The sequence below is a fragment of the Candoia aspera genome, chromosome 6 (assembly GCF_035149785.1).
Source record: "Candoia aspera isolate rCanAsp1 chromosome 6, rCanAsp1.hap2, whole genome shotgun sequence".
NCBI lineage: Eukaryota > Metazoa > Chordata > Lepidosauria > Squamata > Boidae > Candoia > Candoia aspera.
The window spans coordinates 79,679,823-79,809,494 of NC_086158.1; the positions used below are offsets into that span (position 1 = coordinate 79,679,823).

Here is a 129,672-nt window from a genome sequence, read left to right on the forward strand (position 1 = left end):
TATTTGTCTTGGAAATGATGGCAAAATCTCTTGGGTTCTGTAAAAGGAGGCTTCATGCCACAAATCATTAAAATTATTTTGCAGATTTCTATATAAAATAATGACATTCATTAGCTGGAAGTTGTGTTGTTAAAGAGCTAGCACCTAAAGAGCAAGATGGAATAAACAGCCTCAGCATAAATGGACTTACATATGGAAATCATTCTTATATCAATTGTTTCCATTTTTGCAGTTCCCACAGGTACCTCTGAAATAGATTGTTGTTTGTGCTTAGAGATGATGTTTCCATTTTATAGAGTTCAAGTTTAAATACCATTTAGGTCAGTAGCCAGCTTTCCACTTTTCTTTCTGTATTAATCTGGTCAATAAACTAAATTTTGTTGGCTAGGAAATAAGAGCTTTTATAAAAAGAACATCTTAATTCCTGATGAGCCTTTACAGAATATTAGGCAAAGTTACTGTTTTTACATTCTCTAGAGAGGACAACCAAACTAAATTGGCACTTTTCTTACCCAGACAAAATTTCCTACTTAAACTATTCATTATATTTCCATTTGTATAATATACAAAACAATATGTGCTTTGGGAGTCAAAATAGATACTGTACATCAGGGAGAGAAATTCTGCACATACACATACACATACACACACACGGAGGTGGAAGCGTCCGTTGACACTCTAGGCCAGTGTTTCTCAACCTTGGCAGCTTTCAGTTGTGTGGAGTCCAACTCCCAGAATTCCCCAGCCAGTAGAGCTGGAGTCCACACATCTGAAAGCTGCCAAGGTTGAGAAACACTGCCCTAGAAGCTTTTAGGTAGTGCTTGTTGAGATTCCTATGAAGATTTGATAGTGCTATACATGTATTTCTAGGTCTCTCAATCTTGGAAGAAAGAAGAATTCAGGATAGTGTCCTATTTTGCTACTTTTGCTATTTGTAGATAGCCTGGTATCTATACTGTTATTTCCATAATCACTGGTCACTGTCTATCTTTGTTATGGTTTACACAAATTGTAGTCCTAGTCATCCTGGAGGAGAGACTAGCCTTAACTTATGATTGCAGTAGGCAACGAGTAGTTTGAGTTTGACTTTCTGATTCCATAACAGATGTTTCAGTGAGTACCTTCACAATATAAGCTAATGAAGCTCTCCATAATTGGGTGCCCTCCAGATATTTTGGACTGCAAATCTTTTTGATTGGATTAGTTTTATTGTTAGATTACATGGGGATCTCCCTTCATTTTATTCCTTACACAAACAACCCTATGAGGTTTTTAAAGGAGAGTATGTGACCCAGAATCACATAGTGAGTTTCCATGGCTGAAAGTGGACTTGAAACAGGATCTCCTTATCCACTATAGCTTCTCTGCATATTCTGGCTGGGACTGACTAGTCATGCAGCCTAAGACTTCTAGAGAGCATCAGGCTATGTTTTGGGTTGCCAGGACTCAGACCATAGTGTCCTAGACTGCAGACTGTGGTGATGCATAGTCTTTCCTTTTAAGCCCTTTAGCCTAGGCCCAACCTGGGATTTTGTGCAACCAGCCATAGGAATCTAGCTTTTTTCCAGCTATCTCCCAATGGCCTTCTGGCATGTCTTCTTGCTCCTTTTCTCTCAGTTTATCATCTTTTGGACTAGTCTCCAGAAGGGTGCTGTTCTAATGCTTTTGTTCTTATTATTTTCTTTGTTTTCTTTCCCAGAATGTTGCGTTTTCGTCTCCTCCCTGCCATGGCGGGCATAGCTGCCTCTTCCAGGTGCCATTTTGGCACAGCTCGTTATCCCCAAAGCCGGCGCAGGCTTCTGATGGTAGCTTTTGCAGGAACAACAGCTATAACAACAAGTACTGGACTTCTTTGGAAAAGGTGAGTGCCTTGAAACTACTGTCATTGCTTTGCTTTGGCTTGTTCAAGCCAAACAGGAGACAGGTTCGGTCAATAAATAAATACTATAGAAATAATTTGCAGTAGGAAAAAAAATGCAACAGTGCAATGTAGTTGGCACTTTTATATTCCGGCTGGAGATTAAAGAGGCCGTTGATTGAATCTTGGCTATGTTCCACATCCCTAGTGATCCTTCACTACCCAAGTTTGCTACTGTTGAGAAGTAAAACATTTTTCAGCATTACAGCTGTTTTATGAAGGGCAATCCAAGAGCTTTGTACTATATATAGTATGGCACTGATAGTTGTGGTGACAAATTTGTCCACAGTGCTGGTGTAATATTGCTTCCTGGCATCTCATTTCTTTTTAAATAGGTTGGCAAACCTCCGAAAAATGCAGTGGATATATGTGTGTCGTTTTGATAGCATCTGTATTGTCATATAGCATTTTAGAATCACTTGGCAGAGGCAGACTTTGTTGAACAGACCTGGGTTTTAAAGTCTCTTATTTGTCATGTGAATAAATTATTTATAGGCTGGGACCGCATAACATGGTTCACTTGGATACTGAAAACCCATTTCTTGGGGTTTGTACAGTATATTGAATCATAAGATAATCCATGGACTAGGAATTCACAACACATTAAGAGACATGAAAAGAACCAAAATTAAAACAAGATCTGCAATTGCTGTGTGTTTATATGGCATGGTTAAATGTAAGTTTAAGATAACCTAGGCAAACTCAGCCATTACATTGTTTTGATCTATGTATAAAGGAATCCTGCCATAACATGGCTGGACAAGAAGACGTTTTTAAATTACTTTTTTGTTACTATTACTGCCTTGTTGTGCTTTGCTTTACCTTTGAACTGTGCCTGCTATTCTGCTCCATGTCTACTCAGAAATAAGTCTCATTGAATTCAGTGGGATTTAATCCTAAGTAAGAATGCTTAGGGCTGCATCTTCAGTGATTCAGGGCTTGGGTTCTAGAGAAAGGGAATTCTGGAGATTGACAGCCGGTCCAAGTACCTTCTTGTCCCACTGTGCATGTTAATGCTAACATTGAGAAGAAATGCTGCGTCAGTCCTGAAAGGCATGATGGAACACGGTGACTGAAGTTCATCTCAAATTTTTGGAATTTTTTAAAAAACAGAATTCATAAGTATTTATTTACATGCTTGAAGGTGAGATCAGAAGAATCTCTAGGTCAGGGTTTCTCGACCAGGGTTCCATGGAACCCTAGGGTTCCATGAGAGGTCATTAGGGATTCCCTGGGAGATCACGATTTATTTAAAAAATTATTTCAAATTTGGGCAACTTCACATTAAGGAGGTAAGTTTCATTCTTTATTTTTAGTTTAAGAACGCTGTTAATGCATATATACAGGCTTACACATGAAACAAATATAATAATTTTGTAACTTCTGCCTGTATTTGAGCCTGAATGTGCAGGGGTTCCCCGAGGCCTGAAAAATATTTTAAGGGTTCCTCCAGGGTCAGAAGGTTGAGAAAGGCTGCTCTAGGTTGTGCAAACTTCCAGGGAGGAACCTTTTAATGGGAGACGCTAATTAATTCAAAGTGCAATTTTGTATAAATAATCTAACAGGGAAATTGACCTGCTAAAAACATGATCTAACACAATGCTTGGTGGTCCCCTCCCCCCAGTTAATTAGGCAAATACACTTTCATGGGTATATGAACGCTTGCTGTGTTGTAGAGCGACAATTTTGTGGGGACAGGAAGATAGTAGATTTTTGTTCTCCTTCTTTGAAACTTCTCTTGCATCATAGTGAGCCTGTGACACTAATAAGGAGTGTGTGTTTCCAGTATTCTGTCTAACTTGTGTAATCTATTTCTCAAGCTGTTCCTCTTAATGAAGAGTTCAGTGAGAAGCACCATTATAGTAAATCCTGATTATTCCTCTGTTTATGCCCAAAGATGTGTGGGCTTTTTTTACTGCAATTCAAGTAACTTCTTAAGGAAAACACGCCTTCTAAGTTCACTGAAAGTTGCTCCCTCGGAGTATTTGTGCCTTGTGTCATGGGCCTGTGCATGGCATGCTGAGAGGTATTCTCCCTAAAATAGTGGATAGGATGATGTCCAATTGTTCTTCAGTTTTATTTCCATTAACATGTAATATATTTAATGTGATTCCCTTCCAGTAATGTATTGAATAATTCCCCCCATCTATTATATTGAAGAGTACAACTTGATAATAGTTTTGCTCTAACCTGGAGGCAAAGGGTAATTATTAAAACTAGCTTTTCTCAGCCTGATGTCCTAATGTGTTAGGTTCTTCTGCTAGCATGACCAGTTTATGGAAGGGCGGTATGAAAAGTCACCTAGTGCAAAATTGCTGCACCTATTTCAGATGCTTCTCCAGTTGGCAGGAAAACCATTCTCCACTATTAACTTGACAGAAAGGTGTTGATTATATCTCTGTGCTTAGCCAATTTAGGCAGAAGATTTCTAATTCATAGTGGCTGAAATAGAAGTTGTCTTTTATTAATGGAAAATGTGTCTTCTGGGAGAGGACCTCACGGGGTGCCCTTGGGCAATAGAAGTAATTGATTTTTAGGAGAATGAAATAAATCCAAGCCTGCTATTATCTCAATAATAAGATATTGAGATGGAAACAATTATGGTTTCAGCTGAGAGCTCCTGAACATGTATGAATGATAAGAGATTAGCCTTGCATCTATCCTTTTTTATTTCTACAATGTATTTATTTTTGTCTCTAGAGTCCAATACTGATACTGTTCACCAGTCTTTCCCCATCTCTTCCATTACTGGGCAGGAACACAAGAAAGAAAAGAATTAATCAGTGCTGCGACATTTTTAGATGAGTAGCTGTTTTTCAAGCAATGGCCAAGTTCTGCTCACTCTCAGTTGCCTGGCCTAGTTCTTCTGCAGCTGTAATACTATGTCTGGATTTCATGTTAAGCTGGAAATCCACAGTGTGAATGAACAAGCTGCTTATTTCTCCTTTTTCAGCAGAGAAATAACCCGGGAGGGATAATTCTGCATTAGGTTTGAACCCTGGATTAGGGGATTAAGTATTTGTAAACAAGTCAGAACTCGTACACCAATTTGAAGTCATCCTCCTACGTCCAGACTTCATGCAGAACTGTCCTTTTCTGGGTCGTTTATTCAGTGTTACTAAAGTGAAAAATTAGCTGGTTGTTCTTATGGTGGTTTATGAAATCAAGATTCCTAGTTTAACGTAATACCTGAATGTTAGTTTTTACTTTTCTAGGCTCCCTGTTAAAGATGATGAGCATATGCTTGGCGGATCAACATTCTTCTTACCTGTTGTATATGTCTTATGTAACAGCATTTGCAGGACGAATATAGTCATCTTACATACTTAAAATGGCATTATTGTGGACATGTATATCCCTTAGAAAGTGAAGAGACTTTCCTCCCTGTTTGTTGCTTAATACTAGAACTTGGGGTCAATCAATGAAATTGAATTGTGTGAAGTTTAAGATAAAGGAATTATGACATACAGGTAGTCCTCGCTTACCAACTGCCTTGTTTAGCAACCATTCAAAGTTAAGATGGTTGGGGAAAAAAAACCCAGCTTTGCGACCAATCCTCGCATTTATGCCTGAGTATCCTTAGCAGCCACTCAGACCATGTTAAGCCAGTTGTGATTTGCTTAACCACATTTGTTGAATATTCACAATTGGCTTGGATCATACATTACTCTAAATCATAAAACGTGGGTTATAAGACACAGTGTCTGGGTTCAAGCAACATACTAAGTTAAAACCAAATGTTATGTTGGTTTAGTGTAATATATTACCCTAACCATTACTTCCAGTCTCTGGATCAGTGCAGCACTTCATCCTGGGGAAACTTGAGTATGGGCATGCTGTTGTGCTTATAGTTGTTTGTGGGATTCTCATGGACAAAGCATCTGTTTGGCAACTGGTAGAATGGAATGCTAGATTGGTATAAATTTGCTGTTAATGTTCTCATACTTACACTTTTAAGTAACTACTCAAAAATGGCGAATTTGTCTAACTTCAAGTATGTATGTTGATCACCTGGGGCATGTAGATGGCTTCAGTGATAGGATGGATTATGGGAGCTAAAGTCTGACACATCTATAAGGCAACACATTGGAGAATGCTCATCCACCATCATTTCTCTTCCCTGTTTCTGAAAGAGCCTTCCCCAGCTTGATGTGTTCCAGAGGTCTGGATTTAAAGCTATTAGAATGCTCAGCCATTATGTTCACTGTGTCCTGGGAATTCTGGGGTTTTCTACGAAACATCTAGAAAGCACTAGTTGGGGAAGGTGGTTCTAAAAGTTCTGGCCTCTCGCTGTGTCCAAGCCAAGGACTGTTTAAAAGCCTAACTTACAGCATTTGAAGGTTGATAGTGAAAGGAAGGAATATAAAGTTGGTTTGTTTGATCAAGGTGAAACAAGATACGTTGTTACTTCTGGCAACCCTTTATGGACTTTCTGCAGGACTGAAAGATGATGTTTTATGGATTTGTTTATAGATAAGAGATGGAATATGGGTTGAAGAGATAAATATTTGTAACCTTAGAGGTGGTGAAGAATCTCTAAATTTGTTTACACTTGTTGTGATGAAGGTTGGAAGTTACTTCATTATAGATTTCTTTTGTCTTTCTTTTTCTTCTCTTTTTTCTTTTTTCTTGTACTTCTTTATTCTTCCTATTCTCTTTTCTTTTTTTAAGTTTAGTTTATATTAGATATTACTATAGAATAAAAAATCATAAAAGTTTTATACACACGCATACACAGAGAGAGTATAAAACATTTTTTGAACCCTCCCTGCATTAGCAGCCTAGAGCTTTGCTCAGATGTTTATGGCCTTGAACTAGGGTGAACTGCTGGTATGGGGTGGGGGTGGGGGGCCTAAATAAAGATAAGCAGGACATTTGTTGAAGGAAAAAACTATTCTTCAAGCTGCTGTGTTAGGTTCTTCCTGCAGAAAAGGTTTCAGTGAGCTTTGAAGTATGTATGTATAAGGTATGTGAATATTACTTTTGTATGACATAATTTTTATGTCTGTTGGGTAACTTGAGAGTAAGGTATTTATATCAATATGGTATCATCAGGAATTAAAACTAATCACACTGGGTGGCAGAAATGTCTTGGAATCAAAGGTGTTGCTAATGGGAAGAATTCTATTGGATATGGTTTAATATTTATGGGTGTGCATGTTTCAGTGCCAGCAATTATGCTGCATGTTTCAGCATAATTGGTGTTGTATTATTAGAATGAGGTATGCTTTCAGGTATGGTAATTGTACCATGCCAGTTGTCGTACCTGGAGTGAAAAACCACTGCAAGTAATTCCGAGATGAAAATGTTCTCATGCATGTATTAGGTACAAATGAATTTTCTTTGAACTTCTTAACTGTCTCTCTTAATGCTGGGGATTGCTATTTCTAGAGCGCCCTCTAGCGGATGACGTTAGTCATAGCTTCTGAAGTACAGTGTTTTCATTGCAGTCTAGTCGGGATCTGAGATTTGGCTAATAACCCTATTTAGACGTGCTTCTCTGGAATGGCAAAACTGCTGAACAAGTCTGTCTGAAATCAACCTTGAAATTCACTTACAGAAGGTATTAGATCTCTATTTTGGTTTCTGTTTCTCGACCCAACCACTTGCTCCTCTTCATTTCAGCCCCATTTTTTTTTATCTAAGAAGGCTACATTTAGTTATCTTTTTAATCGAAGAGATTGTCCTAAATTATCACATATGCTTTATTGTGAATCAGCTGGCATTTGTTCCTTGAATTCTGTTGTGGAATATACTACCTCAGCTAAACTATATGCTGTTAGTTGTCAAGGAAGGTTGGCAATAGAGTGGATCAAACTATAGATTGAACCAAGCACAACAATATGCAGTGGCCACCATGGACAGGTGAATTCTATTGAATTGCATTGATTTTAATAAATCCAAATGCTTAACAGCAGACTTGGAATTGACAGTTAATATTGGAGCAGCCAGTTCTCAACTATTTTGTGGATGACTGGCATTCCTTTCAGCTTTGTCACCTGTCGCATTGGCATAGGGCCTCCCAGAAACAGGCGAATGTATTCTCTTGCTGCTTTTATTAGCTTTCTATTACGTGACTGCAGTTAATGTATGCTGTTTCCAGGTAATACGCCATGCATTGCTTTTATCAATGTGTCTCACAAAATCCTAACTTGCTTTGTGACATAAGCAGAACCATAAAAAAGGGCATCAAATCCAGGAATGGGTTCACAAACCCATAATCAGTTCCATCATTTGTGTCCTCCTCCCTACAGTTAATAGAAGTGCTCTATGGTGTATAAACAGTCATGGGAGGTTAATTGTGTATCCAGAGTAATTCAGGAAATCCTGCCACACTTTATTAATAATGACATTACATTTGTAAGTGCTCTATGTGCCAAATTAGGACAGAGGACTTTTAGTCAACAAGTTGAACTGTCCTTCCATTAATCTGATCTATACTACCTTCTAACTAATTTCTCCTCCTGAACTATTTCACTGCCCTTTTGCCTTTGACATTTTACTGGACTATTTTCCATCCAAGTCTTTGTGTCGGTATCCAAAAAAATGCATGATGGATTTCTAAGAGCTAGGGTTGCTTTTCACCAATGCTGCTTGAATTATTTTCCTTTGCAGAGATGGATAAAAATTCCTGTAAGAATCATATTCTAGCAGTGATTACCATGCGTGCAGCTTATTTACTCCAATCTGTCTCTGCTGTGAAATGCCGTATTTCATTTGTGTGGACCTGGCCCTGAGCAATTTTTTCCCCATCTTTAGCATAATCACAATAAATTACTGGCTGAATCTAATATTGGACAGCTATTTACTTCCTCCTCCTTCAGCTAATTACAATATTCCTTGTTCTGTTTTTGTCAGTTCCTACATTTTGCTGCATAGATACTATACTTCTTCAGAATGCTTGCAAACATGTTCATTAGTTGCAATCTTGATTGGTTTTATCACTTTTTTCCCTCCTGTTGGTAGATTTTAAGAACAGCTATCATCTATCTTTTAACATGTGTGGCTTTAGTTTTCTAGTTATAGCATACTGGGTTTCCCAGATTAGAGTACTTTAGTCTAATATGAGAACTGAAAGGATTGTTCAAATGTAGTTTGAATTAAATATTGAAATATTACCAGTTTGTACTCTCAGTCATTTACCAAGACCTTATACTATCCTGAATTATTTTAACTGAAGATATCATAGATTGAGTCTAGGATATTCTGAGTGTGTAGAGTTATCTCCTGCTGAACTGTAGGCCCTGCAGAGGGAATGGCCTTGAAGAACAGAAGGAAGAGCCACTACCAAGGCAGTGGTCAGATAAAAGGGACCAGACCCTGGGTCAAGAAAATAATGTGAGAAAATGTCCCAGACAAGCCTCTTCCTAGTTCGCAAGAAGATAAAAGGAGGAAGGGAGAAGCAAATCTAGACTTGCAAGGTTCTATAGCTTTATACTGTAGCTTTACAATAAAAGTAGTCCTGGCCTACATGGCATTGGTTTCTTAGTCTGGGCTACCTTGAAGGGCTGACAGCTCCTCTGTATCATCTCAGATAAAACATGCTACTGTTTCTCCCACCAGTCCCGTATATAAACAGATTCATAAACAGACCAAAATAATTGTGGTAGAGGGAAACATTCATTTTATTACCTATTATTTATTTATTTATTGAAATTTATGGGCTGCCCAACTCCCATGGTCTCTGGGCGGTGTACAAAACTAAAATATAAAAACGACGAGAAACATTAAATCAACAGGCAGCCCAGACTAAAATACTCTGCTAACAAAACCCACAAAACAAATCAGGGGCCATTGAACAAATAATAAACATCAACCCCAGGCCTGGGACCAAAGCCAGGTTTTCAAAGCTTTCTGGAACCCCGGGAGAGAAGGCGCTGTCCTCATCTCTGGGGGATGCTGTTCCAGAGGGTGGGTCCGCAACAGAGAAGGCACGATTCCTCAGTCCCACAAGATGGCAGTGTTTAATGGAGGGGACCTGGACTGCACCCACTCTACTGGAATGTACTGGGTGGGCAGAAACCTATAATCTACTGTTCTTTGTATATGTGAATTTTTGTACTCTTACATTAACAGCAGTTGTGCTGAGATGTGACACCATAAGTTCAAACAGTCGCTGAATGAATGGTCATTAAATGAGCACCACCTGTACACACATTGACTCTGTGGGGTCAAAGAAGTTCTTCAGCTACAGTATTCTAAATTTTTTTCACACTAAAGGCAGATATGTATCTCTGCAGCTCTAAAGCTATTTAAAGTGAAATCCTTGGCTCAGTTGCTTTATGGATCCCAGTTAGGCCCTTACCCAAATTATAGGCTGATGGAAATAGTATATAAGTTTATAAAACTAGTGCTTCAAGCTCCTAAATGTGTACCTAATGTAATTCTGAGCCTAGACAGTGGTCATATGAGGATTGAGGTAGGAGCCCTGGTATTAATTTTCAATTATTGGCTTAAATGCCATTATTTCACAGTTGGGTTGACTCCATTTCTTTTATCCAATAAATTCCAGTCCTCTTGGATGCAAGTAATTCTTAGGGGGAAAAAATCTTCATGTGGCCTTTCCTTCATTTCCTACATTTCATCCAATTTACTTGAGCTGAGAGAATTATCAACAAAAGCCTCTTAGATACTGAATACCAGAATGAGCTAGTCCTCATTCCAAAATCTATGTAAGTGCAGTTTCCTAGGTGGAAACCAGCTAATTGCATCCGTTCAATGATCTCCCCATTTCAACAAAAGTTTTTCTTCAGATCTAGATTCAATAGGTTGTCTTCTGTACTTTTACATGGGAGATTTAATAAAGTTTCTATAGCTAGTTGAACTTGCCTTTTTTTGTGATGGTTCAGTTGAATTCATTCTTCACGGTGTCATTACATTGCTGTTTCTATCATGATACCTCAAGAACTCATTTTTCCTTTGTTACTATGTGCTGCAGGCCAGTCGGAGGAATTTTATGTTAATTTCCTCCTATTGGATTAGAAAAGCCTTATTACACACAATGTAGCAAAGTTTAGCACAGCAGCTGTGACTGTGTGCAGACAACTGATTTCTGGTCTACATGAGTAATGTCATATTGCTCCATCAATCCTTGGTCATATATGACTGAACTATTAATTGTAACTTACTAATGTTTTGAATTATTAGACTTTACAGTACAGTTTATTTCTATATTGCTGATTTACTGCACTATAGATTCAGTATCTAGTTGAAAACTTCCTGTACAATTAAATGTATGGGTTTTTTTTCCCTTATCTAATTTTAATTTTTAGTTTTTAGTTTTAGTGTTAAAAGAGTGCAGTGCTGCATTATTTTATTGCTACTTAAGTACGTTAGGTAGGAATTTTGTTGTTGGGGATGACTCTTCAGAATACCATGGATGGCCAAGAAAACAAACAAATGGATCATAGAAGAAATCAATCCAAAATTCGCACTTGAGGCACAAATGACCAGGCTTATATTGTTGTATTTTGGACACAAAGACTCAGCTTTGAGAAGTCTACAATGCTGGGAAAGGTGGAAATAAAGAGAAGAGGATGATCAGCAGGATGGTCTTGATTACAGGGGTGATGGATGCATCGTTGGAAGACCTGAAGGGCCAGGTTGGTGTCAGATCATCCTGGAGAAGGTCTCTGTGTATTCATTAAGAATTGAAGCTGACTTGATGGTACATAATCATTCTTCAATTTATACTTTAAGGAAGATTAAGATAATGTAGGTATTGCTCAACATTCTAAAACACAATATTAAAGATTCTAACACATTATATAAATACTGTTTGTACTCTTTATTATTCTAACTCAGTTTGGTTGACTTTATTTTACAGTGGGAGATATAAGGTGGATTTTGGTACAGAAGCTTTATGCAGGAGAAGTGGAACCATAATTTGATTTTGTTTTTATAGTATCCAGGGTACATATCCATATACCGATTTATTGTTGTCCTTTAAATTCTCACTTCTTTCATAATCAGCATTTAACTTATCACAAGTTTCTTCTTTTTGCTGCATCAATTTAACAAAGCCACTTCTCTGTAATCAAGTATTGGTTCATTGCAGTCCTAGCCATATCTACTCAGAAGTAAAACCTATTTTGCTGGCGAGAGTTACTCCCAAGAAACTCAAGATAAGATTGTAACAAAGATGTTTGTGATGTGTTGTTGTTTTCTCATTATCTGCATAAGTTACTTTGCATTCATAATTTTTTTTTAATCCTTTCAATCGTGTCCCATTCTCAGAGACTGCCTGGACAAGTCCCTGAAGTATTTTTGGCAAGGTTTTTCGGAAGTGGTTTGCCATTGCTTCCTTCCTAGGGCTGAGAGAAAGCGACTGGCCCAAGGTCACCCAGCTGGCTTTGTGCCTAAGGCAAGACTATAACTCACGGTCTCCTGGTTTCTAGGCTGGTGCCTTAACCATTACACTAAACTGGCTCTCATATTCATAATAATGACTTTGTATTTTAAAGACCGTTGGCAGCATTTCTGAATGATTTAGTACTTCACTTGGTTTTCCAACTTTACTTGAATACATTAGTACTTTCAAGTCTATCACATAGAATAGCTGTCAAAGGCTGATCAGGAGTTAGCAAAAACAAAACTGCATCTTATTTCCCTTTCTTCTTCCTTTTAAATATACCCCACTTTTTTGGTTCTTCTGTCTTAAATTAATACAGAATTTAGATTTATGTACCTTTCCAGTGGAAGGCGTGATATTTCTAACAGAACTGAACTTGAGCTTATGTTTCTGGATGACTTTGTTCTTTATGACTTTCTTGTGATTCTTCAAAATATATTCCTCAAAGTGTATTATCCACTTATTACACTGTAATAATAATTCTGTTATGTATATATCATTGTTGCCCATTTTTCCAGTGGAATAGGAGCTTACCCCAGTCTGATTTTATAAATGCCTTAAAAAAATCAAAGTTGACTTCACATCAGAGCTGAAAAGTTCTAAAAACTTAGAGAGCCAGTTTGGTCTAGTGGTTAAGGCAACGGGCTAGAAACCAGGAGACTGAGAGTTCTAGTCCTGCCTTAGGACTAGAAAGCTGGCTGGGTGACCTTGGACCAGTCACACACACTCTCAGCCCAACTCACCTCACAGGGTTGTTGTTGTGGGGAAAATAGGAGGAGGAAGGAGTATTTAGGTATGTTCCCCTCCTTGAGTTATTTATAAAAATAATAAAGTCGGGATAAAAAAAAATCTAAAAAATACCCCTTTCAGTTTTCTTTTTTATCGATTATCTTATTTTAAGATTCTTCTCAAGTCAGATACATTGGATTTGTCAATTCTCTAGTAAATATCTAATTCTGGAAAAAAAAATTCTGGAAAATTGTCATTTGATAGCACTGTAGATTCCAATTAGCTCAGTAAATTTGATTCTCTACCACATCTTGGGTGCTTCCTAAATTTATCCCAAAATTGTTTCCCTTTTGCTTGCTTCTGTGGTCAGCTGTTCTGGAAGATTTTTGTCACTAGGGTGAAAGAATGTCCCCAGTATTTATTTTTGGGACTGATTATTATCACCCACAAGAGTTTTGTGGAGATACCTTTTTTTCCTTAATTAGCTAGTTTGATTCTGCGCTCTTGTTTGGAAATGGTTTCTCTCAGTGTTCCTGTTTTTGTTCTCTCTATTGTTAGTATGTAGAAAATAATATTCCATTGGTTATCTCCTCCATATTTATGTCCTCTAAAATCAAGCACCTCATTTTCTCTACTGGCTTCCAACATCAGCCTATAAACAGGTGTCCATGATAGTCTTTTCAAAATACCATATGCTTTTTCGTCTACTGCATTTTACCTAGCTGTTGTTGCCCAGATTTAGTCGATCTTCAATTAGAAACATTTTTACTCTTATCCTCTTAAGAAGATTCTTTCCTAAAACAAATGATCTATTTACATGTTTTCTCCAAGAATAGTTGGATTTTTTTTTTATTGTAGTCAAGAGTCTAAGGCTCAAAGGTCAGGTCAAAACTCTGTTGCTAGTTTTAATATTAAATGCTAGAATAACATCCCCATTTTGGTTTAGTTACAGACTGTAACTTTTTACACATCAGGATTGTCATAAAAAGCTCCTTATTAATTAAAGTATCCAGATTCCTTCTCCTTTCATCTCCATTTAGCCATTCACTGAGATTCCTTGGCTATGCCTTCACCATTTTGAAATTCCTGTCTGGAACCTCAATTCTCCCAATCATTGGTGTCTGCTTGCCCTACAAATATCAATTCCTATCTGAACATTATCATCCCATTTAGATTAAATATAACTCCCACTATTTGCTATAAACCACCCAGAGTCCCTCTGGTGGGAGGAGATGGGTGGTAACAAATTTGATAGATAGATAGATAGATAGATAGATAGATAAATTTGTACCCAGAAAGAGATAAGTTCTATCCATCTATTGGGTCTTACACATGCATCACAAATGTAATTTCTGTTCTGATAATGATCAAATTGTCTGCTACAGAAGCTTGCAACTGGTGATCTACTTTTGTCACAAAAAGAATATAAGTTCATCATGCAAAAGAAAAGGTCCTCTGGCAACATTTTCTTCTTATTCTGAGTATGTCCTAAATTAATGTTACTGTATGTTAGAATTCTTATTTTCAATAATCCAAAATGTAATGTTATACTTACTTTCACTGAGAAGGATTGTGTAATTTTCTGCTTATATTGTTGTGCCTTAATTTGAACTGTCCATTGGCAATATAGATGGTTAAAAATATTTGATTTCAATGTAATTTGGATCAAATCATCAAGTCAGATATGTTTGAATGTAAGTTTCTGAAGCTTCTTCTAATCAGTTTGAAAATTAAATTGACATGACTTGTCACATCAAATTGAAGAATTCATTTGACTCAATCATCCAAATTATTTTGAATCATTAGACTGATTTACATCTGATTTGCATGCCCTAACAGAGTTACACACTTGTTGTTAAGGATATGTAGAATCAAGTAGTTATGGCAATAGGAATCACAGTGAGACAACAAAAATTTATTATGTGCCATGACTATGGCTTTGTAGCTTATGGACAAGTAGTATCAATTTACTAACATTAGTCCTTGCAGTACAAGTTTTCTAGATTCATAGAAAAAGGAGTGCAATTTATTTTATCATTGTTGAGAATGAAAATAAATCAAAGAAGAGAGGCTAAAGAGTTACTTGTTGTGAGCACTGCAATTTTATGTTTCCTTTTCTTGTTTAAAAACTTGTTTTATTTTTATGGTGGATAAATTTTAAAGTATTTTCAGACTTATAAAAGAACAATATTATGACCCATATATTTTTCTGTGGGAAAAAGTAGTATCAATAAAATCAAAGGTGGGATAAAAATGAGGTTACAGTAATCCAAGAAAGAAGAAACACATTTTTGTGTTTCTTTTGTGTTCATTTTGTGTTTGTGTTCATCTGACATAGCTGAATTCAAGAAATAGCTAGATAGGTTCTACATTTCCCGAAAATATATTTTTTCTCTTCCCATTGTACGATGCACAACATAACGGTGTTCAAAAGATACCTATTTTTTTTTCCAACCAAGAATACGTTACGCCACCCAGAGTCACGCTTTGTGAAACGGGCGGCTATATAAATATGATAAATAAATAAAGGTTATATCGCAACTCTGGAAAATGGAGGTGAAAGAGTTATACCTGACAACTTAATCCATCATTCTTGCAGAGGGGAAGCATTGATTTCTACGTGGGGACCATGTGATGAAATTTGTGTGGCGAAGCCAACTCTGCCCCTTGTGTTCTTACATGCAACTTGGTGACATAAGTATGACATCCTGATGCATGTATTGTCATTTGGCATCACAGTTGTTAGGAACAGATGCCAACAGTAGAAAGCTGCCCATAGTGTTGAGAGTTGTTAAATACATAGTCAGTGATAACTCTTCTCTAAAACTTGTTCTGTTTCTTTTGGAGATTCACTATGATCAAGCGACATTAATCAAAATAATGGTTAATCTACACTATAGTGTATAAACTGGGTTTCCTTAACAACCCTGCTAAGGTATCTTAAGATTATAGTCACAACTTTTGTCCATGTACTTAAGCTTTTAGAATGCACTATTCACATTACATTTATACATGCAGATATTTCTGTATTAAATTGTATGCTGCTATTTTTGCAGCAAACTTCTGTGCTGCATTTTATTAAACAATCAGTGACCTTTATTCAGTGATTACCTTTGGACATTGTTCATTGATCATTGTTCATGAACCCGGTGTCCAGATGCTTAGGCAACACACAGCTTCCATGCCTTACCTTTCCTTCCATTCAATACTTGCTTCGTTATGGTCTTCCTTGCTTGAATTAAGCCCAAATTGTGCATTACATATAAACTGAGGAATTTTGATATAATTCAAACCAGGATTTCTATTATTGCTGTGCAAATCCTTTGAAAGAAGTTCTTCACAACACACAGGAGCTTGGACAAAGCACCTTTCTTGGAATAATTGAAGTAGCTGCATCTTGTTCCAGACTCATTCAACTGCTTCATAAATGCGTACATTGAACTGCTTATAAAATGCTTCATAAACAACTTTACAAAGAGCTGTGTGAGCTTCTGGAAAGGCATAGAAGTTTGCCTGTAAATAATAAACTCATGCCAAGCATTTGGAACAGGCCCTCTGCAGAGTTTATGTATGTGGATGAAGTTTCTCTCTTAAAAGTGTTAAAAGAGCCATGTCCTTTGAAAGCTGACCTTGTGCTTGGCACCAGCAGAGCAAAGCATATGCCTGTAGAGACAGCTGGGAATAGCAGTGTGAACCCTGCAACCACTGTACTGTTTTAACACTTTGGAAAGAAGTGTTTTCTCTGGGATAATGTGCTTTGTAAATCACCTCTTTGGAATAGTTTGCACAATCTTGGTAAATGTCAAGATTGAGGTCGTTCATTTGTCTGAAGTATTTTCTTATGGGTATTTTAAATAATCAGAAGAACTTTCCTTCCTGTTTTTATCTCAGAGCCCACGCAGAAGCATCATCGCCTGCGGCTGAGAAGATGAGAAATAGAGAAGTAGTGAATGAAGGGAGCGATGATAGGAAAATCATAGAGTCAAGTAATGTTTCTCAGGCAGAAGGGAAGAAGAAGAAGCAGCGTTCTGGATTTCGGGACCGTAAGGTATGTCTTCATTAAACTACATTTATTTAAATTAGTGGTAAAAAGCAACCTTTTGATAGGTAATCCCACAAATATTTTTGAGGATGACAAGACAGGAATGGATGGTTTAAACAAGGATGCAATTCAGATGGAGTCATTCATACATGTGGATGGATCTTGGATGTTGTATTTTTTCCTGAGTTTGGATGGGAGTGATTTTACAGAATCGTGGAATCCTGGTTTTGATAGGTGTCATTTAGGCACCTAACCCCTTGCTCAGTGCAGGAAACTAAATTAAAGGATCTTTGCTTAAATGGCTGTCCAGCCTCTACTTGGATGCGTCTAATGAAGAGGAAGTCCACCATCTTTTGGGGGAATTGATTCCACTGTGAAATTTGTCTTATTATTAATGTCCCCCCCACCCCAATATTTAGCTGGAGTCTGTCATTCTTTAACTCTGATTAACTATTCTGTATTCTGAAATTAAAAACAGCTCTTGACTTTCTTCCATGTGTCATCCTTTTAGGTACAGTATTTGAAAACTGAGCTGGAATATGATAGCTATCTCAGAGCTAAATATGCCCATCTCCTTATATCAGTTTTCAAAGGACTTAATTACTAGTTCCCTAATCATCCTTGTTGCCCTTTTCTGAACATGTTCCAGTTAGTCTGAATCATTAAAGCATGGTGCCTGAAATTGGACATAGTACTGAGCAGTATTATGATTTCCTGTGATCTGGAAATTACATTTCTGTTAATGCAGCCTAAACTTGCCTTTGCCTTTTTTGCAGTCACATCACACTGCTGTGTCATGTTCAGTTTGCAATCTACTACTTATATCATGGTTTCTGGTATAGTACTATTACCAAATGGGGGGTCCCTATCCACTGTCTGTGCACTTAAAAAAACATGTCTTACAGTGTGCTGTAGGAACTTCTCAAGTATCAGGGTTGGACTTACTAGTTCCTCTTTTCCTCCTTTTTGAATATTGGGACAACATTGATTCTCCTCCGTCATTTGATACTTCAGTAGTTGTTCAAGATTTCGTAAAAGTAATATACAAATGGTCAGGCCATGATGTAGTTTTTTAGTACTGTAGGATACAGTTTGTCTGGCTCTGGAAATTTAAATTAATTCACAGTAAATAGGCATTCCTAACCACCTTTATATCAGTCTCAAGTTTCAATTCTGTCCCTTCTTTGAAGGCTTTGGGCTTGAAGGTGAAGGAATTGGGAGTGTATATAGTTTTTTTCATCAGCCCTATCAGTTGAGAACCATGGCACAAGAAGAGAAAACAGGATCCTGGAAGCCCAGAACAGCCTACAACAATTGTCCATTTGTTCCCATTGGAATGATTCTCTCTAGATGTGTGTGAATGGCATACTCCCTTTAGAAGTCCCCAGTTCTGTTTGTAACTTTGAAATCATCACCTCTTCTGTACAAGGTGGTGACTGCAGAAAGATGGCTTTCGAAGTAAGGCACCTGCAGGAAATGCAGCAGCCCATGTGAAATACAGCGGAGAGCCAACTTACTTGGCTCTGCTGTAAACCACCTGAATAAATGCAGTCTGCAGTTGGATGCTACAGCATAACTGAAAACACAAGCAAATGTTTCCAGTCTCTTTGTTTGGGAAAGGGATGCCCAAATTTGAAGTGCATGAATGTTATGCTCAACCATCGTTTGCTAGTAGTCATCAGGACTAGTGGGAAGTTTGACTTCTTCTCTTTAAATGGCAGGCCTTTTTGACATACCACAGATGCCAAGGGGTGCATGGATATTCAGGGAATTGAATCGTGAAGTCTCACTGCCTAGGTGAGAGGTGTGCTTATATCTGCAAAATTGCTCCCTGACGCTTCTGACACTCTGTGTAGACTAGTGAACTACATGCAGAGCCCTGTATTTACAACTGAGTGCATATGGCGATAAAAATAGCAGCATGAGGATATACATTTTGTTGCAGCTTTAGGATTTTGAAGATATTCAATCTCGAAACCATTCAAGAATGCAGTTTAAAATGCCCTAACAAATAGAAGGGGATACGGAAGACATGCAGGAGCGTGAGTCAGAATTAACTTACGACTTGTTGGTGACTTTGTTGTAGATATGATGTACTTTGATTTGCCTAGAAGAGCAAAAGATGGAGAGGATTAAGAGACTGTGATTAACGATTGCCAGAAAGAAACATAAATTCCGGGCTTTGCACTAATTTGTCTGAAAAATACAGTTGTTTTTTTTTACTGTGCTAGGAAATGTTTAACAGTGTCTGAAGAAAGTAAGTGGATTGTGTGATTATTGCTGTTTTATCGGAGCTGATACGCTGAGATTTCTGTTTCACCGAAAAATAATCAGTGTGCGCTATGAAAGCAAATGGATATATGAAAATTGTCTGTTTTAGCCAGGGAAATTTTGGAGCAGAAATATTCAGGATATTAAGTTGAGAGACTGCATTTCCATTTTGTGTGGAGTAGGTCTTATGAAACTGTGTCGGTTGAGCAAAGCCTAAATATGCTTTTAAAAGCCAATCCAGAAAATTGATCTTCAGTTGTTGGATTGTTAGTTTCAGTGTGTGATAGCTGACAGCTGTGTTGCCATCACCACTTCATTGCTCTATATCTTGTTAAGATTTTGTTCAAACAAGAAAGAAAAGGGGAAATGGGAAAAAGCAAAACAGAGTTGGCAAGAGTTTATCAATCACTTAACTACAGAGGTAATCAGAGATGGATACATTAATCTAGTTCCAGTTTTTGTTATTTTTACCTTCATCCAGTCGGAAGTCCTATTTCTACACCAATCTGCAGTTTGAAAAGTGGGGCATAAAGCATGAGAAAAACATGTTTCTTAAGGGAGAAACCTGTGAAAACACTGGTTGCCCATAGCCATCATGGTGGGGATCCCAGTGTTAGGCAATTACGATAAATTGCCAAATTAAAATAAATCTTCAGTTTTGCAATTCTGGATCAGTGTTTCTAAAGAATTCATGGAAGTTGCATAAAGTATTTTAAATGAGTCCCTCTTCTCGGGGGAGATGGGCAGTGGCAAAATTTGAAAAACAAACAAACAAACAAATAAATAAAAATTGTGTTCAATCATTTCAAAGTCAAATTATTCCATCTCAGCAGTATATGTCCCCTGTGGGAAATAAACACTCCTGGAATGATCATTTAGCTATACAGGTAGTCCTCAGTGAACGACCACTTGTTCAGTAACCATTCAGAGTTACAATGGGGCTGAACAAGTGGTGGTTACGACCAGTCCTTGAAGTTCTGGCTGTCCCAGCGCCCCCGTAGTCACATGATCATGATTTGGGTGCTTGGCAACCAGCTTTCATTTACAACAGTTGCAGTGTTGTCCGGACAGCTGACAAGCAAGAAAAATGGCAGACGTCGCTTCTTTGTGAAGCAGAGATTCAGCTGGGAAGCACCTTCTTTTCGGTAAGCAGAAGTTGCAATTGAACGTCTTGTTAAAAGACAGTACCCTCGACCACCCCACCTCCTTGACTATTTTACAACTTAGTAGAACAAAGAAGAGGAGACTAAATGTAGCTGTAGAGACTCAGGAAAGCCTGGTGAGTCGCTTTATTTCAAAACGGGTGGATGAATTGCGGAGAGATTAAAACAGTTAACGGAATCCCACCCTCCTGACTGTGATTGTGTGAATGCTTGAATGATCAGGTGCTGACACTATGAGAAAATGTGGTCTGAGATTAAATTAGATTTAGAGAGGTGGAGTATGTTACAATTATCTCTTCTAGGAAGAATATCTGCAATTAAAATGAATGTATTACCAAAGATGTTACTTCTGTTTCAAACAATTCCAATTTTGATAAATGAAAAAAACTTTAAATTATGGCAAAAAGACATCTCGAAATTTATATGGCAGGGGAAAAAACCAAGAATTAAATTTAAACTATTGCAAGATGCCAAAGAGAAAGGAGGCCTGGGATTACCTGATCTTAAGTTATATCTTGAAGCTTGTTGTTTTCTATGGATTAAAGACTGGTTAACATTGGAAGATCAAAAACTTTTACAGTTAGAAGGACACGAAATTAAATTTGGCTGGCATGCTTGTATCTGGTACCAAAAAGTAAAATTGAATAAAGAATTTAACAATCACATTATTAGAAAAATGTTACTTAAGACCTGGGACAAATACAAAAGAAGATTACTTCCAAATATACCAAATTGGATATCACCATTAGAAGCCTTATCAAGAAGAGAAAGCTTAGGGGACCAGATTAAATGGCTAAGATATAAAGATCTATTAAAATTTGATCAAGGTGGTCTGCCTATTCTAAAATCTCAGGAAGAATTACAAAATGAAGGCCACACGTGTAATTGGTTTACTTACCTTCAACTAAATGAACGATTTAAGTTAGATAAAAAGAACTATAAATTTAAAAAAGAAGAATCAGAATTTGAAAAACAATTATATTTAAATAATGTTCATATTATCACAAAAATGTATAAAGTCTTGTTACAAACAAATCAAGGAAATGAACAAGTTAAAACATGCATGATTAATTGGGCAAGAAATATTGGTTATGACATTCCATTAGAAAAATGGGGAAAATGTGGACTAAAGATTTAAAGTTTTCATTATGTTATAATTTAAAGGAAAATTTTTATAAGATGATGTTTTGGTGGTACTTGACACCACAAAAATTAGCAAAAATGTACAATAACACCTCAAATATATGTTGGAAATGTCAGCAAATGGAAGGAACCTTCTATCATATGTGGTGGACCTGCAGCAAAGCTAAAAAATTTTGGGCACAGATTCATGAAATGTTTCAGAAAATTTTTAAGAAAAAGATTGAAAAAAACCCGTATTTTTTTTATTAGGTCTCTTTGATAGCGATCAACAATAGTAATTTGATGCTTTACATGATCACAGTGGCCAGATTAGTATATGCACAGTATTGGAAAAGGAAAACTATTCCAGCAATGGAAGAATGGATAATAAAACTTATCGAATTAGCACAAATGGCAAAATTAACATGTCTAATGAAAGATAATAATATTATGAAATTTAAGGAAACGTGGCAACCAATTCTAGATTACCTGCATTCAATTGTTGAAAATGAAGTAATGATATTGGGTTTCTTACTGTAAAGAAGCGAATTATTTAGAAATAAATAGTAAAATAAGAGTTCAAAATTATCGGGAGTTACATAAGGGGTTTTAATATATATCTTTAGCTAATTTAGTTGGAAACCTTTTACTGATATGATTTTGTATATGTTGATAAACCTTTTTTTCTTTTTGAGACAGGTTAAAATCATAAGATGCATCACTAACATAGTACATTAAAGCAAGATGTGTAGAAATGTATGTTGATTTTTTTGTTATTTTGTTTTGTTGAAAAATCTTTTTGTATATATGTCTTGTAGAATTTTTTTGTAGAAATTTTTAATGAATAAAATTTTGTTTTAAAAAAAGTATTAAATGGAACTGAAATTTGGATAAATTTTTGCTTAGTTAAATGAATTTTGAGAATAAAGTACTGCTATTTGTTTTTGTCTTTGTTTTTTTGAGGGTGAAAACATGGACTTTCCTGCTGCAAAAACTAAACATTTGCTTTCTTGAGGAATGACTAAACTGTAGCTTAACCACTTGGATTTTCAAATGCATATTACACATTCAGAAGCCAGTCCTGCATAAATACAGCTAAGCTATTGAACTTAATTATGATGACTGTATTTGGCTTCAAAATGTATGAGTACTTCCCCTGAGGGAGAGAGCATGTGTTAAGACTGTGTCTATTTCTTTCCTCTCAGAGCTGATAGGAAAGCAGAGCCTTTAGCTAAAATAAGATTCTCATTCCAGATACATTTGGAGGAACCAGGTTGAGAAAAGCTTGCAGCTACACCTTCTTATTATAAAAAGTTGTACTTCCAAGGCATATAAAAGAAGGCGCAGGATAACACATTTTACTTATTTGTACCTCTTTTTTAATTTACTATTTTGCAGTAAAATTGTGGCTAACCTCTTATTGAGGTAATTGGCCAAAGAAAGATATTTTTAATGGGATATTTTTGTAATATTGCATAATATCAATTGTTAGTTCTGTGTTACAATAGACCTATCTGTGGTTCTGTTGTACAAAAACCTGTGGTGTTTAGAGACTGGTATGTTCCATTTAATCTCTATATATCTGAGTTCAAGTTCTGTTTAGCTGTGAAATTCACTGTGACTTTGTACCAGTCCAGGGTTGTCCACAGGATGTGTCCAAAAATATCAAAATGGCATCCGTGATGGTGCAGTTGAAGTTCTACCTGGTTTTTATGTATGTCACACATGGCATACATAAAAAGACAGGTGGAGCTTTGATTGCACCATCATGACTGCCATCTTGACTTTTTTTTTTATCATACCCTGCAGACACGCTTATACTAATCACAAATTACTGTTGCATATTACATCTCACCATAAAATGCTGAAGTAGATAATGAGCTACATTTGACCAACGTATAACCTCTGATTCCAACTTTCAATTTACTGAGAGACATGGCTTACAAACAGCAATAATGATACTATGATTTGTAAAATAGTACATTAAAATAAATCACCTTATCACCTTGATTGGCCAGACTGTCGCCAGACAGAGTCCTGCTGGTCACAACTCGCTTTCCATTTGTCTTGAATCCTGGCTTTTCTTCTCCAGGTTCGGCCAAACTCCTTGACTATTGGATCTTCCCATATCTTTGGAGGTCGGCCGATAGGTCTTTTTACTTCTCTTGGATATCATTCAGCAACTGCTGTTGTCCAACGGCCATCTGACATGCGCACGACATGTCCTGCCCAGCTACGGAAAGATCCATGCTGAAAGTTTCTCTCCGAGACCACTTCCCAAGCAGCCAGATTAGAACACGAAGTGGAATAAATGACATTAAAATAAATAAGCCCTCAAATCAAGGTGACTTCTCGGACTAAACAAGTAGCTTGCTTGGAACAATACAAAAACTATTTGCCACTGGCTTTTTTGAGGATGTTGTTTGATTTCCCAGTTTATCCTCCAATCCTAGTGACCCCTATCCAAGTATTAACCTAGTCTAAACCTGCTTAGATTTTTTACATTAACCAAGATCTTTACCACCTGCTGACTCAGATAAGTTAGCTTAGTCAATTAACTGGATGTAGCATTGGAGTCATGAAGCTGAGGAAGTAGGTATACTTCTCATCTCAAGTAGGTCCTGAATGCACTTATTTATTGTCTCTTGTTTAATGGATGGTTGTTCCTTGCTCCTCTGTTGTGTGATTGGCAAACTTGGTGATCTCCTGAATGGCCTAGCATTGCCATAATAGTTTCTCATACTGTGTGAGCCATGTGCTCCTCTTTTTAGAGATGCGTTACATTCTTAGGATCTAGCAGTATAAATCCATCATTACCCAATGCTTGCTAGTTAATATTAAGTATAGCAATTTCATAAAATACACAGTTTCTTTCTGCTGTCCTTTATTCTGGGATGTTAAACGTGTTGATTTGATGCTCCTCAAGGGTTTGAGAGAGATTAAAATGGTAAGAATTGCAAAGGAAAGCTAAGCACGACAGTTTTAGTGTGAAGAAGGCAGGGTTTAATAGTAACTCAGCCCTTGTATTCTTCATTAACTATATGTACTCCTCTCACTTCTGAGCCCCGTTTAAGGTGTCGGTGCTTATTTGAGGGACCACCTTGCAAGGCCTTAAAGACATGGTTCTGTCACTGGCCTGGGGGTCAGGAGGTATGGCTGAGCCCATACAACGGTTGTATTGATTTGTCATTGATGAGTTTGTTTTTTATCCCGGCTACCGTTTATACGTGTGTTGCCATTTCTTGTTCTTTATGTTTTATGCCATTGTTTATATATTGTTAGCCACCCAGAGTCATGAACTTGAAATGGGTGGCCATATAAATTGATCGATTGAATGATGAATGAATAAATGAATAAATAAGTAAGTAAGAGGCCTTAAATGGTATGCTTTCATCTTTTTGTTTAGAAAACCGGTAGATATATAAGCGCCCCATAAGAAAGCCGAATTTATCAATAGCTTATAGCTTTTAGAAACTGTCTGGTTCCTCTTCCATGCTCTTAACTGTTAGCTGCTAAATGCTTTAGGATTTTCTTGCCATTTTTAAAATTTGCTTTTATACTGATTGTATTGTATGCTAGTCTTTTATTGTGTTTGGTCTTGGACCGTGAATACATTTTGATTGATTGATTGAAATGAGGCAGGGGAATTAATCTGTGGTGGTATTTTCTTTCTGGAAAGGCTTCTCCCACAAAGCAGGACTGATAGTCGCTTTTATCTCAGTGCCAATTTTAACTGCATTGTCCCAATTATTTATTATGGTGCTGGTTTGTTGTCTTCTCTGTTGCTTTTATGCTTAATTTATTTTTATTTTTTCAGAATGTTCCACTTTTTCAATACTGAAACATATTTTGGCGTTTGTTGTTGTTTATTCGTTTAGTCGCTTCCGACTCTTCGTGACTTCATGGACCAGCCCACGCCAGAGCTTCCTGTCGGTCGTCAACACCCCAGCTCCCCCAGGGATGAGTCCATCACCTCTAGAATATCATCCATCCATCTTGCCCTTGGTCGGCCCCTCTTCCTTTTGCCCTCCACTCTCCCTAGCATCAGCATTTTCTCCAGGGTGTCCTGTCTTCTCATTATGTGGCCAAAGTATTTCAGTTTTGCCTTTAATATCATTCCCTCAAGTGAGCAGTCGGGCTTTATTTCCTAGAGGGTGGACTGGTTTGATCTTCTTGCAGTCCAAGGCACTCTCAGAATTTTCCTCCAACACCACAGTTCAAAAGCATCTATCTTCCTTCTCTCAGCCTTCCTTATGGTCCAGCTTTCGCAGCCATATGTTACTACGGGGAACACCATTGCTTTAACTACGCAGACCTTTGTTGTCAGTGTGATGTCTCTGCTCTTAACTATTTTATCGAGATTGGTCATTGCTCTTCTCCCAAGGATTAAGCGTCTTCTGATTTCCTGACTGCAGTCAGCATCTGCAGTGATCTTTGCACCTAGAAATACAAAGTCTTTCACTGCTTCTACATTTTCTCCCTCTATTTGCCAGTTATCAATCAAGCTGGTTGCCATAATCTTGTTTTTTTTGAGGTTTAGCTGCAAGCCAGCTTTTGCACTTTCTTCTTTCACCTTCATCATAAGGCTCCTCAGTTCCTCTTCGCTTTCAGCCATCAAAGTGGTATCATCTGCATATCTGAGATTGTTAATGTTTCTTCCAGCGATTTGAACTCCAGCCTTGGATTCCTCAAGCCCAGCATGTCGCATGATGTGTTCTGCATACAAGTTGAATAGGTAGGGTGAGAGTATACAGCCCTGCCATACTCCTTTCCCAATCTTAAACCAGTCTGTTGTTCCGTGGTCTGTTCTTACCGTTGCTACTTGGTCGTTATACAGATTCTTCAGGAGGCATACAAGATGACTTGGTATCCCCATACCACTAAGAACTTGCTACAATTTGTTATGGTCCACACAGTCAAAGGCTTTAGAATAGTCAATAAAACAGAAATAGATCTTTTTCTGAAACTCCCTGGCTTTTTCCATTATCCAGCGGATATTGGCAATTTGGTCCCTAGTTCCTCTGCCTTTTCTAAACCCAGGTTGTACATCTGGCAATTCTCGCTCCATGAATTGCTGAAGTCTACCTTGCAGGATCTTGAGCATTACCTTACTGGCATGTGAAATGAGTGCCACTGTTCGATAGTTTGAACATTCTTTAGTGTTTCCCTTTTTTGGTATGGGGATATAAGTTGATTTTTTCCAGTTTGATGGCCATTGTGATTTCCAAATTTGCTGGCATATAGCATGCATTACCTTGACAGCATCATCTTGCAAGATTTTGAACAGTTCAGCTGGGATGCTGTCGTCTCCTGCTGCCTTGTTATTAGCAATGCTTCTTAAGGCCCATTCAACCTCACTCTTCAGGATGTCTGGCTCTAGCTCACTGACCACACCATCAAAGCTATCCCCGATATTGTTATCCTTCCTATACAGGTCTTCTGTATATTCTTGCCACCTTTTCTTGATCTCTTCTTCTTCTGTTAGGTCCTTGCCATCTTTGTTTTTGATCATACCCATTTTGGCCTGGAATTTACCTCCCATGTTTCTAATTTTCCGGAAGAGGTTTCTTGTCCTTCCTATTCTATTGTCTTCTTCCACTTCCATGCATTGTTTGTTTAAAAATAATTCCTTATCTCTTCTGGCTAACCTCTGGAATTTTGCATTTAATTGGGCATATCTCCCCCTATCACTGTTGCCTTTTGCTTTCCTTCTTTCTTGGGCTACTTCTAGTGTCTCAGCAGACAGCCATTTTGCCTTCTTGGTTTCCTCTTTCTTTGGGATGTATTTTGTTGTCGCCTCCTGAACAATGTTGTGAACTTCTGTCCATAGTTCTTCTGGGACCCTATCTACTAAGTCCAGTCCTTTAAATCTATTCTTCACCTCCACTGCATATTCCTTAAGAATATTAGTGCGCTGATATCTAGCTGATCTGTGGGTCTTCCCTAATCTCTTTAGTCTGATCCTAAATTGTGCAAGAAGACGTTCGTGATCTGAACTACAGTCAGCTCCAGGTCTTGTTTTTATTGACTGTATAGATGTCTGCCACTTTTGGCTGCAAAGGATGTAGTCAATCTGATTTTGGTGTTGTCCAGTTGGTGAAGTCCATGTATAAAGCCGTCTCTTAGGTTGTTGGAAGAGAGTGTTTGTTATGCAGAGTGAGTTGGCTTGGCAAAATTCTATCAGCCTATGTCCTGCTTCGTTTTGTTCTCCCAGGCCATGCTTACCTGTAATTCCAGGTGTCATTTGACTGCCCACCTTAGCATTCCAGTCTCCTGTGATGAAAATAACATTTCTTTTAGGCGTGTTGTCCAGTAGGTGCTGCAGATCCTCATAGAACTGCTCTACTTCAGCTTCTTCAGCATCTGTGGTTGGGGCGTATATTTGGATCACTGTGATGTTAGATGGCTTGCCCTGAATTCAAATTGAGATCATTCTGTCGTTTTTTGGATTGTATCCAAGCAGTGCTTTAGCCACTTGACTATTAATTATGAAGGCTACTCCATTTCTTCTGTGGTCCTCTTGTCCACAGTAGTAGATCTGCTGGTCATTTGATGTGAAGTGGCCCATTCCAGTCCATTTCAGTTCACTGATGCCGAAAATGCCTATCTTTAATCTTGACATCTCACCAATAACCACATCCAATTTGCCCTGGCTCATAGATCTTACATTCCAGGTTCCAATGGTGTGTTGATCCTTAGAACATGGGATTCGCCGTTCACCACCAGCACCGTCGGCCGCTAGCCGTCCTTTCGGCTTTGAGCTAGCTGCGTCATCATGTCTGGGGCTAGTTGAACTCATCCTCTGTTCCTCCCCAGTAGCATTTTGACCATCTTCCAACCTGGGAGTCCCATCTTCCGATGGTATACTGACATATCTCTGGTTGTACTGATCCACTGAGTTTTCACGGCAAGAATACTGGGGTGGGTTGCCATTACCTTCCCCAGGGATCGCATTTAGTCTGACCTCTCTGTCATGACCTTCCCGTCTTGGGTGGCCCTTCACGGTTTAGCTCATGGCATCATTGAGGTGCTCAAGCTCCAGCACCATGACAAGGTAACAATCCTTTGCTGAAGTATTTCAGCGTATTTTGGCTTTTATGCCTCTTGCATTCCGCCCAGAGGGTAGATTCATAATACTTCTAGATAAATACATTTTATCAACTCAGCTTGTGCCTTTATATAGAATGAAATATTTGCATAAAAAGAATAATTATCTTTAAAAAAATTTGCTAGGCTGTTTGAATTCAAGGAAATTTCATATTCTGTATTTCTTTTTTAGGTGATGGAGTATGAAAACAGAATCCGAGCTTATTCCACTCCAGATAAAATCTTTCGATACTTCGCCACATTGAAAATAATCAATGAGCATGGCGAGTCAGAAGTATTTATGACCCCACAAGATTTTGTGCGATCTATAACACCAAATGAAAAACAACCAGAAAGTAAGTGGCCTTGGATACAGCATTGGGAAGTAGATGCTGCTAGGCAGACCAGAAATCTTGGTTATTTCCTTCTTTGTAAAAGCTAATTGATTTACTTAGATTGATTTCCTTTCGTTGTGGAACTTTGTGCTTGTTACCGTTTTTCAGTCTCAGGTTCTTTACTTCCCACCTCATTTTTAATGTTCTCCAGCATGTGATTTTTAAAAATTATTCAGATAATCTTTAGCAGTGGACTAAAACAGCTGTATAAAGTTTTTTGTTGCTGCCAAGATGTAGCCAACATGTTGTAAAAATAATGTGGATAACTGGCACTGAGGTTTTCTTCGGGTACATGACATTTTTAGTAGCCTTTTCCAACTTGGTTTCTGCCATATTTGTTGGAGAACCATTCCCATTATCCACAAATAATCTTGTGGTAGTGGCGCTGCGGGTTAAACCGCTGAGCTGTCGATCGGAAGGTCGGCGGTTCGAAACCGCGCGGCGGGGTGAGCTCCCGTTGCTCGTCCCAGCTTCTGCACACCAAGCAGTTCGAAAACATGCAAATGTGAGTAGATTAATTGGTACCGCTTCGGCGGGAAGGTAACGGCGTTCCGTGAGTCATGCTGGCCACATGACCCGGAAGTGTCCTATGGACAACGCCGGCTCCAAGGCTTTGAAACGGAGATGAGCACCGCCCCCTAGAGTCGGACACGACTGGACTTTACGTCAAGGGAAACCTTTACCTTTACTAGGCACCTGTAGGATTATGTGACATATTCATACATCAGTCTGAATCAGTCTACTGTAGGATGAAGGTCTTCATTGAAAGTTGCAGACTTTAAACTACCATGCTGGTGCAATGCAGCACAGTATCATGTCATATGAACCAATATTGCATTATGAGCGCCCCATTTTCCCCAAAATTAGTTTCTTCCTGAAAGGAAGATGACCAATAGACATGAAATAATAATTGTAATAGTTGTATGAATTGCTGAATTTATTGTAACTTTAAATCTATAGAAATGTGGTATATAGATGCCAAAATGATCATTCAATGACATTTATAGACTGCTGATCTCATTTCCTGTCTTAAACTATTCAATATTTCATTTAATGTATTCTTAAGTAAAGGTAAAGGTTTCCCTTGACATTAAGGCCAGTCGTGTCCGACTCTAGGGGGCAGTGCTCATCTCAGTTTCAAAGCCGAAGAGCCGGCGTTTGTCCGTAGACACTTCCGTGGTCGTGTGGCCGGCATGACTAAACAGAACGCCATTACTTGCCCGCCGAAGCGGTACCTATTAATCTCCTCACATTTGCATGTTTTCGAACTGCTAGGTTGGCAGGAGCTGGGACTAGCAACGGGAGCTCACCCCCTCACGTGGATTCGAACTGCCGACCTTCTGATCGGCAAGCTCAGCAGCTCAGCGGTTTAACCCGCAGTGCCACTGCATACACATGCTTATAAGTAATTATTATAGGCTTGCTATTTTTGTAAAAAATGTATTAACCTCTCTAAGGAAGCACTTAGGGCTACTGGCATCAAACTGTTTTGAAGAAATTGCTTTATGCTTTATGGCTAATAACATTTACTTCTACCAACCGATCTAAAGTATATATTCCAGCAAAAGGTTTGAATTCCCCCCTTTCATTTAATTAGTGTATGGAATTGTCAGGCGCACACCATGTTTCACTAGTAGCTAATACAGGAGGGGCAAATTCCATACTTTCCAAGGACAGTTTTCTGCTTGTCAAAACATCCCATTCATTGAGCTAAGAAAGAAGAGATACATTAAGGTATAAATCCTAAATCCATCAAATTAAAACCTCTTTCTCTGGCTGACAATGGAAGTATCCTGAATGAAAAATAAAGGGGAGAATTTCCCCAAGTAAACCTCAGAAGCAGTTCATTAAATTTCTAAAAAAATGTTTCAGAAGCATGGAGGAATACTACTTATAGTCTAAATTGCCTATGGCAAATTTTACCCCCGTTTCATGTTCAGTTTAAGCAAGGGCCATCTATCCAGGCCTGTTGCTGTGTCTACTTTAAATTCAGTTTCAGCAGCTTAACCCAAGATCCGTTACTACCTCCAAATGCTATCACGTTGTCCACACGTGCACGCTTAGTAGCCCCCAAAGAAAGCTTTGCTACGTTAAACGAATTAATATACTCAGAAAATCCTCAAGAATGATAAATTAATGTTATTAAGATTCAGGTTTATCAGTGAATAACAATATATGGTCTGTATGTAAGACTACAGTGGTTTCCATACTTCTTCCTCGAAGACAAGGGAAAATAGTTATTGAGAGATATTTTTTGTAAAGGGCTGTGAGAATTATCTTGGGAGACAGGAGGAGGAGCCGCAGCCTAGGAAAATGGTCTGAGAAGAGAAATTTGAACCCAAACCAGAAATCTAATTTGAGAAAGTGTCTCATAATTGACCCTCTCTAGGTCTCTGGAGGGTAAAGGTAGAGTTGGGGAGGAGGTAGAGGATATTACAACCACAACAGGGACTGGAAAATTCGTTGTTAAGCAGTGTGGTCATTAAGCAAGGCATCACATGACCACACCCGATTTTATTACCATTTTTGCCATGGTCGTTAGGCGAATCACATGGTTGTTAAGCAAATCCGATTTCCCCCATTGATTCTGCTGTCAGAAGCTGGCTGGGAAGGTCACAAATGGTGATCATGTGACCCTAGGATGCTGCAACCATCGTAAATACATGCTGGTTGCCAAGTCCCTGAATTTTGGTCACGTGAATGTGGGGACACTGCAATGGTCGTAAGTGCAAGGACTGCTCGTCACTTTTTTCAGTGCTGTTGTAACTTCGAACAGTTACTAAACTAATGGTCATTATTCAAGGACTGCCTGTAATCTAAGTGTGAAATAACTAAAGCACACACCAACAATGCTGCAGTCTTCTCTATCAAAAACTCTGGATCCTATGAATAGTTAGCAAAAGAACATTTGTGAGCCTTGCTATAATGTCAGTGAACAAGCGCAATGTCAAATAATCTTCATTCAAGACCCCAAGACTGTGAGCAGATGGAACTGGGAGAAGAGGGAATCTGCAACCCCAGTGCCCATTTGTGGAGTTAGCACTTCTTCTGCTTTGACTAAAATTGTTGAAAACTGATAGTGCAGGTTCCTGCCATTGGGAGACAGGAAGCATATGTATGCATGCAGATCCCCATTCTCACTGAAAAACATTGATAGCATAAACCCTCAAAACATAGCCTAAAAAGCAAATGCTCTTTTTCAAAAGGAAAATCAATTTTTACAAGTTGTGATTTTTTCCCCCCTACCCCTAAATAAATTATACAGCAGCTCTGTTGAAAGGAGTCAGTTGGCTATTAATTCAGTCAATTCTTATTCTTATCCTCCATAATCAGGAATTGCTACATTGTTGGGTATTAATCACCAAGTAGATTATTTGCATATTTTGGACTACTAAATCCTGTTGTGCTGGTTAATGACTGCAATAAAGTCTTCCATTTACTAAATCCTGTGTCAATATTATTGATTTTTATTGAGTTAATATTAAATGTATTTTTAGAATCATAGTGTTGGAAGGGACCTTGGAGGTCTTCTAGTTCAATACCCCACACAGGGTAGGAATCCTTATAACATCCCAGACAAACAGCTGTCCAACTTCTGTTTGAAAGCCTTCAGTGATGGGGCAGCCACAACTCCAAGAAGCAGGTTGTTCTACTTTTTAGTTGTTCTCATAGTCAGGAAATTCCTCCTTATTTGAGTTTGGACACCCCTCTGTATAGTTTCTACCTGCTGGTCCTTGTCCCACCCTACCCTTGGGAGCTATGGAGAATAAATCTGTACCCTCTACCCTGTGACAGCCCTTCAAGAACTTAAAAAACTTACCATATTTCTTGTTGACCTTCTCTTCTTTAGGCTAAACATACCCAATTCTTTTAGCCATTCTTCATAGGATTCATCCCCCAAGCCCTTTCATCATCTTTGTCACTCCATTCTGCACACTTTCCAGTTCCTTAGTATCCTTCTGGTTTTTCCTGCCTAGAGACCAGGAGACTGAGAGTTCTAGTCCTGCCTGAGGCATGAAAGTGGCTGGGTGACCTTGGGCCAGTCCCTCCCTCTCAGCCCAACTCACCTCACAGGGTTGTTGTTCTGGGGAAAATTGGAGGAGGAAGGAGTCTTAGGTATGTTCGCCGCCTTGAGTTATTTATAAAAATAATAAAGGGATAGAAAATAAATAAAATAAAATAAATAAATGCAGAATCCTACATTTCTAACCACAGAACTGCATTTTTGTGGTTAGTGCCCAATGCTTGAGTCTATCAGGATCATTTTGAACTTTCAGACTGTCTTCTGAGGTGTTAGCAATCCCCCCAGCTTTGTGGAAATCTGCAAATTTGACTTGTCAAGTCATTTATGAAAATAGTGAAGAACACTAGCCTCAGAATAAAACTCTGAGGTACCCCACTGGATATTTTCCTCCGTGTTGACGTAGAACAATTAAGGATCATATGCTGGGCATGGTTGTTTAACCAGCTGCAAATTTATCTTTTAATGGAACCATCCATCCCACATTGATTGTTTTATCAATGGTCAGATTTATCAGATGCCTACTAAAATCTGAATATGTTACATCCACAACAACCTTGGTTTACTAATCTAACCACTTTGTCAAAATAAAAAGCAATAAGATTTGTTTAGCATGATTTGTTCATCCATACTTAAACAGATGAAACTGTTGAGTTAAATTCAAAGTCTTACCATGCAATAATGATTTAAATAGAAATAGCTTATCCCAATTAAACACTTTGTGCCAACTAGAAAATATTTGTTCATATATTAGTTCACTGTTATGGATAAATACTTGCTTTTAAATGATTGGTATCAATTACCATTGGACATAAAGCATGGCCTCTCCTTAGAAGGAGGCTCAAAATATATCTATTGTCCTAAGGTTGCAAATGCCACTGTTTAGCTTTTTGTATTTTATATCAAAATGATTTTGATTTTATTCTTTTAATGGCATTTAATGAAATGATTATTGTTACTTATACCCAGAGCTGTGAAGGGATGGCTGGCATATATACTGTATATTGTAACTAATAAATAAATTTCTATAATTCAAGCTATTGTATGAGGCAATAAGACTTCTCTGTAAATGCTTTCTTCCACTGCATGAACCTTGTTATTGCATTCCCCTAGATAAATCCAGAATCATATTTTGCTGGGGTCTTATTGAACAAGAGGAATAGAGTAAATGAATAGAATAAACAAGATAAATAGATAACTGTAGTCTTATTAGTAGCAATACTGCACTCATATATGAATGGGAAAAAAAATTGATACAGTTTCACAGATAACCATATCAAGAATGTAGGGATGGGTGCATATGGTCTTTATCTGAAATGGGTGAGATACAGTTAAAAGATACAACATATTAATTGCTTAAAATCCATGTTACCAAGTACATTAATTATGCTTACAGTTTTTCTTTAAACAGAGCTCACTGATTGCAAAACACATGATTTCTTTCTTTGGGCCAGTCCCTCTCTCTCAGCCCAACTCACCTCACAGGGTTGCTGTTGTGGGGAAAATAGGAGGAGGAAGGAGTCTTAGGGATATTCGCCACCTTGGGTTATTTATAAAAATAATAAAAGTGGGATTAAAAAAAAATCTTTAAAAAATCTTCTTCTCAACTAAAACTCAGAGAGGCATATTTCAATCCTCTAGCTCCCCCAACCTAGAAAATCAATTAAAGTTTCCTCTTTATCAGGATATGTATAATCTTTTATATTAGGTATCATACAGTCCAAATGCTGAGCTGGGGATAGCCTTCTCAGCCTTGATCTATAACTGTTCTTTGAATCAGGTTAACATTCACTAACCATTATTTAGCCTGCTTAAAGTGTCATCTGCATTGTAGGTCAGGGGGAGTCACAGTAAAAGCACTGTTGCAACGCTGCACTGCAAACCCTGTCCCGTTTGTCCATGAGTCGCAACACTGCATCCATGTCTAAATGGGGCAGAGGTTGTGGCGCAACACCGTTTTGGCATTCTGACAAAAGCAGCAGGATCCGTTGGATATCACTACTGCTTGCGTATAACACTCGTCCAGTTGCCATGGAAGGACTGGTTTCTATTCTTGATTTTGAATTATTCTGGATCTATTTGTTGACTTTTATTCTAAACTTCATGTTGGTGATCTCAGAATGAGAAAGAGAAAGAGAGAGAGAGAGAGAGATCTTTATATATGAATATTTATTAAATATTTTAAACTATTTTCATTTCTATAAAACACTATTTAAATACATTGCAATTCCCTACCGTTAATTAAAGTGCTCACCACCTACCCTTGAGTTGGCAGAGAACTATCTTGGCATGAAATGTGTACTCCCCGCCGCTAAGCTCCATCCTGTCTCTTATTGCCCTCTGTTCTGACTCGCCAAATGGTGCCATCCTGCTATCTTGAATTTGGCAAAGGCCTGATTGTAAAAATGGCTCTAAAGCAGTGTTTTTCAAACTTGGCAACTTTAAATGAGTGGATTTCAATTCCCAGAATTCTGGGAGAATTCTGGGAGTTGAAGTCCACTCATCTTAAAGTTGCCAAGTTTGAAAAACACTGCTCTAAATTTTCATTTAGCAAAACATTTTGTAACCTCTTAATGGCAACTCCTGTTTACCTTGCTATATGAAAGGAAGGTTACAGGTTTTCTGTGCAGGCCAGCCTTTCTGAAGCCCTGAGTCCATCCAGGTGTGTGGAACTACAGCTATTTCCACCTGCATGGTTAACAGTTACGGTAGTTGGAAATAATATATCTAAATGGGAGATGACAGGAGTGCAATTGAGACAGGCATGTAGAAGGTAACATGGTAACGCAGGGAAAAAAAGCGTATCTAGCTGCAGATAAAAGATGATAGTGATACTGTTTGGAGGAGAAGAATAATTAATGACAAAAGCTGTATTATACAAACCTGTAAATGCATTTTTTTTAATCTGTTCAGTCGTGTCTGATTCTTAGAGACTGCCTGGACAAGTCCGTGCAGCTTTCTTGGCAAGGTTTTTCAGAAGTGGTTTGCCATTGGCTACTTCCTAAATACATTACCAACTATAAAATTAAGCTACTATACCAGGGTTTCTCAACCAGGGTTCTGTGGAACCCTAGGGTTCTGCAAGAGGTCACTAGGGCTTCCCTGGGAGATCAGGATTTATTTAAAAAATTATTTCAAATTCGGGCAACTTCACATTAAAGAGGTAAGTTTCGTTCTTTATTTTTAGCTCAAGAACACTGTTAGTGCATATATACAGGCCTACACATGAATATAATAATTTTGTAACTTCTGGCCTATATTTGAGCCTGAACGTGCAGGGGTTCCCGAGGCCTGAAAAATATTTCAAGGGTTCCTCCAGGGTCAAAAGGTTGAGAAAGGCTGCACTATATAGTAAGTTTATGTTCCTGTACTTTTCTTGCTTGATTTGATGGTTAAAGCTTCAGCAATGTATTTTCTTTAAAGAAACTGTCAAAATGTCATCTTCAACATACACCAGATAAACTTGTTCGTTTGTTTTTTCCCCAGACTTAGGCCTTGATCAATTTATTGTGAAACGCTATGACGGGAAGGTGAGATTTCTAAACTTTTGGATGCATGTTAAATGTATTTTTAACAAAGGTGGGGCGGCGGGGAAGGGGAGAGAGAAATTAGGTGCTTATTTTTTTTCCATTCCACGTGTAAAATAAGCAAAAGCCTATTATTTCTGAAGCAGACGATATTCTTTTTTGTGGCTCACTGTAATGAATGCAGCTACATCTAAATTCTAAGGAGCTTCTCTGCCTGACTCTTATAATGCTGAGACACTAGAGGCAACATCGTGCATCAAAATTAAAAATGGCTTGCTCTTCTACTAATTGTGCTGGGTGATTGCAGCAAAATTGCTACTCCATTTCGCCACCCCCCCCAGCATAGGTTCACATATGTGAATTTTCATGAATTTATTTCTTCCTGTGTCAGAGAAATAGAATGTGTAAAATGGCCCTCATTTTTCTCTTGAAAGTGGAAATAGAAAGGTGGGCCTTTTGCTACCATATTCAATGTGCTCTCACTGGGTATCAATATCCTAATCCACTGTAGTCCTCTTTCATAGATATCTGGGTCAAACCAGTAAGCTAAACCTACAAGTAAAAAAAAAGAGCAGCAAAACATCACCTTAGTAATTTTTCCTCTTCTTCATCTTCTGATGTCCTTATCTCTCTGGGTAACACTCTTAGATAAAAGTCAATTTGTGTAGTGTACCATCTTTTCTTTTCTTTTCTTTTCTTTTCTTTTCTTTTCTTTTTTCTTCTACTTTTTCTTTATTGCTTTTACTTTTCACTTTTTATTTTTATTTCTTTTGACTTTGCTTTCTTTTACTTTTTACTGGCTCATCTGTCATTGCAGTAAACCACAGTGTGGCTCATGTAGTTTTAAGAGCTGACTTTCAGAACGTTGCTGTTTTTTTCCTTCTTCTCTGAAGCAGGCTTCCCCGCTTTTTCCAGAGATGCGTTAGCATTCCCACCAGCCTCCCTAGAGATGGAGGGAAGAAGTCTAACGTGCAGCCACATGGGCCTGAACAGGTCCCTTGACTTTCCTCCATCTCGCTCTGTTCCCTGCGCAAGTGGGATGGTGTCCTGCCTCTTTCATCAGCACATCTGGATGGGCAGAAGGAATAATTTAAGTTGACATTGGTGACAGATTTAAATGCATTCAATTTAAGCCCCTGCTGCCAGAGTACAAGTGATTCTGGAGAACAAGCTTATTAATATGCTTATTGGTTATTCTGGAGGGTAATTAAGAAACACTGTGGCATTTAATATTTAAAACCAGTCTCTGAATGATCAACATAAATGTTGTTGAGAAGGAAGAATAAGTTAAAGCTTGATGCCAAAATAATGTTTTATTTAATTTTTAAAACATATATGCTGCCCTCAAAACAGTTTTCTCCAAAATGCTCGAATGTCAGACTTAGGACATTTGGCCATATATAGCCTCGTTCGCATTCCTCTAATGTGTAGTAATCATATATCCTGAAAATAAGTACTATGGTTTGCCTTTTTCTGAAATACTGCATTAGGTTATTAGATCTTTATTATTTTATGGACCCTTGGGTCACCCAGTTTGTTCTTTCATTGTAGAAGAACAAATATCTAACTTTAGTTCATTTGAACTGGAGATACAGAGCAATTTTAGGTATTTTTGAATGTCTTTTTGTGAGAGCTGTACTTGGAAGGGTGGGCATTACAGAAGATTCAGAGTGTCAAGGACTTAACCCAAAAGGTTTTGTTGTGCTGAAAAAAAGAACAGGTTTTTCAGAAACTTACATACAGTGAGTTCCTTATATTCTTTTGCTGACCTTATCTCATTCACGTTACTTTCAACTTACTTTGTTCTTCTTAGTTTAATAGAACAGCTTCTCTTGGTATGCATTGCAGGGGATGGAAAACTTAAATTAGCAATATATGCACAGCTTTAATTACAAATGCTGTATGCATATTTATATAAATTGCTGTTTTCCCTTCAAAATCTGCAATTATTTGAAGACAGTTTGACAGATGGTACCCTGCTTTGGGGTAGCTTGTCAGGAATATTAGTTATTTGTATAAGCATGTCTGTGCCTTTTACAACACCCAGAAGATGAGATGTTAGCATACATTCTAGTAGATTTGTCCTCCAGATAACCTTGGCCAGCTGCCAATGATACTGGGATCTCAGCTTTACCATGAAGTCAGCCATTAATTTTAAGTGCAATAGTTAATTGGGTTAATTAGCAGTTCTGTACTGAGGTTATTATCAGGGAAAATAGGTCCCCCAAGACCATCTGTTTCTCCAGCCTATTTTCTGAGGTGTTTTTCCATTACCCTGATAACACTGATGTCTATCATCCAACATCTGGAAGACACCAGGCTGGAGAAGAAGATGCTACTGGAGGAGTTATCTTCTCTGATTGGTAACTTTGTGCTCTTAGGAAAAGGCATTGCCCTTTTCTTACAAAGGTTGTTTTATATCTACGAACTGGAGATGTGAGGGTGATCTGGCTGAAACATCTGCCACCCCATTGATTGCCAGGTTTGACTCAGCTGATCTGGTTGGCTAGGTGGGTGTCCCCTTCCTACCTCACCACTCCATGTGTGTTCCTCTCAAAGCTGCACACTCAGTGGAAGAGGATGACCATCCCAGATAGAAGAATGTAAGGATCTTTGGTCAAGGGTAAATCTATGAACTGGTTGGTTTTGTCTACTTCTTGCCTCTGTCGAAGATTTGTGGCTTATTGAATTTGTTGGCATAAACTGGAAGTATTTTACTCGTCTATTGTTACGTGTTTTCTTTTTTCTCTTTAGTTCCCTATATTGTAGCAGGCAACTCATAAATGTCCTGATTTTATTTCCCCTTCCCTTTATTTGTTGCTTCTAAGGAGTTCCTTGTTCCTTGTTCCTGAAATGTTAACTTATTATAGTATTCTTTTTATTCTGTGGTTCCTGCTGTTATGATGTATTTGAAATTTTTTTTATTGGTTTATTTTTCCTTTTATTGTAACCAAACCTTTGCTCATTTTCTTCCTTTTCTTCCTAACCTTTACCCCTCTACTCAGGATTTTTGGCAGGTACTGACTTGTCAGCATGTGCTTTAACCGGTTTGTGCTTTAGACCCCATATCCACCTCCTTTTAAAAGGGACAGTATATATTTATCTTTTTCCCCATTACCTTAAAAAGAAGTTTTCTTCACTTGGATTGTGTTATTTTTTTAATTTTAAAATATGGACATTAAAAAAATTTTTGCTAGAAAAAACTATTAATTCATTGCTAAGCCATTTTCACATACAGTTTCCCCCCCCCCATTTAGGTAAAATAACTAGATGCCATTTCATTAACATTTTCCTGAATGCATTTTATGAACATTTTCTATTCTTTGACCAAATGAAACAATAATCTTTCTTATGATGAGAAAATTAAACATGTTGATTAAACTCTTGAGTATTTTAGGTCCCTTAAGAATAGAAGAGTTGATTTAAGGAAAAGGGCATACCTGAACATGGTTGTGTTCAACACAGTACTGGAACATAAGACCAATTTATACTATCAGTTTCCTTGAGATAACAACTTTGGCACATTTGATTTTTTTTTTCACAATTTTTTCACAATTTTCACTGAGAAATAAACTCTTTGAATTAAAAAAGATTGGCTTCCAAGCAGACATGCATAGAAATTCAATGTCGATTTTTAAACCTACTTTCAGGTTCATTTATCCTCCCAACATAAATGGGTGGTTCTCAGTAAATTATGAAAGAATTAGTAATGGACTCAGGGAAGAGCTATCTGCTGGAAGTGACAATAAAAGCTGTTTTGCTGTTAATATTGTCTTATAAAAATGCAAATAGCATTGGAAAAGTTTGATAATTTGGACAGTGCTTCTAACTCAGAATAAATTATCACCTCTGCTTCTGAACCTGCCAGTGGGAGATTTCCTCCCAGTGCAAATGCCAGCTTCAGAAGAGGGGTTTTCTTCAGCAGACATTCAGATCAAGGATATCTCTCTTCTCCAACCCTTCTCCAATAGCCAATGCTATTTCAGTGTTAAGAACCTCCTGCTTTGCTAAGAACATGGCATAAATCACAGCTACTTTAACCTGGATGCTCTTATTTTCAGGTTGTGCATTGTTTTTCAAAGACTCAAAGGGAAGTTTTTTCAACTTTGGCAAAGGCTACAGCTTGTTTTAGTCTTGATGTAGCTGTAGTGTATATCTGACACAGGTAGTGAGTATCTCTGAAAGAGTTAACCATCTTTTATGACCCTTGAAATTCATGCTTTTGCTTCGTCTCGTGATTGTAGCTAAAAGGTATTAAGGGAATTAGGGGAGGAAAAGCAGGATAATGACAGAAATATGTTTCTAATGAAATGCTAGAAAGCTCTCTAGCTTTTACATTTGCTAATGTTTACGGCTGGAGTGTGTCTCTAATAGCTTTGAGCATTTCCCAGAGTGAGGCATCATAATTCCAAATTGCAGTCTGAGTTCTTTTAACTGACAAATGTGTCTGTGAAAGATTTCACCAGGGAGGCCTTCTTTATAACATGAAATGTTACATCCTAAGCAAATAGGGCATTTTATAACAAGGGGGAATCTTCGCTTCTTTGGCATCTGTACTGACAAGTATTGAATTTGAAGCATCACTTAGGGCCTGGAGAAAGACTTGCCCTGAAGCTCTCTCCACTTGTTTGCCCATATATAACTTGTGATTCATTTTAGAATACTGGTAAACTTTATTCTCTTTCTGAGATAAAGTTTTTGGTTTTCTTTTAAAGAACTGTTAAGATTTTTTCACTGTTGGTAAATCAGAAGCCATGGCATAGTTTTATACTGAATACAAACCTACTATGCAAATGCAATGCAGTGTCAGCAGAAAGCTGCCACAACAGCTTTACTAAGCAAGGGCCATATTATAGTCTGTGAAACATCTATTTGTTTTTTCCTGGAATCTTACTTAGGTTAACATCAACCTGTGATATTGGTAAACTTCCATACATCTTTATCAAATCTCCTGGAATTGGTTTTGGGATGGTTACCTCAGTATTAAACATTCTGAGTAATCCCTCTTTTCTTACTCTTTTGGAGAAATGGGGAAAAAACCATTCCAAATATATGCAGGCAATTGTATGAAAATAGGCATATATGAAAATCAGAATCAGATAAACTATTGGCAAATTGGCAACAAAATCAGTAGGGTGATATATACTACCTGAAGATTGACTTTTATTTTGGGTAGTTATGGGCACACTGAGGTTGTCCATATAATACCATTACTTCAAGAGTTGCATTGGCTAGCACTTATCTTCCAGATGCAATTCAAGGTGTTGGTTGTCATTTTTAAAGCCCTACATGGTTCATGGCTCAGGACCTTGATATATCCATGACAATCAACCTTCTCCTTATTGAAGAGGGCTCACCACTGAGGAAATGCCATCTTGAGGAACCCCAGGCTTGATCCTTCTTGGTGATGGCTCCTGCCTTTGAAACAGTTTACCCCTTCCCTGGATCTTCAGTATATTCTTTACAGAATCATGCAAAGCCCAAATGGTGTGACAGTTTGATTATAACTGTATTACTTGATTGATTATTTGTTTGTTTGTTTGTTTATTTATTGAACTTCTTGACCACCCAACTCATATACAACAACTCTGGGCTGTTTACAAATAAAAATAACATATCACTAAAAAAATACAACGTACATATAAATATATATAAATATAATATAAATATAAAAATACAAATACAAATATAAAATATAAAATATAAATACAAGATGGCAAATCAAGGTCTTACCATTGGCACCATCACGGTGCCAACCACCTCCATGCATGGCTATCCCCCCTCCCACCCCAAGCAAGGTGGAATAACCAGTTTTTAACCCCCTTCATAATAATACTATTTCATCTTATATTAATACTATAAGCCACTCTGAGTCTCCTGAAATGGAGAGGCATTTAAGTAAAACAAACAAACAAACATGAATAGGACAGTCAAGACTTAATGTCTACATACATGTAACACATGGTCAGCTTAATTTCAACATTCTTTGTTTCTCTGTGGCTTAGTCTGTTATCAAAAATGTAGCTTTTGTCTTGTTATTGTGTAAACTCCCCAACTGGATCAATTCTGTAACCAAATTACTGTCCAGTGTAGTCTATGAAGCCATGAAATAGATTAATTCAGTAACCAAGTTAACATTAGTAAAAATTAGAAGATATGGTGGGTGATCTAAGAGGTATACATGTTCTTCCTTGCCTAGTAAATGCTGTTGTTGTCTTCTTTGTGCTATATACACTTCTTCAGTCATAGTTGTTCCTTGGTTAACGTGTGTGTCCCAGAAAACCTAAGAAAATCTTTGATACATGTGGTGCATCCTAATAAGTTAATTTGTTTTTCTTATGAGTTAGCACACCTATAGCAGTCTGGCAAAATACATCCAGTAGCATTTCTTCAAAAATGGAACAGAGCACTGGGGGAAATTACATCTATGTTATCAATAAATCATTGTCTCTCTCACTTATACTTTTTCGAGTATGCATGCTATTTTTGTTGCATAAGGATACATTGATTCTGGAAGAATCCACAGGGTAGTCTTCTCTGAGTTGCAAAATTCTGTATTGCACCTAGAGTGTACAACGAAAGAATGAATGCATAAATGATTTGGAGAGATAAATATGGATCTGTTCTGAATATTGGAGATCCACCAGTAATGAGGAATATCAAATATATTCTGTCCCTCTTAAAGAGGCTTTTTCCTTCTTGCTTTCTTTAGATGGGCTCATCCCTTGCTTGCTGGGCTCCTGCTGCCTGTAGAGGGTCTTGGGATATTGGTGGCTTGTTTTCCTCTGGACCAGCGTTTCTCAACCTTGGCAGCTTTAAGATGTGCGGACTTCAATTCCCAGAATTCTGAGAATTGAAGTCCACACATCTTAAAGCTGCCAAGGTTGAGAAACACTGCTCTGGACAGTAGAATGCTACTCTTCTGAGTCTTGCATTTCAGGTGCAGCTTTTTAATGGTGACAGTTACTTAATTTGTTGCTGGTAAAGGGATCCGTGCTCATTTCTCTTTCTAGCCTCTGAAAACCACCAGGAATACAAGGCCAGCTTAATACATCACAAGGTCAATTTTACAGAGGAAGATTGCATATAGTTCTTTTAAAAGAAAAGTTCTCATTTTTCTCATGGGAATAAACATTTTTCCTTAGCTTAAATTTTAACATTTGCACTATGCACATTTTGTGTGGTTGTTCTGATTTTCTAAGTTTACTGTACAAAGAAATTGTAAAGCAGTTTTCCCACTGAGGCTACAGTATTTCATATAAATGTTCATCTCTATGCATTTTTAAAAAGTCTCACTTGGATAAAATTAATTTTACAGCTAGTGTAAAGCATGTCAAACTATAGTCTGTGTCCTCCCTCCACCCTGTTATAATTCAGCAGTGCAGCCCAGTAGTTCTCTCTTTTGAAATAACCCTCATTACATTTAATGGGACTTTCTCTCAGATAAGTGCCTATAGGACTGCAGTCTCAACTTAGCACACACTGTTTTGGTCATACGCGTAAGATTTGAGTGGGGAAAAACTAGGCAATTTCTTCATTAGACTTTTTAAGCTAATTTTAACAGCAGGGATTTTCTCATGGATTTGTTGACACCACAAAACATAATTCAGACAGTCTACTAAAGAGTCAAGAACTCATCAGCTGAGTTCCCTAATTCCTATCAGAAGTAATAAAGATTCCAACCGTTTTTGAGAATCTCAGGCTGATTCTCAAGATCCTTTTTGTCACCTACAATGTTTGGAAAATCAACTTTAATAAAGCATTTATTAGTGCCCATAAATATATGCTTACTTACATAGACTAATTTAGATCATGTTATTCTGAAATGTTTAGCTACAAGCCTAAGCAATGATGGTTCAAATATCACATCATGGTAGTGAGGAACCAAAGGAGATTTCAAAGGTGTACATCTCTTGTCCATCTGTTGGAACTAAGTGATGTTATATTTTAACATTTTATATTTTATACAAATATATATTTGTATAAAAACCTGTTAGATAACAGCTTGGAAAGGATAACTATTAGGGCTGTGCACAGTTTGAAAATTATTGGAAACTGTACATTGGACTTCACATGAACACACTACCTCTATGTTATTCATTAAAGCAGCCATCTGTTTCAAGCGTCTGTGCAAACCTGAAAAAATGATGTTGCTGCTTTAAGGAGTTGCCTCATTAAAGATAATATGACCCTTAAGGCAGACAGAACTTTTTTTCAGGTTTGCCAAGAAGCCTTTAACGAACAGTGCAGAGGTGTTGTGACTGCACAGGTCCAAAACACTTTTTCCAGTTTTTTTGTGGGGGGTGGGTATGTATGAACAGCCTTAATAGCTATGCTTCAAGCTGAAACAAAGCATTTGCCAAATAGAAAGTTGAGATTGATGCTGCAGTCTCATCAGTATTCCTGTTACAGAAACTAGAATATATCTTCCCTGTAAAGATTTACATCCCAGCTAATCCTGTTTTTATTTTGTAATACACAATGCTTTTTGCCTTTAAACATTCCTAACAATCCACCAACTCCAGTATATATTAATTCAGAAGCAATTCTCACTGGGATGAATTGGTGAAAGTTTACTTACATCCAAGTAAGTACATAATAGCCATATGCTGCCAATTAAAAGGAAATTACTTGAATTTCTGTGTACATTATCCAGTTAGCAAACCTGAGAGTGGTCAATGGGGATTGAAAGAGAATGACATTACAAAAAAAGCGATACACAGAATCTTAAGCATTCATTTTTTCTAATGATAGTTCAGTTCCTGTAATTCCAAATAAGGCAGATGAAACCAAGCAATAAATTATCTAAATGGTTAAGTTGTATGCAGTTCTGGCAGTCATTTTATACAGTACATATATAGTTTTGGTGGAGAAAATAATGCAATGTAATGATTGCTTAAGATTATCAACTTTTTTTTTAAAAAAGTATTGAAGTGTAAACATTAATGGCATGGAAAATGTCACTGAACATTCATTGCTTTCCTTCATGATTTAAGACAATGGTCAGTTTATAGTCATTTTCCACTACTAGTATTCCCTGAGGTATACAGACATTGCTCATTAGGTTTTTGATATTATTATATGAAAAATAAAATAATATAACATTGGAGGTTAGCCATGTTCTTAAAAATAATGCTAGTGACTTTGAATTAAGATGCTCATCTGCTTGTACTTTTGGTGTGCTCATATGGGCAATCTGCATTCATATTTAGTCCAAACTAGACTAGATTACATCCAGATTTGCAAAACTGGAAAAAGTGGATGGGGTTTCCTCTAATTCCTTCTATGTCCTAGCACCATTTACCACATTGTTGTGGTAGGTAACAGGGATCAACTAGACTAGCTTTTCAGGGGCAGAGCAAAGCATTGCAGGACCATGAGAGTCAGAAGATGCTATCCTTTTCCCAGCAGAAGCTCTCCATAGGATCCCAGGTCCCTCATGAAAGGAAGGACCCCCCCTTTCTTTTTCTTTCTTTTTCTTTTCTAGAGACTGGATACCAACTAGTGTGGGCAGAGTTGTGTCCACATTTCCTCCAAAGCCAGAATTAAAAAATAATATAGATTCTGAATTAATGTAATTTATTCCCTCTAGTTCAAATATGTGTGCTAAAAAAAATAATAATTCTGGAGACCCAGATAAAAATGCAAAATCTGCCTGTTAAGTGCACACTGACTAAGGGTATATATTGTAAATGGGCAATGTTGTGATGATTAATAATATTAATGTGCTAGTTCAATTTCTGAAATTGAAATTGTGGTACTAGTAAATAAAGGGCTATAAATAATTATTTGGCATGTTTTTTATATTTGCTGTTTCATAATTCATATATCTCAAAGCATATTACTAATAACGGTGCTTCCAATAAGGCCTTTGGAGTTTTATGTGCTTGGCTCTGTTTAAGTGATGACTGGGCTGTCCATAAATTGTTAGGTTGAAAGTGGCAGTCCTACTTTGAATTTAACTACAGCTTTAAAATCCTCAGGCCTTTTCTTCCTTGATACAGAGGACACTTCTGCAGCCATATGTATAAATGTACTTTGTGATAATGTGCGGTACATACATTATGCCTTACAACAATCAGAGGTTACTGTATAAACTTCTTTTTGGGAATATATGAATACTGAAACCTGGAGTGCCATTGCATGTCAATGTCAGGAGCAGATGGTCTGTGTCCTCCCCATGTCTTGGACTTCAGTGCCATCAGCCCCAGTCAGCACTGCAAACGTTGGGAATTCTGGAAGTTGTATTTGAAACATCTGGAGGACACCAGGCTAGGTTCTTGTTGTTTCTTTAAGAAGAATTTAAGCAGAAAAGTACAGCCATTGGGCGATGGGCATTTTCATTTTGGTAAACATTTCATTCTGATCATGATAGCAACTAGAATATTGACTTCATCAGGCTTGTCAGCAAGCCTGATCTTAATGTTCCTTGCATTTGAGACTATGCTTAGAATTTTGCTATTTTAACAATGCATTTGCTACCTCGTCATTGGCAAGAACCTGCATAAGGACTCCTGCTTGAAAATGGGTTACATTTCTCATATCTTGCCTTTCTGATTACAATTCAAAAACATATAATTGCTGCTTTTTTTTAATTTGTCATGGCTGTAATGCTACAGTATATTACCATAATATCTTGGAAAGTTAACATTTTAACTTTGTCTTAAATAATTTTATTTCATTCATTATGAAAAACGAGTATTCAGAATCACATTTGTTGTCACTTTGACAATTAGGCTTTTTGTGTTCTGTCTTAAAGTAATTGTTCTCTTTCCTGCCTGGACCTTACACAGCAGCCTCTTCAAGAAGTATTGCTTTTTATTGCTCATTTAGCTGAAGGTCTAAATTACTGTTTCCCAATGTGGTCATTTCCAGATATGTAGACTTGGAATCCCAGAATTCCACAACCAGTATGGTCATTGATGAGAATTCTGGGAGTTGAAATTCCCACACCTGGGAGTTGCCAAAGTTTGGAAACACTGGTCTAAATCTATCTGACAGAAATTGAATTGTTCACATCTTTTGACTATATATGCATTACAATAGAAGAAAATATATGCATTATTATATAATATGCAATTACATGTTGGTATATACTATTCAGTTGCACTATGTTTATTTCTAGATGCTTGTCCTATATGAGTAGTTTTTGCTATTCTAGGAATGTTATTTTAAATTCTAATTTAATGGATTAAATTGAATTACTTAATGTTATAATGAGCTTCAGGCAATACTGAACAGACTGCTTATTCTAGGAAATATAATTTTTTTCATAAGCCAAATTGCCTTTTTTTTTTAAATAATAGTCATTTTTGCAGTAATGCTTCCATTTTTATAAATGGGAATTTTATAAAAGAAAATATTTAATTTGACAATAAATAGGAATGAATTTGGAATCCAGGTGCAAAAAGGGCTTGTAATATGTGAGTTGAGCAGAGTGTACTGACTCTTAATCATTCTGATGGTAATGGATAATCATTAAGAGAATGGATAATCATTAAGAGAAGAATCATTAATCTACTCAGCATTAACTACATGTCATTTACTACTACTGTTTATGTATATCATACCTGCATGTTTGCTTTTTAAATACTTTGCATTTGATTCAAGAGTAATACTGCATTGTGCTGGAATGATAGTTGGGGGAAGGTGGTATTGAGATTCATAAAACTCATTCTTACATACAAGAGAAACTGGTTTGTAATAGAATGTGTTTGGATTACTGGCATGCCTGTAGAATTAATATATTTTGCACAACTGCCTAAAGACATAGGTGTCAGAAGCTCATTCATTATGATATTTAGAACTCCATAACACAAAAGTGTATACTCTATTGTGTTCACATTTAAATATGAATTATATATTGTTACTACTCCTAATGTAAAGAAAGATGAGGAATGCCGTAAGAAAATTCTAAATAATAACGGGATAAATACTGTTTTGGTCTAATGTTCTACAAACAGAATGCCTTTAAATGTGTTTAAAATCTTAATTAAATTTAAGATTTTTAAACTCTAAATTTAAGATTTTTAAACTCTAAACTTGCAATCTTAACGTATTTCAGTAGGAATCAATCTGATCATTTCAGTGGGACTTTCTTTTCAGTTAGGGTTGCATGCTAAGAGATACTAAAACGACAGGAGATAGGAGTAGTAACAGTATAATTCTATCATCTTGAAATTATAATAAACATCAGAGTTCTGATTGTAGGCACAGTTTTCATAATCTTACAGAGTGATAACTCTGAATGTTTTCCCAGATAGTGTCAATTGCATGTGTAAATGTTGGCCATACAACATTGTTATCTAGCTTGATCTTTTGGATTTTGTCAGAATAAATATAATGATTTGATACTGATGACAGGATACAACATCATTTTTCAGGATAAGCACTTAATGCTACTTCTCAGATGCATTCTCAGCTCCCTAAAATGTTTTCACTAAGAATGTTTCTGATTCTTGTTACGAGTTCTCCCTTGATATTTTGGCAGTCCTATGTAGCTAGAATTATCATGAAAGAGTTTAGGTGTTATCATTTCTATCAGTATGATTACTTTATTTCGTTACGGCTTTATCTCCAGTTCAAGTACTTCATGTAGAAATAGGCATCTGAATCTCAGTCACAATTTCTAATCAATGCTTTCTCTACATTTCTTAATTAAGATAGTTACTGCTTCAATTTTTTCTTGCTCTTCAAATGCAACAGATGATGCTGTGATGATGTCAATGTGCTTTAAGTATCATTGCTTAACAAATTGTCTTTCCTTTATCTCATATATGATGGGATCCTCGCTAGACAGAGGTAACAGATAGGGAACAGTTGTATAACTGGACCCTGGTGTGTTGTTGATGGTGTCTTTCGTTCCCTAATATTGCTCTTAAATTTGTGCTTGTGATTTATGTGCTTCTGTGCTTGCATGCTTCCATATACATTAACCACAACTCACTTGATCCTTTTTAATCTTTCTCTTTCCTGTGTGTGTGTGTGTGTGTGTGCTTGTATGTGTAAAATATGTCTTCTAATACTTCCGAAAAAAATAACTATTTTAAAATTATAGAATTCAACCTCTCTAACCCAATTTTTGCATCTTTTTTTGGCCTTTAAAACTTCAGAAGGCAAAATGGCTTAACAGTTTCCAGTTTACTAATTAAATCTATGGATAGAGTGGGAAAGAAGAGAAATAGTTATATGCCATAAGAATCAGAATCATCTGCCTGCTTTACAATTACCATAAATAAAATGTATTTATTTCACTGTATTGATGATAAATGGTGGCCTCTTAACTATGATACTGAGATTAGGTTTGGCCTTCTATCTTTATTTGCATTGGAGTATCATTTCCCAATCCTGATGTTAAAATGAGTTTTGCATTATGTATGCCTTGCCTAAATCACAGCTAGGACATATCCTTTAAATCATGGTCTGCAAACCTTCAAAGCTAGTTAGTTTTGCAGTTTTAGAAAGTACATGTTAATATTAATTCTGGTTTCCTGCAATGGTCATATAGTGCAAAACTGCTATTAAATTCAAATGCTGAAACCTGCTTCCTATTTCTTAATCAAATTAAGAGATGGGCAGTATTATATCTATGCACAGAAGTATAAAGGTTCTCCAAACCAACCATCAGTAAATTCTTTCTGACCACTATGTATTAAAAATGGCAAGGGAGAATCTTTAAAATACCTAATACTAGGCTAGTAGGAAACAACAAGGCATATCTTGATTTGTCTAGGATTGAAAATGTTAACAGCAAGATCCTAGCATGCTCATTAGAAATAATCCCTGTTTTCAAAAGGGTTTAGTCCCAAATAAGTGTGCATATGACTGAAATTTATGTACAATATAGATAGAAAAGAACTTGACTTCAAGGTTTTAATCCTCAAAAGCCCATCTGATAGATTTAAAGGCTGGAAAGGTATATGGATGGTAATAGAAGGAATTCAGGAAATGAATAATGGTAATAATAATAGAGGATTAAAGCTGTGATCTGTTACTAATTAAGTATATTTTTCTTCTCTTGGGATTGTGGTTTTCGTGATCTTTTAAAATAGAGAATCTCCCAGGAACGCGAGAAGTTTGCAGATGAAGACAGCATCTTTTATGCACTTGGAGAGTGTGGCTTGATTTCCTTTTCTGACTATATCTTTCTCACTACAGTCCTGTCGAGTAAGTACATGTTTTTATTCCATACTGTTTCCATTTTAATTTTTTTCTAAGTGAAACAACATTTGACTGCATACTTTGCTTGCTTTCTTCATTATCTCAAAAAACCCTCCCAAACTTTAATACAGCATTGTATCACATAGTAAATAATACAGTGCCATATAATACAATATAAAAATATGCCCTGCGACTGGAGATTGAGCTGGATTGCTATTGTTGGTGGTGTTCCCTGATACTTGTTCCCACAGTCTATGTGCTACCACACAACATTGAGCTATGTTATGGTTAATAGCTGGCTGCTTATCCGGAAGTAAAGGGTGAGAGAAATTAATTTGTATGGCCTGGAAAGTTTATTGAATGTATATAGAATTCATATACGTACCCAATTGTTTTGATTATCCCTGAGCCCCAAATACAGAGGTGTTTCTCATAGGTGGTCTTAGTAAATCTGCCTGCTAGTAGGACAGATAAGAGGAGACTAAAATGAGCTAAAGAGAACAGTTAAGTGTCAAGATATTTAGCTGACTGCTGACTCTAATAATGTTAGGGGCTAGGATTATGTATTTGGATGTTCACTGTCCAGAACTCACTAGTTAAAAAACTTGATTGTGGCCTATGAATAGGAAAAGTTCCATGGAGAGGTCATACAGTAAGCCAGCAATTTATTCAACTAGGTCATCTTCCAGACTAAATAAAAGTGCTCAAGAATTATTAAAGGAACAAAACTCACTCTATAGACCAATGTTTTTCAACCTTGGCAACTTGAAAATGTGTGGGCTTCAAATCCCAGAATTCCCCGGCCAGCACTCTGGCTGGGAAATTCTGGGAGTTGAAGTCCACACATCTCCAAGTTGCCAAGGTTGAAAAACACTGGTATAGACATTAAGCTTTAGTAAGAAATTAAAGATTGCCAGTTAGGTATGAATCTCCACCTTGGATAGACCAGCCATCTGGTGGCATTAGGGACACATGTAAGAATCTGTACCTGCCCTCAGGAATTTCCTAGAGGGGAATAATTGGGCCATAGTCTTAACTGGACTCCACTTAAAAATTGATTTAGATAGTTTGATTGCAGCAGACACAAAACAACTCAATTAGGAGGGGAAATATTTTAAAATACATGCTGAATTTCTCTCCGCTGTCTGCACTGCATTTTCAGTTTGGGCTCTCTTTTTGCCTAATGCGAAACTACCCCCAGATAAAGTATTTGACTCACTCAATAAGTTGTCCTGGATGTTCCAGTTACTCAATCTGAGAATTTTGGCAAACATGAAAATAGTTTTTCTTATTGATCAACATATTGTGATACCACTTCTTAATTTTATAATTTTCAGTTTTGGTTTTAATGATAATTTAATTATTGATTTGTATTTTTTTAACATTTAAAAATGTTAGAATTCAACTAATTTCAGGGGGTTAGTTCAGACCTGCAGAACATGCAGTCCGCAGGCTGCATGGAACTCGCCAAGCAGCCTTCTGTGGCCTGCCAGTGTTTTTTAAAAAGTGATAAATTCTCCACCACTGCCCTATTTTATATTTTATATTTTCTGTTCCCCTCTATGAGATGAGTTGTGCAGGCCTGGGTTAGATACATTTTACAAATTAAATACATAAAAAGTAATTATCAGAGAACTGAGTGAGGGTCAGTGCTCTCATGAGGCAGATTGGTGTCTTTGAAAAAAAATTACTGCAATATTACATAAAGTAGCATTCATAAACTTTTTCCATCTATCTTAGGAAGGTACTATTAAGGTAAACATGGAAGACTAAAGGGGCCAATAAACAGCCCTGCTTAACCACTTCCTCGGTTGGGATCTGAGACATGAGCCATGTCCCAGTCATTAGGAATATGGACTGTTTTGTCAATAAAAATGAAAAGGGGACATCAAGATTGGATCCCACTACTCTGTGTTTGCTGTAATGAGTGCAGCTGAAACATGGTCATTTCCTGGGGCTTGCCTGTCTTCAGCTGACTTATCCAATCTCTGAGGCCGAAACTGGCAGCCACTTATGTAGAGGGCCAACATGAAAGTTAGGAGATTTCTAGATATATTGTAAAGCATTCAAAAATGACACCCACATAGGATGCACTTGCCCTTGGACAATCTGCTACAAAAGGGTTGACGCTATTGATTTAATAGGTTATACAAAGTGTTGCCAAGTGGCATTTAAGATTTTGCTCTTTCTTCAAATGGGCTTTATGATTTTTTTTTCTTTTTCCTTTCCAATAAATCTTGTATAGAGGTTATCAGTGGGTTGAACTTACAGGATTCATCAGTTGTGATAAAATCATTTTTGGCTTCTATGTGCTTTTGATTGAATAAGCTTTTAGAGCAGTATCTTTGGTAGGGCATCTCCCCCACCCCCCCACCTTGGTTTAGACAGTCCTGCGGCTTCCAAATGATTATGCCATAATAATCAAGAATGAGATTTCCTGAATCTTCAAAATAGAATTGAAATTACCTGGAGGCCATTAGAAATAATGTCCAAGTACTAGTTCTGTGGATATGCTCATTCCACTTGATCCCAATCAATCCAGTCATGATGAGCATGACTGTGTTTGTTTTCTTGCCTGACTTTATCCTCTCCTTATGAAAAAGTCTCAATTCTGTGTCTCTGCTTTGTATTTGTATTTCGGTTTACTTAATACCTGTTGTCTTTGCTAGGCATTTGTTTCCCCTTTTCTTAATGCTATTATTCCTTGTTCTCTGTCTATTGTTGTCCTGTTAGAAGTTGTGACCTTTTGTTCTTTCTGTCTGGCTTATGTCCTTGGTATTGTATTGTATTGTATTGTATTGTATTGTATTGTATTGTATTGTATTGTATTGTATTGTATTGTATTGTATTGTATTGTATTGTATTGTATTGTATTTTAATGTGCCATCAAGTCAATTTCGACTCCTAACGACGACATAGATTTTCTTCATGGATAGAAAATTTTATTTTATTTTATTGTTGTTTTGCTTTATTTTTATTTATTTTTTTACACTATGTCCCATCATTATGATCTGTGGTTACAATAAACTTATTTACTTACTTACTAGTTTGTCAGAGTTCATGTGAGACACAGTTGTAACACCTAGCTCTCCAGACTGTTATCCCCTGTTCTGGAATAGACGTACTTGGCAGAAGGCTCTGGGACTTCTAGTTTTAACTCTTCCTTGCAGATGCAACAGAAGATCTGCCTACTGAAGTATACAGCAATCTATGGTCCAGTGTTTACATTCCATGCTTTCTCCTCGCACCTTTCTGAGTTGACAGATACATGGCCATTCTCTTCAAGGTTATAGGAGCCACCTGGGATTTGCATAGTATGGGCTAACTTCTTAAAAAGCAGGAGGTGGCATCACAGGTATCTTTGTCATCTTGATAGTGAAAATTTGTCCAGGCAATCTGATGAATTTTGCATAAGGAGTCTTTTACCAGTGGTGGGTAAGAATTATAATGAATTATCCATCTGACAGTTTCAGCTAGCACCGTAGAATTGTCTATGGGCTCATTAGCAGTGTCTGGTGGTATTTTTCCTAAAGGATTTTCTACTGGTTGAGGCTGATGATCAAATAACTTTCTAAAGGCGCCACTGATTTATATCTCTCCGGTTTTTTTCCCTTTAAAAGCAACTGAGCACTGGGGGCTAATACTGAGGATGTGTCAGCAATTAAGTTGCAGCAGTCAACTTCTTGAGTGGAAGTTTCTGTTTATGGGTCCCAAGTTGTTTTCAGACATAAATTTGGCAGAAGAGGTATAGCTTCATCTCTGCCAGACGGTAAAAATTTAATTTAATTTAATACAGTATTCCAATTTCAAGGCTGCCTGACTCTGCAAAGACTCTGGGTGGCTTGCAATGAAGTAAAATTTTAAAAATAACAAAGAAAAGAAGAGACAGCTGACTGGAAGACCAACCCATAGCAGGAAAAACCAAAAAAACGCCTAAACCAAAAAACCAAATGGGCTCAAAATGTCAGTCCTTTATATATGGGAGAAGATCTTCAGCTGTTTGTTTGTCAGAACCAATAGAGGCAGAGAGAGGGCAACTGGAGTTGGGCAACCAATAAATTTATAATAATAATAATAATTTGTGATTTGATAATGCTCACGGTTGTTGTCAATGTGCATTCATTTCTTCATTCTTTAGATGGTTTCTTTGGGTGCCATTTGGGGTTGACGTGTATCAGAATTTAACAAGCTGTTTTCTTCTTTCTCTTAGAAACATTCCTGCTTTATTAATTTTGGATTTGGTTTCAGTTCTGTTCCTGTGGGAAGAGCAGCACTAGCTCTGTCTGTTGGGAGTACTCTCTTTTGCTTTCCTATCTGGCCCTAAGTCCTTTACTTGGGAAATTGCACAAATTCTGCATTTGGCCCCTGTGGAAGAGGAAAAAAAAAATGTTTGCACCATTAAACGCTCTATCTGGAAAGATTTGGAATCTCACAAAATTTGTATGGGAATTAAAATTCAGAGCACATGGAGGCGTCAGCTCCATATATGCTAAATATTATATTTACCAAGCCTATATCTTGCTACTCCTTCTCTTCTTGCTAATCTTTTTAACTCTGTATTCTGCCTTGGCCTCTTCACTAATCACAAGACACATCATGAAACTCTTTTAGGTACTGAAGAAACTGCCTCAGTATCTTGAACAAGATTCAAGTCAGGCCATGATCCATGTATGAACTTCGTATCTACAGTGACTATTGGAGATCACCATAGTTTCAGACAGAATCCTGCTGAATCTTACACTGAGATGTGGAGAACTGAATCTGGAGTGGTTGGGAGGCAGTGAGTTTGCTCTGTCATTGAACTGTGGCCTTTCCTGCCAGTGCACCAGTTTGCTACATAAGGACTAGTTTTCCAAGTTCGCTTCAGGAGGTGAGGCTTAGTTGAAGCCTTTTGTTCCTCCCTTCCCAGCTGCTGATCAAGCAAGTAGAATTTGTGGTACCCGAAGGTATTGGGAAGGTGAGTTCAGAAGACAACTTGGTCATTGCTGGTCATTTATATTCACCATAGAAAACAATTGGGCATATAGCTGAGAAAACTGACCGTCTTTTACAGACACACACAAACGTACACAGAGGGAGTAATTATCTGTGTGCAGAAGTTTTTTGCTTTGAAAATAACCGAGTTAGCCAGGTGAATAGTCTGCTGGCAAGGAAAACAAACAATACTATAAATACAAAATGTTCTTTCCCACTTTCTGCTGTGCTTGGCGCACATATATTATTAGCTCTCATTTTTAGAATAGCACTACTGAAAGAAGCTGAGGCATCAGAACAGCCATTCCCATATTACCTTTCCTTGTGACTAGAAGAATAGAAAGGAAAATGGTCAGTTGTCCAGCAAAATTCTTGCTGTGGAATTAAGAGTTTAAAGATATGGTGTGCAGCACACCAAGTTCCTTTATATCTTTATGAGAATGAGTTTATCTTTTCCATGCATTTTTAAAATACTTTTATGATGCTCCATAATGAATTCGGCAGCCTCAAGCCGTTCGATAGTTCCGCTGCCCTTTGCAGTTTTGTGATTATAAAATCTTAGTGATTGGCTGAGTTTCTGATATCATAGAATCTTCATAAACATCTGTCTGATTAGACGGGATGTGTCACCTAATACAAAAGTTCCTGCACCTGAGATAAGGATGCAATCAGAATGAAACCCTCTTTGAGTTAGGTTGTAAACATCCTGATACATGCCATTTAAATGGCAAAATGTGTGGGGCAATGGAGTGTGAGGAAAGTGGAAGAAAGAGATGCTAGAAGGATTATAGATGTTAATTGTTATAGATGTTAATTGTTGTTATTATAGTCCTGATTTTATTGATTTTATTGTAAACCTCCCAGAGTCCCCCTTTTTGGGGAGATGGGTGGTAGCAAAATTTGAATAATAAATAATAATTAGTCTTTTTATACTTTAGCAAATGATTAAGTACTCTGTGCAGTAGCCTATAGAATGGGTAATCCAGATTTTCTATTAGCATGCAGGATTGAAACACGGCTAGGACACAATGGAATATTTGAGTTCCTTCTTGCATTAACATCTTCAGTACTTATTGGACTGAAATGTGAAATAGCCAGAAACATGAAGTAGGATAGGCTCTACCTATGAAAAATGTTGTTAATACTGTACATACTTATTAAAATGTGTTGGGTGTAAGCTCTCCTCCTTAGTCATCTTCTATATTGGTAAGAGTTTGTGGGCAATGATTTGCAGACAAGGATTGGAACTTGAAGATTATTATTATTTTTATCCCTGTCATGTCCTTCTTGCAGATAGCTCCTATCTGTTTTCTTGATTATTTTTTATTGTTCTGTGTTGCTATTTTATATCTGTTTGCTGTGTTGGTGCTAAATTATCCAATTATTCCAGGTGTAGATGTTTGGCTTTTGAGAGAGGCACACAAAGCTTTCAGCATGCCCACATGCTACCTTAACCCTGGACTTGGTATGAAGTCTGAATCCATACGTCCTCTTTATTCTTTGATTCTTATTCTTCTGTTCTGAGTTGTGATAACCTATTTGTTTTCTGCCTCCCATAAAGTAATCTGTTGCTGCTTTCAATGAACTTAACCATGAAGGACAAGAATAGAATGAAATTACCTTTATTAGAAAATTGAATACTAATGAGCTATTTGTATATAATCATAATTGCAACTATTAATTTTGTTACATAAACAAATACAGCTGAAGGAGCGCACACTTTAAGAGTGCAATCATATCGAGAATAAGGAAGATGAACTTGATGGAGATATGCAGGAACGGTTGCTTAGGCAAAAGGGGCTGAAGTGTTTTTTTAAGTTCAAAATAGCTAGATAACATTTGGAAGCAGTTCAGACAGACACTCCCCAGTTCACTGAACTATAAGAAGGAAGACCAGGTACAGCACAATCAGACTTGCAAGATTCTGTTATAAAAGCCAGTCTCAATAAAAGTAACTTTAGCCCTTTTCTGGAGTTGATTTCCTGGTCTGATTCACCTAGTGGTGATGACAGATGGATACTTACTTGGGTATAAGAACTTAGTGGTTGTTCCTCCTGAGTAGATTGTCCTGTGAGGAATTTCTATTCTACTTGCCTAATGGAATCTTCTATGGTGACAGAACATTTGTGACCATAAGTAGTGGAAAACTTCCACTGTAAGCAACATGGAAATTGCAGCCTATTATAGTTATATTTAAATTCAAGTTTAACCAGTTGAGATCTGTACCTGTAGCTAACCTGAAGCACAGAAAATTAAATGTCCCCAAATAGATATTCAGTGTAATCTTCAACTCTCCTTTGTCCTTCAGAATATCATCCCATCTCCTTCCACTGTCTACCCCCCACCCATGATTTACAGTATATTTTTAAAAATCCCAATAGGTCTTCTCTAAATGAATATCCAGTGTAATCTCTAGAGGATGGTTTTAAAACATTTGTCTAGTCAGCCCAAGAAAATGGGGTCTAATTATTCTTTTGGTTATTACTGCAGTGTTTATCGGCTGGCTGGGGCTCAAATAAAATCATATCCCTTTTACAAGCAAGGAGCTGTTTGCATACTGCATAGAAAATGAAGTCTGCCACCATATTTTATTTATAAGTAATTTACTGCTCTCGAGCAGTCTGTTTTCCTAACCTTCTCTGTATGCTTAGAGAGAGAGAGAAAGATTCCCCAAAAGAGATGATACAACATTTTAAATTGTGTCAGTACCTCCAATCTTCTGTTAAAATGCCAGAGCAGAACAGCTTGGAGGACTCTGCTCTGGTCTTTATCTGTTCCCCATTTGAATTTTTATCAGCACAGTTTGAATTTCCATAGTGGGGAAGCCCAAGGTTAAGGGAAACGAGATGACATTCCTTTCCTTTTCCTTTTTGTCTCCTCAAAAATGAGTTGGAAGAAATAGCATTTGTGCAGCATCTTGGAAACATGGCACAGAAAAACAGGGTAAAAATCCTCTGTCTGTTTTTTAAAAAAATTATCCTTATTTTCTATTTTAAAAGTACTTATTAATCATATTTATTAAGAATCTCCTATTTATTTATTTTATTCATTGTTGTTGCTGGTTTTTTTCCTGCCACCTGGTAGCTCCCAAAGTAATAAGCAACCAATGTTGTGTAGTGGTTAGAGTGCTGGACTAGGAACAGGGAGACCCAGGTTCTACTCACTTAAGCACAGAAACGAGCTGTGTGACTTTGGGTCGCTCACATTCTCTGCACCCTAAACTAGGAAGTTGAAAAACTTCTATCAACCCACCCTGGACCAGCATGGTAGATAACCTTCAGTGAAGAGGCTTTCATCCTGCAGTAGAATAACAGCAATAATAACAATCTCATCCTAGGTCTGTCACAGAAATTCCCAAGGAAGAATGTCTGGAGTTGTGGTCCCTGTTTGGTAGTTTATTTTATCCTAGGAGTCTGGATAGATGACTATGGCTTAATAAAGGAGACAGCTGTGTGTAGTCCCAGAAGGTTCAAAATTCAGTTAAGAGGAAGGAGCAGACAAAGTAAACTTCAAGAATGTCAGAACAATAACACTATAGAACTACTGTAAATCACAGTTTCAGCTTTTCTTATGTGACCTTCTTCGTTCAACCCCAGTTATCTGAGGTTGTAAATTGCACTGAGAAAATTGCAGATTCTTAGTCCTATGTTACATAGATATGAAAGAAACCATACAACTATTGCTTGTAAGGACATATATGATCTATTAGCCCTAGCAGCCTTTTTTCCTTCTACCCACCATTGAACAAGTCCTTGTCATTTCCTCCTGTATCTTTGTTCAGTTATATATGTTCAATGGATATGTCTCTTAATCTGATTGCTGTATGATGCTGTATGACCATCAGCTGTAGTTCTGTGTGAGTTAAAGAATATAGTGCAACACTTTTTTTGAGGATGCACACTAACATATATTAGCTTGAATGGTAGTGAATTGGATTGTGTTTTTGTACACATGCAAAGCTAGACTTGTATAGTTTAATCTCTTTCCTGGGTAGAAGAAAAGGTAGAGTTTATAGGTGTGAGCCAAGATGAACTTCTTTGCTATTAATTCAGAGTCAGTCCCATCAGAGCCAATCCAACCCTTAAGTTATTTATACTGGGGGAGAACTATGCTATGGGGATTTGAGTGGGAGAAGAAGAATAAAGTCTTAACTCCTACTGGATTGATTATGTGCCATCAAATAGTTTTTGACTCCTAGCGATCACATAGATAGATTTTCTTCATGATGATCTATCCCTAACCTGTTCTTTCAAGTCTCCCATCAGTGCACTCATTGCCACTGTAACTGAGTCCATCCCCCTTGCTGCTGGTCACCCTATTCTCTTTCCTTCCACCTTTCCCAGCATCAGAGCCTTCTCCAGAGAGCTGGGTCTGCACATAATGTGTCCAAAGAAGGATAATTTGAGCCTGGTCATTTGTGCCTCGAGTGAAAACTGGGTTGATACTCCTACTTACCCAGACTTATCTATTACCCTATTTACAGAGCTCTTGTCATGAGTACTGATGGTGAGCAGGAGGGGGCCACTATCCAGGGGCAAAAATGCATGCATAGTTTAGAGAGTTTGAGCTGTCATTCAAAGAGACACAGAGCAGACCCGCCTTGACTTCTGGGGGTTTATCTGTATGGGTTTTCTCATGCTTCTACAGTTTGGTAGGATTTTCTGTCTACTGTAGCAGTAATAAAGCACTAGAGATTCCTTCCTCGTCTCGGCGTGGTTCCTGCTTAGCCAGGACACTCTCTGCCTGCTTAAAATCTCATATAAATGAGATTATATTCATTGGCCTTCCTACCTGATTTAGTTTTAGTTGGGGCAAAAAAACCCATTCTGTGAGCATCTTTTTGTGTATGTCAGTCATTGGCACATTACCCTATGCCACAAATTAGAATGTCTTTCTTACAGGAGTAATAGCTTTGGCTGAATTGAAAACTCTCTTTTCCTCCATAGCTTCAAAAATTAGCCACAGGGAGATTTCAGTAACATCTGTCACCCACTGTTTAGTATTTATTGGCAATATGTTTCATACTACAGAAGCAGAATAGTTTGCCAAATCACTGGCTGGGATAGTTGGGAGATTTGGGACTGAAAATAATAGTGGGTCAGGAGCAATCATGTTGTGTGGAATTTGGCTGAGGCAGAATGTTACCTTCATAATGCCATCCTGAGAGATTTGCAAAACTAATCTGGAATAGCAGTTTCTTCTACAGCAGTACAAATCCTCCTACTTTCATCGTCTTTAGCCATATTCAACAATGATGAGCCTTATCAGATGAGGATGTTGGAGGTTATGGTCCCATATTTCTGAAGGTTGCCAAGTTAGGGCGAACTATTGTACAGCATTCAATCGTGTGTTTACTGCAGAAATCGTCCTTCAGTTTTCAGATTTTTTTCCCCAGTCCTGTGTTGGTCAGCCAGTAGTGTAATGCTGAAAAAGAAGGCCCGTACATTCATCTATACATTATCTCTTTTCTGTCTTTTGCAGTTTGAAGGTATAAGATTATATTCTTAATTGGTGTCCCTTTGAATACTCAAATAATTTCATGTCTCCTTATTTTTTTTAAAAACTATGCAAAATGATAAGCAACGAGTTGATCAAACTCAGGATGGCCAAAATATTCTCCAAGCCACGGCAGCCCATAGTTAAACGTAGCTATGGAGAAGTATCATGGACAGCAGGACTACAGTCTGCTGAATTTAACCAGAATATATCCAGGGTATTAGAGGCATAATTGTCTTGTACACTCCTGGAGAAGAGTATCCTGTGAAATTTAGGGCAGTTCCAGATGACCAGTTTTCCATCACTCAAGTCTTCATTTCATTTTTGAAATAGGACTCGGCTTGAACAGGCTCTTCTCATTATTAAAGTTACCAAAATGCTAGGGGGTACCTCTGTACTGCAAGTCTGAAGTGTTTCATGAAAACTGGACATCAGTCAGAATATGTCCTTCCTGACAAATAAGTGAGCAAAGGCATCTTAGTCAATTTGGGCTCAGCTGTTGGCCAGTAACTAAGTTACTAAGTCCCACCTCCTCAATTTTATACTGGGGAGGAGAGGGTGAAGAGCCCTTTTTCTCCCTCCCACCCACTCACCCCTTTGTCAAACCGTAACAACCTCAAGTTTCTTATCTGATTGCTGTGGTGTCATAATCTCTAGAATGCTTTTCCCCTCATACTGTGACTCCTTTACTAAGTCCATTGCCCTGTCGTCTCGGCTAGAAGAAAAATGGCTGCTCAAACCTCTCAGGTAAAGTCAGCTTGGAGGATTTCTGCTGCTTCTGCTGCAATTATCATGGCTTGCAAACGGGAGTTTCCGTAGCGCCAAGTCTCTCAAGTGCAGCAGAATGAAGCCAGGATCAAGCACATTGGAAATGGTTGACAATAGTTATCGACAGATTGGAGCATGGCACTTATGGAAATAGCTTGGTTGCAACATCTGGAAATGCACTCGCTATTCTTGTTTGCCAGTGTAGTTTAAATTATAATATGGAGTTAAGGATGCCTACAAAATGTTTATCAAATTCACATTTTTAAAATTAGTAGAGTGTTGGATGATTTTTTTCGTATTGGGGGTAATATGTTGTTGAAATGCTCCTACTTCAGTTCTACTTAGGTTATATCCTAAACATACTATTGAATCGTTCTTGAAAGTGATGGAATATATTTCTAAGTACATATGCATAGAATCTTATCCATCATTATCCTCTACTTTCAGTTTTAGTAAAAATTGAATAAAATCTAGAATCTGTATGCACATTACTCTATTTTTATTATGATTTGAATATAATTAGATAGAGAACCAGTTTGGCGTAGTGGTTAAGGCTTTAGGTTAGAAACTGGGAGACCGTGAGTTCTAGTCCCGCCTTGGGCATGAAGCCAGCTGGGTGACCTTAGGCCTCTCATTCTCTCTCAGCCCTAGGAAGGTGGCAATGGCAAACCACTTCTGAAAAACCTTGCCAAGAAAACTCCAGGGACTTATCTAGGCAGTCTCCAAGAATTGGACACGATTGAACGGATTAAAAAAAATTATTGTAAACTGTCCTGGATATGAAATTGAATATATTATACACACACACAAATAAAATTAAATATATAAAAATAAAATTGAACTAGTTTGTAGATTTCTAATGTACTCTCCTACTTAGCCTGGTGCAGGCTAAGAGATTATGAGATTTGCCATTTCATTCATAAAATAATAATCTTCACAATTATCTTTTGCATGGTAATAATCAGAAGACATTTAAAACCCCTGTTAAGGTGTGGCCAATTACCAGTCAAAATATCTAAGATACCTGACACCCTTCAGATGCATGAAAATACAACCTCCATTTTTCCAGGCAGTATGATACCAAGTTGGGGAAGACTGTACTAAATCAGAAGTAGCAACTAGGAAGCCAAAGGGCTGCAGAAACTATTTTTAAGATAAATTTTTAACTCTGAAAAGCGGACGAATGCCATCAGGGATGTCATATTATCATTGGAGTAGTCAGGAACAATATTTCTGCCCTTTTGGGAGGCTGGGGTGTGGTGCAAAGAAACAAAATGGGCTCTTTCAGTTTTGTAGATGTTACTCCTTAAATCTCCCCCCACCTCTGGCCCAGAGTTTAAGGCCTTAACCTCTGTGCCTCCACATAATCATTTCAGTTTTTCTCAGGGGAGGGTTAAGGCTGCAGTAATATTAAATAGCCACCTTTCCTCCTCCCCTCTTTTTGCTACTAACATGATTACGTTGAGTGATTATCATACCTTTGACAGGCCATAAAAATTCTGGCTGTGAATTCTGGATATGTCAGGGTTGGGACACTTGCAATACACACTGTGGAATATTTCACTCTCTTCCATCCATTAAGCCTTCCACTAATGATCTCTTCTCTCCGTTGTTGCCTGATACTTCCCTTTTCTCCCATGTATTTCTCCTCCTCTGGAATCTTTCATGCTATGAAAGTAGATCTCCCAGAGCTCACTTGAGGAATTGCCTTCTTGATGCAGACTAAGGATAAGGTAGGCACCCTGTCAATCCATTTCCCTTAAGATGTGGCAACCACACTTCTCAATAGAATTTGCATATTACTTAGGAATCATGGCATTTCATCCCATTAACTTCAAATCAGGAGAAAAATGTCTCCCTTCTCACTGCAAACACTGAGAGCAGTAAAGGATTTGCATTTCCCCCTTTGTTTTTCCTTGAAACATTCAAGAGATTCTTACTGTTCCACTCCCAAACAAATAAGTACTTGCACTGTATCACATGTGTCTTTGAAGTAGGCTTAAACTTGGTAGATTAAATTTGTAAATACTATGTTGGAAAAGATAGCATTTTACAGATATACACGATCTCATTTTTTCCCCCTCAGCTACGTGCCTGGGATATGTTCAGAGTACATATAAAGGTGCACTTAGTTATTGCAATAGGAAATACATGGCAGCTACCCAGGAATATTGGTAGTCAAGATTTCACTCAATGTTTGGCTACATAAATTTTTATATATTACCTTCTCGAGATACTTAGCAAGAGCACCTTCCATATTTATTCATTTAATCTTCATGTTATGGAAACAGGGATAAATCTTCATTGCAATGAATTCTCACTGAAAATTGAATGCAGTCCTTTGAGCATTAGCTAGCTCTGCTATAAAGGAATGCAGCAATATTGTTCAAGCAAGATACTTCATAGCTTATGGTTATAGAGTCATGACAAGAAAATCATCCTTGTGCCTCCTAGATATGTTTGTGTGTGACACAGTGTGTATGTATTTGCAAACACATATTTGTAGCTGCTTTAAATTAAACTGTCTTCACTGATTACTTATCCTGGATATCCTGCCCTTTCCTGTTTGTTGCACATTTAGAACACAATGCAGTTTTTCTCTTCTGTGGAAGGAGCACTGTTATCCCGTGAATAAATATTTTAATGGTGGAGACTCTAACATGAGACAGAGCTGAAATTTGTTACTTTTCAGAGTTTGTACAAGATGTCCTTCTGTATTCTGGGGTGCTTTTTTAACTCCCTTTGGGAAGCATAGTATACTTACCCCTAGTACCACATTAACTGTATTTGATTTAATCTGTTTTTTTTTCTTTTATTATGGAAACATTCATGTCTTTCTGCCTACAATGATCAGGATATTTACTTCCTCAGATTTTAATGGAGGTTTAGATCAGGGTTTTTACCAAGATGCTGTAAAATTGCCAGGAGCTAGTGGTTGAGCACCTCCTGATACCACCTCCATGTTTACACTACCTTCATGCCTTGCTCAGCTTTGCCTACACCAGATAGCCCCCATGTAATGCAAACGTTGCCACTAGCAGCCGCATCTCCCTAATGGTGCTAATTTACACAATCAGAGGGTGTCACCTGCACTTCTACACTGCACAGGGCCATCCAGCTTCTTTGTATTGTGATCAGATTACATTTTGAATCTCTCCAAAACGCAATGCTCATTGATTCCAGGCATGGCAGTTTGGCAGCTGCCCCCAACAGAATGGAAAGGGGCGGCTCTGAGCCTTCCAGAATGGTGGTGATTCCAAGAAGTGCTATGTGGGAGGAAACAGTAATGGATGGGAGGCCTGGGTCAGTCCGTAAGGTCCATCAGAGGCCTCATGATGGAGACATACCAAGTTCCTAACTTTACCTATATACAATGAGGAATGTAAAATCACAGCCTTGTTGATATGCTGCATACAAACCTGGAAAGGATATAAGGGGCTTTGGGCTTTAAAATAAACAGTAATGCATCTCTTTCTGGACACATCTACATCTCAAATGTATTTTAATTTAATTGCCCTAGAAGCCCTGAGAACAGCAGTTCTGTAAGAAAAATATATGGTGTGTGTTTGGCAGGGAAAATCCTTTGGGAATTCTCCGCACTACCTCAAGCTATATTTCCTAGGATACTCTAGGGAAGCTATGACAATTATCTAGTAATAGGATACTAGAAATGGAACTAGTATGAAATATTTTGGAGAAAACCATGTATCTCCCATACCTTGTTCATCTGTGCTTACTTCTCCTGCATATGAATGAATATTCTGCTGCATTTAGCATCTTCGAATTCTAACAGCATCTGAAAATGTGTTTTTTACCATAGGGAGATATATTTCCTGTTCCTTCCCAATAAGAAGAAAGAATTGCAAAAAACCTGTATTATGCAGGATAGTTATAGTTATTAACTGTATATATAATGTGTTAAATGGGAAGGAGAAAAAAAGAGAGAACGTAGTATGATTAATAGTATAATGAGGGATATCTAAGGAAAACATCTCAGTTCATTGAAATTCTTTTAGGGTTTAGGAGGCCTAATAATTCCAGTTCTCTAGCACAAGATGAGAATGTCAAAACACTTGCAAGGACTTCCACGATAAATAACATTGTCAATTTAATTCTTATTTCAGAGTAGTATAAATTTGCTCAAATCCCGCTTATTTTCAATGAATACTGGAAAGGGTTCTGAGGCTCAGGGGCTATGTCTCTAGGCACTTCTCATGGGTAGAGAATATGAAGAGCTTGCTGTAATGGAGGTGTTGAAGTCTAAAGGCAAATGTGCTCAACATTGTCCTCTTGGTATTGATGTGGGAAGTTGTGCTTTTGCCACTCTTTGCATGCTTGTAATCTTCATATCGGCAGTGAGCATCTTATGTTGTGGGGTGAGCCATTTCCCTTCTTGACCACATCAGCAATGATATAGTCTGGCAGCAGATGGGCATTGCACCAATTACAGAGAAAATGTGGGGAAAACGCCTACAGTGGTATGGCCACGTTCTACAAACAGCATGCCACACCATCGCCTGCACCACCTACCACTTTAACATCGATGGCAAACACCTGCACAGAAGACTGAAGCAAAGGTGGCAGGACATAATTAATGTGGACATGAAAATCATCCAGTTGGGCCTGGTTGCTGCATTTGATTGTGTGAAATGGCGTTCATTGATCCAAAAAGCAGACCCTGCATCTATGGGAAAACGCTAGGATGAACAAAAGATATAAAATATTAATGAGACATGGGGGACTGGATGTACAGTCACTTAAAATTGGAAATGAAAGAAAAAAGCTCAAAAGATGGACAGACTGTTTAGGGTGCTATTGCTCTTATTGTAAGCTGTACTTTGCCATTCTACTCTATTCCTGCAGGTGGATGATGTCTAATAATCTCCTCTAGTGAGAGGAGATGGGCGGTGACAAATTTGATAGATAGATAGGTAAATAAATACATAATTAGCTTGAGGGAATGGTGGGACATGTTGTGGATCCTCTCCTAGAAATTCTTGCTGTGCATCGTCAAATGTGTTGGATGCAAACCAGGCTTGCCACCTCCATGAAGTGGGTAGACAAAATAACACTTCACTCAAATGAAATTTCCATATTAAAACTCCTAGTGTAGATGTAAATAAACATTGGAACTAATGGCTGAGTTCACTTGACTCTAAACCAGAGATGCAGTGGGACCACAGTATATGAGAGGACTTGGTATGGAAATACAAGTAATAGCTTCTGTTCAAAATTAAGTAGCAAACAGAATATTACTAGGCACAAAGCTTCCTTCTGAGCTATTCCCTGGTAAAAAGAGCCATAATGTGGATATTATAGAGATATTTCTTTGGTACAGTAACAATTGCAGCAACTAGATTTTAGTTAATATTCTCTTGAGTGTTTAGAACAATAGAAAGACCTATTAATTATCCTAGTCCAAAGATGTCAGGATGAATAGGTTAGGGTGTGTGGTCCACCAATGGATTTTTAGAAGCTGGTGGGATAGTCTCTCCTGCATCTTCCTGTAGCTTTTTAGTTATCTAAGGCTGCAATATTTAATAAGAAGTAACTCCAGATACAAACAGTAGGATTTGATTTCAGATAAACAGTACTTAAAATGAAGTTGTCATTTGTCTGTTTTCCCACAAAGAATCTTATTACGATTACACTGCAAATGTGTAATTAAAACCTTTCATTGTCCCACCTTTTCCACCAAATTCTTCTCTGCACAAATTTATCAGAATGCTTCCCTTTCATCTATCTGACATTTAAATTCATGCTTAGATTTAGGACTTTTAGTTTAGCAGCATAAGATCCTCCATTTCTACTTAGGCTTCCTCTATCCTATTTCCTTGGAGAGGACAGAAATTGCATCAGATGTTTTGTACATGGATCCATAAATAAAGTTATGAAATGTAATAAGAACTTACTGGAGAAAAATAGGCCTCCTGAGCTTGTAATTCCAAGAGGGGTAGTATATTTTTGCAAGAAAGTTGCTAAAGAGGACTATTAAAACATACATATTAACAAAGCTGTAGAAACAAAAACAAGAAAAAAAAACCCCACTCCAAGAAATATACTCAGGAAAACAAGTACACTTTTTTAAAAAGTTAAGCGTTAATATCATTCTTAAATCATTTTTGCTGCTTTCTTATTACTTCATAATGTAATGTCTATAATATATTATTTTCCTTCTAGCTCCTCAGAGAAACTTTGAAATTGCTTTCAAGATGTTTGATCTAAATGGTGATGGAGAAGTGGATATGGAAGAGTTTGAACAGGCAAGTTTTTTCCCCCTTTTTTCCTGGAGCCATATCTTGTAAGAAGATGAATTTGTGCAATTCTCTGCTCTTGAGAGCACATACATAATCCATGAGGGCACGTCTGTGTGGTTCTGTCTCTATGTAAAGCAGTCTTTCTCAACTTGATGCCTTCCAAGTGTGTTGGGCTACTTCTGGCCATGCTGGCTGGCCATCCCATTTTTTTCTTTTTTTCCTGACTACCCTTAATTTTCTCTTTCTTCTCCATCTAATTGATATCACGTTGTTTGTGAGTTTGCTAAGTTGTCATTGGGTTGTCTTAGTATGGATTTTTTTTGAAGGTGTTGCCAATTTGGCCTTTCAAAAGGTGGACACAACTCCAAGCAGACCACTAATGTCCTCTTGTTTCTCAGTGCTGTGTTCTGGGGTTCAGTACTGTCAACACATATCTGTGTTTGCTGCTAGAGGGAATGATTTCTCAACTACCAATACAATATCCAGCAAAGAAAATGATCGCACAGATTTAGTATAATGACATATTCCTAAGAAAAATGCATATTGACTTTTCTAGTGTGAGTAAGCAGCTTACAAACTTTAAGGTTTTCATAAACTGCTTTTCTATTGCAAAATGACTTAACACTTCCAAATTCCAAAAATATGCTTAATAGTGAATGAGGGAGAGATCCCAGAGGTAAAGCTACAATGGAAGAGAAAGATGAAAGCTTTTGCAGAAAAATAGGCAGTTAAACTGTCTGCACGAGAAGAGAAAAAATACTACCAAAGGGAATACTGTAGGTTCAAAGAGGGAGAAATAAATGTGCTGTTTACCATTTGTCTCAATTACCACAAAGTTATATTGACATGAAACAATATCATATTTAATTATTATCTATACAGTTTTTTAGTCCAGTGGGCCTTTGTTTATTTTGAGAAACTAACCAGTTGGAAATATTTTAAGAAGCTGAATTAAGTATGTACAATTCAAGCTACATTAATTTAATCTCGTTTTATGCTTTTTTTTTTTAAGCTAAGAGGGAGCTCTGTGGAGGCCATCTGAAACCAATAAAGAAAGAGTTTTAAAAACAGTTAAAAGTAAAGATGCCCTCCAATTGGGCTTGACTCCTGGTGACTAAATGAGTGTAAACATGCCATCCTGCCACAAAATGAAGGGTCTGTGAGAATCATATGTAAGAACAAAGCAAAAAAGTTTTAATACATACTTGAACAGCAGTATGATATATCAGTAACTGATACTTGAACATCAGTAACATCAAAGTAAATCTCTTCGTTGTTCGTTGTAGCCTGTTTAAAACTGTACAAAGCAACTGAGGACCCTAACTATCATTGATTGCTATAACCAGTGTACAATTAACATTTTTCTGAGCCTTTATTTCTTTGGTGCTGTCGAGGTAAATAATCCAGATGTCTTATTCGAAACCCTGACTTTTGAAACTTTAAAAAAAACAAAACAGTTTTGAACCATGAAAATCTGCATTATATCATTTTACATTTGGATCATCCTAACCATAATACTATCTGTAGAATGATTAATATGTCTTGTTAAATGTGTTCAAATTCTGAAGTTCATCTTTGATAAATTTTGAATGAATTTTCCTACAGACTCAGGCAGCATTGCATATATCAGTTTATAGAGACCTAAGTGAATAGCATAATCCTCAGTGTGTGTATTTTGTTCATGCTTAGGATCTTAATTTTGCAGGTAGAGCTATTTTACCTAATGTTTGATGAGTTCTGCCATTACAGCCTCCAATATGTCTTAAGGCTGCAGCTGGCAGTCCATAAGTGAAGGAAGGTAATGGTTTCCCTTCCTTACTCGGCTCACAGTTTTATTATTTTTACCATTTACTGGATTTCCATCCTACATTTCCTCCATGAATTCAGACATAAGCACTTTTGCCTCAACATTTCCACAAAATCTCTGAGAACTGTGAGCCTCCAGGGCTAAAAGTGGACTAGCACCTGGGTCTCCCAAGCCCTACTCCAACACCTCGACAACTATATCACACAGGCTGTAAATCTAGGTTTGTTTTTTGATTGGCGATGACTACAAGTCAGGAGCCCTCTGACTTTAGCAGAAGGATAGCCTTTTATGCTGTGCCCTTCTGGATCAAGTGTGGAGTGCTTGGTTTTGCCCTTTGCCAATGCCAGCATTGGAAGAAGTCTCTTTCCAAGGTGCCTCCAGGATTGGAATTTCCCTTCTAATACTGGAATATGTCAGACTTCATAAGTTAATCATGTAGGAGGCTGAACTTCCCAAGATACTCAGACAACACAGCTAGAAACTACATTTTTATTATAACTCTGGAACCTTTGCCATTACCAACACTTGAGCTATTGAGTGGCCTTGAGATTCATACAGAATTTATACTATCTTCTACTTCAAACCCAGCCCACTCTTTTCCCATGGTTTTCCCTATATCACAAAGCTTTTGCCTTTCTTTTCTCATTCTCTGCGGTTGGTGATCATTGCATGTTTTTATTTTCCTACATTGAGAATCTCTTGCCACAAATGGAACCTTGACGGGAGGAGGAAAATGAGAAAAGTCTGAAACCCCTAGGCTGCTCCCTGCTACCATCAGTGGTGTTTGGGCAAAGGTTAATATTCCTTTTCAAATAAGGACAAGGGGAAACTCAGCAGTGCCTTTAAAAAGCATGTAGTATTTTAAAATGAGAATTGCTAAGTTTGTGTCTGAAAGCAGGCAACAGTATGCTTTTCTATGATCCCTTTTTCCTGTACCTGCTATATCAGTCCTCCCATTGATGTGGTTGAGCTGTATTACCTATCAAAATAACACTAAGGGTGTGCCATCTCTCCCAATTTTGTAGGAGATTTTTTGTACCTGAAAATTAACTCCATGGCAGTGGAATGCTAAAAACTGGCAGACCCCTGACCAATTTGGAAAGTAATATTTTTCCTGGGATGAAAAAAACTGCAGTTATTGTATCAGTGGAGAAGTGTCTATGTTAGGGCAATAACCTTTCATTTCTCCGGTGTCTAAGTTGTATCAGAATATCACATAATAAAAGGAAACCTCATAAACTCAATCCCCTATTGGATGATCAATAACCTGTCCAGGAACAATGCCAGGATTTGAAATCTTGTTCCTGCTAAGGATTTATGCTGAACATTCCTTTGTTTTATTGAGTTATTAAATGCATTTCTTAGTTGTCTTTCAGGATTTCAGTCTTTTGAAGGCAGCTTACAAAATAAAACATACAATTCAATGTCAAAACCATAAATCAACTTTAAATAATTTTACAAATTAAGCAGTTAAATAAAATATTTAAGCAGCAGTATATATGTTTTTCAGGTATACTTGTCCTCTCTGTTTATAGATTGTCAATACTAGATTACTTCCTCATGTTTTTAATTTGAATCTGTATTTAAATTAACATGCACAATTGAAAAGCAGCTGGGATTTTTTCCTGCATTTCTAATTCTGTTTAGTGACTCAGTGATCAAGCTGCTATTATCAGGGTTAGAATTAGAGTTGCCAGATTATGACTCTGAACTTTTGGTTGTGTAATAATAAAGGTGGGATAAAAAAAAAATAACCTCATTCTTCATTTCTTCTGTTGTCTCGCTGAAATCAATAATCTAGGGCAGCCTTTCTCAAACTTTTGACCCTGGAGGAACCCTTGAAATATTTTTCAAGCCTCAGAGAACCCCTGCACATTCAGGCTCAAATATAGGCCAGAAGTTACAAAAGTATTATATTTGTTTCATGTGTGGGCTTGTGAATATGCATTAACAGTGTTCTTATACTAAAAATAAAGAATGAAACTTACCTCTTTAATGTGAAGTTGCCTGAATTTGAAATAATTTTTTAAATAAATTGTGATCTCTCAGGGAATCCCTAGTGACCTCTTGCAGAACCTTAGGGTTCCATGGAACCCTGGTTGAGAAACCCTGATCTAGGCGCAAGGCTATTTTTGGAATATCTCCAGAAATTGTCAAATACAGCAAAGGTTGTTTATTTCTCTGTGGGCAATATGGTAAAAATTGTAATACTCTCTCTACTCTTTTAATTCAGGGTTTTTTTGGCATTATCTTTCTCCATTGTAGCTTTTATAGTCTTGATTAATGATTGATTATGTACCATCAAGTTCATAATGATTCTTAGTGACCACCCAGATAGATTTTCTCCATGATAATCTGTCCCCAGCCTGTCCTTTCAGGTCTTCCAAGAGTGCACCCATCACTGCTGCAATTGAGTCCATCCACCTTGCTAGTCATCCTCTTTTTCTCTTTCCTTCTACCTTTTCTAGCATTATAGAGTTCTCCAGAGAGCTAGGTCTTTGCATCATGTGTGCAAAATATGATAGTTTGAGCCTGGTAATTTGTACCTTGAGCAAGAACTCTGGATTGATTTGTTCTATGATCCATTTGTTTGTTTCCTTGGCTATTGTCAAGAGTCTTCAACACCAAAGTTCAAAAACATCAATACTCTTTCTGTCCTGCTTCTTTCAGCCTCCAGCTTTTATTTCCATAGAGTGTCACAGGGAAAACTATTGCATGATTCTGATTTTTAGATAGAAAACACATCCCAGCATCTGAATATCTTTTCCAAGGCTTTGATTGCTACTCTACCAAGTGCTGGTCTATGACAGCTGGTTCCTTTTCTGTTGACAGTTGGTTCTGAAAGGCACAGGCTAACCAACACTTCAGTATCTTCTTTGCCCATTTGAAGGCAATTTGCTACACCTGTTGTCATTAGTATGATCTTCTTTATATTTAAACTTAGTGCCATTTTTTTCACTGTGCTCCTTGAGCTTTATTGCTAGCGTTTGCAGATCATTTGTATTTTCAGCTATCAGAGAGGCATCATCAGCAAAGTTATTGTTTCTTCCTCCAATTTTAAAACCACACTCATTGTTTTCCAATCCAGCTTCCCTCCATATATATTCAACAGATATTGTGAGGACAATGAGAGGTTCTGGGATTCCCATTTTACTGAACACATTCCACAGTTTGGCATGGTTGACAGAATCAAAGGTGAATAAATGAAGAACATGCTGGCTGGGGGGAGGCATTCTTGCACTTTCTCAATTAGCCAGTGTATCAGCAATAATACCTGCTGTTCCTCAGCCTTTTCTAAAACCAGCTTGAACATCTGGCACCGTTCTTACCATTACTACTCTAATCTGTGTTGGATGATCCTAAGCATTACTTTGCTAGCCTGTGAAATTAAAGACATTGCATGATAGTTTGCACACTCTGGTTTTCTTGGTAAAATACCGAAGTAGCTTACAACTGCTTTCTCCCACATGGTATGAAATGATGTTTTTCTGTTATCACTGAAGCAATCATCTGCCTCCAGCATCTTCCTATATTGCTGCTGCAATATACAGTATAGGTACCTTTTACTTTAGCTGGGCAACTGGAATGATCTTCATGACTTGGGTGACCCTGCTGGGAATATATACTCTTGGCATACACTCTGACATTCTACGCACATTCCTCCCAGGAACACTTCCCTCCTTGCCACAATGAGGCAGCACAGCAGGATTTGTGGGGGGCTACAGCCCAAGTGTTCTATATTCCTTGAACTGGCAATGAATCTAATGCACATCTGCTTTGGGAAGTATTAACTACTGTAGTGCTCTGGGCCAGTAGGACATGCTATAATATTACTGTTTTACAAGACTGCTTGTTTTTTTTTAAAGCAAATTGCAGACATCTCTTTCCCTTTTTTTTTTAAACCTGACAAGGTTGCATAGCTAGCAATGTTGAGCTTTGAGATTTTTTTTCCTTTTTATCATTTTTTGACTCTGAATAGACCCACATCCATAAGACAAAGGTATTGAGAGTTCTTACATCTGGGGAATGGGATTCCCAATTGGGAGGTCCAGGCCTGAAGCAGCTGTCTCTGATGCCTCCATGTTTTAATAAAGGAGCTGTAAAAGATTTGCCCATTCTTTCCCTCATTAGCCAAACAATATTTTCAGATTTTATGAAATGGAGATACTGAACATTTCTGAAATGCTCATAGAACACAATAGGCAGATTTGTTTCCAGTGGCCTTGCCCCTAATATACCCATGTGTGTTCCATCTCCCTTCCTTCCACAGTCGAACCCTATGGAGTGGCAAGCTTTATAGCAGAGTTCCTCCCATTTCTTGAGATGTAAGGAGAGGTCATCATACAATCAGGATTGCTAGCTTCATGTAAAGTTCTATAAAAATTCGCAGTCAAGCAAATACAACAAGAACTCCTTTTCATATCTTGCCATTTAATAAGATCCATTGGAGAAATATTGGATAGCTCATTCTACATGCCCTGTCCATCTTAATCATAACTAACATGTTCTTTCCAGCTGAACTTGCACATGACTGCTATGAACTACATATTTGTGAAGCCTTGCACAGATGTGGTCTTTCTGGTCCTCTTTTGTAGGTCTTTGTTGGTTGGGATTGCTGAGAGTTGTAGTGCAGCAGTATCTGGAAGGCCAATGATTCTCCATCCTTGCTTAAGAGCTAGGTGATACCAACTATATTACCTAGTCTAATTACACCCAAGTGAGTCTGTATAGCAAAATAAGGGTTGTTCCGTATTTCAACCACCTGTCTGGATAATTCTCTAATGAACAAAGTAGCCTCTAAGAATCCAGAAATTTATCATTGCACCATAAGAGGGTTTAAAGCTCAGCTAAAGTACACATTAAAATAAACAGTTGCTTCAGTCATTTTGTGGAGATAATGAAGCTGCCATCTGCCTTGTTATAGCTGGGTATTCAACTTTTGCCATCCATAGGTTCAGAGCATCATTCGATCCCAGACTAGCATGGGTATGCGTCACAGAGACCGTTCAACTACTGGGAATACCTTGAAGACTGGCTTCAATTCAGCATTGACAACATACTTTTTCGGCGCTGATTTGAAGGGGAAACTGACCATCTCCCACTTCTTGGAGTTCCAGCGCAAACTTCAGCATGATATTCTCAAACTTGAGGTTAGTAGCTTGTAATCCAGAGGGATCTTGATTAACTCACTTTCCATTTGCTTACAGATTTGTTACATTAGTATCTTTAGCTTTAATTACCAGGACACAGCTTACTTAGGCAGATGGTATAATCTGTGCCCCCAGGAGGTCTCATTCCTTTCGCCTCCCAGGAGAGTCCAGATGCTTTTAGATTTCCTGAAATATCCCAGATAGCCAGATGAATGGTTGGTAGATTCTGGGGCAATGGGCTAAAAAAATGAAACATCATATTGCAGCACAAAATATTTCTATTCTGCAGTGATGAATGATAAGACTCTTGCTTTTGGTTTTCCGACCTGATCTCAAATCTTACATGTGTCCCTAATTTTGCCCCCTTGAGCTTAAACGCTATATATATTTCTTTTGAAAGATTTCACACACAAATGTGTCAGGATGAAAGCAGATGAGTTTTTCTTTGTTCTTTAGAAATCTATATATGTTATGTGTACTCTTCAGTTTTTGTCAAATTCATTATTCACTTGATATGATAAGCTCTCTCTTGTAGGACCAAAAAGAGCATACGCTAATCAGATTTCAAGGAATATATGATAGTTATAATTTAATACTGTTTTGGTTAATTAAAATGGACTGTCTTGTACAACTTAGCTTATAACTGTCTAAAATTAGTCTTCTGCTTTTTGAAAAATATAATCAAGTATATCTTAGCTCAGCTATTAGTTGCTGTTAAAGAAATTATATTAACATGAATTATATTTGTCAGGGGAAGAAGCATTTCCATATGTTAATAGAAGTTATCCATCAAACTATCTGGATATTTATTCTTCCCACCAGTACATCTCCATTAGATCCCTGTCTTTTAACGTCTTATAGAGAAAAATAGAAAGATTTATAAACTGGAGTAATATTGGTACACTCACAAATAGGCCCAACCTGGTGTGGCAAAGAGGAATGAATTGATCCTAAAACCAACAGGTAATCAATTTCTTCTTAGTGTACTTTATTTAGAGTTTTAAGAGCTACTTAAGCATACTTTGAAACCAACTAAACCAGCCAGGAAGATTCTCAGTTTTTTATAACCAAATTAGTTTTAAATAAAATTTGCATTTGGTATATTTGAATTCTGTCAGTAGGTATAAACTATAGACAACATTTCTTGATTAGAGTCTTTATTTACTTTGCTAGATAAATCCACATTGTATTTTGATCCTGGAAATTTAGGAGTAGATAAAATTGGAGCTGCTGCTAGCTCCAGAATTATCACTGATTTGTATGAATTAATGTTTACATGAGTATTAGTTGTCATGTACAGTACAGGATTTTCAGAGAGGAATCTTAAACTTGATACTTAAATTTTATGCCTGATAATATCAATAATGGAGTAAACCTTGTGGATTCACCTTCAGATAGAAAACCAGAAAGAAAAAAACTGTAAAATGGACTGGGTATTACAATAAAAACTACAGCGTATATCTAGTTACATATTGAATACTGTTCGTGAATGTACCTTTATATCAGATGAAAACCATTTATTAGAAATGGTTAGAAAACTGTCATGCAGGACAAAATTACTATGATTGAATGTTTGCAACTGAAACAAAAGATAAAGAAAATATTGCCTGAGTTGAAATAAATATGCAAATTTATTATTTTTTGATTTTGAGCTAACAAATATATTGATTTGGATAATGTGAAAAGGTAACACAGTGGTGAACTTAGATGGGATGGCATTTCCCCCACAACATTTTCCCCTATGAGATGGGTTGGGCTGAGAGAGAGTGTCTGGCCCAAAGTTACCAAGCCAGCTTCTATGTCCAAGGGAGGACTAGAACTCTTGGTCTCCCATTTTCTAGTCCAGCACCTTAACCACTACACCAGACTGGCTTTCAGGTATAGGCAACATGTAATGGAGAGAGAGAGATCCATTAGAAGAGGATAATTATTTCCATTAAGTCTAGAGGTTTTGTTCTCAATTATTATTACCTTTGATACACTTTTCCTGTGTTACGTTTTTCCCTTCTAATTTGGAGACATCAACTTCCTCCATATATTCATCTGATAGCAAACTCAGGTTTTTGTCTCAGTGCAACAGCTCCTTTTCACAGGAGGAAGGAGTCATATGGGTTGGTGGACTGCCCATTGACTTCTAAAGTGACAGTTGCCACAGCCATAATTCCCTACACAAGCTTGTCTGATCTCTTGATTGGCAGCCAGGACTAGTTGAGGGACTTCTCGTCAACAGTGTCTGTGTCATTCTGAGAGAGAGCATGGGATCTTCTGATAGCCATCCCATATCTATGAAACAGTTGCTAATAAAATCTAAAACCATGAATTCAGGTTCCCAAAGTATTTGGTTTTTTTCTTATGTCTTTCTAGTTTGAGACATATTTTCCCTTTTCCTGGAACTGCAGAAGAGGCTTGTCAGCAGAAATGGAGAAAGGCTAGACTACTGCTAGCAGACTAAGTTACTTTTATGTATGGCTTGGAAGCTAAGAGTGCAGTGCTTCTTTACATAACCGTTTAAATTGCTCATTAATCTGCTGGTAGCTGTAATTAACTCTGCTGTTCAGTTGCAGGCTGCAGTGGATTTCCAAGGTCATTGATATATGTCTGAAACAGTTCCCAAACACCTGGCATCCATGAAGATCTTGCTGTCAGCAGGAAACATAGTTTCAACCCAGTTACTGCCCATTATTATTTTCAATAGCCTTTCAAAGCAGGAAGAAGGTGTGGAGTGGGTAGAGATGACCTAGAGATCTTCATTTGCTTTTCCCTCCTTAAAACCAGCCCTTAAGCCAAACCCTAAGTAGGTCATGAAGTTTCACCATCTCTGCTGTCATTCAGCCCACTCCTGGCCTTTTCTCATTACTTCTCACTGGGCTTCTAATGTGCTCTGTTTCTTCTTTTTCTTCCAAAGGCTGCATTCCCTTCAAGTTCCTACCTCCTAGCAACAGGGCTACAAATTGCCATCCGTGGGGCCAGAGGTCAAAACTGAATGGGTCCTTACTCTTTTCTGTGTTCTTGACATTGCTTTTTAAAGTAATATTGTAGTTTTTGAACTGATCTGTACAGCTGGCATTGGTAATCTTAAAGAAAAGTCATGATGCTGAGAATTGGTGATAAGCTTGCAGCATTTCACTTCTGTAATGTCATGCGTTGCCTACCTCTGAATAATGCTCAGACACTGGTTCGGTGGAACAGGCTCTGGTTTATTCACAGCGCAGGTACAGCATCGGAAAAAAGCTGAGAGTGACAGGAGCGCGCCGGTGCGGGGTTTAAATACCCCGCGCCAGTCAGCGCCCCCTCACTCGCGGTCACGTCACCCCCCTTTGTCCAACACGTTGACCTGCCGGTGGGTGAGGGGTTGCGAGGCCCCGCTGGCGTTCCGGGATCGCCCATCATCGGTTTCTCTATTCCTCCGGTGATTGCTGTCAGCTGGGCGATCTCCGTTGTATTAGCGCTAATGGCTTGGGTGTGCTCCGCGATCCGTTTAGCTATTGTTTCTTGACCTTCAGTCGTTGTGAGTTGATGGCTACTTATCTTGAGCCCCTTCCCCTGTTTCCTTGCTATTGTCATGTGTGCCATTGCGCTGATGACTTCAGCTCAACGGCACTCATGACATGTAATGAGTTTTATCTTTTAATGGGGTGGGGTGGGTTTTCCTAGCATTGCTTATTTACCTTACTGTATTTTATCTTGATTAATTCCCAAGGCCTCTATGCTAATATCTTTCTCTGTGTTTGACTATTAGTTGTAAGAGTCATTCACTTTCTACTTGCTCCTTTTGCATAACAGACGGTGTGTTTTTCATCTTAGGTTACTTCTTTATTCTTCCCTCCTTTTTATTAAAGTTTTGAGGTTACCAGTGGTGCTTTCAGTAGATAATTCTGGTGAAGTCTTACCTAGACAAAATTATTATTTCAAAATGTCCTGTGTAGCCCTGGCATAATTCTTTAATTTTGTCTAAAGACACACACAGAGGGAGAGGAATGCATGGCTAGTTTTCTTCTGACCAATATTAAATTGAATTTGCAAAGAGAATATTTCAGTCATCTTGGGGATCCCTTTTGATAGGAAGTGCAATCTATCTATACTTTCGTATCTCCTAGCTGCTCTTGATCTTATCAATCTGGACTGGTTGTCAAAATTGAAGGTTGGCGATGTAGCTTTATAAGGGTTCTGGTTCTTCTTGATTAAACAATTCTAGAAGATCTGCTTGGTTTCTCAGAAACTGTTCTTGGTGGTTCTTGCTTGATCTGACAGTATGTTTCAGATGGATGTGGTTTACTTTTTGAAAGAACTAGAATAGTTTTGACTGTCACAAATTTGGAACTGTCCCAATGGAGTAAGTGTGTAAGTTAAGAAAAAAAATGTGAAAATGTGATTGTTGAGTGGTAAAACCCATGTGTGGTTAAATTTGAGAACCTAGATTTATTATGGAACCTTCAGTTAAAGAAACTTGGATAGCAGAGATGGGAATGTCATTGCTTGTGGGTATCTGTAGGAGTTTGCTGCTTTGGTGAGAAAGCAGATTTCCACCAAATTTCTGCCCTTTTGCCATGTACCTGGAATGTTGCACTGCACATAGCAAAAGGAATTGCACTGTGAGAGCATGACGCTGCTTTTGTTTCCTGCCCCTCTTGTGCCCCCTCCCAGCCTTGCAGATCCCACTCCTTTTGCACAAGACTCTTCATGTCCATCAGACTCATCCTGGGCTTGAAAGAAAAGTGATTGAACTCAACATTCTTTGACTGAACTCAGCATTCTTTGTTCATTTCAAGGCTTCTGTAGCCTTTCAGTAGGTTAGCTGGAAAGTGTAGGAGGTTCTGTGACTATGTTGTTTATGGACACTCTGGAAATGATGCCGCTTCTGGCTCCGTTGCAAAATGAAGCTGTCCAAGGAAAGACAAGCATCAGGGAACTGATCCCATTCAGTAAGATTTCCAGAAGAACGTTGCAAAATAGACAACAGGCTGACATTATACTCCATTCAGGGAATCCTTTTTCCCAGGAGGAAAGGTACAAATGTTTTATCATCATACAGCAAAATTACCCCTATAGTATTCTTATCACCTCTTTTAAAAGAATAATTTGGTATGATGATGAATACCTCTAGAATGCTTTATCTGAAAAGTACAGTTTAACCATTGCTGTACAATTGGAAATATGGTGGGGAAAAAAATAGTTTTTCTCAAAAGTTAATTTGGGAGTCTCCCTTTTGCCACCAAAGCACAGTAGAAAAAGTACTGTGGAAAACCAGTGGTTTCACAGTAGCCTCATGAGTGTCACCAGAACATCTTTCCCCTGCTTGACTCCAGAAGTCTCATCTGCTTTTGAGATTCATGAAGCACAACTGACAGCTCAGTGACCCTCCAAGCAACACTTTGCTTTGTTTATGATGTTTCTTCCCCCACCCCCTTTTTGGCCTCCTCTTGTCTTTTTATTAATGCTTTGGAATATAAAGTAAATTAAATGTCAGTATCAGAGCACTGGATTTCATCTCAGATGTAGAATTCAAGCTCCTAGAAATTCTGTAGTTCTCATGTGAAATGGGAACTATTGGAGCAGAACTATTTTGTTTTAGAGTGTAGTTCTGCTTCAAGCTGTGAAGAGCTTTCCCTGATTTTGCTGTTTTATAATAATTGGAGCAGACAGGAGCTGTTCCCCAAATGCTGATGCTTGTACAGAATTCATCCTTCTTAGTGTTTTGGCTGTACTACTTCCCACCTCTTTCCAAGCCTAGTGCCTTTGACACCAGTAAGTTTCCAGGGTTATTCTAAACCGATCTTTATAGTAAAATAGGTTATGCTTTCTTTAACAAAATGAGATATGTCTAAGGGATAGGTCTTGCAGTGGATGGCAGGCAATAAGAGCAAAGGACAGTAATTAGTCTTGTCCTCACAGGTACTCAGTTGTAGCCATATTTGTGGTGCTGGGACAGTAATTCTCTAGTTGGGTGCTAGAATAAAAGAAAGTTCCAACGTTAGAGGATAAAAACCGTGTTGATCTGTGGTAGCCAAAATTAGGAGTCTGACAGCAACTTTTCTGAAGAACAAATTTTATTAAATTTTGAAAGCTTATTCCTTTTAATAAAATGGTTAGTATGAAAAGGTGCCACCAGACTAATTCTGAAGAAAGTTTCAAGAAACAGAAATAGTGAAAGGTTTCTCTTCGGCCCCAAATACCATCCTTCACACAAACCACCTCCTGTACTTCACTAGCTTAGGATAGGCAGAAGGTAGATAACTGAATGATTTTTCTATAGACCAGCAATGATTCCTGATGCCCAGATGTTTGGCTGTAATAATGGTACATACCCATCCCTCTCCCAGACAATGCTCAGTAATTCTTATGTTTTTAGAACTGAACAACTAAACTGAAATAATAATAATAATAGGATATATCATACTTTCAGTTTTACTGCTTTAAAAAAGGCATTGTATTCTGTCTTGTTCTGTTTAAAAAATGCCCTTGCTTATTAGATGATAAGCGCAATGGAAAGAACAAAAGCTACATTGAAAAATGGCATTTTTTCACTATTGTTTTAATATAATAAGCTCTGTGACTTTGAACTCATCATTGTTTCTTTCCTTTCCTTTTGTCTTTTGTGCAATACAGGATTGGTAATCTAAGAGACATTAAAGGCTTTAATGTCTCTTAGATTAATTATTAAGCTATATTATTAAGTTGTATTATTCAAATCACGAAGTTAAGTTGTATTATGCAGATCTCAAAGATGTCAAGATTGGTGTGCTTTTCCATTTCTCCAAGAGCACATTTTAAAGAGAAAGAGAGTATCTGCGTATATTTCATCACATGTGCACATCACAACCAGTCATATTTGAAGGCTGAGGGAGATAAGTGTGCAGCTTCATTGCACTGAATGGACATGTGAAATTGATCCAGTTTCCAGCATGTTTAGAAAGCTTCATCCTCATAAATAAACCTTAGAAGATTAGGTGAAATTTCTTCATCTGCCTCCTCTTTGGTGCTGAGTCAGACACCACAAAAGAATTTACCTTTTGCCTGAGACAGGCAGTAAGAAGCATAACAGATCAATTTAGGTTTCTGATAGATGGAAGTGTTACACTAGGGACACATTTCTAGAAGTAGAAATGTGCTTATATTTGTGAAAGCTTTTTTTTTTTAGGGAAAAATAAACTTTTATTTAACAAAGTAAAAACAAATATTATTATATTTACTGTCCTGCTGTCTCAGATGTACCTATCTGATGGGGAAGATAGGTATTTTGCCTGTTACCCATCCACTCTACCATCTTCACTTCTTTGACTGCAAGTTATAACTTATGCCTAGTTAGAGCCAAATTTAAGCTGGCAGAGACACTATACTACTTCAGATTCAGGAGAAAGCATTTTAATGGACATTATTGATTTGTATGAACCTGGCTTATTACACTTCAGACCACCAATCCATCTAATATATATGGAGACCTTAATTTTTTTCTTCCATTTCTGCTTATAATTATTCCCGTTGTAGGCTTTTCAGATTCTCTCTTCTCTGACATGCCTTCTTCTTTGCAAGCCTTTTTTTCTTCTTTTCCTCTTCTTCTATGTCATCGTGATTAACCTTATTGTATTTCTGTGAACATGTGGAAAAGGAGAAATAATTTCTTTTCTTTGTTTAGTGATCAGTAATTAGGGTGAACGGCCAATTAATTTGAACAAATAAAGGAAGCAATTTTAAGAAGGGAGGATAGGTTGGGTGTATTTGTATGTTGTGTATGATAAGAATAATCAAGACCATCCAAAAACTTCAGTGAATGCAACATAAAGCAACCCAAGTAATTATGGGCACACTGAGGTTGCCCACGTAACACCAACACCACCCCTACAGGAGTTGCAGTAGCTGCCAGTTAGCTTCTAGGTACAATTAAAGGTGCTGCTTGTCACCTTTAAAACCCTACATGGCTCAGGACTTGGTTATCTCTATGACTTGCCTTGTCTTGCCTTGACTTTGACCATCAAGAAAGATCTGGGAGAGAGGACTTGCTGAGGGTTCTGCCATCTCCAGGAACCCCAGGTTCAAACCTTCTTCTATTGAATGTTTTTTGTTTCATTATTATGCCTCTGAGTCAGTCTTCACTCACGGCAACATTTTTCAGAAGAGGTTTGCCATTGCCTTCTTCTGTATCTGAGAAAGAGTGACCCAAAGTCACCCAGCTGACTTTATGTACAAGGCAGGACTAGAACTAACAGCCCCCTGGTTTGTCACTTGGTTACTTTAACCACTACATCAAACTGGCTTTCTCTGTTAAATATAGATAACACTTCTTTTTTAAAAAATGCCCTCATTGAGACATAAGGTTTACCACTTACATAGCATGTTTCTGCATTTTTTTTCCATTTTGTTGACCTTGGCATGTGTCGATTGTTCAGTTTTTGATGGATCTGTGAAGTTTAGGAAACGTTAAGTGCTGTCAGATTGAGTGACAAATTGTAGCCAGTTGAATGAGTTTAGATTAACTTGCAGGCTTATTTTAAATGCCATAACACTGTTCCAGAAAGGTTCTGACAGTGTGAAGGCAAAAATCTGAAGAGCAGGTTATCACATTAACATCAGGCTGTTTATTTCTGTATTATGTATCTTCATTGGCAGTTTTTGTTCCTTGAAAGGAGGAAATCTGTAAGAATACCAGTGAGAAACACTGATTAACTGAAGACCAGTGAAGATTAAATTGAACTGATTTGAATGTTATTAAAGGTCAATAGCAGTTACAACTAGATTTTACTTTTTTCCCTTTCATTTAAAATACTTAAAAGATTGGAGGGACTTTTTAAAATTGTTCCAAAGTTTCTCTGTTTCTGAGATGGGAGAAAGAAATCATGAAAACCTTGAAGAACCATCTCATCTTTTGAACTGGTTGTGATGGTTGCCTTATTCCAAAAACACAGACTCACCAGCCAGGGCTAAGGATTTCTGGCATACATGGAGAAAGACGGGAATGAGCACATGGCGTGCGAGGTAGCCGGTAAATACCCGCGGTGTGGACCTGATCCTTCTCCACCCCCCATTGTCCCAAAGTCTTGCCTGACGGTGAACCCGGAGTCTCGATGGGCGATCAGGGGGCGATTCCGGAGTCTCAATGGGCGATCAGGGGGATTAGCGCTGATTACCTCTGTCCTCTTCCTGTGTCTGGAGCAGGTGTGTCCCCCGAGGTAATGCAGAGATGTCAGGGAGATAGGATGACGGCTTCTCGGGTCAGGGCAAAGGTATGGCTCCTTTGTCCTTTATTTGTATTTGTCTCTCAGTGCTTATGGGATTAGCACTGATTCTTTCCTCCTTCCTCCCCTTCACCGGAAAGGCATGTTCCCCGTTGCGATGTATGTATACATCGCAACGGGGGACATGACACTGGTGTATTGAAAGGTTAACGAAGGTAAATTGCTGGTATTAAGAAAAGCTTCCCCACAAAAATTTATGAAACATTGTAATACATTTCTGTAAACATTTTGTGGATGCATGTATGGGAATTCCATGTAAAATATACAGTATTATAGGAAAAACATTCATTTTAAGAGTATTAACCTTGCCCCAAAATGTAAGATTTAAAGACTGCCATCTGTTGAGATCCAAAGAGATCTCCTTTTATATTTTACTCATTTTTAGAGTGGTTATCTGTAAGAGAACACATGGGATAAGAATCCCAAGACAGTTGAAGTACTTATTACTCATATATTCCCAGTGTTTGTTTTAACTGAGACATTAATACTTTCTTACTGTAACATATAGTGTGTCTCTAACAAAATTTTATCTTGCAGTATTCTTCTAAGAATCTTAAGGTGAGAGGGATTCATAGCTCAAAAGAAATATTAGTACCACCTTGGTGGTTCTGTTATGGCTTCCATTAAATATACAAGACAATAATTACATTCCTGATATATTAATATCAACCTTATACCAATTTTGTTTATTAAATGTACACTAAAGTTGTAATTAGAAGTATAGGAGTGTTGATCGTGGTGTTAGAAGTCCTCTTCTGATGCTTTCATCTGCTTCTAGCTGTTTCTGTTAATGCTTTGATTTCACATGGAAGAGAACTTTTAAATAAACAGTATTGATATGAGCAGGTGAATCCATACAGAAGTTCTAGGTTATTTCTCTCCTTCCCGTTTTGTCTTCCAGTTCGAAAGGCATGACCCTGTGAATGGTCGAATCACAGAACGTCAGTTTGGCAGCATGCTGCTGGCTTATAGTGGAGTGCAATCCAAAAAATTGACTCTGATGCTGAAGCAACTCAAGAAGCATTTCCAGGATGGAGAGGTTAGTAAGCTTTTGGAGCAGTGTGGTGGAAAGGAGCTGGAAAAGTTAATTTTTTTGAAAAAAGTGTCTGCTTGCATTGTGAATGACAGTCATGGGAAGTATAGTTCTATAGGTTACTGTCATTTGGGTATACAACACTAGAAGAAACTTTGACCCAGAAAATTCCAAAGAACTTAAAGGTTAGAAAGCATGGCATAAAAACTCACACTTGTAGCAATATGCTCACCTGAGTCCCTTAACCCCCAATTTAACTAGGGAAAGATATATAATTTACTTCTGTGGCCTTGAATTAATTGTCTATTGTGGCTAGGAAAATTGCCATTTAGGTACTATAAGCTTATACTAAGAAAAATATTAGGGAAACTGGGTTCATAATGTTAGGAGGAAAAGAGATTAGAGGCACTACAGGAATGAATGCATGCTAAAAGACACCCCTCCCCCCACACACACACCTTGAATAAACACACTTGAATTGAAAGAACATCTTTAGTTTTGATTTTAGCAAAGCATTTGACAAATCAGTTCGAAATAGTTTGATAAACAAGCCACTTACAGGTCCGCTAGACAGCATAACGATTATGTGGATACATAGCTGGCCTCAGGCCATACTCAAAGAATGCTCATAAGTTATTATTCATCAAACTGGAGAGACATATTGAGCGTGAAGTATCTCAAGGTTCACAACTGTACCTTAAACTCTTTCATTATTTTTATTAATTATTTGGATAAGGAGTGGAGGAAATACTGATCAAGTTTGCAGATAACATAAATTGGATGGGATAGTTAATATGATGGAAGACAGAAATAAAATTTGAAATGATTTTGACTAATAAATGAAAAGTTCTTCATTTTGGGAACAGAAATCAGAAGCATAGATGGAGACTACATGGCTTAGTAACAGTTTCTGTGAAAAAGATCTTGGAGGAGTAGTTGATTGCAAACTCACTGAATCAGAGGTATCGTGTAGCCTTAAAAAAGGCAGGTAGAATTTTAGATTATATCTACAAAAGTATTACTTCCAACTCATGGGAAGTCATTGTTCCATTTTATTCTGCTTGGCAGTTCTGTCCAGTTCTGGACACTACATTTTTTAGAAAAGTGCAGCACAGTGATGTGCAGGAAGTCAAGTTCAAAACAGCTGTTTTGAGTTCAAAACAGATGGTTTTAACCATTGTGAATGCTTCAACCTCAAATCAGCCCTGTTTGGAGCTTAAAACGTCTCTTCGAATTGAGCTGTTTCAAGGGCAAAACACTTCCAGAAGTAGCCCATTTCAAGCTTGAAAAGTTTTGAATTCAGAACATTTTCCACACCTCTAATTCAGAAGAATGGAAACTGATTCAGAAAAGGGCAGCAAGGATGGCCAGGAGAACAGAAACTGAGTCCTATGAAGAGAGAGAGAAGGAGTTGAATATGTTTAGCCTTGATAAAAGAAGACCAAAATACCAAAAAGACTGTCACACAGAAGATATCAGAACCTGTTCTTTACCAGATGAAGGACACTGGATATTTAAATTAAAGGAAAACAGATTGTGGTTGGATATTAAATGGAATATCTCTTGAAGAAAACAAACAGGATCCTTTTTTTTTCCTCTACACCAACTGAAGACCTATTTATTTCACACACATTTTAGATTCTTTTTACTGCTTATTGCTTTGCTATTCTAAGGAGCTCCTGTTGGTAGATTTATTGATTTTCGTTTTATATTTAGTTTGGTATTCTAAATGTCTGCTTTTCTTTTCTACCCTGAGAACATTTGTTCTTCAGTAGCCATGGGAGTGAGTTAGGAGTTAATCTGCAATTTTAGAACAAAGGAGAAGGGGAGGGGGAGGAGGTATTAAGTATGGTAGAAGTTGAATCTATAAATAGTGTAGCCCTATGCTTGTTTATTCAGAAGTAAGTCACAATGTGTTCAAAGGGACTTATTCCCAAGAAAGATATGATTGCAATCTGAGTATTAAAATGAAGGTTGAGGATTAGTCCAAGAAGCTTGTTTTCAACAATTTATGCTTCAGAGTGTCTTTTCAGCATTGTCTTGTCCCTGAGTTTCTACCAAGGAATCTCTGCTTTTTGCAGGGGATTCTGTGAGACATTGTAGGACACCCGCTCAGTTTATATTGACCCTTATCACCTTTGAAAACATTCTAGATTTGCATAAATCTCCTCTGTAAGGACAGACTGTTAGACAGCATCTTTCAGAGAAATCATTTTTTTAAAATCTCACTGAAGGATCCCTGGAGCTCTGTTTGAAAACCACTCAAGGAAACTCTTTCCTACAGCAAGACACATGTTAATACCTATAGGTTAGCCTGTAGTGTACTCTGTGCTCTGAGGTATGTATTTGCAAAAAAAAAAAAAGGGTAAAGTTATATATTTGACAAGCAAGCATGCCAAAGCTACACATACAACAGGAAAGGGCAGGAATCAGATTCCTTCAGTTTTAACAAGTTTTGTTTAAAATATCTTGGCCCATAGCTCCAGTTATAAAAATGAGTGCCAGCAGAAGCTGCATTTACTTGACTGCTATCAAGTGGTTTGGAGATTATCGGATCAAGCTAGGATGGATCAAGCTAGGATGCAAGCTAGGCTGCCTGCAATATATCCTTCCTTCCAATATTTCTTAGCCTGAGTAGTTTTGCAATGAAATACTCAGGGCAAAAAGGGCCTCTTTTAAACCAGGGCTAGCCAACTTGAATATTCGGAAAAATCAGCTCTTCAGAAGTTTCATTTAGCTTCATAATGCCAATTAAAGTGTTTTTCTGATTCCTAGCAGTTTCCTGGAACTGTGGTTTATTAATAGCTTGTAAGAAAGATGATCTTCTCTTGAGCAACTTATATAAGTCATTTTTAGCACTGACAAGCTCTGTGTGCTTTAGCTGTGAAGATAGTGTGAACTCATTCATTATCAGCTAGTACTTGGAAGTCATTCTTGCTGTTAAATTTCTGGTTGTAAAGGAGTTTAGAGCTGGCCTTGAGGAAGGCAGGAAAGAACTGTTAAAGGAAAAGGAAGGAATAAGTCATTGGACAGTTGTTCAAGATGCAACAGTAAAGTAGCATTCCTGGAATTGCTGAGGGCTCTTTTTCTTGCACTGGCCTACCTTGAAGAGCTCACATCGATTGAAAGCCAATCTGAGTTTCTCTCTGTGTTATACTAAACAAAATCAAGGTAGGGTTATCTTGAGTTTCTTTCTCACACTTCCTTCAAATATTGGACTGCGAAATTGCTTCTGCAAGTTCCTCTTTAATGGCATGTTCTTTTCTTTTCCCTTAATGGCTGTTTCACACCTGCCAAGATCATCTCTAAATTCTTTTACACTGGTTAATCCAGATACCCTAAAAGTTACATGGCTGGCTGAGGAATTCTGGGAGTTGAAGTCCACACATCTTAAAGTTGCCAAGATTGAGAAACCCTAGTTTAGATATTCTCCAGATTCTCCCCTAACTACATGTAGGGTTGTTTTGGTTTTTCAGATTAATATGAGGAATCCCAGTTTTCATGCAAATTACAGCACACATGGGCTGTTTTTCCCCTAAAATTAATTGTTGTCAAGAAAATGTGATTTGCTTTGGAATCAAGGTTGGGAACAAAGCTTTGTGGCTTTGTTCTCATCTTGTAGTCCCCTGTTAAAATCCCTGCCCTACAGTTTACTGTATACTCTTTGAAAACACTAATCATTGTTTCCACTTATTTCATTCAAGCATAGGTTTTATCTTGCATCTTCTAACAGCCTTGACAAAAAAAAATTTTTCTCCCTGTGAGTCAAGGACACTGATTCAAATATATCCTGACTCATCTCCATCCCAGGTTTTCAGTAATCACCATGCAAATAAAATAATTATAATTTAAAATAATTATTTAAATAATACCTTAATTAGCTGATTGCTACATTTGTCAGTTGAAACACTGACTAGGCAAAGACAAGAGAAATGGAATCCGCATGTGAAAAAGCGAAGTCATGTGGCCTCAGCCCCTTCATTAGTTAAGAGTCAAGCTCCATCGTGCAAAGAAGGACAGACATCCTTCTGATTTTTTAGAAAAGAAACTTTTTTTAATTGGCATTGCACAGCTGACATGCTTATTGACTATTGATCTTAATAACTCCATAGCTGCTGCTCATTTTCACCAAGTGAGGGAAAGAGAATTCAGCATTTTCATATCGACAACGAAACTTATAAATTGCGTATCTGAGACTGAATACAAGTCATTCAGTGTACATAGATCTGTACTGAAAGGTTGCTTTGTTCGTAATTGTTTGGAACCTATCAGTGCTTATTTATATGGATTTGAATATCTGTCTGTGGAGGGGATTCAAGAGTAGCAGTTGGTGTTCACATCATACAGCAAACTTTTTACAACTTTTTTCTTCACAGCAATATTGGAAGTAATTAAATTAGTTGAATCATCTATTACAGAAACTGCTTGTTCACATTCAGACTTAGTCATTCCTGCCTTGGCCTGGATTTTTTTCTCCTTGAAAGAAACAGTATTTCTTACCATTTAACTGTTCCAGAAGAATGTGTGTACCAAATGTGTTTTGTATTATACCTGATTATTCCATTTTTAACATACTTTAATCTTGCAACACCATACTGTAATATGGTAGTTATAGTATATAGGGCAAATAGACTTTGGTTACAAATTGGGAAATTGGTTTTCTATTCTATCCAGCCCAATCAACTGAGTCATTAAAATGTTACTTCTGTTGGCTTACTAATTTGCTTTTCATTATTTTTTGCCTGTTTGCAATTTGTCATTTTCATTTTCAGGTATTCCCGTTTTAAAAGCACCTATTTTGGCCACCATTCTTTTCCTAGGGCATCCTTTACATTAAAAAAAAAATGCACATTTTGTAGATTTTCTTCCTAGAATAAGCACTTCTGACAAATGATGTTTTGGTGGTATAATGTGGATTCTAGTGTAGTAAGTGCATTCTGTTTCATGAAAGCTTAAAAAATGAAAATTCCATTAGTTGATGTAAAAATATTTACCAAACAGAATACAATAGAATAAATTTCTATTCCTAGTAGAGAATAATAAATATAAGTAGACAGAAAAGATTTCTAATTAGCATCCAACCATATTTTAGAAGTGAGGAACAGCAGGTAAGAAACATACTAGTTCATAGTTCAGTCTTTAAATACTTTGACATACAGTAAGTTGAAACCAAAAGATTTCAGTTTTCTAGAGGAATAACCAAGCTCTTCAGTTCCTATATGTCTTTCTGCTAAAAACAAGAGGGCATTCATATTGACCTGATGGATAGACATTTGAACTAAAGTGAAGCTGATTATAATCATTATGGTGATGATGGTGATTAGAGAAATAGGTAGGATTCATATACTAGGAGTAGGAGAGGGTGGCTAAGTCACAAATGGATTGCCAGTATAAAATGGTCCATGTGAATGTGTTGGCAGAGTGCTTAGAAAGCATTTGGCCCAGGAGAGATCAGAAAAGTCACACACCAGGCATTTCTATAAAAATAATTTTATTTACAGAAAACAAACATATTTAAAGGCTGTTTGCTGAGAGGAAAGATCTCTCTCAGTTGCATATTCTCTGCAAGCCTGCACAGAAGGGAAACTGAAACTAAAACTAGTTCAGGCAAGTTCCTCCCTTAGGCAATGCAACCATTAAGGTAAAAAGGGGACAATTAAATTCAACCTCTTCACCCCACCAAAATGATTAGTTACCATAGTAACCTTAATCTGTAGTAGAAAACAATATTAACAGAATATACACATTGACAGCCTCCTTATTTTCCACTCATTTTCTTCCTCTAAATACATTTTTTCCATCTTCACTGCAGGGACTAACATTTGAAGAAGTAGAGAACTTTTTTACTTTCCTGAAAAACATTAATGATGTTGATACAGCTTTAAGTTTCTATCACATGGCTGGAGCATCTCTTGATAAAGGTAATGAACATTTTTTCCACCTGATTTTTTTTTCAAGAGAAGATAAAATAGCTGTGTATTCACTTTATCAGATATTTTAGAAAGTACATGTTTTGTGATGTTTAGAATATTTTAAAAAATCTTCTGAAATCATTCTTACATTTATTATAAAACAGTTCAGCAGTAGGACATTTACAATCTATAAGCAGATATCCATCTGATTCTAACCATTCCCAAATAGTAATTCTTCATGGTAAATAATATAAATGAACATTAAACCTCTTTGTATACAGAAACAACGTAACTGAGTATTCATAGACCACCTATATTGCTAATGTGCTAGCTTTCTGTATCCTGGGAATTTTGGATATATGGGATAAAATTATAAACTTAGCTGAGAAAATAAATGAATAAATAAATAATGGATCTTTTTATTGTGCTGTTAATTCTGGGTTTGGGCAGTTTAAAATAATGCAATCGAGATCGTTTGCATAATTCATGCTGATGCGATTATAATTTTTTATGTCCCAATTCTGTGTGAATATTCCATGTTGTTGGTGGAATGGAAGACAACTGATTCTTTTGAGCAGTGAATTTTGAGCATTCTAAGAAGGGTCCTGGGTCCAAGTTTAGAAACACAATTTTAAACACGTGGATCAGGTTTGGGTTCAGTTTCACACTTCTGATTGTAATGAATAATATTATGAGTTAGAAGGGGAAACATACCTGATTTTTCTCTAATCCACGCATTCCTCTAACTGTGGGTCAGAGACACTTTGCTAACTGTTTTCTAAGGACCCGTGCTGATGTGGTTGCCTTCATCTCATTCTCAGTCCAGAGCGGAGGCCATCTAACTTCATATTTATTTGGCCTGATGTTAAAAGTGGTGTTTTCCATCTTCTCCCAATACAAACTTTGCAATACACATGATTTTTGACACATAGACAGACGTGACTATGGTGATGACATCACGGTCAGCAGCCCAGCTCCTACTGGCTGTGTTCAGCTGCTCCAAGCACACACCTCTCCCCTCAGTCACTGGACAGCACCCTCCGTGGCCCTATTCGCTTGTGCTGCTGGAATGACATGACAGTTGGCTTCCACAGTCATGTGCCCATGAACTGTCTGGCTGATGCTTTCCAAAGCATAAATCAGATCTTGCACAGGCTTCTTATAAACCCCTGTTCATTGCTAGGCCTCTTTCAAAGACATATCCTAAAGAGAGTGCTAAACTTTTCCTTCATCTATAAAACAGAAATAAGAACACAGTAGCTGCTGTGCCAAAAGTTGATTTTACTGGGGAAGTGTCATGAATAAGGATGGCGAGCAGGGGGCTCCCATCCAGGCTGTAAAGCGCATGCGTAGTACTGAGGAATTAGGTAGCCATTCCAAGAGACACAGATCGGGCCCGCCTTAACCTTTGGGGTTTATATGTCTGGGTTTTTCCCACGCTTCTTCAGTTTTTTAGGATTCTCTTATGTAGCAGTAATAAAACACTAGAGACCTATTCCTTGTCTCAGCGTGGTTCCTGGCTGTTAGGACAGGAAGACTATGATTCTAGCAATAAGGGTGCTCATTTTTTGCCACCAAGAAGGTATGCTCTTACTACTTTTATTCATTAGGGTCTCCTTCTTGCCCACTCCACAAACTCACTGGTCACTTGCTGCCTGAACTCCAACTTGGGTGTCACTTCCATTCCTGGGAGTGCAGACATCCCTGCTCAGAAACCCTGGTTGTTCCTACTTGCTGCCAGCACAACTCTCTGGATCAGTGTTTCTCAACCTTGACAACTTGGGGACTTCAACTCCCAGAATTCCCCAGCCAACATGGCTGGCTGAGGAATTCTGGGAGTTGAAGTCCACACATCTTAAAGTTGCTAAGGTTTAGAAACACTGCTCTGGATGCATAACTCAAGAATGGGGTGGTCACTCTTTCTGTCTCACAGTTTCTCCCAGAAGCAATACCAGTTCAAGATCACCATAAAGTTTGTGGTCCACCCCCATTTTGGCTGGGGGTGACAGGAGTAATGGTAAACACTGATTTTCAGAGAGATTTTTGCTACCTTGTCAAAGAGAGTGCCTGGATACAAAGTGATGTGAGAAGGAACTCAGCTGCCACTTTCCTTGGGCTACCCTATTTTGTCTCATACCTCAGGCCTATCAATCTATACGGCAGTTCTATTGCTTCCCCAAGTAACAATATATGCATGTTCAGAATAGCCTAAGTGACAACCCATCATCACAGAGCATCTCTGCAGCAAAATTTGTCACTTGGGCAATTTGAAAGGTGACCTAGGATATTTACTTTCCAATATCATTGTTAACTCTCAATTTCACTATTTACTAGCTACTGGTGGGGCAAGGGTGCCAGGTCTCAGATTCACCCAGCCCTACCTCGCCATCACTTTAAGGAAAGCAATTGATGGTTATATTCCCCCCACCCCCGACAACTGGGAATGGGAACACTGGTGGGAGGAGAAATGCAGCTGCCAATTGCTACCCATTACTTTTTTTTTTTCTTCAATCTGTTCAATTGTGTCTGATTCTCGGAGACTGCCTGAACAAGTCCCTGCAGTTTTCTTGGCAAGGTTTTTCAGAAGTGGTTTGCCCTTGCCTCCTTCCTGGGGCTGAGAGAGAGTGACTGTCCCAAGGTCACCCATCTGGCTTTGTGCCTAAGGTGGGACTAGAACTCACAGTCTCCCGGTTTCCAGCCTGGTGCCTTCACCACTACACCAAACTGGCTTCCACCCCTTACCTGTCCCACATTAAAACTACAAGGGCAGCAGCACTGCTCTCCTTGTTATTGAGGCAGAATAGACATTGGCTGTTAGGACAGACCAAACTATTCTGACATACTTTTGTGCCATCTCGTTAAAGTGGTTGTTGGATGAACACTCAGAGACACTGTCCCATTCCAAAAACTTCCACCAGTCATTTGCTTCTCTGCCCAAAGCCCCAAAAGAAAATGCTTTCAATGCCTGTGAGATTTATTCTCCTCACCTGAAGTCCACAGAAACTGTTTTTCCCACTTCTTATATTAAAATTGTTCTTTCCCACCCGCCCCCAAAGAGCTGGGGGTTTGTTTGTAGCATTCTGGGACTCCATAAAAGCAGCTTTCCATGAGAAAACAAAGATATCCAGGTATATGCATAAACTGGGAGATCATTTGCAGGTCACTTTTATATAAAGAGTTTTTTAAAAAGTAGTTTCCATTATGCCTTGCAAATTATTTCTATTTTTATTGCTCTAAGTATCAGTCACAGAAATGCCCTATTTTGCTTAAAGGCTCACATCAAACAAGCTGAATTGTTCATTAAAAAATTACTTACATTTTAATTACTAGTATCTGTTCCATAAACAAGGCTTAGTATTTGTTAATGCATAGTTATTTGATCAATGACATGAACACTGGTTTCTGAGCAAAAAAACTACAAAATGAACAGCTGTGCATGCGATAGAAAACCGAATATCCTCTCTTTCCTGTTTATCTTATCTGAACTAGATTTGTTTAATATATTCCCCTCTGCCCACAGATAAGGAACTTGCCCATTTCCCTGAGATGGAAATCTGTTCTGGTGAGATCCAGACAACCGTGAAACAGAAGAGGCATGAATTATTTCATGGTCCCACAAGGGCTGAATCATGTCCAAAGCCATTTTAGGGGAAAGTGCCAAGAATTTATTTCAGCGGACTCTAATGGCCATGCAAATGAGTAATGCCAGTAAAAAGAATAATTTGCAAAGGAATCAAATGTTAGGATGTGTGCACTGAGGAGAGGCAAGAGTCTGGCCAGGTCTTGACCTGCATAAATAGTATGCTTTGTATTTTTAATGAAGCAGACAGGCTGCTGTGTTGTTTCATTGCATCCCAGACCTTCTGTGATCTGATTCTGTTGTGTTAAAATATAGCCTCCTTCACTGCATTTGAAGGATGGTTTCAGCTGGGAGGACTATTCAGCAAAGTCTCAGTGTGCAGAACTATCGCTAGAAATCACTGAGAAAATAAATAAGAAATCTTACATTAAATCAAGCTACATTGGCTACTTCTAGTAGCACCTCTCCAAGATCTCATCCTGAAGTCTTTTCCTAGTTCTGGTTACCCTAGATGCTTAGCTGTAGATGTTGGAAATCTATATAGGATCTTTGACATGCAAACTTACATGACCCATCTCTGAGATGTATCCTGTTGGGTTTAAGTGGGATAGCATCAAAGATACTTTCGCTAGGTACTTTTAGAAGCTCCTGCAATGCTCCCCAAGAATCCTATGGAGCTCTTACACACACAGAATTAGCATGAACCAGATAACTTAAGAGAGACTGTGAAGTGTTAAGCTGTAGGAAGAGGAAAACAACTGTCTTCAGAAGCACAGGGCCTGCCTTGCTAATGAAATTCCATTTAGCAACTATCAGAAGAGTTGAGGGCCTTATTTCAATCATTCTTGGCAGCAGCATATTCTCATCCATGAGAACCATTCTAGGTTGCATTTCAGATTTGCTGCTGATGCTGCTTCAGCCCATGCTGATAGTCTTTTGCAATGAAAACAAAATTGTGCTATGCTACAATCCTGTACGTATGACTGTGCTGAAAAATTCAGTGCACATATTACACATTTGTAAATGCAGCATTCAACTGAGATCCATAATTGCCAAACAATTACTATTACCTTACTTATTGGGTTTAGCTTCTCTGAACAATGGGTCTCATTATGTATTTATCTACTGATAGCTATACAAACATTTCTATACTGCTCCACCTCCTTTAACTCAAAAGTAACAAAATTAAAACCTTGAAACCGCATAACAATTCCACAATAATACATAATAAAAGCAGCCCAGGTCCACCATCCTCACCAAAAACCTTTTGAAACAATACTATCTTCATGTCTTGTGAAAGGCAAGCAAGGTGGGAGCTTCATATCCTTCGGAGGCAAGGGACAGGGGAACGTGGGAACCACCACTGATAAAGTGCACTCCTGGGCTCCCACTCCTTTTACCTCCTGTTACATAGCTACTTCTGAGTCATTTTCAAAGGCAACCCCATGTGAAGTACAGTGCAAAAGTTTAGGTGTGCAGTGATGAGGCCGAGAGTCGCTCTACACCGTCCTGGTCAAGAAAGTAGGTTTAATTGTGTCATTGACTTTGCTTGATGGAAGCCAGCTGGGAAGGTCGCAAATGGCAATCGCATGACCATGGGACACTGCAACCATCAGAAATACATGCTGGTTGCCAAGCACCCAAATTTTGATCACGTGACCGTGGCGATGGTCGTAAGTATGAGGGCTGGTTGTAAGTCACTTTTTCCAGCACTGTCATAACTTCGAATGAAGTTATGAACCAAGCTTCTGCTCTCAGTATGAAATACCAATTCCTTGCATTTGAGGTGATTGCATTTGAGATGGTCTTGAAGCCTACTCCCTTCCTAGCTTGAAATTTGAGGGCCAACTTATATAGTGCATACATTTTTAAAGCATGCAAACTAGTGGGCTCTTAATCTCAATTGAAATCACGGAATGGAGAAAATAAATCTTTCTGCTTATCCCCTTATTTTACCATGGTCTCTCATCCTCCTGCTCTTTCTAGTAAATAGCAGCTCTGTGGTGATATTCTGCATGAAAATAACCAGTGCAGAGGCTTGAATTTATCTTCTGCTTTGTTGTGATGTGGATTGGGTTCCACTTGCAGCAGATATGCTCTTAAATATGTGCTAAAGCAGTGTTTTTCACATTTGGCAACTTTCAAAATGTGTGGACTTCTGGGAGTTGAAGTCCACACATTTTGAAAGTTGCCAAGTTTGAAAACACTGCTTAAGTACTGAACATAGTGAGACTCTTAACCTGCTGACTGTCTTCTTCTGGACATTTGTCCATGCATATTAATTGAGAGTCACTTTGTTCTAACAAATTACCCATTCTGAATAATGGTATGGGTGCTTAGAACTTGGCACAAATAAAGCTTGCTACAGCAAAGCAGTTTAAAGCCTCTGCATTCTTTGCTGGACACCTACTTATTTACAATTAAGATAACTTTGCTAAAGCTTAGGAAGAGTGGGAAGATTTGTCTTCTAACTGCTGCATCAGAGGATACTAAAATTTCTTTTAAACTGGGATTGCATCAGAGGAAGGTTTTTACAATCCTACCCAAACACCACAGGTGGTTCCTACATTCTTCCCCAGTTGCCTGGTATTTTACTTTTCAGATCCCAGCAGTGTGATTTTTAATCTTAGTATTAACATCATGTGCCATAAGGATAAAGACATTCCCATATTTACCAAATGTGTTCCTTTTACATATAAAGCAATGGTAGTGAACTCTCTTTTGATACTAAAATGTACGTTTGTGGGAGAAAAGCAGAGTTACTTCCTGCTCCTGGCTTTAGTTTGCTAAACCAGTTGCTTTAAGCCACCTCCTGTAATATAGCTCAGATATCAGTTCCTTTTGATCTACAGATAGCCTTGTTCATTTTGACCACTCTGTAGTTCTCCCTCTCCCCAAAAGAAAGTTTCACCTCTAAACTGATTTTTACCATCTCAACAGCAAATGAGAAATCTGAATATGCTGATTTTGAAGAACGTTGAAAGGCGTAGGTGTTCCACAGATTGGGTCACTGGGTTCTCTAAGCATACTTGTTAACTGCCCTTGGCAGGATGGCTTTTATAATTAATTAACAGCTAGCCTATTTAGAACCAACACAGACTAATGAGTTTTCCTTCCAAGCAAGTTAGCACTCCAATTAAGTTAACTCGAGGCACATCTTAAGTAGCATTAATATGCAGTTAGTTTACTGTACTCTGAGCCAAACTCTGTGCCCCTAATTTTGTCTTTCCTTGATTTTTGTCATGGAGACTGCCACTGCAAAATGCTTTCAGATCTGCTGACTTGATAATCCAAATGCAGATATATGTCTTGCAAAGCTAGAATCCTGTACTGATTCTTCTTGCGACAGGGGTAGTTAAATTCTTGCAAATTAATTAATTAGCTCAATATTGCAAAAAGTTTAGTATGTGTCTTGGCTAGTATACTAGTACAGGTAGTCCTTGCTTAATGACTATAATTGAGACTGGAATTTCTGTTGCTAAGGGGAGCGGTCATTAAGCTAATCTAACCCAATTTTACAGCATTTTTTGTGGCAGTCATTAAGGGAATCACTGTAGGTGTTAAGCAAACCATGTGATCATTAAGTGAATCACATGGCTCCCCATTGATTTTGCTTGCCAGAAGCCAGCTAGGAAGGTCAAAAATGGTGATCACGTGACCACAAGATGCTGTGATGGTTATAAAAGCATACTGGTTGCCAAGCACCCACATTGCGATCACATGACCACGGAGATGCTGAAATGGTCATAAGTGTGAGAACAGGTCATAAGTCGGGTTTTAGCACTGTCGTAAGTCCGAACAGTATGTGAACCGAGAACTACCAGAAGTACAAGCTGGGTTTCGAAGAGGCAGAGGAACTAGAGATAAAATTGCCAACATTTGCTGGATCATGGAGAAAGCAAGAGAGTTCCAGAAAAACATCTACTTCTGCTTCATTGACTACGCTAAAGCCTTTGATTGTGTGGATCACAACAAACTGTGGCAAATTCTTAAAGAGATGGGAGTACCAGACCATCTTACCTGTCTCCTGAGAAACCTGTATGCGGGTAGGGAAGCAACAGTTAGAACTGGACATGGAACAAGCGATTGGTTCAAAATTGGGAAAGGAGTACGACAAGGCTGTATTTTGTCACCCTGCTTATTTAACTTATATGCAGAGTACATCATGAGAAATGCCGGGCTGGGTAAATCACAAGCCAGAATTAAGATTGCCAGGAGAAATATCAACAACCTCAGATATGTCGATGATACCACCCTAATGGCAGAAAGTGAAGAGGAACTAAAGAGCCTCTTGATGAGGGCAAAAGAGCAGAGTGCAAAAGCTGGCTTGAAACTCAACATTAAAAAAACTAAGATCATGGCATCTGGTCCCATCACTTCCTGGCAAATAGAAGGGGAAGAAATGGAAGCAGTGACAGATTTTTATTTTCTTGGGCTCCAAGATCACCACAGTCCATGACTGCAGCCATGAAATTAAAAGACGCTTGCTCCTTGGGAGGAAAGCTGTGGCAAACCTAGACAGCATATTAAAAAGCAGAGACATCCCCTTGCCGACAAAGGTCCATATAATCAAAGCTATGGTTTTCCCATTAGTATGTATGGCTGTGTGAGTTGGACCATAAGGAAGGCTGAGTGCCGAAGAATTGTTGCTTTCGAATTGTGGTGCTGGAGAAGACTCTTGAGAGTCCCTTGGACTTCAAGGAGGTCAAATCAGTCAGTCCTACAGGAAATCAACCCTGACTGTTTATTGGAAGGACAGATACTGAAGCTGAAGCTCAAATACTTTGGCCACCTAATGCGAAGAGAGGACTCACTGGAAAAGACCCTGATGTTAGGAAAGACTGAAGGCAAAAGGAGAAGGGGACAGCAGAGGATGAGATGGTTAGATAGCATCACCGATGCAATGAACATGAATCTGAGTAAACTCCAGATGACAGTGGAGGACAGGCCTAGCGTGCTATGGTCCATGGGGTCGCGAAGAGTTGGACATGACTTAAAGACTGAACAACAACAACAACAACAAAGTCCGAACCATCCCTAAACAATGGTCATTAAGTGAGGACTACCTGTAACTGGAATTCCTGCTTTAAATATCACTAGATGACACAGAGGATAGAGTTTGATTTTTCTGTCACTATATTTGTGTTTTTTCTCCTTTAAACATTGAATGATGCAGCATAGTTTTCCATGTGGACCCGCATGAGTGTTGGTTATACATAATAAAGTTTTCCTGATGTTTGCTTGGCAATAGATTGATGTAGAATTCTTTAGCTTAATTGAGCTAGCTTTTCTAGTGAAAAGACTTGATAATTTGCTTTTTCCCCTATTGTAAATGTTGATACTCTGTGCTCATTCATAAGCTTTTCAGAAATATATCAGTAAGTGTTTCAAATAATGCCTTAAATGCAGAATTTTTGTCTTGTATACAAGCAGCTTTGCTCAGGTATAGGAAGGAAGCGTTTGGGGACATTAAGCCTATATTTGTCCAAGGCTGAAAAAGAAAGATAGATAAATTGATTGATTTATAATTTCAGTTACTAAGGCCACCCACTTGCACAACCAGGAACTTTTCTAGGATTTTGCCATTTTCAGCAATAAAACAAACACATTGAAATCTGTTTTATGCCAGCTCTTATTTTTTTATCCATCTCTTCCAGAACTGAGTATGCAAACTGACAGCTGCTCACAAGCACTGAAGCAGAGGTCTTTCTCTCTGTCAGAGACCTCAGTGGATAGAGACAACCATTTTAGGCTGAGACATAATTTTTAAAAAGCCAAAATCAGAGCCAGCAAAGGGTTAATTGATTATCTGTGATGTGGAGGAATCAGTAGCAGAAAATTATTTGGGCTGATTTTTTTTAGAGATACGTTAGATATTGAGAAATAACGTATTCAGACATAAGCAAGTATACAGTTATTACTGTTTAAACTTCATTACTGCACAGAATCACAGACTCACATTGAACTTTTTTTCTAAAAAAAGCAGTAAAATTGGACCCTGCTGGAGTAGTATTATAAATCATCCAAAATAATTTACTAGTATATCCTTCTTCTCTTGCAGTTGCAAGATGTTGTTTTGTTGTGTATCATGGGTTCACATACTAAATGCAGTGGGTATTGAATTTAGTTTTTGCCATGTGTCTAATGAGCAGTAGTTGTGTTTCAGAAAAATAGAACTATCATGGTGCCTTTGCGCATGAGATGGAGTGCAAAGGCACCATGATAGTTCCAGTGTAAATTATGCCCGATCCATTTGTTTAACTTGCAGGTGTTAAGGACTGAATGAGTTTCTTTGCATGTTAAGCACAAGTTTGCAGTTGAGTCACCATCCCTTACATTTTCATAGCTGGCAGCCAGAATGTTTCACATATGTAGGATTCTGAATTGCATATGAAAGATTAGAGAGTGTTTCTCAACCTTAGCCACTTTGAGACGTGTGGCCTCTGGGAGTTGAAGTCCACGCGTCTTAAAGTGGCCAAGGTTGAGAAACACTGGATTAGAGCTACCATCCCCAACCTGACATCTTCCAGATGTGTTGGGAGTACAACAACCAGAATTCCCTAGCTAGAAGGATTTCCAGCCATGCTGTTCTCTAATTAGAGATCATGATAACTCTCTCAGCCTTAGATTACAGAGTTGTTCAACTACAAGATAGTTGAGTGAGAATCAAGTAAGCCACCATTTACTCCTCAGACATCAATGAGCTCTCTAAAATACCATACTGTATATATGCATGTCATTTCCAGAAATTGCTTGCCTTTTCCCATTTTCTTCACAAAGTATAAAAAATGTACTTGGAAAAGTTACCTTGTAACTACTTTATGTATGTATATAACTGTTTTATGTATGTACGTATATATGTACATCAATGTTGTAAGCAGATGTTGAAATTTTGTGGTTGTACAGTTTCCTATGTAGACTAACTATCCAGCTACCAAAGGTAAATTTACAATAATGGTTAGAAAACCCTGTGATGTTGAACAGTTTAGATGCGGCACAGGAGACGTGGGAACAACTTACTCATTAGTGCTGAAAATAGAAACCAGAATAAAATCACCAAGATGGGTTTATGTGCCCATGCTTCTAAATGTTAGGGTTGGTGCTCTGGGTGGGCCAAGGATTTCCATTAATTGCTTGTCCCCTAAGGGAGCCATTGTCCAGGGAGCTGAAGGAAGGAACTGTCTTCTCTATACCACTGAGTAAGAAACAATCAAAGCATCCTGGCCTTTTACTGTGAAGAAACCTGTTGAGACACTAGCTTAGCATCCTTTCCAGCAGAGGTGTGGGTGAGAGCAACAATCAAGGAAATCACTGTGGAGCAAAAAGAGAGCATAAGTAGGAGGGAAAATCCTCTGTAAGCACTTCTGAGATTTTCTGTTGTGGTATTACCATCAGAGGAAAAAGAACATACTATTTGTAGTTGGTTGATTGATTACTTCATTCACCATCCATTAACTTCCTGTAATAAATTAACTTAGTGCTGAGTTTGCGGTACCTTTCAAAAATTAATTTGCTGTGTACAGTGGTGCTGCAAAGTTTGTGAACCCTTTTAAATTTTCAATATTTCTGCATAAATATGCTCCAAAACATGATCTGTTCTCCCCCCAAGTCCTAAAACTAGATAAAGAGATCCCAGTTAAATAAATGAGTCAAAAACATTATACTTGTTCATTTATTTATCGAGGAAAATGATCCAAAGCTACATATTTGTGTGTGGCAAAAAAACACCGCTGTATATGTAGCCAAGTCAGAGATGTAGTTACTTTTGGGGCAAACTTAACTTGTTCATTTTGTTTACTGATAACATTTATATCCAGAATTTATATTACAGTAGACTCTCAGCTAACCGGAACTCAAGCAACTGGGACTCTCAGGCAACTGGCACAAAAATCGAACCAGAAAAAAACTGGCACTCTCAAGCAACCAGGGAAAAAAAAACTGGCACTCTCAAGCAACTGGCAAAAAAAATCTGTATCTCTCTGCTGCCATCTAGTGGCTATTAGGGTTTAATAACTCTCAAGCAACCAGAAACTACATTTATCTGGCATCCCTGTGGGTGCCTGTTAACTGAGAGTCTACTGTATATTGTTTTAAAGAACAGCAGACTCTAGACTTCTAGCCATATTTAAACAGTTAATTTGATTATCATGAATACATAAGGACTGTCCTAAAGCTCATACACATATTCTTTTTTTGTCCTTTGGTTTCTATGCAAGGGAAGAAGGAAAATGCTCTGCTGCCTCTTAGCAATCTTCCTTGCTGGTTTTACCATTTCATATTCAGGCCAGGATCTCAAATGCTGGAATCCCACTTTAGGATCCTATGATGGGAATCAAGAATGCTCCACATTCATAAAAGAAGAAGCCATGCATTCCTCAACTGAGCCTTGCCACAGTTTTATGTTTTTGCCCATTTCATTTGCTCCATGTCCCTCAGAGCAAGGAGAAGGGAATTAACTAGGAAGCTTCCACAGCATAGAGTTGGAGAGGCCATCCATTCAAGTTATTATTCCTGAATACTGTTAATTGATTCTCTCATCCTTCTGGTAAAGAATGTGGGGAAAAGAGCAGCAAAGTCTTCTGTTCTGTCCCATTTATTGATTCCAGGCTGTGGTGCTATAGAGCAAAGTTCTGAGTTCCTAGGTTGCATTTGTGACTCTCATAAATCTCCAGATGCTGGGACAAATGTTAACGTAAAGCCATTTCTTACCTATCTGGAATATAGTACTACTTCATCTATGGAAATGATGAATTAAGAAGAGTCCTACAAGGATTTGTATGTGTTAACTCATGATGGAATCCACCAGGATCATTTCCTGGGTAACCATTACTCAAACACTTGTATTTGTGCAGGAAACACAGATGTACTCCCACTGATCCAAGTGATATAGATAAAGGCTGTTGGAGAGTCTTGTGCTCTTAGGACCTAGCCATCTGGAACCAGTTGAAGCTATGCAATGCAGGCTTTCTCTATTTAGTCTAGCAGCTTTTCTGAGTCCACCCTCTCTCCCTCCCTCCCTCCCTCCCAGTTTCTCCGCTACTGTGTCAAGTGAACTGCAATGAAACGCCCATCAGGAGAACAAATGCCTGCATCTGATATTATTGGCTTCAGCGGTGCAGTTGGATGAAAAATTACATGTTGGCTTCAGCATTTTTCATCCTCCATTTAGCAAGTGCTTTTAGTTTTAGAAGTGTGTGTTGCTTCATGTTAAAATTGGGGATTGGTAGATAGGGGGTTGGGAAATCCTACCTTGGCTTTGTTCACTGGGAAAAAAAAAAGATCAAAGACTTGAGTATGTTTCTGCTAAGCCCTTCATTTCCCACACCACATTTACATCTGACTTGCAATGTGTTTTCATGTTCCTTCAGATACGATGCAGCAAGTAGCCAAGACGGTGGCAAAGGTGGAGCTGTCAGACCATGTATGTGATGTAGTGTTTGCTCTTTTTGACTGTGATGGTGAGTATCCTCCATCTACCAGTCTCTTTCTCTTATGTATTGTGTTGTGATTAATGGAGAGCCAGATTCAAATCTCCTCTCAACTCCAAAGCTCACAAGATGACCTTGGAGCACTCACCTTCATTCAGCCTCGCAGGCTTGACAAGCTGGCTGAGAGCCCATCCTCATAGCCATGTTAGGTTTTTTTCCTCCTATCTTGTAAAGCACTGCCCCCTTAAGCCTAATTTTACCACACTTCAGAACTATGCCAGTCAGTGTTGCTGCCCGCACATGCTACACTGTGAGGTAGTTTCACGGATGAGTTCTCTGCTATCCGTTCCCTTCCATCCAGCATCGCCTCTGGCAGGAAAATCAGCTGCCAGTCATTGGTGGGCGCTCCCTGCTGGTTCATCCACTATCTTTCTTGGGTTCCATCAGCTAATCAGCTGGAATATTTTCTGATCAACTCAGGTTTTTTTTAATCAACTCAGACTCATCATTCATTTGGTCAACCCTGTTTTGGGGGGGAAGGGAGTCAACTCCATTTATTTATTTATTGCCGCAAGAATGGCGATCTCTTAATCTCCTGGAAGGCCAAGAGGACGGTATTCCTAAGGCAAGCGTAGTCTGTATTTTGCAGCTACGTAGTGATTTGCTGCTGCTTCCTTTCCCCAGTTTGGTCCTGAATTGCCTGTCTAGGCATCCACTTGGCTGGATTGCTGTGGCTTCACCTCCACCTCTTCAGCCACTTGGCCCGCAGTCACCCAGCCTGGTAGCCTCTTACTGGATTACCAACTTCAAGCCTGGCTGTCATTCCTTATGGAGCCAACCCATACAGCACCTCAGCCCAGACCTTGTCTCTCTGTTCCGTTCTGCAGTCAGCAATTACTTTCACCCTGTCCCTCAATGTGACACCCCCTTCCCCCACCATCCAGGAGCAGCTGACAGAAGTTTCCTTGCTCAGGCTAATGAGCTTCAGGATAAGAAGGATGCCCTGCACAGTCCCTCTTTCCCTAAATCTAACAAGAACTCGGTCTCCACATAATCTGTCCTGTATGATTTCCAAACCTCACAGTGCTCAAAAATCAAAGCCACTGATGCTCCTTGAGTGCTTGTTTTACTGTTTCCAAAAACTGTTGGCCTTAAAGTAAGTGCTCAAATAAGGCTGGGTGAAATCTTATATGTTAAGGTATACCGAACAGCCATTGCTTTCTAAATCCAAGAAAAGACTAGAATAGGAGCCTAATTAGTATAGAGGATCAGAGAAACAATTAGCTTTATATTTGTTTACCATTGGGAACATTGACTTTCTGGTAAACCTATATCTGGTTGTACATGAGGTTGATGCTCCCTTCTTCAAAGACAGGAGAAAAAAAGAAGAAGAAAGTAGCTGGACAAGACAGGTGGCTGGTCTTCGTTGCAGCCACAGATGAAACAACTGTCCTGCCAGCCAGTTGGAACTCTGCTCATCACTAACCTCCAAAGCCTCTTTGTCCAATGTTTCTAGACCAATGTTTCTCAACCTTGGCAGCTTGAAGATGTGTGGACTTCAACTCCCAGAATTCTGGGAGTTGAAGTCCACACATCTTCAAGTTGCCAAGGTTGAGAAACATTGGTCTAGAATGTCCACTGGAGATCTTGTGGTACAATACCAGGAAAAATGCAACTTTCACTCCAGAAAGTTCAGCCCGCCTCAGCAGTGGGCTAGCAGTGAGATGGAAGATGTTGTGAGGCCATGTCCTCCATAAACAGTTGGTAGGCACCTTCCTGATGAAACAAGCAGAATGTGTGTTAGCCCTGTGGACAGGTAAGAACAGTGTGTCCTTTTTTAAGCTCCTTGAAGGAAACGTCGGGTATTCATGTAATTTAAAAAGGCTAATTTAGCATGTTGACTAGTTTGTTCTGAAAAAGAAAAGCATAATATTAATATGTATTTTTATATCAGTGGCTATCAATACCCTTCATAATAAGCATTCAGAATAAAATTGTTCTTAATATGCATGGCAGTTTATTCTCCGTACCATACCAGTTTGTTTGTTTTAAACTTTTACTCCAAATGTCATTTGGAGAAAATAATTAAGACCTGCTAGGAGTCGGGCAGCATATAAATTTAATAAATTATTATTATTATTATTATTATTATTAGACATTAGTCCACATTCCATACATTCTAGGACCAGGGTGGGAGTTTGCTGCCTCAAATCACATGGGTCCTCCTGATTATTTGTGTAGTGCTGTGCAGTTGTTGGTGTTTTTTCATCTCCAAGCATTGTAACTTCTACCACATAAGACTGCTCCAACCCTTTCATAGTTCTGATTGCTTTTTTCCTGCACTTTTTCAGCTCTATAGCATCAGTGTATAGTTTGTAGTTCTCTGGTGTTGGTTACAAACCCTACCTGGATCATCATGAAAGAGAAAAATGGTGATAGAAATATAATTGCAACAGAGTAGTTTTATTGGTAGACTAGAAAACAAAGCTACTTGTGGCAAACCAGCCAGCTCAGGGTCTTTCCTTATTTGCAGCTAACCACAGGACAAATATGGCCCGGCAACCTCTTCTTTTCTGCCATATCCCCATTGTTTTGTTGTTGTTTGTTTCATCTCTAGTTAGTTTTTGAGGCACCTTTTCGTTATCCTGATCTGTTCCAGAGTTAAAATAGTGAGTTTCTCCTTAATTAGGTAGTAGGGGAATGAGCAACATGAAAAACATTGTTTCAAACACCAAATGAACACAGTCTTGGCTTCTGCCAAGCCGTTCTAGGTGGGCTACAGTTCAGTAGAACTAAAAGCCAGAACATTTTGGACATTCTCAGTTTCGGCTCAAACAGAATCCAGAGGAGGCTTACAGAGCAGGTAGGACAAGGCTGAGGCATTTTTCCTCTCTCCCCACTCCTCCTCTTCATGGCTAGTTTGCCGGCCTACATGTAAATCTTGCCAGTACCTTCCTTTCCCTACTTCCCCTTATACCATGCTTGAAGAACATCAAGAGCAGCAACAGCTTAAGGAGGAATGAAAAAGATGGCCGTGGGATGAGTTGGGGAACAGGCAATTGGTTGTAACACTCTTAAAGCTAAAACCAATAGCAATACTATCCAACTGGCTCACCCATTCCTGATCTTCCCACCATATTCCTTTCCCTACTTCCCTTAGCCGCTGCTGCGAGTGTCCTTGGCCTCAAGCCTAGCACATCCAACCACTTCACTCCCCTGATTTTCCCAGCACATTCTTTCTCCTACTTCCATTTAGCCATCACCATCCTTGGCTGTATCCCTGCTAACTTCCCCCTACCTCCAGCACTTCTGATTGGAATAGATGTGTTTTGATACAGATGTAGAGCACCTGGAATGAGTTCATGATGTTACCAGGGGTCAAGCTCAATTCAAAAGAGATTTTACCTTTACCATTGCAACAAAGATTAGATCGAAAAAAGGTATGTTTTTTTTAAATCAGTGATTATTATACTATAACAGCTGATCTCCCTATTGAGAGAAAACATACATTGCTGTTCTGTTCTGCTTGTGAGCTTCCTAAGAAGTCTCAACCAGCAAGACACTTTTTATTTTGTACTGCAGCTTGTCTATATTCTGAATCCAAATGTGTTTCTTAAGTTTTGTTGTGTTTGTAAGTTAAGATAAAGAACAGGGGACAGGAAGGCTGAATAACTTAAGATAGGGAGCATCTTTTGAAAAACAGAATTGAATCACTTGCAATCAAGATGGAAACATGTGACCAAGGGTTAGCTTTCCTATGTAAACAGAGTCAGTTAAGTATTATTACTGATCTGGGAAAAGAACAAAAGTGGGGCTTGTTTTAAACTAGTCTTTCCCAACTTAGAGTCATTACGTTAGTTCTAACGGGAGTTCAGTATAGCTAGAAGGGACCAGGTTGATGGACGTAAATTTAAGAGGTTGCCATAGAAAGTTATTTGGAAAATCAGTCGTGAAGGGCTCCATGTTAGTTAAACTGGATCTCCCTTAACATATTTGCAGGAAGTGAGCAAGGCACCATTTGCTGTAAAGAATAGTTTGGAATAGACAGGCTGCTTCTTAGCAGAGGCCATGCACATTGGGATTAAAGTTGGCATAAATTGTTTATTTTTCTTCTGATAAGAGGGGTGGGGAGAGCAAACAAAACTAGCCTGGGATTTCAAAATCTTGACTCTAAAGTAGGCCATTGGATGACAGAGTTGATTAATAATTTGTTTTGTTGGTAACACTCCCTTCTGCTTTTCAATCTTCCTCATTAAATTACTCATACATAATACCTAACCAAAAAAACAATCCCCAGCTTTGGAGAACATTGAAATTATCTCATTTATTTATGAAAGATGCAAACCACTTTAGTCTCTAGGCACACAGTATGACTTCTGCTGCATGTGAAATTATTTTACCTAGGCTACATCTGCATACATGCAGGTGAGTAAGAGAAGATGACAATTTCAGGAAGAATCCAAGGTTCCATTGTGTGCGTTGCCTATAATTCAAACTCCCAGTAATAGCTTCTTAAATGCTAAATTCATTTAAATTCTCAAAAGGCTGCTCTCATTGAACTGAAACGTTAACCTGTTTAGATAGCCAACTACATTCAATTTTACACAAAGAAGGATGTTTCAAAAAATAATGGCCAAATGGATTGCTTTTCTGTATATTAAAAATTGCTATTCCATTCAGAAACACTGTTGCATGTTAATTTTCTTGTTTTGGGATAGCATCCTTGTGATATGCCAAACAGTAATCTAGATCTAAACAGAAAATTGGCAAAAAAACCCCAAAACCAAACCTTCTTTCTTATTTATTATCTTTTAATCCACCCAATGGCAAAAAAGTTCTGTGGGTAGATTACAAACTTATTGAAAAAGACTGAGAGAGATAAAACAATAAAACACAAGGCAAGAAGTATAACAGAGAGGTAAGATTATACTTCCTAGTTAGGGATTCTTGAAAATTTAATTCAACTTGCATTTTGAAGTGAGCTATCACAATGTATATCTACTAAAGTAATACAAGGATCAGAACATACTTTCCAATTTCATACTTCTCTGATTCTCTGAGATGCAGCTTTTGGCTTAAAACCAGATGGTCATGTTGATTTTCCTCTTGAAATAAATTCCAATTTCAGAAGAAAGATTAAACTGATTTTGTGGATAAACATGCTGACCCAAAATAAATCGATCTGTATATCCTTATTCCTATTACTACTGTGCTTAGTGGTAGGTGAGGAACAGCATGTAGCTTGGGGTTAGGTTAGAAGTCTGGATGATGTCAAGGGGCAGGACTTTAAAAAGTTTGAGTCCTGCCCATCACATGCTTTTCTGATACATGCAAAAAAAGTTTCCTAACCTTGGCCTAGCTGAATCCTTTCCATAACCTTGTCTTATTTCAGGTAACATCCATCATACATTTGCCTGTGGCCCCTTGCTCAAGGATTTTCACCTTCTTTCCCCCACTTTCTTCTCTTCCCCTATCCACAGATCTGTCTTTAATACCATTTTGGGATGTCTTCCTAGTTGAATTCTCTTCCTAGGAGAACACTCCTTCTGGCCATTCCATGTCCAAATCATAACCTTGAAAGAACATAATTCAGAAATAAAAGGACGTGTCCGGCACTGACAGTAGTGAAACATACATGGCCCATAGCATTCCAGGATTTTTCTTCTTCTAAGCTTGTACTGGCAATAAAATGACAGATGCCTTTATAATCTGAATACATAATTTTAGGTAAACCAATAACATTGCATCCAAGCATTCATATTAAGGCTCATTAGTAGTGAGTATTTTCTTATCCCTACAATAATGTGTTGGATTCAGCTACGCTGAACAACAACAACAATTCAGCTACATTGTTGTTGTTGTTGTTGTTAGTTGCCATCGAGTCATTTGGCGACCCTGTGTATAACAGAACGCAATGCTGTTTGGTCTTGTGCCATATGTCTGACTGTTCCAATGTTTGCATCCATTGTTGCGGTGATTGTATCAATCCATCACATTTAAGGTGTTCCTCTTTTCCGCTGGCCCCCGACTTTACCAAACATGATGTCCTTTTCAAGCGATCGGTCTTTCCTGACAATGTTCCCAAAGTATGAGAGTCTAATCCGTATTAATGTCTCCTGGGTTCCTGTTAATTTGAGGGTGTGAATAAGGCCAACTTAATAATTAGGCAACCGACTGGAGATACAGAGTATAAAATGAGCTGAGCTACATGACAAAGATCTCCCAACCACTAGGGGAATAGAGAAGTTTGCACCTGCAGAATATTTGCATTCTCTTATTTACTTCAGTTATAGGTAGGCCTTTTTCAGAGCTTGCTTTAAAGCTCTCCCTTCAGCCTTCCTGGAAGACAGATTCCAAAATATTCCAATATTGCAGAGCCAATATGGATCAGATTTTTCCCAGGTTATACCTTTTATTCTGATTTAAAGAAAACAACTCTTTTGAGTCAATCCTGACTCCTGGTGACTACAGGAACAAATTCATATAGTTTTCTTGGTAACATTTTTCAGAAGTGGCTTGCCAGTACCTTCCTCATGGGGCTGAGAGAGAGAGTGCCAGGCCCAAAGTCACCCTGCTGGCTTTATGCCTAAGGCAGGACTAGAACTCATGGTCTCCTAATTTTTAGCCTGGTGCTTTAACCACTACACCCAACAGACTGATGTAAGGAAACTGCTACTCTAGCCATTGTTTTAAAAATCCTCCCAGTCATCTGAAGAATTTTATAGCTGATAGAACTCTTAAAGTCACCTATTTGATGGCAACATTTTTCAACTAGGCACAGAATGACCACACGCAGTGGTAACCTTACAAATGAAAACTGTTGACTGTTTTATTCTGCATCAGGTTTTTTTTATTTATTATGTTGGATTTCTGGTCAATGACTGTAACAGAGTTTTGATTGGGTAATCTGTATTAGGATGTTTCTTTTTCACCGAGATGCTGCTTTTTGTGTTTCAGCATGCAATGCATTAAGTTTACCTTATCCTAGTTTATTTTGGGCTAAGATAATGGATCACCTTTCTAGTTACAGATTCAGTAAACTGAGAAAACGTACAAGTAACTGCATTTGCCTGCAAAGGTTGTAATTTGAGAAAAACAATAAATAATATTAAAGAGATTTGTAATGTATTTGCTCAGCTGCTGGGTAAAAGACAATAAGTTATTTCAGAGTTGTGATTTCTCAGCTATTAATTGCCATCCTTGTAAGAGCTGTGCTGAGATGGCAAGGCTGCTATACCGGATATTGTCAGAAAGTCCCAAAGCATCTATGTTTGATAGATTTATTAAGTTATAATTTTCAATGGCAAAAAAGGCATTTTCCCCACCCAGAAAAGTCTGACTGGGTCTGGATTGCAGAATTGCTTGTTGTAAATGTGTCTGAGTCTTAGTTCATTGTACAGGTAGGTCACGATTTGTGTGAGTGTGAATAATGTGATCTTCGATTTAGTGCGAATGGTAAATTGATACCAGGTCGCCTTTAATGTGACCCAAAATGCAGTTAATGTGAGGCTAGTGCATGCGCAGTTGCAGCTGGGGTTTTAGACACTGCTAATCTTCATGTGTGCAAAATGGAGAAAAGGAAGATTCCATCAGAGGAAAACAATACAACTTTTAAAAAGAAAAGGCTTGTTATTACATTCACGTAGAAATTCAGTGTAATTGAACAATATGAATGTGGTCATAGCAACACTAAAATAGGATAAGATATTGGAATGTCTGAATCTACAGTAGAATTCTTTTGTTTTTATTTTGCTTTCTATAACTGCTCTGACTTTGTTAACCATAAATTTAAATTATAAGTATATTCTTTTTATCCTTCACTGTAATATTTCATTAATATACATATAAAAATTTATGTTTAAAATTTTTCATTGCCTATTTCCATCAAGCTGGAACCAATTACCATATTGTCCATAGAAATATCACTTTGAATAGTGTGAATTTGAATAATGTGAACATTTCATGGGATTCATTAACTGCACTAATCGGGACCTACCTGTATCTCCCTTCCTTGCACCATCAGCTCTTTCATTTGAATGTGACAGAAACAGAACATTCCCTTTTCTTCTCTTTAAATACCCCTTTTCTGCTTTTTAAATAAATAAATAAATTTATTTATTTACTTATTTTTCAAATTTAGCCACTGCCCGTCTCACTCAAAGAGCAACTCTGAGCAGTTTACAGTAAAAATGCAACATGAATGAAAGAACAGCAGGAAAAGTCGAAGTTAGTTACAGTATACAGTACGTGTGTGTAGATACATGTACCTATCTTGCTAGCATGATTTTAATTACTGGTAAATTCAGTCCAACCAGGAATTGCTTTCATTAGTGAATAGAAGTGAGGAACTGTAATGTACTGCTTTATTACCCATCTTGAATAACCAGCTTTCAAGACGTCTGCTGAAAATAACTTTTGTGAAATAACCTCTTTCTCCACATATCATCAAGGCACTACTTCAGTTAAAGACCTTGATTGCATTCAGTTTCTTAATAATTAGAGTTCTTAACAATATTTAAAGGGCCACAATCTCATCTAGTTACGACAATGGGTCTTTGTACATTGGTTGGTTTTGTCTGCATCTGCATACATATATTATGAGACCAGTGTTCCTCAACCTTGGCAAACTGAAGATATGTGGACTTCTGGGAGTTGAAGTCCACACATCTTCAAGTTGCCAAGGTTGAGAAACACTGTATTAGACTATGAGAATATGGCTTTTTGTTTTTTAACTCTATAAAAATCTCCCTTTTCCATCCCACCCAGGTTTACAGTGAACAAAAATGACCATAGCTGTGTAGCAATGACAGATTACTATCTCCATAAAGGAGCTGTCAGAACCTGGGATAAAGTGTTTCTGAGCCACAAATGTGGGTAGTGAACAAAGCCAATCAGAAAAGCAGGAGAGGCTCTGCTTAAAATAGCAAAGATTTGGGGTGCAGTCGCAGATTTGGGGTGCAGACTGATTGCCGGCTGTGCTTTCACTTAACAATTAACACTATTTTATTAAAAAAAAAAATCCTGGGAGGTTTTTTGGGGGATGACGCTAGTAGGAACTACACCAGTACTCTACTACAACTTATTTAGACATTACAAATGAAATTAGTGTTTCTGCTCAAGAGGGAGAATGGCCCAATGCAGTGTCAGTATAGATAAGTCTTTTCAGTATAGATAATTTTTAAACTTTTTTCTTTTGGCTGCTGCAAGTTCCTGATTAGTTCATTTACATTTCTCACTGTCTGAACTGGTCTTCCCTTTTCTTCCCTCAGGAAATGGAGAGCTGAGTAACAAGGAGTTTGTTGCCATCATGAAGCAGAGGCTTATGAGGGGGTTGGAGAAACCCAAAGACATGGGCTTTACACGGCTCATGAGAGCCATGTGGAAGTGCGCCCAGGAGACCGCGTGGGATTTTGCCATGCCCAAGCAATAACCACCAGAAGAAAAGAAGGCCTGGCTGCAGCACATACCTGGGCAAGAATCTTGAATTCTCCTGTCCTTCCTCTGCATCATGGTAGATGCTCCCTGGTGGAAGGCCTCCTTCAGTGGAATGACTGTTCTTCCTTGCTGCACTGACAGACAGACCTTGGAAGGCAAAGACTGTTTAGCTGCACAGTTTACTTCAAAATATCTAAGCAGAAATTTGAGTCCACTCTGACATTTACCTTGACTCACCTACAGCATTTGTCTGTTTTCCTTTAGGTTTTCCTTTTTTTGTCTCTGGAAGAAAACTAAACAAAACCTCTTGTTAATTAGGTTTGAATATTCCAGCCTCTTCCTGCATCTCCAGTAGAAAACGGCTGAGCAGGGATACTTCAATGGACAGTATATCAGTAGCATACTGAATAGAAGGGATTTCTTGGATCAAAAAAGCTCATTAGACTGAGTCAGCATTTCCTCTTATCCAGCACCCAAAATCAATCTGAAGCTTTTGAAATATAGGGTGGGGTGGAGGGTTGTGATAAATGAATCCTGACATTCATAAATCATTGCAAAATGTCCAGATGTATACTCTTTTCTCAGATGTCTGTGAGTTTCAAGACAGAAGGCAAGTGGGGATGTTAATACGAAGGAATTTCTGCAACAGGTCTCACTCTGCACGAATATCTGCTTTCCCTCAAGCTTTGCATTGTGTATTATGGGTAAAACTGAAGAATATTGAGGAAGAGAATGTTTGTTGTTAATGTTCCTTTCTTTAAAAAAAAACAGGTTAAACATAATGTTCTTCCAATTTCTCATTCCATAAGACTCTTGCTTTAGATGTAGACTCTTGCCATTGTGTGCATTTCTGATTGTAATTTTTCCCTAGCTTGTTAACTTACCACAATTTATTCTTAAAGCTGCTCTTTACAGAGCTTTGAGTGCTTGTAAAATATTATTCCAATTACAACAGATCCCAACCATTCCCTAGGGGAAAAATGTTTCTATGTTGTCATTCTCTTTTTACGAAATCCTGTGGATTTAAGCATGACCTTTCTCAGCCATGAGTCCATAACGTTCTGTTGGCCTTCTGCCAAATGGAAAAAGGATGGATGGAAAATCTGATGGAGTTGATGTCTTTTCTCAGTATATCAACTCACAATCCCATTTCTTTGGTACTTCAGAATGACTAGAAGCAATGAACTTGCTTTTTGTGTGAGGAGATGCATATATCAACATTCCCATTACGCTATTCCTTTTCATTATGCAAAACACAGAAAATGGGTTAGAAATGGTAAGCCTAACAAACTGAGGCATTAGGTAAGAGAAAAGGAAATATATATCTGAATTGAATTTACACCAATACCGTTCACTATACCTCACCAATATATCTCACTATATGAGATCCTCAAAAAGAGAAAGGGCGCAAGTTTAAAGAACAAAAGCCGATGTATAAATCAGTGCATGGACGGGTTGGCATAAGGATGGTTTACAAGGATACAAAGTCAAGACCTTTGTATCCTTGTAAACCATCCTTATGCCAACCCGTCCATGCACCGATTTATACATCGGCTTTTGTTCTTTAAACTTGTGCCCTTTCTCTTTTTGAGGATCTCATTAGCTGCATCCAGTCGTAACTTCCTTGACACATTCATTTTTCCTTCATATAAGTGTTTTGAAATCTGATCCTCATTCACTCTCTATGTGACTAAATCACTTCAACATACTTCTTTCACACTAGTTCTGCTTTGGACTCGGTCTGCATTCATTCAGCACCCATTCATTCCTGGACCTATAATTTCTTATTTGTACTCCAACGTGCTCTTATGCACAGCCATTGTTGTTTCTTTCAACATTCATTCCTTGGAACAGACCACATACTACCTACTATCTTTCCACCTGTACTTGTATGTCTCCAAAATTTCTCCACACTCCCATCTTTAGTCAACATTCTACCGAGGTACATAAATTTGTCTACTTGTTCTAGTTTTTCACTAGTTATGTATAGTTTGCAGTGGTTTACTGCCTTGATCTTGATATGTTAATTTTCATATAGATTGCTCCTCATTGCATCATGCAATTTAACATTCACTATAAATCATATGGGTTCTCACCCATTAACACAATATTGCCTGCATTCACATTCATGCCCCTAACAGGTCTACTGTCCCAACAACAATCCTTATAAGTGTATCCATAAATACATTAAACAACCAAGGAGATATATTATGCTTTTCTTAGTCTCTGCTCACTTTTCAACCATTAGCTAAGCATTCTGTTTATTTTCACAAATGCTTTATTTCCAACATATTACTGCATTCAGCAACTAAACTTCAATTTATGAAAACCATTCCTTAATTCAAGTCTATTCACTTTGTTGATTGCTTCCTCTAAATCAGAGTTTCTCAACCTTGGCAACGGTGGACTTCAACTCCCAGAATTCCCCAGCCAGCCATGGAGTTGAAGTCCACATATCTTACAAGGTTGAGAAACACTGCTCTAAATCAACAAATGCACAACAAATGTTCTCATTCATATGAGCTGCTGAAGGGGAAAGAACTGGTCTGCACACCTGCTTAGTATTTCCCAAATTTTACTCATTGTTACTTCTCTACCCTTTCAGTCAAAATTCTGCCAAAACAGAAACCTAATCTCTTCCTGTAGCTTTTGCTGCCTCTCCAAAAGAACAATAACAGCATTCTTCCAATTGTCAGGCACAGACGATCTTCACAAATGTTAAATAACTCACAAAGCCACTTCATATTATTCACATCCTGACTTGACCATTTCTCCAGTTACTTCATCTATTCTGGCAGCCTCACATTTTTTTCAGCATTCTCACTGCATTTATTACTCCCTTTTCATCACTTTTTGCTCCCTTGGACAGTAACATTTATAGCATTTGTTTCAATCCCACTCTTCAATGTCAGTGATCATTCCCATAGAAATCTTTAAAATTCTCCTTCCAGCATTCCCCTATTTCAGCTTCATCCTAAATCTTTTCAGCACTTTTTAAATTCCATTCATTTAAAAAAAACTTTCATTCTAGTTTCAAAATAGAGATAAAATACGTATCGGGAAGATTGAAGAAAGAACTAAAAGAAAAAAGACCAACTAAAAAGATGCAGATAGAAATACAAAGAAAGTGACTTCCAACCTTCTCCAACACAGATATTAACACAGATATAATACATTAATTTCTTACTCTAATCTGAACCTTAACAAACATTATTTCTATAGAAAAATAACAATTTAATCATCAAAGCCCAAAATCAAAACTTCATTTTTTTCAGATACAAGCAAATAGTCCAAAAGCAGTTTCCACATAGAAACAAATCCAGTCATGGTGTTTTCTCTTATCAATGCTGTCAGTTTTGCCATCTGTGCCAATTCCAGTTATTTCCACCATCAATTCCACTCATTCTGTTTGAGACTCCTTTTTAAACATTTTCACCCGCTCACAAAATAGTTTTTTATTTCCATCAAAATCATTCTGCATTTTCTCTGCTTCTCTTAACCATTCCTTGCACTTTTTATATCTTTGCAGCTTTCTTTTTCTGTACACACGCATTATTTATCAACACTGATTCTCATTTTTATAGCCATAATGCATTCTTACATGTATTTTTATCATTCACAATGTTTTTCACTTCATGACCCCACCAATCCCTGACATTTTAACAATCCTGCCCAGCATTTGTGTCTGCCTTCAGTCTTTAACCCTCATTTGAGCCTTGCAGAAGTGGAGATGTAGCCAGAATTCTGGAATAATTGGCAACGAAGTAAATTTACAGGCTCACAAACAAGTTTTACTTTTTATGGAAACAGTGTGCCTGTTTCTTTTCTTTGTCTTTTTTTTAAAATTATGAATGCTGTTCAGTCATCTAAAAGTTCCTGCCCAGCATAATAGCATGTGTCATTCTCATACTTTGGCTGAAAGACCCCAGGGCCTAATAATTGCCTCTTTAGACATGTGAAAATTATTTCAACCTGTGTGCAACCCTCAGTTAAACAGCTCTATTGCAGCAGGCATCCTTGTGCACCAACTCTTAGTGGCTATAAGAAAGCAGTGTTCAAGATTTTAAGACAGTTGTTTGAAAGCCTGAAGTGTTCATTGCCCCCCTAATAATTGCGAGTTGAATTGTGACATTAGTATTTCAGGAATAAAGGTGATCAAGGTCCTATTTTCTTGCACAGCAAACCTGAAATTCAGCCAGTGATGCCTATGCTTTCTCACTCCAGTAAACATTGCATTCTGCACAGTTCTGGCTTCTCTGCAGTGCCCTGATATAGATAGGTAGGTAGGTAGGTAGGTAGGTAGGTATAGGTATAGGTATAGGTATAGGTATAGGTATAGGTATAAGTATTTGGAGGGAGGGAGGGAACCTTTCAGTTGAGCAAGCTTGCAGAAGTTTCATGCTTTGAGGGAGGATATGACCTTTCAACTTAGTATGATATAAGAGAGATGTTGGAAAACGATTCTTCCTGTTGCACTTTCTCACCCAACTCTCCCTGTACCAAAAAAAAAAAAAGCATCTGTTGCAGGCAGATAGCACTGGATGTAGAGATCAGAGGAAAGAAAAGCCAAGACTATTCCTGCAGAAGTGGAGGGAGGAGAAGGAAATTTTAAGGAGGTTAACATTTTATATGACAACCCCAGAAGTCAAACAGCTGGGGGGGGGGGGTTGCACACGCCCACTGACATCACCAAGTGTCAGCAGAGTAGCATGTCTGTCCAACATCATCTCCATAACTGGAAGTGGGAATGAGGCTGAAGGAAAGCAGGCATCCTGCTTTAGCTGGAGGTGTGAAGGGGGAAGAGAGGATTGATCCTGATATGTGCTCAGGAACAGTAGCCTGAGCAAAGCTTGATTTCTGGACCGTGCAAAGCACTCGCAACACACAGGGAAGTGCCCCCCTCAATCAGGCAGGTGCTCTTGCTGCCACCAATCTTTCTTGGTCTTTGCTTCCCTTGAGGCAGCCCCTGAAGAAGCCTTGTCAGTTCCTGGCTTAGAATGTATATATTTCTGCTTTTAAGGCATCAATGGAATGTTAGACCAAGAGTCCAATCTTAAGTAATGTTTTTTAGAAGTAAGCCCCATTGAATATAGTTGAATTTATTTCTGAGTACCCACAGGATTTCAGGTAATGGAGAAGTTTTATGTATTCCTAACAAATAAGCTTTGACTCAATGAATCCTGCCCTAGCCAGGAAGATGGTGGACTCAATGTGACTGTGTATCATTTTTTTGCCCTTCTTTTTCTGGGTGCATTTGTCATGACCTCGTTGAAAGGCACAAAGAGCCTCATAATGTAGATCATGATCATAAAGGAATAGAGGAAGGAGATAATTAAATCAGAGATTTAAACAAGCACCCAAAGCATCCACACCCATGGACTCATATGCAACCGAAAAGAAGGGCTTCTGATGAGCAGAGATAAGCTGCACCTGGTGCCCTGGAGGACCCTCCGGAATCAAGAGGACAAGGGAAGACACCGGGAAAACGCCCACACAACCATCAAGGCACCCATCAAGAGGGATTAGGGACAATGAAGGGTGGAGAAGCACGGGACCCCGAAAGAGGGTATAAACAGGGCGCTTCACCACCGCAACCCCGTTCCCGTTTTTCGTTCTGTCAGCTACCATTCCAATAAAACGGAAATCCTTAATACCCATTAAGTGAGTCTGTGTCTTATTGCGAAGCGAGCCTGACCCTGACAGCATTTAAATACTATGCTGTTGAGAAATACAGTATATTTTATTTATTTATTATCCCGCCTTTATTATTTTTATAAATAACTCAAGGCAGCGAACATACCTAATATTCCTTCCTCCTCCTATTTTCCCCACAACAACAACCCTGTGAGGTGAGTTGGGCTGAGAGAAAGTGACCGGCCCAAGGTCATCCAGCCAGCTTTCATGCCTAAGATGGGACTAGAACTCTCGGTCTCCTGGTTTCTAGCCCAGCACCTTAACCACTAGACCAAACTGGCTCTCTATATGGCACTCAGTCAGGAAAGTAGTAGCATTAACCCCGTCCACCTCCATCTCCCTAAAAGAGATAGAAAGCTAGAGTAAATAGAAGTAATATTCTGTGGATACAGCTGGTAATTGGTTTCTATTGTTTTTCGTTTATATAAATACGGAACACGTATTCCAGCAAAGTGGGTCAGTTAGTGCAAGTTCTTAGTCACCCATCCACCGAACAGATTTTTGCAGGTCCCTCTTGGAAAGTATAGAGCAGCCCAATGTCTGCTATAGTTAGAAGGGTGCCAAAATTATTCTGAGATGTACCTTTGGATGCTGTTTCTTACTGGAGTGATGACCCTTCAAAAAGCTGGATCTAAGAAGGTCCTGGCAGTGTTAAATGACTCCATTTCTTCTGAAAGCATTGACTCCTCCTGGACTGGCTGTGCATTTTGGATTTGATCCCGGAAGGGTGCTTCAGAGCCCAGAGAAGCACAAATGTAGCACCTCTCTGCAACTCTTCAAAGCAGCTGCATCTTTTCCTGATAAATCAGGAAAATTCTGAACCCTGCCAGATGATTCTTGGGGGAAAATCTGGTTGTTTTAAGGAGTTGCAAAACAGGCTGCAGCCCAAAGTACCATTTTGGAATCAAATCTGAAGCATTGCACAGTCCTATTGCTATGTATTCATTTACAGAGAGAAAAGCAGGAGTAAAACCACCAAGGGAATTTCAGTCCAGCAATGAAAGGTGTATTGTTTTATCTTGATACACTCAAACAAGCAATACAGGTAACATTTATTAAAACTGTACTCAATAATATAGCAACACATATACAGTACTTACTAAGAATAATGTAAGGATAATACTTACATTCTTCTGCTACAAATGGTTACAGACAAAAGGTACAGGTAGTCCTCGCTTAATGACCATTGTTTAGTGATGGTTAGGACTTAAGGCGGTGCTGAAAAAACCAACTTACGACCGGTCCTCACACAACCGTCTCAGCGTCCCCATGATCACAATTTGGGCACTTGGTGACCAATTCACGTTTATGACTGTCACAGCATCCCACGGTCATGTGATCGCCATTTTTGACCTTCCCAGCTGGCTTCTGGCAAGCAAAATCAATGGGGAACTGCGTGATTCACTTAACGACACCGCAAAAAAGGTTGTAAAATTGGGCCGGATTTGCTTAATGACCACTTTGCTTAGCCACTGAAATTCCAGTCCCAACTGTGGTAGTTAAGCAAGGACTACCTGTATACAGAGCCTTCACCCGCAGCTGAGTGGAAGTGCTGTCCACTCTCCCTTGAGAGGGCAGGAGAGCGAATGCATGACATTTATTGCCCCCCCCCTTCCCTGATCCCTATCCTACCTTTACTGTGTCTGTTCTGACTCACTGCTGCATGGTGCTGTCCTGATTTGTGTGTGTAGCATGTGATAAGCAAAGTGATCAGCTGATTCTTCTGGCCTTGCCTTTCCCCCTTCAATGGATCATCAGCCAATAGAAAAAAATTCCATCCATCTCAGCTCTGCAGCATGAATGGGGCAGATCTGGCTGCAGGATTCTGTCCCCCATCTGTAAAGTCTTTCTTATGTCCCTCTTCTACTTTTCTACCTGGGAAACTGCCAGCATGTTGCAAGACAGCAGAAACACAGAAGGATAGGTAAATTCCACTGATTTAGGTTAATGGAAATTATTAATAAATAATGAAAGGGCTTACTGAATAAAACATAAACATTATCTTTACCTGTTTAAAATACAGTCTAGCCTTGTACTTTTATCAAATCCATGTAGAGCTAAAAGCTCAAGCTATCCAAACCATTGGAGATTGGAATGGGGTTTGGAAGGAATGATGTGTTCAGATGGTCCCCAAACACAATCAGTATGTGCCTGGGATATGATATTCACCTGAAAAACAAATGAACACAGATCGTAAAGCTAGCGTACTTCAGTGGTTGGGTCTACAGGCTATCAACCACAAGGAACAAACAAAACTCTGAGAGATCCTTAAATGTAAACCAAAATACCACAGGAGGAACAGATAAAATAGACATAAATAATACCACAAAGAACAAAAGGCCATACTTTTTGTCAGAAGAGCAAAAAGCAGGAAAACCAGAAACTATTGACCTTGAAGGAATGGAGGAATATAGGTACCTGAGAGGGCAGGACATTAAGCTGGAAATAGCAACCAATGCAAAGCAGGGTCCCCATACGACCTGCGGCAGGGTCCCCAGGAGACTGGGTAGATATTGTTTGCAAAAGAGGTGGAAGTCAAGGCAAGAAAACAAACAGCCATGTTCATCAGAACATGAATCATAAAAATCCTCCCCTGAAGTCAGGGATTTCTAAGAGCTTGACAATGTACTGTGTTGTCTTGGCAGACAAAAACAGATGTGGAGAGATTTCCTAATAGCTCAAAATTTGTTCAGACAGATTATCTTCTATAGAACACAAGAGAATACTCTCTACTGACTGGATAAGCAGCTTTTTTTAATATGGCCAGTATTTCCTCTGTATTAGAGATGGACTTACTTTGCTCTTATTTCAGTCCTTTCAGAATTGTTCAGAGTAATATACATAAGGTTCCCATCCCGTCCACAGCAACAGAGGAGAGTAACACAGTAATGACCAGCGTGAAATATTATTTTCCTAGAAACTCTTTGTTCTTATCTTTACTTTAATCCATTTCGACAATTAGATACAAAGGCTGAAACAACTGCAGAACAATGGTCAAGAAAAAGAAAGTGCAATAGAAGGAAGTTGGTCTTACCAGGCCACAACTACCCAATTCTGTTCATAGCTATGATGTCCCAGACTGGAGTTCAACTCAAAATCATGTCAGCAGCACCAGTACCAGACAATCCATAATGTAGTGACATTGAGACTATATTTTCTGCCATCCTTTCTCCCTTGTATATGATCTTCATTGCAACTGTTTTATTAGAGAAGTTTGCCCTGTTAGTATTACAGCTTGAAATGTAGGATTAGTGCATTGGTGAAGGGAAAATAATCTAATTTTGCTTAATGTGAAACTGAAGGCTTCTAATGGACCTCCTAGCACTTACTAGTGGCTGAATCTTTTTGCAAAGAATACTAGGTCAGAGTTCTGGCTGTTATTTTTCATAAACATGCATATTAAGTGCCCATTGGCAATTAATATAAATCAAACCTAATCTAGTGTTGCATCAGAGCATCCACAGCTACAGGTAGTCCTTAACTTATGACCACAATTGGGACTGGAATTTGCATCGTAAGTCATGCGGTCATAAGTCGAGTCACCCCATGACCAGATCCAATTTTGTGACCATTTTTATCACAGTTGTTAAGGAATCATGGGTCATTAAGCAAATCGCTGTGGTTGTTAACTGAATCCAGCTTCCCCAATGGGCATATTTTGCCAGAAAACAAAAAAGTCGCAAAACGCGATCACATGACTGCAGGACACTGCAACCAGCCAAAAATGCGAACCAGTTGCCAAGTGCCTGAAATGTGATCATGTGACTGTGTGTGTGATGTTTAGCAACACTTGGAAGTGCTTTACAGGCCATAAAGCACCCATTCCGAGGCCATCGTAACTTTGGGCCATTGTTAAACGAATGGTTGTAAGTCAAGGACTACCTTTATTCTTCTTTAATTTTTATTAAAGAATTTTTTACAAAATAAAAAAATACCAATTTGAAGAAAAAGGAAAGAAAAGTAAAAGTAAAAGAGAAGGGATGAAAGGAAGGAAAGGAAAGGAAAGGAAAGGAAAGGAAAGGAAAGGAAAGGAAAGGAAAGGAAAGGAAAGGAAAGGAAAGGAAAGGAAAGGAAAGGAAAGGAGGAATTTTTGATCATCTTTACAGCAGTTATAAATGCATTTATATTTTATCCTCTCTAAGGTTACATTGTGGCTCCTTTCTTTCCATATTCTACCCTTTCTAATCATCGGACCCATAAATCACAAGTTCATTTTTTTTCCATTTTCAGCAAAAAGTCCATAAAGGATGTCCAGTCCCTAACAAATGTAGTTATTGTCTTTTTCCTAATCAAACAAGTCAATTTTGCCATCTCTGCAAATTCTATCATCTCTGCCAACCATTTCTCCATTGGGGGTATTTCAAAGAATTTCCATCTTTGTGCATATAACAATCTCACTGCAGTTACCATGTACAAAAGCAATCTTTTACAAGCTTTTTTTCAAGTTGTCTGTCCATTAGTAAAAAGAGTAAAAAGAGTTCTGGTTTCAGTTGAATATTAATTTTTAAAATTATTTGTATCACTGTATGTATTTAAACCCAAAATTTTCTAGCTTTTTTACAAGTCTACCAAGCATGATAAAATGACCTTCATGTTTTCCACATTTATTCTAAAGCTAAAACACATTTATGTGTTCATTCATTTGGTTATATCCCATCTTTCCTCTTAAAGTTCAAACTAACACGCATAGTATTCCCTTTTTTTTCTCCTCATCAGCAGAACCAGACAGAAGAGAAACATGTGACGTGTCTTCTTAACACAATACAGGGAACAAATTGGGACCCTTTCCATTTGGTCCTAACTTGCTAAAGTCAGATATCCCATTCTGGTGTCAGACATTCAGCGATTTCTCAGGTTCCACAGTCCTGCTCCTGAATGTCAGGCTCCATATGCTACTGTTGCGGCAATCATTTTGAGGGTTTTCCCCCAGAGATACAACTCATCATCCTGCCAAGAAAACAACACTCCCTATTATGATGGATGGAGAGCTTCAGGATGGTTTGAGGCTGCCTGTTCATGCTGAGTCCTTCTTCCTGCAGTGTGATTAGAGATAAATCACAGAGAGGGTGGAGCAACCTCTGAATCACCTACAGCTGGTTACAAAGAAAAGCCCTGCACCATATCAATTACTGTCCAAAGATGGCCTTTGAGCCATCTCTCCGTGAATTTAATTTCCCACACTTCCAAGCTTATCATGTTGACACAAGGCTCTCACACTTTTTAATAGTCTTTATAGAAAAGTAATTGGAGATTCTAACTAGCTCCATGCAATTGATTTCCCTCCACATTTAATTGCAGCTATTTCTTTGGAACATGGGCCGGCAGACAGATAGACACTTTTTTCCACATCGGATCATGAAGGTGTTTTTCAAAGGGCTTGTCAATTTGTATCCTCATCAACTGCCACTGGTACCACCATGGGATCTCTCAGTGGTTCTCACTTCTTTGACCCAGCATATTTCAGAAGGACTACGTTACCGGAATTCTGAAGTTTCTTTCTCACCAATGAGCATTTTGAAATTCCATTTGAACCAACATACTACCCTGCCTACCTTCTTCTCCTTACTTCTCCTGGAAAGAATTTGCTATCCTTTAGATGTCCATCAAGTTTTGGCTTACCATGTTCACTGCCCAGCTCAATTCAGTCTTAGAAGTTCTTCTGATTGCTATTCCATCTTCATTAGACATAACTATTGCAGTGTTCCAGGTACAGCAGATGCATCTTATGGGTGAACTGCACTGCCCAATTTGCTACTAATCCACATATGTGCTGCACAGAGAATAGAAAGAAGGGGAGGTCTTACCTGTAACTATGCTCTTCAAGTGATATCAGCCTTAGCAGGTAGCCCAGGCCAGGAAATCAACTCCACAGGAAGGCTAAGACTACTTTTATTGAGATTGGCTATAATACCGGCCTCTTATAAGTCTGATTGTGCTGTGCCTGCTCGTCCTTCTTAGAGTTCAGTGAAGTAGGGAGGTGTCTGTCTGAGCTGCTTCCAATTGTTATCTAGCTATTTTGGACTCAAAAAATGCTTCAGCCCCTTTTGCCTAGGCAACAGTTCCTGCATATCTACATCAAGGTCATCTTCTTTACTCTCTCCAAGTGATCACTTATACATTCATAGAGCCCACCAACCTACCTTTCCCTCTTCAGATTGTTGGAAGTCCTGGCAAATCCAGCATGCCTCATCAGCATGTGAATTAGCATGTAAATTGGTTGTCCCACAATGCAACTCTGAGGAAGCTGTTCGTTGCCACTCCCACTTCCTCTTTCTTCCTTTCCCCTTCTTCCACCCAGGGAGAAGCAAGTATGCTGCTCTGCTCTCCATTCATCAGGGCCATGTGCTTGGGCCTTGATGAAGGATTCTGCCCCTTTCTTCCATACAGCTCTTGGCAGCTGTAGGGGTGAGAGTTTAGGGCAAACTATGTATTTAGAAAGAAAAGAAGAACAAAGGAACTTCATCTTTTCCACCAAGATGGATGCAACACAAGCAACAATAAAGTCAGTAAGATAAGAAATTACTTATCTTAACCTAATCTGTCTAAGTGTGTGATTCTTTATGCTTGGGAGGGCTAAGCGTGTAAGATCAATAACCTATGTCTCTCTGGCATGCTCACTGAAGCTATCTAAGATAATTTTCTTTTTCTGTGCCAGCTTCTCAGCTGTGTTATAAGCTCTGCTCCATTTCAGTGGTTCTAGCAGGCCTCTAAATTGGCTTCTCAGATGTCTATCATAGTAGGTGTCATGTTCACTGATTCAATGTAGTTTATACATTGTAACGTTTCACATGCCATGGCGCTGACACACGTTTCTGTTTGGGAGGGAACTGCTGTAAGACCTTGTACCAAGCTCTGTATGTGAAATCAGTACAATGGAATGTGTTTGGGTTATGTTATCTGTTCAAGGACTTTTCCGGCAGACCATCAGAAACCGTTAGGAGCACCTGGGATTGTGAACTTGAGAAGATTCTATGGGGGGAGGGATTTCATTTGCACTGAGAGATTTTAGTTTGAATTTGGCGCGCTTTCATCATTCTCAGCTTTCTCCGTGATCCTGCATACTATTCTTTAATAAATCAGATAACTTTGAATTCCTGCTCATGAGTCTGATGGTGTTTTAGAACAGGCAACCATTACATAAAGCTGAGAATCCCAAAGTTGTACCATTAGCTCCTACCAAGATCAGTCTCTTGTGAGGGAAAATAGTTAACGATGGCTGAGTCCAAGCTCACGACTGGGGGACTCGAGGAAACAGCTAGCTTGATGCCCGAGTCAACAGTCAAGAGAGGAGAACTGAACCTCACCCCAGAACCTTCAGACTCCCGGGATGGATCGAGTTCCAATTTTGATGTGGAGGAATCTAATGATGGGGAAGAGCCAGAGCAACCGGCACCCAGCGAATTGCTCGCAGAGTTGATCACCTTGGATGAAGTAGAGGAAACCCAGCCAGGGACGTCGGGGGCGTCCTGGAAGAATCAGTTCCCGCTAACCCCAGACAAAGAATGTACTACGATGTCAACAGAGAGAAAGCCGAACACACGAGGGAGGGAGGACTCTCAAACCCCTGAAAGGCTAAGAGTGATGGAGGCCAAAATAGAATCGATAGAGTACACTCTAAGAAACCTGTCTCTGTCATTGGAGTGGCAGGGGAGATCCAGAGGAGATCCCAGCTTCCTGCAACCATCCCCCATCCTCCCATCCAGACTGCCAGCGGAGCGGGGCCGGAGACGGCTCCAGGATGAATCCCCACCCTGCAGAGCTCATCCATCAGTGTCCCCACCCTGAGACAGGAGAACTACTAACTACTGTAACCTGGGGCCCAACCACTCAAGCAGCTGCTGATTCTGCTCCAACCGGAGTGGGGGTGAGAGACTTTTCTGTCAAGTTTGATGGGGATCCAGCAAAGTTATCTTTTTTTTTAACTAATGCTAAAAGTTACATGAGGCAGTTTGGAGCATACTTCCCTTCCAAAGAGGCTAAGATAACTGCCATTGCCACCAAGTTGAAGGGTCGAGCGGCTGACTGGTATGTTCAATTAAGTGATGCTGACTCCCCTGCACTTGATTATTTCGATGATTTCATGTGGGCGTTAAAGCTGCATTTTGAGGATCCTCTGGCCAAGGCAAGAGCTAAGAAGGTGCTGAAGGATCTTACCCAGGGCCAAATGTCCGTAGCTGATTACGCCCTAGAGTTTAAGGCTCTAGCTGGGAAAATCCCTGACTGATCTCAGTCAACCCTAATAGAACAGTTTAAAGAGGGACTCAACCAGGATGTCCTACAGTGGGCGTTGTGTAGAGGCAACCCAGAGTCATTGTACGACTGGATCTGTCTGGCAGGCAAGGCTGAGCATGCTCAGCATACCTTCATGCAAACTAGAAAATCTGAAAGACCACCCGCCACCATGAGGGGACCCCGAAGTGCTACAACTGCTGCCCGGCCAAGCTATAGAGCTTGGGATGAGGAGAGAGATTGGCGCTACACGAGGGGTCAGTGTCTCCGATGCGGAAAGTGTTGCAGAATGCTGGGAAAGCCTTTAGCCCAGGAGAGGTCAAAAAAGTCACACACCAAGCATTTCTATACAAATAATTTATTTACAGAAAACAAAAACAAAAGCAAAACATTTAAAGGACTTAGCTCCGTTTGGAGCAAGCCTTGCTGAGCTACATTTCCAGCAGAGAGAAAAAGAAGAAGTGAGAACAAGTCCGGGCAGGTCCTCCCCCCAGGCTATTTTGCATGAAGCACGTGAGAGGAGACAATCAAATGCAACCCCTTCACCTGGCCAAATGATTAGGTATAATAGTAGCTTAATCTATTAGTAGGAAAACCTCAACACTCCCCTTTTTACACTATAGATTAAGTTGCAAACCAATCTTCTCTGACTTTATATGTCTTTCCATTCACATTACCATTATCTCCCCTTTGGTTTAACAGAAAGCTACCATTCTTCTTCCTGTGTTTTTCCAAACCTAGGTAATTGGTCACAACTCCAAGGCTTTTTCTTTCAAGGATGCTAACTCCTGTTGCATGGCAGAATGCCAATTTTGTGCAATCTCAGGTGGTAAAGCATTCACTTGTTCTAAAGACTCAGGTTCTGTGAATATGTGAAAAGCCTTTACTGTTTCAGCCTGAAAACGTGATGGAGGAACGCCTTTATTACTCCTCTGAGATCTGCGAGGTAATATAGGGCTTAAATTTTGACTCCTATCACTTTCCTGAGAAGCATCTGTCTCATCAGACAGATCTTCAGTTTGCTTTTCTGGTTTAATGTCCTCATCAGGCAAAAGATCACCATCAGCAAGTCCTTGCTGTTTTCTTGTGGTGGTCAGATCAACTGGAGAACTAGAGTTTAATCTCCCCCAGTTTTGTTCAGCAAAAGAAGCGCTTTTGCTAATTATTAATTTCTCTCCCATTATGAACCTGTAGCTCCTCTGGCTTTGTTCATAGCCAACAAAGATGGCTTTCTTTGTTGTGGGGCCTCCTTTCCTTCTCTGCTGTTTTGGAATGTGAACCCATGCAGTGCTACCAAACACTCTAAGATGGCTTACCTTTGGTTTCACACCATAAAACAAATGGAATGGAGTGTCCTGAATCATAGAGTTATACAACCTGTTCTGAACATAACAAGCAGTCGATATAGCTTCTCCCCAGAACTTAAAACATAATCGTGAATCTTTTAACATGCATTCCATCGCATTTTGCAAGGTTCTGCCCTTTCTTTCAGCAACACCATTTTGCTGAGGGGTGTACGGGTTAGAAAGAATTTGTTCTATCCCTTTTTCCATTAGGAACCTTCTGAATTTGTGAGAAAGGTATTCTCCTCCTCTATCACATTGGAGTGCAGATACAGGCCTAGGGAATTTTCCATTTGCCCATGTCACAAAACTTTTAAATTTCTCAAATGCCTCATCTTTATGTTTTAAGATGTAGATAAATGTGTATCTTGAGAAATCATCAATGATGGTCATTGCATACCTTGCTTGTCCAAGACTTGGAGCAAAAGGACCAATAATGTCAGAGTGTACAATTTCCAAAGGTCTAGTTGTAACTCTGTCACTGTGCTTACTCACAGGAGCTTTCAGTGTTTTGCATTCTTTGCAAACTACACAATCTAAGTATTTGTCAC

The 129,672-nt window shown here is 38.4% G+C and overlaps 1 protein-coding gene across 1 annotated transcript; it reads left to right on the forward strand.

Moving 5' to 3' along the window:
• The first annotated feature begins 1,700 nt into the window (after positions 1-1,700).
• MICU1 (mitochondrial calcium uptake 1) lies at positions 1,701-114,840 on the forward strand. The gene is made up of 11 exons (XM_063307499.1): positions 1,701-1,861; positions 16,890-17,046; positions 28,876-29,038; positions 36,585-36,628; positions 50,677-50,791; positions 68,204-68,286; positions 75,040-75,237; positions 85,369-85,506; positions 91,313-91,421; positions 104,361-104,450; positions 113,690-114,840. Exons 1-11 carry the CDS (start codon positions 1,701-1,703, stop codon positions 113,848-113,850), a joined length of 1,419 nt encoding a protein of 472 aa, XP_063163569.1. The 3' UTR covers positions 113,851-114,840.
• The last annotated feature ends 14,832 nt before the right edge of the window (positions 114,841-129,672 follow it).

Coding starts and splice junctions, on each gene's coding strand:
- MICU1 (XM_063307499.1), top strand. CDS start 1,701: ATGTTGCGTTTTCGTCTCCTCCCTGCCATGGCGGGCATAGCTGCCTCT. Junction 50,792..68,203: donor TCTCACTACAGTCCTGTCGA/GTAAGTACATGT, acceptor TTTTCCTTCTAG/CTCCTCAGAGAAACTTTGAA. Junction 85,507..91,312: donor AGCATTTCCAGGATGGAGAG/GTTAGTAAGCTT, acceptor TCTTCACTGCAG/GGACTAACATTTGAAGAAGT.